Source organism: Myotis myotis, unplaced genomic scaffold (genome assembly GCF_014108235.1).
Source record: "Myotis myotis isolate mMyoMyo1 unplaced genomic scaffold, mMyoMyo1.p scaffold_m19_p_1, whole genome shotgun sequence".
NCBI classification, from domain to species: domain Eukaryota; kingdom Metazoa; phylum Chordata; class Mammalia; order Chiroptera; family Vespertilionidae; genus Myotis; species Myotis myotis.
In genome coordinates this window covers 6,205,052-6,349,230 of record NW_023416313.1, presented here as the reverse complement: position 1 = coordinate 6,349,230, position 144,179 = coordinate 6,205,052, and the positions used below count along the sequence as shown (strand labels likewise).

The following is a 144,179-nucleotide window of genomic DNA, read 5'->3' as shown; positions in this document are numbered from 1 at the left end:
AAAATTTCCCCATCTCCTCTATCATCAACTATTTCCTTTCCCCTAGATTATCACCAGCAGCATACAAATATGACATAATGTCCCCCATCAACACCTTCCAGCTAGTTTAATTTTGTACAGAATAAAAACTCTTCCTAAGAGCAGGGCTGTTGAGAACAGGACTGTGTGGACCTCACTCATTCAGAGTTGCCAGGAGTCAGAGCTGATTCAGTGGCACATAACCCACAGAAGAGTGGTCATGTTCTGTCTTTACTTTCTCTTGCACATTTTCTAGTAAGGCTTTCAACCTCATGTCCTCACCAAAACTAATTCTATGAAAGCCATGATTAGCCATTACATTGCCATTCAAAATCAATGCACAATTCTGTCCAGACTCAATCCATCCACTTTATTTGACATGATTGATCTCTGCCTCTTTCTTGAAATATTTCATTCATTTACCTTCAAGGACATAACTTGGTTCTTCTCCAAGCACAACGGCTTCTTCTCAAGCTCACTTACTGGCACCTCCCCTTTTACCTAACTTTTTTCTTTCCCATAGCCTTTCTTTTTTATACAATTTATCTGTATTGTTGAAAGTATTACATATGTCCCCTTTTTCCCCATTGACCCTCTCCACCCTGCACCCACCTACCCCAAGCTTTCAACAACCTATTGTCTGTGTCCATGGGTTATGCATATGTGCATATAAGTTCTTTGGTTATTTCTAAATGATGCATTTTCAAAAACCTAGTCCTTGGATATCTCTTCTTATTTATCTACACTTATTCCCTTGGATAGGTCAACTCTTCTAATTCCACGGCTTTAAATACCACTTATATGCTGATGTTATGCAAATATTCATCGCTAACCTAAACATAGCCCCTGAATTCTAAACTCCTACATTCAACTTCCTACTTATGATGCATTGTAGATGTCGCATAGGCATCTCAAAATTTACATTTCCAAAACTCAGCTCCTTATCTTTTTCTCCCAACCAGCTCTTCCCACAGTTGTTCCCATCTGAGTCAGTGGCAGCTCCATCCTTATGATTTCCCAGGTTGAAAAGTTACATTCTTCCTTCACTCCCATCCCACACCTTATTTTCAACAAATCCTGTTAACCTTAATTTTGAAAAATACCTAAAATTAAACCAATTCTCACCACTTTCAGTTACCACCCTAGTTCAAGCCACCATCAGCTTTTTTAAAATTATAATTGCAACAGCATTTCAGCTAGTCAATGGGTGTCCCTATTTCCATCCTTTCCCCCTTACACTCTGCTTCCCACATCACAGCCAGAGTGACCTTTTAAAACTGTAAATCAAAGTATTTCTCTCCTCTGCTCAAAACTCTCCAATAGATTCTTATCTCACTCAGAATAAAATTAGAAGTCCTTACCGAGTCCTAATGGCCTGTGGTTTCCCAGCCTGGTTCCCACCCTCTCTGACCTCATCTCATAACAGTGTTCCCTTTTACTCTGCTCCTCACACTGTCCTCCTTGCTGTTTCTGATCCATCCAAGCATTTGTCTACCTCCTTCACTTTGTCCTCACTGCTCCCTATGCCTGGAAATCTCTCCTGATGTCCTCTCAGCCTCCTTATCCATTTCTCACAGGTCTGTACTCAAAAGTTACTTTAGTAGAGAGGCTGCCCAAGCATCTTGTACCAAATAGCTCTGCACTGTTGCACTGTGTCCTCTTCCTTTGGCTTTATTTTTCTTCTTATAAAACATCCCCATTTGACAGAATGGCTGGTTCCTCCACCACCACCTAGAAGATGAGCTTCGTGAGACTAAGAGCTTCATGTCTTTTTTTGTCCAGAACTATGTCCCCAGGTTTGATTAACATAATACATGCAAAGCCTTAGCACAGTGCCTGGAATATAGGAAGAAGTCAACGTACAGATGATTATTTTTAGTGTTCAGGGCTCTTATCCCCCTATGGTATGCTGTTTGTACAAATGGCAACCATGATCTTTGATGCCACATGGCCATTTGCAATATGACTTTGCCACTTCTCCCATAAATGAGTAGTCTATTTCCCACCTCTCCCTTTTTTTAATATTTTAGACTGGCCCTGTGACATGCTGTGATGGATAGAATGCAAAGAAAGTGAAGCTGTGTGACCTCAAGGCCTGGCATTTGAAAACCTTGGTGCTTTTGTTTTACTCTCTTGGAAGCCAAAGGGCGTGTAAAGTTTTGGGCTAAACTACTGAATGGTGAAATACTACAGGCAGAGAAAAGCCACATAGAGAAAAACTGGGGCCAATCAGCAGCCAGCACTAAGATCCCAGGTGTATCCCTTAGGGAATTTGGGGCACCATTTGATTATTTCACAGTATCTCTTTCATGTAGTCACATCTGAGCATTTACATACTAAAATATTATACATAATACTTTATCTTAAATTACTTTCCTTTAATTTTTCCTTTTGATATAATGGGTAGTCTATTGATTGGATTTTGAAATTACATTGTGAATGGGTTGCATCACCTTTTCAGTGAAGTAAAGAACATGCTCTGAAATATCCTATCTAATAAAAGAGAAACATGGTAATTGGCGTACGACCGCTACCCTTACCATTGGCTAATCAGTGAGATATGCAAATTAACTGCCAGCCAAGATGGCAGCCGGCAGCCAGGCAGCTTGAAACTAACATGAGGCTTGCTTGCTTCAGTGACAGAGGAAACCAACGTTCCCCGCCTGCCTTGCAGGCCTCTGAGCCTGCAGTCTGAAACATTGTAACAAATATAGAAGCTAAACAAAACCCCAGAAACCAGCTTTCAGTGAGCCGGGATCTCAGAGCTGGAGTTGATACAGTGTCTCGATTATAGAACCCAGCAGAGGCCTCAGAGCTGGAGCCAGAGCTAAAGCTGGCCCAGAATAAAAATTAAAAAAAGGAGCAGTTGGGAGCTTCAATCACCTGCGAGCCTGAAAACAGCCCTCAGCCCCTCACCCAGACTGGCCAGGCACCCCAGTGGGGACCCCCACCCTGAAGGGTCTGTGACCAGCTGCAAACAGCCATCATCCCCTCACCCAGGCTGGCCAGGCACCCCAGTGGGGACCCCCACCCTGATCCAGGACACCCTTCAGGGCAAACCAGCCAGCCCCACCCATGCACCAGGCCTCTATCCTATATAGTAAAAGGGTAATATGCCTCCCAGCACTGGGATCAGCATGACAGGGGGCAGCGCCCAAACCCCCTGATCGCTCTGCGGCTCTGTGTGTGACAGGGTGCGGCACCCCAATCCCCCCCCCCCACATGGACCCTGCTCTGTGTGTGATGGGGTAGAGCCAATAACCTCCCCATCGGCCCTGCCTTGAGTGTGAGAGTGGTGGCGCCCCAACCCCCTGATCGGCCCTGCTCTATGGGTGATAGAGGGTGGCGCTCCAACCCCCGCTCCCCTCACGGGCCCTGCGCTGCGTGTGATGGGGTAGAACCATAACCTCCCCATCAGCCCTGCCCTGAGTGTGACAGTGGCGGTGCCCTAACCCCCTGATCCGCCCTGCTCTGTGTGTGACAGGGGGCAGTGCCCCAACTCCCCTATCAGCCCTACTCTGTGAGTGACAGGGGGAGCTCCTCAACCCCCTGATGGGCCCTGCTCTGTGCGTGACAGGGGGGAGTTCCCCAAAACCCCTGATGGGCCCTGCTCTGTGCACGACACGGGAGAGCTCCCCAACCCCCTGATCGACCCTGCTCTGTGCGTGACAGGGTAAGGAGCCCCAACCCCCCTGACGGGCCCTGCTCTGTGCGTGACAGGGGGTGGCGCCGCAACCTCCCCATCGACCCTGCCTTGAGTGTGACAGGGGGCAGTGCCCCAACCCCCCAATCAGCCCCACCCTGAGCGTGACTGAGGGTGGCATTGCAACCTCCCAATCCGCCCTGCTCTGTGCATGACAGGGGGCGGTGCCCCAACTCCCCAATCAGCCCTGCTCTGAGCCTGACCAGGGGCTGCACCTAGGGATTGGGCCTGCCCTCTGCCACCCGGGAGCAGGCTAAGCCAGCAGGTCGTTATCTCCCGAGGGGTCCCAGACTGTGAGAGAGCACAGGCCAGGCTGAGGGACCTCCCTCCCCCCCCCCCCCCCGAGTGCACAAATTTTTGTGCACTGGGCCTCTAGTTTGTTATAAAAAGAAGGCATAAAGTAGTGAATCACTGCCTTTGGGTAGTTTAACCTATTTCCAGAAGCACCCTGACTAATGTCTGGCTACCTGTATATGATTATAATCTATATAAAAACTAGTTATGATTTATCACAAACTCACTCATTCATTTCATCCTCTCATGGATTTCTCTGTCTTGGCCAAGGTCTCTCAAATGTCATTAAGCCAAGACCTTGTTTGACTAATGTGAAGCAAACTATCTATCTATCATCTATCTATCATCTATCTATCTATCTATCTATCTATCTATCTATCTATCTATCTATCTTTTTCACACACACACACACACACATACACACACACACATCAGATTCTGCTAATGGAAACCTTCTGTGCCCCCAGAAGAAGGCCACCCCTCTAGTCTATGCACTAGGCAATAGATGGCAATCTCCTTGAGGGGCTCAACAGTCTGGTGCATTGCCATACCCACTCCTCCCACAAAGTGCCTGGAACATGGTTTAGCACCTTATAAATATTAGGTTTATTTCTTCCATTTTGACTTCATAAAGCAGAAGAAAATATTGTCTGAAATTACTGTCAACTTGTTCAAATTTCTGACTCACTGCTTTCTAATCTCCAGAGAGACTCTCTACCTCAACACTTCCCCCCACACACCTACAGAAACCCAAGAAACCTATGCATTCTCCCACGCTACAAATATTGTCACATTAAATGTGATTTTTGTACAAAACCAAGTTAATTGCCTAGAAATATTTAATGGGGGTTATTAAATTTTTTATAACAATGGTTTACAAAGCATTTTTTGTGTTGAGAGGATTAATGTTTATTGCACCTTTACACAATTTCTCTCAATGCTCACAACAGCTCCCTAAGGTAGCTATTATTCTCCCCTAGGTGATAAAATGAAGCAAGAATGAGTATTATGAAAGCCAATGTCATACCTTGCCAAAAGACAGAGCCCAGTCCCTGAAGGCTGAGTCTGGTGAGCTCTCTGCTGCATCCCAACTGACAGCAGTTGTACAAAGGCTATGCCGCCTCAAGCAATTACTTTTTGGAGCCTCACTTTTCCCATCTGTAAAATGGGGAAGATACTATCACCAATATCACCCAGTTGTGCAGGTCACATGAGTTACTACAAATGAACTGCTTGGACTCACATGTGGATATAGTAAGCACTATTACTATCATTGAGCAGCCACCTAAAACAGAAATCCAGACTAGTAATCATTATTTCTTGGCCTCTGCTGTTTTCTGCAGAAAGGATTTGTGTGTGCTCAGGAAAATGAGGAGATGGCTAACATATCCATGGGAGATTCATCTCTGATGAAGACAGGGAAACAAGAAGTAGACAGTCTGCGCCAGGTGTCTGCTATGAGAACCTGTTTTATATTGCCCGTGAAAAGGGCTTCCAATGCATGGTGATTTTCAATACCTATTTTATTATTCATTTGTCATTCTGACTTTCAAGAGGGTGTTCCCAGCACCTACAGCCATGAGAACCCATGAGGGAAAGCCTCCACATAGCCGATGCCACAGAAGTAAGACGTTTTAATCAGGTTTCACATCTTCACATCCTGGGTAGTGGAGGGGGCATCACAGAAGGGAAAGGATCTTAGTGATTGCATTGTAACACACACACACACACACACACACACACACACACACACACACACACACACACACCGTTTCACTAAGAAGAAAACTGAGGCATGGAGAGGCTTGTTTTCTCGATCAAGCCCCTCAATAGCTCTGTGAAGTAGACATTGTCCTCCCTATGTTAAATCTCTCCCTGCTACCCAATGCACACTCAAAACTATAGCCATTGCAAACCACATGTGCACCCCAGTGTTTCATGTCCTTGACCCCATCCATGCCTTGCACATGCTACCCATCAACCAGGAATCCCTCTCTCTGTAGTGTCACTAGTCTATTTCCAACTTATCCATCCAGCTCAGCTCCAGCCACCACTGGCTCTCATCTGGATGCTGGCAACAGACTGAGCTGGTCTCCTGTTTCCACCATTGCTTTCCTGCAGACTGGCTTCATTTTTTCCATGTAAACCAGAATCTGGTTCTGCCTATTTTTCATCTCATTTCCTGCCATCTCCCTACAATGTGTCCCATTCACGGTGGACTTTCTTCAGCTTCTAAAACACTTGGGGTCTTGCTTGGGGCCTCAAGGCTTTCACGCATATTTTTCCTCCCTAGAATTCTTGCCCTCAGATCTTCACAAGGTAACTCCTTATCATTCAGGTCCCAAGCCAATTTCACTGCCTCAGAGTCTTCCCATCATCATAGAATTACTCCCTTCCCTTATTCTGGGTATTTCTCCAAAAACATTTCCAATTCTCATGAATTGTTGTGTTTGCATATTTACTGCCTGTCTCTTCCACAAGGTAAGATTGGGGTCTTGTTTCCAATAATCTTCAGAGCGGGGCATAGTGCATGGAGCAGAGTTGATACTCAATAAATATTTACTAAGAAGATAAATGAAACAACACTAAACCAGGAAGAGCCTCAGGGCCAGTATTTTCTAAAAGATACAAAATGGCAATTAATATGAATGTCAGTCAGTTCCCCTCAAATTCTCTGCTACCTACTATCTGAAACTTAGGGTTTCCTCCAAAATATCAGTCTCATCCTACAGGTTTCATGCATTGCTTTTCTCCAAATGACTCATTGTTTCACCCACTCATTCTTGTCTGAAAATCTGGTTTTAATCTACTCACCAAATTTAAGTTCCAGAAATGAACAGGTGAGCTTTTATTTTGGTCAGAGATGCTAGAGATTCCAATATTAAGATGTCTGTCTACTTTCCCTTTGGCTGGCAAAGTAGAACCCTCATCTCAGGGTGGTCCCAAATGAGAAGATAGACTCCTGTGCAGGGAGCCATGTGTCTCAGGGTCTCGCTTCCTCTGAGAAGTGATTTAACAAGTATTCAATGTCTCATTATCCTCTGAAGTACATTGGATGTTCCCTAAGATCCCTTCCAAGTCTAAAGTTGCAATCATTCATTCAACAAAGACAAGTATTTATACTATGCTCTGTGCCAAGCAATGCCACGGTGCTGGGAAACCAGCCTTGAAACGAAGAACCAAGAGCATCTTTACCTTCAGGAAGCATGTGTGATTCTCTAGGGCATAGCCTGCTATTTAACTGTCATGTCAAGTGGTTTGATTTTACATATGGTATATTTTTAAATATATTTTTATTGATTTGAGAGAGAGAGAGAGAGAAAGAGAGAGAGAGAGAGAGAGAGAGAGAGAGAGAGAGAGAGAGAGAGAAACATCAATGATGAGAGAGAATCATTGACCAGCTGCCTTCTGTATGCTCCCTACTGGGGATCAAGCCTGCAATCTGGGCATGTGCCCTGACTAAGAACCAAACAGTAGGCTCCTGTCCATAGGTCGATGCTCAACCACTGAGCCATGCTGGTGGGGCATATATGGTATATTTTAATGACAACAGAGTGGAAGTCAAATACTCCCACCCTAGGGTGAGGCTTCTGGACTCCACTTTCCAGCCTTATACCGTTATTCTGCTTTCTACCATGAGTGAAAGAAACCCCCTCCCTGATTCTTCTCGTGTTCCTGCCAAGTATTTGGCCTACCGTGTGTTTTTACTTCCCCATGTTCTTCCCTCCCCATCAAACACCCTAATCAAATAGATGGGCATCAGTAGTAAAAGTGAAGCTGTGATATGTCTGTGAAGAACCACCATGAATTAGGGTTCAGGAGCCTGGCAATAATTCCCATGCACTTGTCATGAGATCTTGAAAATGTCTCCTAACCTCTCAGGATCTGTTTCCTTATCTGTAAAATAGGATGCGGTGGCCATGAGAATGTGCCTCTCAGATCTCCCACTGCGTGGAATGTAATTGACCAAGGGTCCCAGTCATGCTGTCTGACATCCACCACCACATTGGCATCACGAGCCAAAGGCTCAGTGTGGCAGGACCTCTTCTGGGGGAGGCAGGTACATTTCTACAAGATGTAGGACTGCTCTGGCCAGTGACTTTGGCCCAAAGACTCTCTGCCAGCTTTGCTAAAACTTTCTTCAAACAGCACATCATTCAAAGACATTTGCCACTCAACCTTCTTTCCTCTCTTCTCCACCGGAGTCAAACCCGTGTCATGGTCTGATGGCTCCCCCATTCCCCACTGCTTCTTCTCCATTTTCTCTCAAGGACAGTTTCTGTAATCAATCTCTTCATCCTTAATCCCATCTTAGTATCTGCCTCTTTAAAGACCTGAAGGAACACAAGGAGACAGTGATCTCCTCATATGTTGCTGGTAGTGTGGTGTCAGTGAAGATGTTTTACCCAGTAGATAAGGTTTTCTAAGGTAGAAAGCATCATATGAAAGAGAGAACATCATTCTTTCATTGATACAGCAGTTAGGCACTGGACATCTCCCATGAGCTGGGGTCTGGGCAAAGGATCTGGAGACACAGATGAGTAACATTCTTCCTAGAGCAGATCACAGGCTGGAGGAGCAGTCCAGGTCCCTCGTGTCTTTGCACTTAGATAACAATACATTTTTGGAAGGGAATTGGAATTTTAAAAAAGAGTAAAAAGGAAAAATCAAGAAAGGAGGCGCGGAGAAGCAGCCATTATCCCAAGGCACTGCGAGTGTTAGATAGCGGCTATTTGAATGTACGTGTACGTTTTCTAAATTGTGCTCTGCTAACGCAGTCTGATGCTCCCCTCCTGCCAGAGCCTTGCAGCATCGGGCGGCTCGTTGGCATGCAATGGTTGTAACGCTTTTTTACAAGGAAACTCTTCAACTGTTGTCACCATTTCATAGCCCAGAATATTTAGCTCAACAACAGACCACCAGGAGAATATGCTCTGCATTGTAATTTTCCAAAGGCGACGTGATTATAAAACCCGAGCAGATGGAAAGGCGATCGTGGTGGACAGGGAAAGCTGTTAGCAGTTTCCATCTGTAGACAAAGCCATTATTTTTGAAAAAAAAAAATCGCTGCCAGATTTTGATGAATCTGTTTCTCTTTGCACCCTCTGCTTTGCAGAAAGCCCTGTGACTCTGTTAGACTTTGCAAACAGTTGCAGGGTACTATTTTCCTGCATTTGTTTACATCGAAGGCATTGACTCATAGCGTTTCACATTTAGCTTGCTGTTAATCTCTAAACTGCCATTAATGTATAGTTCCCAACCCTGAAAATTGAACTTCAAAATAAATAACTCTGCAATCATCTTTTATTTAAAATATTACTGCACCCCATCACTCTATGTCAAGGCCTGGCTTGTTTATGGGAGTGCTTGATTACATAATTACATATTAGAAACCATTTGTAAGGAAAATTGATTGGGGTACTTTACAGCAAGGATTTCATCAGAAGTAACTCTGCCTCTAGCTGCAGGAGGAGAGCACCCAGTTAGAAATGACACAACAACTTTGGAAACCTGTCACAACTTTGTTTATATCTCATCACAGGAAGGAGTAATTGCCCAAGGAGCAATGAGGGACAGGACTGTCCCCCACAAATCAAATATTAGGCAGTATTATGCACTACTGAAAAGAGGGCTCCACAGGGATTTATGAGGCTTAATTTGTAGCTGCAACCCTGCTGGTAACTTCTAGGCACATTGCTCAGCCTCCTGAAATCTCCACTCTTCCATCAATAAAATGGGAATGCAAAAGTGAGTTGCTCTAGCTAAGAGGGGGGCAATGTCCATATAGGTGCATGGGAATGGAGTGCAATCTCAAGGCTCAGGTGAGCATCACTCCAAACTACAAGGCTGTGGGATGATGGGTGGGTGACTGTCACTGGGTGGCCCTTCATGGATGGTGAAGGGGCACTGAGACCGTGCCCACTCAGCTTCCACACCCCCCAGGTTCCCAGATGGAGGCTCTCCATTCCGTTCTAGCACGCCTTCCAGTCTGCATGTTCCCATCCCCAGCTTGTGAGCAATTTTTTCATGATCTTATTTACCAATAAGAAAATTTTTTCTGAAAAATAAAAGGCATCGAAATCTTTCTGTGGCAAACATGTGCAGCCCTTGCTGCTAGCTCTGCAGAAGATTATTTGTGTCTTATTGTATAATCTGGGAATGAGGAAAGTACACCAGTTAAAACCTCAAAATATGATCAGTCCATGGAAATAAAATAATAACAGCAATAATAGTAATGATACCGGTCCTTCCAACAGTATTGGATTCTCCTGATAAACAAAGGTCATAAAAGGAGGATTGTCATAGCTATAGAAATGCTTACCTGGTTCAAAGGCTTTCTAAATCTAACTTTTTCTTTGCTTTATTTCTCATTCCTAAAGTAACATGGATTTGTTGGGGAAATGCACATGAGCAAAACAGAAGGGGAGGTAGAAGAGTAAGAATATAAGAAGGAGGAGGAGAAAAAAGGGATAGAAGGGGGGAGGAAAAGAATGCAGGAGGGAAGGGGAAGAAAGGGGAGGAGAAGAAGGGGAGAGGAGGGGAGGGGAAGGGAGAGGAGAGAAGCATTCATAACCCCTTCATCCAAAGAGAACTTCTAGTGACATTTTATGGCATCTTCTTATACTTTTGTTCTGTGAATGCACAATAAAAAATTTACAAGAGTGGAATCACATTGCACATCATATATTGTTACCTGCATTTTAAACTCAACTATATATCATAAATAACTTTCCATGTGATATGTATTTGATTGCACCATGTTGAACACTTTTGCTGTATCCCATTGCATGCATGCACCATAATCTATAAACATGCTGGAGACTTCTTTGACACCATATATCTGCACATGTCCTTACTTATTTCCACTTCCCTGGCATCGTTCAGGGAATGTTGCTGCCAAAATGAGGGCGGAACCTAACAGTTGTAATCAGACCAAAGATTGTCTTAGAAAGAAATTATGTTGGACACAGTTGCAAAGGAGACCTTTCTGTGTCAACGCTCTTGTCTTTTCTACCAGGTTACAACCTCTTTCAACGTGTTGTCTGCACTTGCTCTACCACACTCGGGAGCTTCCTGAGGGCAGCTGTGATGCCCCTCTTGCCTCCTCAACACCAGTGCCTGCCCTAGGGTCCAGCAGGTAGTATACTCAATAAACAATTGTTTAAATGAATAAAGCAAACCCTTCCACACGCATGAGCAAATTCCTACTTATCCTGGAAGTTCCCACTCAAAAATCACCTTCTTTCTCTATGAATACATAGTTTATGTTTCCTTCTGAAGCAATTCTACAATATTATATCCATACCCTTTAGTATTTATCACAATAATTTTCTGTGTCTGTATATTTTTATTTCTCTACATGTTTCTTCCCAGCACCCAACAGAGTCTGGAATGAAATAAACATAAGGAACAGTCAGAGATGGGATTTTTTTTGCAGTTAACATGAAGTCATACACAATGATGGCACTTAATGGATATTACTTGAATTTAATTGAATTGAGTTGAATTGAACTGAACTGAATTGGTGTTAAGATTTTCAACAGCAGAAAAGAATAAATAAGCTACCTCCTTATCTCTAGTTTGAACATTAATGATCTTCCTGAAGTCCAATGATGGATGAGCACTGCATAAACTTTTTCCCTTTCTCACCTCTCAAAACTAAAAGTGCTGACACGTCTAATGCCCTGTTGATTCTTTTTCTTCTTACAAAGGATAAGGTCAGACAGGGTTTGCTTACAGTGATCATATCGATCTTAATTCTTGAGATGCAATTGGATCTTCCCCTGGCGAGTGAATTGTCATTGACGTTTACTCGGAAGGCAGAGAATGATGATGGGACACTTTGGAAAACTCAAGACTCGGTATTCCAATGCGACCAGCCGAGTGAGCTGAAATGTTTACCCCAGCAGAGATAACCCTCATCAGCTTAACGGATGGGCTCTTTCATGTCACTTCCAAAAGAGTTTTATACAAGCATGGATTTGAACAGTAGGCAAAGGAATAATAAATAAACATATTTATCCCCATTTTACAGAAAAGAACACTGAGGCTCAGAAAGAAGAAGGAATAAACTGAAAATGACAGAGTTGGTAAGAGTCTGATGTCAAAGCCTTGCTCTTTCTACTGTATGTGGCCACTATGTGATCTGCTTGGGTGGAATAAAGCTGTTCATAAATACTTTCCTCTGCAGAATCTCTTCTGACGCTCACAGCTTCCCGGATGCAGGAAGTGCCAGTAGCTGATAGTTCACAAGTGAGTTTTTCCCCATGACCTTCAGCATAAGTGAGCTGCCTCACCCCAGGTTACACCACTTTCTCAAGGGCAGCCACATTCAAAGACTGAGAGATATAGGGATTATACACCCCGCTGCCCTTTAAGTTTGGGAGAAAACTCCCCATGAAATCACCTGAAATGTCTATTGCAAGTTAACTTTTCCCTCTGACCTCACTATATTTATTGTTGTTTCCCAAAATACTCCTCAGTAAACTCCTTATCCAGAAATCTTTATCTCAGAGTATCTCCCAGGGAAAACAACCAGAGATGGTTAGTGCTAGGAGTGGTCTGAAGAGCAGATTATAAAATGGGATTGTGGAACTGGCTCCCCTGCCAGCTGGTTGGCAATGAAGACTCCAGGACAAATGTAGATGGAGTACTAACAGCCATAGGCATATTGTAGCTGCAGTTGTTCCAGTTTTCACAGGGAAGAGCTGAGACATAATATCGGTAGATGGAAATGAACTAACAGGGGCAATATCTCAAGTGTTGCAGATGTTCAGGAAAGGTAATGATTTCAAGAATTGTGGAAGTGGGTGGCTTCTGCTGAGGGATACATTAGAGAAATGCAATGAAAAGCTAAAGATGCTCAGTCACAGATTTAAGGTAATGTGCAACACCCAGAGGACCTCCTTGGAAGCATACAGGACAGGAAATCCTCTGCAGCCAGAAGACAGAGAAGAAGTAAGAATCAGACCCAGGTTTTAAGCATAGGGGTCATGGGGATATAGGGATAAGGATTCGGAGAAGACTGAATTCTCAGTCCTGGCAAGTCTGCTCAGCCTTGTTCAGAGCCCTGATTGGATGCAGGGTAGAGACCTCGGTGTCTAAGTCTTCAGAAATCTAAAATATGCAGATTCTTCTGACCTCTGTGAACCTGGAGAAGTGACCCACTCCTCATGGGAAAGCCCTGTTCTCCTGCACTTGCTTAAAAATGATGCAAAGGCCCTAGCCAGTTTGGCTCAGTTGATTAAGCGTTGACCTGCAGACTAAAGGATCCCAGGTTCGATTCCGGTCAAGGGCACATGCCCAGGTTGTGGGCTCGATCCCCAGTGGGGAGCATGCAGGAAGCAGCTAATCAATGATTCTCTCTCATCACTGGTGTTTCTCTCTCTCTCTCTCTCCCTCTTCCTTTCTCTCTGAAATTAATAAAAAATATTTTTTTAAAAAAATCACTTAAAAAATGAATTTTAAAAAATGATGCAAAGGTCTCCATCTTGCAAGATAACATGACCCCACCACCTACTCCCAAGTCTGTCTTTGTCTTCCCACCTGGCTACCAGACCAATTACTAGGGTCAAATAGCAATATCACCAGCCAGGTAAGTGTTTGGACTGCTGTTGGAGGAAGGAGCTATACTCCAAGGAAGCTGCAAGATGTGATCAACATGGGCCAGCAGTTTGGGGGGAGTACATACAGAATTGGATCCTGAGAGTACTGGATCAAGGTGGGTGTGGGTGAAACAGAGTTAGATAAAGGGGACTTTGTTGATATGGAAGCCTACACTGTAATGCAGGATTTTGCCAAGATTAGAACAAATCTCAGAGCCCAGGTTAGATTCTCAACTTGCTCTATGAACATATGAAATGCCACATGTAACTGAGGGAAGGATGAAAGTTATCACAGCTTTTCAAAGTGTTGACTTAATAATGGAAATTTGGACTATAAAACAAGATGCTACATGTCTATATATTAATAGGAGGTACAAATGGCCTAATGGCAGTAAGACCAAGGCTAGACCAAGAGATCAACCAAGAGAAGACTTAACCCATCCCATGGACAAAGAGTTGTCATAAATTGCAAAGATTCAATCTGATTCTTATCCCCTTATCAGTCAAGTTCAGATTGAAGCACACAATTCCAATCCAGAAGCAGTAAAAATTCCAGGGGGAACTTAAAAGGTGAAAGAAAATTGTCTTTACCTAGCATTTAAAAGATGCCAATTTAATGACCAGGAAAGTTTAATCGTTTTTTTTTCCTTTAACCTTTGACCAAATTTGTATGCTTATAATGACGTTAAGTAGTTAAAAAGCAATTAGTTAACTAGTTGATTAATCAACTATGCTATTGGACAGATATAAAAATAAAGATTGCAAAATGAAGCAAGTTGAACAGATACTGTGACCCAACAATTCCACTTCTGAAAATGTAACCTACAAATATCTTACAGATATCCATGCCCATGTGTGCAAACATGTATGCACAAGGTTATTCACTGTAGCACTGTGTGCATTGGCTGGGGGGAAGGTGAAACAACATGAACCTATGGGATTAATTAAATCAAGTATACCACAGAAATATGATAAAATATAAGTCAACCAACCCTTTAAAAAAGGGAGTTATTGCGTTAGGTCATTGATTGTACTAAAGGGCCAAGATACAGTTTTAACTGAAAAAAAAGTGCAGAACCATGGACCTTTTTGTCTCAATGTTGTTTCAAGTTATATGTACATGTTTTTGCATAAATTTACAAAGAAAGCTTCCAGAATGCAATGTAAATGAATGCATATGTTAATGCTGACCCCTTCTCCAGTGAAGAGGGACTACATTGTCAAATGGGAAGACTCATATCCTAACATGTAGAATTTTGTACCACTTGTGCTGCTTAAATGGTTCATTCTGTGCATTTTTTAGGTTATTTTTTTAATTATAGAAAAGAGTATTTTTAGAGGGGGAAAGGGAAAACAAACAAATCCAAACTTTGGATGGTAACATGGGATTCTGAAGAACACTGGGAAGCAAATCTTGTGTCTGAGCAAGGTGCTCAAGGGGGCCTAGAAATTCAAACTCATAACCAAGAATCAAGGACCAGCAGTCACTGATCTTGACAGATAAACATTGTCAGTGAAAAACATTGGTCCTGAGCCTGATCACTGGGAAACACAGAATGAAACAAGAGAACATTTAAGGGCATATACTTTGACACCCAAGTGTCTAATGATCAATTTCCCAGCACCCTTCAAATGTTTGCACACAGACTGCAAGACTCCTAACCACACAGTTAATAACATTTTAATGGGTTGCTTCTCTTTTGAATCAAATTGTTAAAGAAAGAAGATCCTAATGAAGCTAACTGAAGGAATATAAAAGAGTGAGTGCTCTTTTACCATGCAGGGACCTGAGTTAAATGTCTGTCTTATGGGACATTCATTCCTCTATCCATCTTTTACTCGCTATTCCTATCAGCCTCAGGGCAATTACTCATGAGTACATTTCTTTTTATTTTCTCTTGCATTTCTTTCTGATGAAATTAAGTTTCACATACTGATATCTCTTATGACATTCATATCGCCTTTTCACATGTCAAACATGATTTTTTTTACTAAGTGATATGTATGCCCAATTTTGATTTCAAAGAAAAAAAATCATGATGCCTCTTCTAATCTCTAACATATAATAGTGCCATAATTTTCTTTATGACAGGTCCTCCAAATGTCCTCTCTTCCTTCTACCCTCCATGCACTCTGCTAGCTATCAGGTTCCTGTCCAATTAAAATGAGCTTCACTGAAACATTCCATGAGGACCTCTCTTTTTGGAGTCCTCTCCCTAAAACAAAAATAGCTTCTCCTTTTTTACATTGAGTGGAGAAAATTATTTTGACTAATCATAAATGATGCTCTTGTACAGGGAGAGAGAGATCAAGAGTTGGTTTTGCCCTGCCCAGCCCATGTGGCTCAGTGGTAAAACATCAACCAGGAGTTCACAGTTCAATTCCTGGTCCAAGCACATGCCTGGGTTTGGGCTCGATCCCCAGTGTGGGGCATGCAGGAGGCAGCCAATCAATGATTCTCTCTCATCATTGATGTTTCTATCTCTCTCTCCCTCTTTCTTCCACTCTGAAATCAATTAAAAATATATACTAGTATTTTTTTTTAAAGTTTGTTTTGCTTAGCCATAGCCGGTTTGGCTCAGTGGATAGAGCAACGGCCTGCAGACTGAAGGGTCCCGGGTTCGATTCCAGTCAAGGGCATGTACCTTGGTTGTGGGCACATCCTCAGTGGGAGGTGTGCAGGAGGCAGCTGATTGATGTTTCTCTCTCATCGATGTTTCTGACTTTCTATCTCTCTCCCTTCCTCTCTGTAAAAAAATCAATAAAATATATATATTTTTTAAAAAGTTTGTTTTGCTTAATGCATGGCAATGGTAGCTATGGAATGTGAGCCCTCATCACAGCCCCAGGCTACTGGTCTACCCCAGGATGTCAACGATGAAAGAGCCTGCTCTTCTCTCACCAAGGGCCATCCAGCCTTGGCATACCTACCCTCACCACTCTCTCCATGAAGAAGGGGATGAAGGCTGCTCCATACAACCCATCTCTATTTATTCTATAAAAGAGAAGCTTCCCTTGGAGCAACACTTTCATGCTGTAGCTCATGAGGAGAGACACACACTTCTCTCTTGCCTGTCCTTCCACTAGGAGGAAAGCTGTGGCCACCTGAACCCTGGTCCTCCAGGTTTGTCCTCTGCATGTGAGAAAGGGGCAAGGTGCCTGGCATGCCAATGGTCTATCCAGGAGACTTCCACATCCAAAAACAACAAACACACAATCAACACTCCTGGCATTAAAATAGACTCATAGACACAGAGGACAGACTGATGGTTGCCAGAGGAGGGGGGTGGCTGGGGGGACTGGGTGAAAAGGTGAAAGGATTAAGAAGTAGAGATTGATAGTTACAGAATAGTCACAGGGATGTAAAAGTACAGCATAGAAAATATAGTCAATAATCTATATATATAAAAGGCTAAGTGTCCGACTGTCCATCCATCTGACCATCTGGCCAACTGACTGGTCAGTACATATGATGTGCACTGGCAATTTAAAAATAAACGTTGACTCACACATGCACAATACATATAAAGCTCTCGCTGGTGCCAATAGCCCGCATGTTCTAATTTTATAATACTATATTATATATACTATTTTGACATGTAATTTTTTGTAGTAACGTAATTACCACAGAAATCTTTCTTCTAATTAATTTCCTTTCAATGTGCACAAATCCATGCACTGGGCCACTAGTGTTGTAATAACTATGTATGGTGCCAGTTGGGTACTGGAAATATCAGGGGGAACACTTGGTAAAGTACCTGATTGTCTAACCACTATGCTATACACCCAAAACTAATACAAATAATAGTGAATGTAAAAACTAAAATTAAAAAAGCACTCATGGCAAAGACATTCACTTTTGGTTAATTGCCATTCACCCCTAACAAAGCTGCATGTGGTCAGATAAGTCCGTGGGCCCCGGCTGCACACATCATTGCATTGCCATCACAGAGCCACTCTTCCAAACCATCCTTCAGGACTTGGCTCCAGCATCCCCCTGCTCAGCAGCCTTTCCTCAAACTCCCATCTGCCGCTGGGTCTGGTGTGCTTTTCCTGGGCTTGCCCTTTGTGCTCCCTTTGCATCCTCCTCACACTCTAATTATAATGACTGTCACATGGCATTGCAATCTTATCTGTTTCCCCCATTGGACTTAGCCTCCTTCTGAATCCCAGATAAGAGAAGAGATCAATTTACTGAATACTCACTGTGTGCCAGGCATCGGAATAGCACTTTATATAGATTAGCTCATTGATTTCTCCCACCAAGCACACTAACTACCTCACCCCCATTTTTCAGATAAGAAATCTCAAGCTAAGAAAACTAAATAATTTGCATGAGGTCACACAACTAGAGTCAGGATTTGAATCCCAGCAGCCTGAAGCCTAACCTATGCCTAACCTGATGCCTTCCTCAACTCCTTTCAAGACACACTTCTGAAGGTTGAAGAGCAGTCCACTGGGTAGGCAATGGAGAGCAGGCATTTTAGACTTAATAACCTACAGATATGAAGGCTCAAAAACGCAAAATAAGATGGTTTCTAGGAGGTGGAAGAGAGTAGTGGCTAGTGATTCAGAGAACTGGGTGAGAACACAACCTTGAAAGACTTGTTTTGCCAAAATAAAGAATTTATAACTTGGACTTTACCTTTTGGCTAATTGGCATGGTTTGAAGTAGAAATGGGACAAGATTATATTTATATTTTAGAAAGAGATTTCTGGGGGTAGTGTGGATGTTTTAAAAGAACAGAATAAAAAAGTTGAACCAGGAAATAAGAGTGAATGACTATTATTGGTCAGGCATTCAACTGGGTTCTAGAATGGGAGGCATGAAGTGGGGATAATACAAGAATGAAGAATAACTATCTGTAACCTCAAGGCATTTACAGAGTGGCCCTGAAAAGACATATACAACAGTAGGCAAATATGTCTTGACTATAAGTTAAGTAAGGGCACTAATTAAAATACACACAAAATGCTGAGAGCACACAAAGATAGGAATGGTTCATCTACTGTACGTCACCCTTTCCTGTATTTCCTTTCTGTGTTCTGCCAATATCTGATAAGAAGGTAAAAGGTAAAGAGAGGGCCCCAGCACCATGACAGAAAGCTGAGGGATGGATAAGATAAGGGGAACATGTGGCCCCACTCCTCCACCCATGCTCACAAAAACATCATCAATTAATCATGCCTTGCTCAACTGGCGTGGCTCAGTGCTTGAGCGTTGACCTAGGAACCCAGGAGGTCAAAGTTTGATTCCCAGTCAGGGCACATGCCCTGGTTGTGGGCTCAATTCCCAGTGTGGGGTGTGCAGGAGGCAGCCAATCAATGATTCTCTCTCATCCTTGATGTTTCTATCTCTCTCTCCCTCTCCCTTCCTTTCTGAAGTCAATAAAAATATATTTTAAGAAAATAAATAATAAATAAATAAAAACATATTTTTAAAAATGTAATCATGCCTCTTTCTCTGCGGAGTGCAGTTGTGAGCTCAGTTACCATCTCAATGTGGCATCATAGGCACCCACTACCAGTTGATCAGGTGCCTACCCTGAAGGCTGGAACTTATAGTGTGGGATGAATGAGAGGTTGTATTGAAGGGTGGCTACACCAGAAGGAGGAAGAAGACAGGTTTTCCCTCTTGGAAAGCCTATAATTATGTGACCACAAACTAGAAAGTGGTTGAGAAACAGCATTTCAATCAGGGGTTACAAAATGAATATGCTTTCTTCATGCCAGGCAGATGCCCACATATACCTTTATGACCACCAAGAGTGACTGACCACTGCGAATTGAGCCCAAGCTGTGCAGTCATCTGAGGGTGATTGTGCCTGAGAAAAGACAGGAAGATGATATTGTGATTAAAGTGTTCAAACAAAGCAACTTTCAAAGTCCTTTTTGCCCTCATGTGACTTCTATGCATGTAATACGCAGGGTGCATTGGGAACAGTTACTGCTTCCCTTCGGGACCTCTGGGAATGCTCTTTCATTGAGAATGGCCAGAGAAGAGGAAGAAGCTCATTGTTAGCACTTCCAGGAGCTGCATGTGTAACCTTCTCAGCAACCTTATGAAGTTAGCAGGAACATCCCCACTTAACAGATGAGAGGAACCAAGGAGCAGATGAGCTGAGTGACTTTCCCAGAGATGTCCAGCTCTGTGGCAGGACCAGGATGTGGACTCGGGTCCATCCACTCTGACGCCTGCTCCAGTCACTGCACCTCCCACTCCATCAGTGGCGACAGGCGGACTGTAACGGGCTCAGTCAAGGATGCCCATCTGGAACACTGGGCCTGCCGACCTTCAGTGACAGCATTCCCAGCCAGTGGAAATAAGGACAGCAGGAAAACTGTCTATGGTTGGACCCTTGGTGAGGGAAGAGGAGGGAAAGTCAGATGTAACCCTTGAGAAAAAGCAGTTGGCAGTCCCCCTGAACTAAGAAAGACAGGGTGTCCTTTATCAATAACCCCAGTCACTTTCACCCCAAAAGATCCACATTTTGGTTTGTTGTATTTTGGACCAGTTGAGTCTAACATTGGGGCTTTTTATACATTGAGGGCCCAAATAACACTGTGTGGCAGAACTAATGTTTCAGTCAGTATAGCCCTATTTAGCTAATGCCCTTATCTAGGTGAACTGGGCTCCCAAGGCTGGCCAGAAATGGCCGGTGAGAAGTCTGCCAATGCAAGGGAGGCAGGCACAGCCTTTCATTTCTGTGAAATGAAATGAACTTTTAGAAAAAGAGATTTCCTTATTTACCTTGTCCTTCTTCCACTGTCAAAAAACACACTTTGGTCCAGATAAAGAATGGCCTCCGTTGGAAAAACAAGAGAAATAGCACTTTATTCTGGTTTTGAGTTTAGTGGGTCCACTCAGGGGACTTCAGCATCATTTAAGGGGTTTTTTCCCCATGTTTTTTTTCACAAGGGTAACTTTAATTTTCACCTTATAGGTTAATTTTAAATTCTTTAACTTCCTCCCACTCTACTCCTATTCCTATTAGGATTAGACTCCACTCTTATCTAAGGAAGAGGATGAAGAGAAGTGGATGGATTCAAGAGCTCAGCAGATATAGATTGAAGGATATGGAGATGTTGGAAGGAAGAAGAAAGAATCTGGGATGATGCCCAGGTTTCTCCACAGAGTTCCTCATCCTCTCATTGCTCAGTTTAGCAAGAATAAGTGGTAGCTCTATTTCTGCACAGGAAATCAGCCTCAAAAAAATGTAATTTCCCCTTGATGGTTCAGACACTAAAATTGCATGTGCCTTCATGTAATTCACTAGAAGAAAAATCATGTAAATATGACCATAGGTTTGTAGCAGAAAAAAAGATATAGTCTCAGAGTCCTGATCGGCAGCAGAAGGGCTCTACAAAAGATAGAGACCATTCAAATCCCAAATTCTTCTTAATTAGAAAGATTTGTATAGATAAAGGTAAAAGTTGCAGATTAGCACTTAGTTTACTTTCTTCTTGCCCTGATGTGCCTTGTGTTTGCTCATTTGAGAATCATCAAGCATTCCTTACTATGCACTCCTCCCACCCCTCCTAAAAATGCCCTTTCTATATAGGCATTCCTATTTTGTTTGTAAAAACATGGGCCAAAGCACAGTCCAAAATTTGTGCAAGGAATGTACCACTGTTTTTTTAAATTTTGGCTATTAGAGCTACAAATGGTTGATGTGTGCCTACTACATGAAAGCATAGGTATAGAAATGATAATATTGTCCAGTCATTACACCAGTGATTCTCAACTTCCCAGCTTTGGAGGTACCTGAAACAGCATACAAAAATTGTGTACTGCCCTAACTGGTTTGTCTCAGTGGATCAGCATTGGCCTGCGGACTGAAGGGTCCCAGGTTCGATTCAGGTCAAGGGCATGTATCTTCATTTCAGGCAAATACCCAGTAGGGGGTGTTCAAGAGGCAGCTGGTCGATGTTTCTCTCTGATCGATGTTTCTAACTCTCCATTCCTCTCCCTTCTCTCTGAAAAAAAAGCAATAAAATACATTTTTTTAAAAAAATTGTGTACTACTAGAAAGCTCTAACACTAGCCTAAAGTGAATACCACAAAAGAAAACCTTCAGAGATCTCATCTTTTAGATTATGCATTTATGTAAATTTTACATTCTACTCCTAAACATATGTTTGCTTTTTTATTACAATGATAGAAGAAGATGCATTATGCATGTGTTATAGTTTTATGTAACTCCCCACGTGCCCAAATGTAGCCATATCTTGGTGGAAGGAACACTACTTCAAGTTCATGTCCTAAAGACCAGAGTCCTGCCACGCCCTTGATAAGCACAGAATAGGGCTCTGTCCCTCTCACATTGATGACAGCCTATTCCCAAGTTCTCCAGTCTGACCGTCTTCCCTCTGTTTGCCAACCTAACCAAAATTTAATCCGTTTTTGGTCTATTTCTATTCACCTTATACCAGTCCTTGGCACTGTTTTCTGACTTTGACCTTTAGCTTGCCCCTTCATCCTCATTTTGGAAACTCCCTTTGGCTGCATTGGTTTTTTTTTGTTGTTGTTGTTGTTGTTGTTTTGTTTTGCTTTTTTAATATATATTTTATTGATTTTTTACAGAGAGGAAGGGAGAGAGATAGAGAGTTAGAAACATCGATGAGAGAGAAACATCGATCAGCTGCCTCCCGCACATCTCCCACTGGGGATGTGCCCGCAACCCAGGTACATGCCCCTGACCGGAATCGAACCCGGGACCTTTCAGTCCGCAGGCCAACGCTCTATCCACTGAGCCAAACCGGTTTCGGCTGGCTGCATTGTTTTGATACAATGGTCTCTCCCAGAACCCATCTCTACCTTTGCCACGTCCCTCAGTGTGATACACCCCCATGAGATTCTCCCTGGACCCAGGAGTGAGTACTCCCAAAAAGGTTAATATTTGTCTCACAAGGTGTTAAGATGTCCAAACCTGGCTCAATGTATTTGTTCCCTAGAGCAGTCATAATACATTACCGCAAATTGGGTGACTTGTAGTAACAGAAATTTTTCTCTTACAACTCAGGAAGCCAGAAATCTGAAATCTAGGTGTGAATAGGACCATGCTCCCTCCAAAGGCTCTAAGTGAGAATCCTGCCTTCCCTCTTCCAGCTTCTAGTGGCTGCCAGGAATTGTTGGCATCCCTTGGTTTATAGCTGATGACTCAGCCTCTACCTCCATTCCCACACCATATTCTCCTGTCTGTCTGTATCTCTACTTTCTCTTTCTTCAAGGGCACCCATCATTGGGTTAGAGCCCACCCTAATCAATATGACCTTATGTTAACTTATTACATGTTCAAAGGCCCTAGTTCCAAATAAGGCCATATTCTAAGGTTCCAGGTGGACATCAATATTGAGGGGACACTATTAGTACCACTGTCCTCACTGATTCCTTTTCTGTAGTCTCAGGAAAGGGAGGTATGATGGGCTACATGGTATGTATTAGAACCAGATTTCTTTAAATAGTTTGATAGTCCATGAAGTTCTCCAACTCTAGTGCCCTCTCAGGCATACGTTCTTATCACTAGATATTGGGTATGCTTTGGGATACCACAGGCAATCATCACAATTTGTGATATCTCAGGGATGATTCTGCATCTCACCTTGCATATACTAGAGCAGCATTCTCAACCTGTGGGTCGCGACCCCTTTGGCGATCAAACGACCTTTTCACAGGGGTCACCTAAGACCATCCTGCATATCAGATATTTACATTACGATTCATAACAGTAGCAACATTACAGTTATGAAGTAGCAACGAAAATAATTTTATGGTTGGGTCACAACATGAGGAACTGTATTTAAAGGGCCAGAAGGTTGAGAACCACTGTACTAGAGGTCCGATGCACAAAATTCATGCGGGGGGGGGGGGGGGGGTAGGCAGGACTCCTTGGGGATGTCTGACTGCCAGTTTAGACCCAATTGGGATACCCTTGGTTTGAACCCCTTGCTCCTAACCACCCGCCTGCTTGCTCCTTACCTCCTGCCTGCTCACTCCTTACCACTTGGCTCGCCGCTCCTTAGCACTGCCGCGGAAGCAGGAGAGGCTCCTGTCACCAGCGCTGCACTCACCAGCCATGAGCCCAGCTTCTGGCTGAGCAGTACTCCTGCTGTGGAGAGCACTGACCACAAGGGGGCAGCTCCTGCATTGAGCATCTGTCCCCTGGTGGTCAGTGCACATCATAGTGACTGGTCATTCTGGTTGTTCTGCCTTAACCGTCACTGGGCTTTTATATGTACAGATATATGGACTATGTCAGGCACACAGCAGAGTCCTGGATGAATCAAGTCCCACACACTCCTGATTACATGGTTTGCCTTAACTATATGCTAAGCACACCATCTGATCAATGACTGATGTTTACTTCCTCATAGCAAGTGCTCACTAGCTGCTTTTGAACCAAATGCATAAAACAATACCAACAATAGCATTATTACATAACATTCATTGAGCGTTCCCTATGTTCTAGGCCAACTCTGTCCAATAGAAATATAAGCCACATATGCTATTTATATTTAAGAAGCATTTATAATTTATTTTTAGAGACAGGAAGGGACAGAGAGAAAAAAAAAACATCAATGTGAGAGGGAAACATCAAGCAGTTGTCTCCCACACAGACCCCAACCAGGAATCAAACTCACAACCTGGGTATATGCCCTGACCGGGAATTGAACCCACTAACTTTTGGTGTATGGGATGATGCTCTAACCAACCAATGAGCCACACCAGTCAGGGATACATATGTTATTTTTAAATATTGCAGTAGCTACATTATAAAAAGTAAAAAAAAGAAACAGAATAAAATTAATTTAAATAATGTATTTAACCCAATGTGTTCAATATTATCATTTCAACTCAATATATACAACACAGTATACCTTTAATATTTTAAAATTCTTCATGAGACATTTTATATTCTTTTTTTTTTTCTCTTCTAAGCCTTTAAAATCCAGTGTGCATTATCTATCTACAGTTTCTCTCAGTTCAGACTAGCCACATGTAAGTGTTCAGTAGCTAGCCGTACATGGCAATACAGTTTCAGGCACTTTGCTAAACACTTTACCAATATTATTTATTTAAATGTCATGACAACCTGCAAATGTGTCCCTATTTTTCAGATGATGAGACTAAGAGAGGTTACATAATTTGCCCAAGGAAACAGATTTAATAATTGGCACAGCTAAGATTCAGTTGTGTTTCTGATAGGGTCCCACGCTCCTAACTGTTGTACCGCATAGCCACCCAACCTGGACAGATGGATGGATAGATGAATGTATGGAGTTCTTTGAGGTCATTCCTTGGATCTTGAGTTTTCTATTTTCTTTGCCTCTGGTCTCTCCCCTCCAACAAGCAAGTACACACACACACACACACACACACACACACACACACACACACACACACACATATGCTGGTCCAATATTTTTCAACCATCCTCAAATTAGTTACCACTGCATCAGATTCACCTGGACTTGCCAGCTTCCCAGGATTCACCCCAGTATGATTCTCATCTAGTAAGTTAAGGAGAGCTCATGAATCTACTTTATTAATGTCCCAGATTAGTGATTCGGATGCCCATTAAAGCAGTGTTCACAACCTTGGCTAATATTAGCAGCACCTAGAGCTTCTAACAATACCATGCTTGGGTTCCATCCACAGTCTGGTATAACTATCTGGGATAGGACCTGAGTGTCACTGTGTTGACACTGACAGCTGGCGCTGAAAATTCTGCATTGAAGTTTGAGATCCACTCTCATCACACCTCTCTGTTCCTGGCCAGTCTGGATAATTATGCATGATAATGTTGAGAAGAATCCAGAGAAATGAATTGAAAGCCATGGAGCTTCCAGGTGTCCAGGTGGTTAATTAGGACAACAAGCCAACCTGAAAGTAACATTCAAGCTTTTATTTATTCACTGCAAAAAGACAAGCAAGAGGCAGAAAAAGAGGGGGTGGCTCCATTTTTCCCTACAGAATGGCACCAGGTGTATGCAGCACAGATGGGGGATACCCTGAATGAAAGGCTCCTTCCTCTATATGGAGGTACAAGCCAGGGGGATAACGGGGAAAAGCCTAGAAATGGAGAAGTACTGCCGAAAATGGAGAAAGTGCCTCAGCCACAGCCCCCAATAAAGAGGCCTCTGAATGGACGTGCCTGCCTAGGAATGAAGATATAGGTGTGTACGGGTTAGTAATGAGGATTTTTTTCAACAGATGGAGTTACACATATGTTGATATATATGCGATTTGATATGTATGCTATTTTGTTATATTGACAACAAGCTTTAAAACTTCATATGTCAAATTTTCTGAAGTTGTTAACATCATAGATATTTTTACGCTTAAAAATGTTGAATTTCATGCCAAAAAAAAGAGCATTTGCGGGAAATTTTAATTCATTACTTTATTTTGAAGAAAAGTGCTGCTGAAAGTGATCATATACTTCGGGAAGCTTATGGTGAACATGCTCCATCTCAAGATATTTGTGAATGCTGGTTTAAATGCTTTAAAAGTTATGATTTCGATGTGAAAGACAAAGAATATCCAGGTCAACTGAAAAAGTTTGAAGACCAACAATTACAAGCATTGGATGAAGATGCATGTCAAACTCAAAAACAACTTGCAGAAAGATTAAACGTTGCTCAGCAAACAATTTCTGATAGTTTACAAGCAATGGGAAAGATTTTAAAGGAAGAAAAATGGGTGCCACATCAACTGAACAAAAGACAAATGGAAAACTGAAAAGTCATCAGTAAAATGTTGCTTCAATGGCACGAAAGAAAGTCTTTTTTGCATTGAATTGTGACTGGCGATGAAAAGTGGATTTATTTTGAGAATCCCAAATGCACAAAATCATGAGTTGATCCAGGTCAACCATTAACATGGACTGCAAGGCCAAATCACTTCAGAAAGAAGACAATGCTCTGCGTTTGGTGGGATCAGGAAGGTGTGGTGTAGTATGAGCTTCTAAAACCCGGTGAAACCATTAATATTGATCACTACCGACAACAAATAATCAATTTGAACCACACTTTGATCATAAAACGACCAGAATGGGCCAGAAGACATGGCAAAGTAATTTTGCTTCATGATAATGCACCATCACACACTTCAAAACCAGTTAAAGACACGTTAAAAGATCTTGCCTGGGAAGTATCAACCCATCCGCCGTATTCACCAGACCTTGCTCCTTCAGATTACCACTTGTTGTGATTGATGGCACACGCACTTTCTGAGCAGCACTTCAAAACATACAAAGAAGTGGAAAATTGGGTCTCTGAATTGTTTGCCTCAAAACAAGAAAAGTTCTATTGGGATGGTATCCACAAATTACCTGAAAGATGGGGGGAATGTGTAGCTAGCGATGGATTTTACTTTGAATAAAGCACTTTTGATGTTTCTCTTGAAATTATTCTGTTTTCTTTGATTGCAAAATCCACATTATTAACTGGTACACGTATGCACTTATGAATATGCCTTGGCCCAGGGGGCTCCTGATCCTTGACTGAACCTCCCTCCAGAAAACAGCAATGCAAAGAATTTAGTCTTTGGAATAAAATAGATGGTGGTTTGAATCCTGTCTAATATAGTTTCCAGCACATAGTAGGTATATATGTTAAATTTTTTCCCTTTCCCCATCTGGACAGTTCAATTCAAATATGTTAGAAAACTTGGACAAGACACCAGAATATTTGTATTCCAGCCACTAATGTCCTCTGTGTCCTTGTTAAGGTGATGTAGGCTCAATGTTCCCTGTCTTCCTCATTCTTCAAATGAGAAGAATGCCAGCTAGCTCACTTCCCGACTATTGTGGGGATTAAATAAATGAATGTTCATTAATTCATTGTGAAAAGTACAAAGAGCTACCCAACTATTAAGGATCACAGTGGGCCACCGCCCTAATCAATAATCTCTAGGACAGACTTTAGAGCACAAACATGCAGGCAGAAAGAATGCAGAGTGGCTGTTTCCCTGTGCAAGGTTGCTGCTGTGCTGCAGGTATTGACAAGCCTGGAGAACGTGGAGGTTAAATACCAGGAAAATCCTTCATGCAACAGAAGACTTTTGTCAGCAGAGCTGAGCAGAATGCCAAGTCACAGACCGGTCCCCTGAAATCATGGTTAACTTCCTGATCAATATGTTGAAGCCCTTTGGAAAAGTCATCACTAACCCTAGACTCCAAGAAGTCTACACTTGGTACATAATCCCCTAAGTCAGTGGTTCTCAACCTTCCTAATGCCAAGACCCTTTAATACAGTTCCTCATGTTGTGGTGACCCCCAACCATAAAGTTATTTTCGTTGCTACTTCATAACTGTAATTTTGCTACTGTTATGAATCGTAATGTAAATATCTGATATGCAGGATGTATTTTCATTGTTACAAATTGAACATAATTAAAGCATAGTGATTAATCACAAAAACAATATGTAATTATATATGTGTTTTCCGATGGTCTTAGGCGACCCCTGTGAAAGGGTTGTTCGACCCCCAAAGGGGTCTCGACCCACAGGTTGAGAACCGCTGCCCTAAGTCTTCCATGCAAACACTTCATTTTCTAGTCAAGGAAACTGAGGCCCAGATTCTCAGCTAGTTTCAAATACACATTTCTTTCTACTCTGCCAAATATTTGTTGCCACATTTGCTTTATGTATGCTCCCCCCCCCCCAGCTTTATTCAGGTACACTTGACAAATAAAAATTGTATAGGTTTAAGGTGTACAACATATTTTGATAAATGTGTATGTTGTGAAAGTCAAGCTAATTAACATATCCATCAACTCACAGTTATGAATTTACTTTTATTTATGTATTTTTGGTTGAACCATTTGAAAGGAAGTTGCAAATATTGCTCTATCCTTCAGTTCTTTTAGCCTGAATTTCCAAGATAAGGTATTCATAACTACAATGTCATTAACACAACTAAATTAAGACATTCAATAATCACATCCAGTATGGTAGTCCAAAATTTTTTTTATAACTTTTAAAAACTCCAGGATATGTAAAATATATTTCTTACATATCTAGTCCACTTTATTCTGAAATAATAAAAATCGAACCTGCCAAATTTTTTTGTGTGTGATATAAATTAGGAGTGAGAAATTCCCCAAATCCCCAAACACTTCAATTTAAGTACAGTCCTTACTACACAGAATCCTTTAACCTGGATGTGGGTGGGGGTTGGCCCTCCCCGGGACTTGGAAATGTAAACAAAAATGAGGGCAGGATATGGAAGCCCCCTAGACAGCATAATTTATAAAATGAGCATTCGGATGAAAGTCACCACAGACATGCCCAACTTTTCATGAAATAGCTAAAAGGAATAAAGTGTTTCTCATTACCTTATAGCCTGCAAGGTTTTCATTAAGTTTTGAAGTTGCCCTGTTTAGTTAAAAGCATTTGGGCTTTTCTGAAATGAGTAATTCTAGAGGTTTAACTTTTCTGTGGTCATTTTACTAGGACCCTGTAAATTTATTCCCCCAAGCTAAACTTTGTCACAGAAGAGGTGCCTAGAGAAATGAGGGAGCCCCTCGAGTATGGGTCTTGTGACTCAGTAAGGAGGTGGGAGCCCTCTTTTTCTTTATTCACTGGAATACTGTAACCTTGTTAGAATATGAAGAGAGTTGTGTTCACCCAAACAAACAAATGTAGCTTGCAGGGGTGGGGGTTGGGAAGAGGGATGGAGGCTGCTCATGAACATGTGTGCACACAACCAGTGTAAGCTTGGAGCCGAGCCTCCTCTTCTGACCTGCAAGGCAAACACTTAAAGCGGCTCCTGATCAGGCTCAGGTCTGGTAACTAATTAGAAATAATGCCTCAAGCTTTTATAAATGAGGTACCCTTGCCCTAGCTGGTTTGGCTCAGTGAACAGGGTGTCAGCCTGCGGACTGAAGGGTCCCAGGTTCGATGCCCAGTCAAGGGCACATGCCTAGGTTGCAGGCTCCATTCCCAGTAGGGGGCCTGCAGGAGGCAGCCAATCAGTGATTCTCTCTCATCATTGATGTTTCTATCTTTCTCTCCCTCTCTCTCTCTCTGAAATCAACAATATATACTTATAAATTAGGTACCCTTAGATACCTTCTGTTATAGTTTCAATTGTGGTCCCAAAAAGATAGGCTGAGATCCTATACCGCCGCTGTACCTTATAATGTGACCTCACTCGGAAATGGGGCCTTTGCAGAAGTAATTAGTTAAGATGAGATGAAACTGCAGTAGGTCAGGCACTTAATGGAATATAAGGAGAAGAAAGACAGGGACACAGAGACTGGCAAGCAACCACAGAGGCAGAGACTGGAATGATACCACTGCAAACCAAAGAACGTCAAAATCACCCACAATCCCAGAGCTGGAACTAAGGCATGCAGCACACTCCCTCGTCCACCTCCTGCCCAGAGCCTTCAGAGAGAGCACAGCCCTGTGGACACCTTGACCTTGGACTTCCAGCCTCCAGAACTGAGAGGGAATAAATTTCTGGTGTTTTAAGCAACTCAATGTGTGGTGCTTTGTTATGGAAGCCCTAGACACTAATACACCTTCAGACTCCAAGGACCAAAAACCAGGACTGGGACGAGGATACAAAGAAAAGGAGTATAGGAAGAACCAAGATGGCAGTGTAGGCAAACGTCTGTACTCTCTGCCTCCCACAATCACATCAAAATTACAACGAAAATACAGAACAACCATCATCCAGATCCACCAGAAAGCTGGCTGAATGGAAGTTCTACAACTAGATAAGTAAAGAAGAAAGCACACTGAAACTGATAGAAGGTGCGGAGGCACGGAACAGGCTGGTTCAGCAACTCACGTGTGCCACTTTTTTAATCAGGAGGGAGATGGTCTCTGTGGAGGCTGCCCAGAAGAGCAAGGGGTCCCAGCCCCATACCAGACGCCCAGCCCAGGGTTCCAGAGCTGGGAAAAGAAGTCCCTATGGGCAGTAAGAACTAGGAGCTGTAAAAACCAGATTGGGACTCAATGACACAGAGGCTGCTAGAGACCCAGCTGCTCCTCTTAAAAGGCCGGCACACAAGCTGAACTTACAAGCTCCCACTTCCTCTGAGCTCCAGTGGAGGAACTGGATTGTCTGGCATTGGGGCAGGAACTCGAGGTGACTTTCTCCCAGATGGAGCTCCTCGCAGCAGTCATTGTTCCTATGCTGGGACCTTCCCAGTTGCAGGGCTGACTGGAAGCCATATCTGTTTTCTCTGCCTGGTGATTCCCTGAAACCCCACCCCATGCAATTTACAACCCCACCCACGCTGAAAGCCAAAGCTTTTGCATATGAATGGCCAATCCTTGCTTAGGCTAAAACCTGTCAAACAAGCTGCAGCTGGGTCACAAAGCCCCAAGCCTATCAATAAAAGGCCTAAGACCAGGCACCAAGACCAGCCTGCCTTGCTTCACAGCTGGGCCTCATCTGGGCACTTTCAAACCTGATACAAAAAGGAGGAATCTGCAGATCTCTCTCTCTTGCTCCTGCTGGGGGGCCCATGCAGTGGCTGACTTTGCAACTCCCTGGAGACCCAAGAGCCAGGGGTCAGTATGAGACCATACCAGATTACAACTCTTCACATCCATAAGTAACACACTCAAGGGGCAGACTCATGAGTACCAAAGCCCCACTGAAGCAAGTCCTGCTTCATAAGGGTGTCTCCTGCACTGCAGCTCTCCCACTGTAGCTGTAGCTGGTCCCCACAGCCAATTGGCCTGGAGGTCAATTCCTCCCAATGATACCAACAGCAATAAAAGCTCAACTACAGCAAGACTGTGCACACAGCCCACAGAGGGGTGTACCTAGAGTGTCCACCTCAGGTGATTGGGGAGGTTGAGCCACTGGACCCTATAGGACACCTACTACACAAGGCCACTCTATCAACTCAAGGAGACTTAGCAGCTCTACCCAATATATAGAAACAAACACAGGAAAGCAGCCAAAATGCAGAGACCAAGAAACATGTCATAAATAAATAAAAGAAATGGAAGAAAGCAAACTACTGGATATAGAGTTGAAAACCATGGTTATAAGGTTACTCAAGAATCTTCTATAAATCTCCAAGGGACTTAGTGAGACTTTCAAGGATCTTAGTGAGAATGCCAAAAATAAAGGAAAAGAACCAGTCATAAATTAAGCATACACTGACTGAAATAAAGAATAATATACAGGGATTCAACAGTAGACTAGAGGATCCCGAGAATAAAATCAATGATTTGAAATATGAGGAAGCAATAAACACCCAACCAGAAGAGCTAAAAAAAAAAATATTCCAAAAATATGAAGATAGTGTAAGGAGCCTCTGGGACAACTTCAAGCATACCAACATCTGAATTATGAGGGTGCCAGAAGAAGAGAGAGAGCAAGATATTGAAAACCTATTTGAAGAAATAATGACAGAAAACTTACCCTACCTGGTGAAAGAAATAGACTTACAAACCCAGGAAGCACAGAGAGTCCCAAACAAAAGGAACCCAAAGAGGACTACAGTAAGACACATCATAATTAAAATGTCAAGGGCTAAAGACAAAGAGAGAATCTTAAAAGCAGCAAGAGAAAAGCAGTTAGTTACCTACAATGGAGTGCCCGTACAATTGTCAGCTGATTTCTCAACAGAAACTATGCAGGCCAGAAGGGAGTGGCAAGAAATATTCAAAGTGATGAATAGCAAGGACCTACAACCAGCAAAGCTATCATTTAGAATTGAAGGTCAGATAAAGAGCTTCACAGACAAGAAAAAGCTAAAGGAGTTCATCACCACCAAACCAGTATTATATGAAATGCTAAAGGGTATTCTTAAGACAAGGAAGAAGAAGAAAAAGAAAAAAGATGAACAACAAAATGTCAACAAATATATATATATATATATATATATATATATATATATATATATATATATATCAGGAATTGAATCTAAAAATCAAACGAATAAGAAATCTAATGACAGAATACACTGTTGAATAAAATAGAATCAGAAGCATGGAAATGGAACAGAGTGATGATTCTCAGAGGGAAGGAGGGTGGGGGGAGGGAAGAGATTAAACAAAAATCTTATATGCATTACCTATGGACACAGACAATAGGGTGGTGAAGGCTTGGGGCAGGACGGGAACCGGGTGGAGGGGAGCTATGGGGTGGGGGGAGAGAAGAGGGACATCTGTAATAATCTCAACAATAAAGATTTAAAAAATTATAAAATAAAAAAGAAAGAAAGAAAAGGAGTACAGCCCTATCTGGTTTGGCTCAGTGTGTTTGCCTTCAGACTGAAGGGTCCCAGGTTTGATTCTGGTCAAGGGCACGTGCCCATGTTGTGGGTAGGGGGTGTGCAGGAGGCAGCTGATCAATGATTCTCTGTCATCATTGATGTTTCTCTCTCTCTCTCTCCCTCTCCCTTCTTCTCTGAAATCAATAAAAATATATTTTAAAAAAGAAAAGGAGTACCAAGCAACTCAGCCCATGTCCAGGGCTGCCCTCCCCGGCAGGCTGGGTGCTTAAACTCAGCTTTAAAAATGGTCCCTCCTGTCATGAGTCATGGGGAAAGGGCAGAGCAGGAAGGTCGCCTTTATTGCTGACCTGGCATCATAAAAACAATTAGCCAATTGCCACACGTGCTTCAGGAAGGTGATTTGGGCTGTGTGCTGTTCAGCCTGAGGGAGCACACAGACCAGCCAGCCACCAATGTGTGACTTTCAGAGGAAGCGCTGTTGATGAGCAGATATCCCCCTAAACCGTTCTCTGCAGAAGAACACCTTTTCTGCACCAGGTGTGTCGAAACCTGGCTCACTGAGAACACCCCCGGGTGAAGAACAAAGGTCACATTGGTCTGAGTAAGTGGATGTGACAGCTCCAATCTGGTTCCAAAGCCACAGGGCAGCTGGAGGGGCTGGCCTGGGACCAGAAAGGGGCCATGGTCCTGGGAGTCCAGTGGGCAGGACTTGGGCCTTCAAAGTCATAACTGCAGTTTTTCAGACCTATAAGCATCTAGCAAAGGAAAGGTTCAGTATTCTGCTCTTAATATGTGTAGTCAGATGCCTCATCAAGTTCTAATAATCAAAGGCTCTCATTCCTTAATTTAAATTCAAGTATGCTTCGTTTTGTGTATACTAGTATATGAAAATAATCATCTCAAAGATAGCACTTTAATTTTCGTTTTCTATTATTTGTTGAGAAGGTACATGCTGTGCTAGCCTGTTAAGCTCAGTTGTAGAAGCGTCAGCCTGAGGATCAAAGGGTCTCCAGTTTGATTCTCATCAAGGGCATGTACTTGGGTTGTAGTTTCGATCTCCGGCCCCCACTGGGGTGGGTGGGGGAGGCAACCAATTCATGTGCGTCTCTCTCACATCAATGTTTCTCTCCCTCTCTCTCCCTTCCACTCTTTCTAAAAATCTGAGGCGGAAAAAATATCCTTGTGTAAGGATTAACAAAACAAAAAAAGACAAGATAAATGCTGACCTTGAGCATGGGAACAATAGGACAGGCAGGGTAGATGATGGTCTTCGCCACCATTTCTTCACCCCCTTGACATTCCGGACACCACACTTCAGATGTATTATGTCTTTCAATCCTTGTCCAAGCCCCTGAGTCAGGGCTTGTGATTAGTCCTGAATGACAAATGAGGAACTTTTACATGAGTCATCTAACCAAAGTCTCAGAACAAGGTAGAGCAACGGGGCAATTCCAGCAGAGGTCTGTTTGCCATCGTATAGTGTGTGACATGGGCCTCATCTTTGCAATAGGAAAAAAATCCATAAACCGGGTCTGTGAGTGAGTCTCCCTGGACCTCAGGGACATTCTCTCTCCTCTCTTCCCAGGGCAGGTAAGGATTTGTAAACTGTAAAGTGCCATCTTCCAACAATGAACAAGTTTCTCTTTTGCTCTCTCTTGGCATGTGCCCAGCAGGCACTTTTCCTGCTTCAGAAGGAGTTTGGGCAATGCCAGCTGGGTGGGTGACCCATAAGGCAGGCCTGATGAGCAGGAGATAGGATTTTAATACCAACTTGGTAGCAAGGGTTGGAGAATGAAGTGGATTCTCTGCCTGACATGGGGACAGAGAGCAGAGAAAGCGTCTAGGAAAACATGATAGTTAAATCAACACAATCATGGTACCGAGTTAACTGCTTTGAACAAAAAGCAACTCATTTAGGATTGTTGGAGATATCTCTACACACACACACACACACACACACACCATTTGGGACAAATGAAACTCACTCACCTGCTTTTAAATAAAAAATAGGTAATTTCATTCAATAAGTTCCACAAATGGATAAACAAATTATGGTACAGCCATTGATTGGAATAGTATAACCTCATTAAAAGTCATATTTCCAGAATATTTCATTGAAATGGGATAAAAATTAATGAGACAGTGCTAACAAGAGAAGCATAAGCATAAAAAATGAGATCCCAAGGTGCCTCTAAAATAGAATCTTACTTCTTTAAAACAGATGAATTTCTATGTATTTGAATGAAAAAGAGATTGGAAAGAAATACCTACCCAATGGTTAAAAGTGATTAGCTCTGGGTGAAGTATCAGTACTTGATTTTATTTTTACTTTACAGTTTTCTGTATTTTTAAACACATTTTACAAGGGTCATGTAATATTTTATAGCAAGAAGAATGATATTTTTAAATAATTTCAGCAAATACTAAGAGTATTAAACAGGGAATCACAAAAGCCTGGTTTCTGTTTTGACTACGTCAAATCCCTGCTCCAACTTATGTCTTGGTGTCCTCATCTACAAAACACAGAGGTTGTTCTTAATTAAATCTAAGGCTCAGTGTTTCCATTATGCACTGTGGCCAATTAGTGACTGTAGGAGAGTGGGCAATGTGTGGAAGCAACTGAGAGGAGTCAGAGACACAGAGGAGTCAGAGAAGAAGAAAAAGAAAGCTGAGAAGTGAGGGATGCAGACAAAGCACATGTGGACTCAGAAGGTTTTGAAGACAAATGATATTGTTAAGTCACCACCTCCCCTGCATTTAAAAGTCACCCTTGTGTGGAACTTTGATTATTCACAAATCTTCATCTGCTTTAATTATTAAACCTCTAAACATCTTGCCCGATGACTTCACCACACAGACCCATCCAGATGGAAATTACCTCTGTGCTAATGCAGGAGTGACTAGAGCAGCGGTTCTCAACCTGTGGGTCGCGACCCCTTTGGGGGTCGAACGACCCTTTCACAAGGGTCGCCTAAGACCATTGGAAAACACATATGTAATTACATATTGTTTTTGTGATTAATCACTATGCTTTAATTATGTTCAATTTGTAACAATGAAAATACATCCTGCATATCAGATATTTACATTATGATTCATAACAGTAGCAGAATTACAGTTATGAAGTAGCAACGAAAATAACTTTATGGTTGGGGGTCACCACAACATGAGGAACTGTATTAAAGGGTCGCGGCATTAAGAAGGTTGAGAACCACTGGACTAGAGGAATGTGATGAACTCAAATTGAAATCTGGATCTAGTGCCTCGGGCTGAAAATGAGTCACCCTTGGAGTAAAGTAATTATCTGCCCACTTTACCTTTAACCTTGGGTTTATGTGGAAAATAATTCAGTTAAAGATGGTACTGATTAACTCCATTCCACTGAACACCCACGGGTCCTTTCTCTCCAGACCCCTGGGCACTAGTGACTTGGGGACAAAGCTTCCTCCTGTCTGATGGTTACCAAGGCCTCGATGCTCTCAGAAGCACAAGGTGGGAAACAGTCACTGTCACTCTGCTAATAAAACTGAGATCTCCATTGTCTGCTTCTATGTCCTTCAGAGATCACAACACAGAACACACTGAATAAATACCTTACCGCTGGAGTGACCATACTGTTTCAAGCCCACAGAACTTCATGGAAAATCAGAGGCCATCAAAATCAGGGAACAGGTGTGACAGGTCTTCTGTGAGAAGCCACAGAATGACTGGACCACTGGACTCTCAGAATAAACTCTTCCATTCCTCACAAGTACACACCACTTTAGGGTCTACAATAATTCACAACCCTGGGGTAGGCAGGAAAGCATAGGTGCCTCCAATCCACCCTACCACACCCCCAACAGACATCACTAATCAATGTCTATTCTCCTCTTTGGGCAGAGATAAGGTCTAGGAAAACTCATTAGTCCAGGGCTCTGTGTATGATTCATGGACAAGAGAAAATGGACCCTATCTGTTATCCCCACACTGAGCTTCAAGTTCACAGAGGGACTTAAATGGTTTTGTACTTGGCCAGGGAAGCCAAAGGTATAGATGGTGCCCATACTCTGGCCAGTCTATCTGCTACTCAGAGATGGCCTGGGCCTCCCACTGCATTGAGTGAATTTGCTCCCCACCCCCACTCTCCCCGCACCCTCACCTCCAAGCAAGAGAGGTCTGGTTTGTGATCCTGAAGTCCCAACCACTCAGGTCTGATCAGCCCCGCTGCCCAGTTCATGTTCATTTGCCACCAGGACAATGTCAGAATTTTTCTCTTTTTTTTTTCTTTTTCAAAATTACTTACATTATCTTTATTGATGCACTGTAATCAGTAAAATACATACATCATAAGAGTTCCAGGTGATGAGTTTTGCCAATTGTACACCCCATGCCACCACCACCCAAAACAAGGCATACACATTTTTCACTCTCTCTGAAGTTACCTTTCTGGTGGAATATTTCTCGTCTGGGTGAAAAACCAACAAACCTTATCTTATTCCTTTATGTGGACAGGGTCAGGTACCTCACTGGCTTGTTAAACTGCACTCTTGCAAGAGACTATTCCAACTCCAGCTATAACCTCCAACAGCACCTTGTAATTTTCTGTCTAAAACAAAGAAAACTCCATTTCGTTTCTTGTCCCTGAGCTATTGAGTTTTGTCTCCCAAGGCTTCATTGACCCTCTGAAGGTTTTTTATGTTTCCTATATCTTGGCTTCTCCACTTATTTATCGAAGTATCACTTTTTCAGAAGAGACTGTGTAATTTCTTTTATAGCATTGGACTCAAATCCTCTATATTAGGAACCTGGTGGGAGGGCTGTAAACTCAGGAGATTGTGGTAGGTATAGTGCGTGGGACCTGCTGCAATATTTTTTGTGTGTATCACTCCCTGTAATGTCATATGTTATTAGACTTGGTGACTTAAAATCCATCTGCATCTCGACCTGTGGGATCAGTGATATGCTCCACATAAGCCTCCCACCCTACTCCAAATTTTTATCAAATTCATCAACCCCAGAGAAAGGAGAAATGTTTGTTAGAAATGTGACAAAGACTTATGAACTGGCTCCCACTATTAATAAGGCAGAGTCATTTTGCCAAATGATGAAGGATATGCCAGCTTCTGTTGCTGTAGATATTTGTCAATCCGTGTGCCCACACTAGTTAAAAAGGAAACATTTTCAGGTATTTCCATGTATTAGCCAGCAGTGACCTGGACAGCATAACCTGAAAGACACCTGACCTGATTCATCTGAAAGCAGACTTGGGCTAAGGCATCAAGGATCCCTTGCTGCTTCGCCATCACACTACAGGGGTGTTTCAGACCTTCATTGCCTCTTGCCTAGATTATTTCAGTAGCCTCCTAACTGGTCTCTTGCCACTGGTCTCAGCCACCTTCATCCTCTCTACCATTGACAATGTGCTCTTTCCCCTTCATTCTCTGACAAAGGGCTCCCTGCGTAATTCTGTAATGGCTTCCCCATTCCCCATAGTGTCCACACTCTCAGGTGTTGTTCACGATCTCCATAGAGTGATTCACCTCTTCCTGCCTCCTCTGTACACTCCTCCTCACACACCCCAGTGTTCCCTTCTGCCACCTGCAGGCCACGCCAAGGACAACTCTCAGGTGCCATTCGCCAGGACCCCCTTACATTTGCAGCTGCTTCTTCCTCTTCTCATTCTAGTTAATTCTGCATCATCACAGATTCACTTAGATGTCATTGCCTCTGAAACTCTTCCCAAACACTAAGCTCAGGTCTCCTCCTCCGCACCCAGTAACCCCTGCCAAAGCCTCTTCAGCTGACGCATCCCCCAGCGCCAGGGGCACCATTCACATTGAACACAATAACAGTGGGACTCCTGGGACCTGTGCAACCTGGTGGCTTTGAGCCTTTGCACCTGAGTTGCTGGCTGGCCTGTCTCCCACACCAACCCCCACGTCTCCCATAGCACATCTTCCACCTGTAGCTGGGCCACAGCTCTATTTCAGAGCCTCCTTTCTCTGCTGGGAATCCTCGGGTTCGCCTCTGGATCTGCCCATCCTTTTGAACCTATTTACTACCTAAAAGTAACCCCTTTTGGAGACCATATGTTTGGGGAGTTGAAAGTGCTTGTTTTGCCAATAGTTCTCAAGCTCAGCTTCTTCTGGGTCAGGATCCTGTATGATAAGAACAGGCAGCACCATTCCCCACACAGCCCCAATTCCCAAAACTCTACCCCGACCAGAGTCTCAGGTCTCAGCTCACTGCCCAGAAGAATTTAGCCACATGGTAGGAAGTGTTTGGGACCCTTTGTCTCTTCTGTCTCTGCCGCAGCTCCTTGCAGACAATGGTCACACCTTCTATTTCTTTAAAACATTTCTGTCTCCCCAAAATGGCTAAATCACAAGGTGTACAAAGTAAATAACTCATTTTATGTTGTTAGGGGAATGTATTTATAAATGAATGAATAATTTGGAGCTGAGAAATATATCTATGTATTCTTAAAATAATAAACAAAAATTAAACCCAAACCATTTGAAGCATAAAGAATGTGTGAGCTAATTTGTTGATTGTATTATTAAACCTTTTCTGTGAACCTGAGAGACTGATTAACCAAAAACCTGGAACAATGAATCACACAAATGCCTGTGTGGGTACCCATAACCAATAGACCATCTTTCTAACAGAGAGCATCCTCCCCAGTGGATCAGGTTGTCATTTTCCTTAGGTTGAGTGTAGCAGGTTCTCAGCTTATTCCCAGAGACACAAAAAGAGGAAAACCTCTCACAATCATCTGCTGATGGGCCACGGGAGGGCAGTGATGGGAATGGTGGACAGAGAGAGGCTTAGGTCACATTTCCTGTAGGTACAAGAAGGCCATTCTTGACTTTTGACCTTGGTCCTACAGTAAACTTGAGTCTGCAGCTCTCTGGGACAGCCCACAGCCTTAGAGAATCAATCTGCTGGGCTGAGTTTTTCTTTGTTTAAAAAAAAAAAATCAACTTTGTCTTTTGAAACCTCTAATGGCCAAGTGAAATAACTTGTCCCTCACTCACGAGTTCCCACATGGCCAGGTAATTGTAGGCGGCTGAGATATCTGCCGTGCATCTCTGTTTGGTCAAGTTTCAGATCATATTCCGTTCTTAATCTTTCATCATAAATCAGTTCTTCTGGCCTTTTAATCACTCTCGTTGCATGTTCCAAATGGGTTCCCAGGCCATAAATCAATTAGAAAATGTCTTTAAAGTGCTTTAAAAAATAAAAAGTGTGAGTAAGTGCAGCCCATTACAGAAGCAGGGCGGTGTACTTGAAAGCAAAACTGGTGTTCAAGGTGCAACCTCTGCATTCACCGGAGCTTGTTTCTAATAAATTTCACAGGAATCTCACAGAGGTGGATTGATTTATTTTCCCCTTTGATATTTCTCTTATTTCTCCGAAGCAAAACCAAATCATATTTCTTTGAGATATTTGTTTGGGTTGAAGGATAAGGACAGCCTTGCTTTTCCAGCAGGAGATTGTATTTGGACAGGAGAACTTGCTGAAGGCCAACGCAGAAAACAAAGACATGATCCACAGGGGAGACTGCAGTGATTCCACCAATGGGGACCTTCAGGAAAATAAGCCACTAAGCAAAAAGAGAAGACGCTTGAATTAAGACCAGGGATAACACATAGGCTTCAAGTTAAATTGAATTTTGATCAGTTCTGCTCAATATATAGCAGCTGCCTATAAAGATGCTTTTAAAAGAAAGTGGATGTCATGTCCAGTGGGAAGTATCATGATCAATAAGCTATGTCTGCCCAGCCAGTGTGGCTCAGTGGTTGAGCATCAACCCATGAACCAGGAGGTCAAAGTTCAATTCCAGTCAGTGTGCATGCCCAGGTTGCAGGCTCAATCCTTGGTCAGGGGCATGCATCAGGAAGCCAATCCATGTTTCTCTCTCATCACTGCTTCTATCTCGCTCTCCCTTCCTCTCTCTAAAAAATCAATAAAAATGTATTGAAAACAACAACAACACTTGTCTTCCTTTAACATAGAAAAAAATAATACTAATAAATAAGCTATGTCTTCTCTGAGTGTGGAGGAGGCAGTTGGAGGCATGCTCGTTACCTATCTGACATCAGGCATTAGACAACCTGAAGGCAAGACTTGACTCGTAGGTGATGATCTGACACATGACAGGTGCTCTCCTCTAAAAGATTCCAGATTTTGATTAACACGACCTCACCGTGTGTTTACATTCCACAGGGGACACGTGGCCCACCTGCTGACATGAACTGCCTGACCACAATGTGTAGAGATCAGTGATAAGCTCTTGGAAGTGGTGACAGAATACATTACATTTGTATCAGACCTTAAGTTAACAAATGTTTACATCCATGCTTTCTTATTTAACATTCATTCTATTTTCAATAAGTAAGTATTGCTCCCACTGGGAAGCCAGGTAGTGTACTATGAGTTAGATATAATTGGTAAATTAAAAATAAAATATAGCCCCTGCCTCTTTGGAGTTTACATACTCATAAAGAATGGGGGGGGGGGGAGAAGAGGTGTGTATAAACTTCAATTTGAAGATGAGAAGACTGATGCTCAAATACCATATATAACTTGTCCATGAAAAAAAAAATGGCATATGGAGGAAACAGGACTTTTGCCCAAGGCTGCCAGTATAATTTCTCTCTCTGTTTTTCAATTTTTCACGTGAGCCTCGATCCCAGAGCTGCAGCCTTCTGGTTTCGCTGCTCCTACAATGCTGAGGATCACTTACTTCCTGGGTGATGGTGATCTGCAGCTCTATCGATGCCATGAGGACTTCCCCAGCAATATCTTTAATCCCACAGCACCTGAGGACTCCTTCAGAAAATGGTACACTGGATCTGGAATGGAGAAGAGGGCTTCACAAGCAAGGTGAAGTCAAGCCGGACTTCAGACCAAAGATAAGGGCCAAGGTAGAGAGGACATGAAAAGGCATTGCAAGTGGAGAGGATGAAAGAATGAGAAGAAAAAATGTCATGAGCTACATGTGAAGGAATAAAATCATAAAACAAACAAGTGATTTCAGGAAGCAATGAGTAGACAAGTTTGCTTCAACCAAAGAAAAAACAAAATATTTATTTAGTGTCTATGTGCCATAGGCACTGAAAAATTATTTCATTTAATTCTCACAAGAACTACATAAACAGAGAAGGCAGACTTCTTGCCTCATTACAGGTAGGATAACTAATACCAACTGCTGTTAGGTAACTTGCCCAAGGTCATGGACTAGTAAGTGGCATAACTAGTATTCACAACAGGTATTTCCATCTCCATATCCAGAGTTCCCTCTGCTCAAAGCATTCCTGGTCAAGTCTGCAAGGTACTCAGTGCACTAGAGAGAGATACTGTGGAAACAGTGAAAGCAGGCATCAAAATTGGTCTGGAGAGGACCAATTGTCTTTGCCAATTTGATAACATTGCTGTTACCTATTCTTCCCTGATAGGTAATGTGTTTGGAGAAAGATGAGAGACAACTCTTTTTTTTTTAAATATATTTTATTGATTTTTTGCAGAGAAGAAGGGAGAGAGATAGAGAGCCAGAAACATCGATGAGAGAGATGGATCAGCTGCCTCCTGCAGGCCCCCCAGTGGGGATGTGCCCGCAGCCAAGGTACATGCCCTTGACCAGAATTGAACCTGGGACCTCTGAGTCCGCAGGCCGACGCTCTATCCACTGAGCCAAACCAGTTCGGCTAAAGACAACTCTTTTTTCAACAAATTCAAGCATTTTGTCTTCCACAAAAAGGAATACCTGACTACTTCTACTTTGAAAAATGCTAAAAACCTAGAAATGGATTCCTTATAGGTTGTTTGTTTTCTCTTCCTGCCCCTTTGCCTCTTGCCAAAAATACAGCTGATTGGCTTTTCAATGTTGACCCCCTCTCTCTCATCCTTCCTACAGAATTTCAACTTCACTCATTCACATCCACCATCCTCTGCAAGGCCACAGGCACCAGAGGAAGCAAGATGTAACCCCAACCTCAGCAGATGACTACTGCTTAATCCAAGCCAGTCATGGTGGCCCCATTGCCCAATATGGACTTAGGCAAGAGCGTGTGATACAACTGGGCCACTGTAACATGAGGATGAGTCTGCTAGGAAGCTTCTGGAAGAGGGTTCTTCACTCTTAAGATGATACAAGGAAGAAATGGCCTCAACCGCCTCTGGATAACTTTCTATCTGTGATGCCTGGAGTTGTGGCACCCTGTTGCCAACATGAGGAGACCAGGCTAAGGACAGATCACCTTTACCAATTTCACAGTGTTGCTCTCCTGTACTCTTGTCTGACATGTGACATACGGAGTGGAAGATGGTTCTTTCTGCTGATTCACGGTGCCTGACAGAGGGTTTCTTTGCCAGGTTTGACAAATAAGAGAGGTTCTTAAAATGAAGTATGAGCCACAGAGGAATAGGATAGAAGGAAAACAACATTATAAGAAGGATCACTTTAGTTATTAAATGGGTCCCACATAACGTCTGTTGAGAGGAAGGAAAAAATAATGAAATATAGGATTTTTTTTATTGTTCAACCATCCTTCTTGAATACAACACCACTGAGAAACTAGACCACAATGCTCAAAGTCTCAGTAGCATGAAAGCAGGCCTAAAGGAAATGAGTCACGGCACAGCAGCAGCTGTTGTTTGCATATTTGTTGATTTTGCGCAGACTCTTCACTATACAACAGGGGTCAGCACACCACAGCCCCAGGGTGAAATACAGCTTGCTGCCTGGTTGTGTAAATAAAGTTTTGTTGGGATACAGCCAACCCCGCTTGTTTACACGTTGTCCATGGTTGCCTTTTTGCTAAAATGTCAGAGTTGAGTAATTGCAGCAGAGACTTCATGGCTCACAAAGCTGAAATCTTTGTCCTCCAGTCCTTTGCAGAAAGTTTGCTCCCCCCCCCCCACCTCCTCCCCGACTTAGAAGGAAGAGAACCAAACCGACAGACTGAGTACACAAATGAACACTGGCCACACCGCATAGAAAAATGACCCATGTGAATCCATTTGAATTCTGATTTGCGGTCTACAGCAACAGGCCCATACAACCAAACCATTACCTACAGTAACCTGCACAGGAAACCCACCTGTGGGTTCCCTATACATCAAACTTGTAGAAAGTGAGACACTATCTAACAACAGGTCCAAGAAGTCAGATGTTGACTCCTGTAACATCTGTATGAATTTGTCTGTAAAGCCCCAAACAGGCAGGACTTTACTAATAACTGATCGCTTCCCTAATTTTTTTATTGATTTTAGAGTGAGAAGAAGGGAGAGAAAGAGAAAGAGGGAAACATCAATTTGTTGTTCTGCTTATTTATGCATTCATTGGTTATTTCTTGTATGTCCACTGACGGGGATCAAACCCACAACCTTGGCATATGGGGCAATGCTCTAACCAACTAAACTACCCGGCCAGGGCTAGCTTTCCTAATTTTTGTCCCCATTTCTAAATTAGGACCCACCAGAGTTCTTCAAAAATGTACCACTAAGCAATTGCTTAGGATACCCCAATTCCAGTTGTCCCTCCCAGAGGTTCCTCATACCAACATCCTCCAATCAGGGCTCACAGGAAGCCTTCCCTTTTCCATGAGAAAGTTTTCCACTCCTCTGCCTGCCCCGGAGTCTCTTTCAAAATATAAGTGATGGTGGCTGACTCCTTTGCTATACCAAGTTCAGAAAGAAAAAAAAAAAAAGCCTGTTTTTCTCATTTGATTGATCTCCAGTTATTTCCACAGAATTTGGAATTAAAGGATCTGAGTTCTAATCCTGGATCTGCCACTCATTCCATCTGTGACACTAAATACTCAACTCACCTGTTAGAAAAAGGAAATTAAAGAGGCGGGGTATCTACCCCTAGGAGCTCATTGGCCATTTACATTTTAGGGGTAAGACTAAATCATGCTAGAAATATGTGCAAAGGAAAGAGGCAGCTCTGGGGAAGGAGCAATAGCTTGGATTGGGTCATACATCTAGTACTTGCCTGGCATTGATTAATTGATAATCACTGTTATCTTTGACCACTATTCATATAGTCACCAGGAAAATATATTTCCCCTACATTCACAAATTTCTTCCTTTCCAAGCAAAATGTAAGCCACTCATTTCAAAATATGGAGAAGTCATTTGTTTGAAAATCCAATTTCACAAATGGCTCATTTGTTAAAGTAATATTTTAATGGACCTGGATTCAAATGCTCTTTCTAAAGTTTCCATTAGTGGCATCATTTGAGTTTGTCCAAAGCACTGTTTTGCTAGTTTGCTTCATGGATGTTTAGCAATTTCCACAAATGATGATACAATTTTGAATGTTTTGAATGTCTTTCATCTTTTGCAGTACACTTACTTGATTTATGGTGTGTAAAATAAAACACTAATTGTACAGAATTTTCACAGATCTCACTGGGTACCTTCAGTAATATTATCATAGTTGTATTGCCCATGAGTATTCTACAAATGTCTTTATGTAAGTCCTAAACATGCTCATTGTTAAAATAGCCTTTTAAAGCTACAGTTTCTATTAATTAGAAAGGCAACGTATGAATATTTGTTTGGATTTTTTAGCTTTAATCCAAATGTTATGTCACATATAAGCAAAGCTTATATTGTCAAATCTGTAATATTCCAGATTGTCCATAAATGCAAGTTGAAAGGTACACTGGACAGTGTCAGGAGTCCTGTCTTCCTGTCTGGAATCTATCCTTCACTGTCTGAGCCAGCTCCAGCAAAAAGCATCATGCCTTGGGATCCCTATTTCCTCTCACTAGGGTTCACATCAAGACCAAAAAGCTATCATCAGTGAGCTCCATAGATTTTTCAGAAGTACTGGTGGAAAATGACAATTTCCAGATGCTAAACTGGATGTTAGCATTGTTTCACAATCCTATGTTAGCAGCCTCGGCAAAGACTAGGATGGTGAAAAGGGTCAATGAGGGGAAGGAAGGCCTTGACTCAGCCATTCATAGAGCAAGGGCTGAGCTCAATTCTGGGGGTTTGGGGGTAAGCAAGACAGCCCCTCCAGATATCCACAGCAAGTGAGGAGATAAACACTTTGCAAATGAACACAAACCGCTCACTTGACCGTGATCTCATTGCAGGATCCATTTGGAAAGGAAATGTTGTGTTCTTGTTATCCTAAGTAGTCAGGTGGTCACCAGCAATAGACCTAGAACCACACCTTCTGGGCTCAAATCCCCTCTCTGTCACTTAATGATTCTGTGATCTTGAGCATTGCCTAAATGCCCTGTGCCTCAGGTTGTTTCTTGTCTGTAAATCAAGGATAATAGTAATACCTAGCTCATGGAGTTTTCTGAGGACTTCAAAAGATGCCTAGCAAATTGTAAGCACTCTTTAACTATTGCTAACTACTAGTTCCCATTTTACTGAGCATTGTCTATATGTGTACATGCATAATGTCAATTAATCTTCACTGAAGTAGGTCCTACTATTCCCATTTTGTAAATAAAGTGAGGCTTACACAGCTTTGGTGAGACCAGGATTCAAACTAGTCAGTCTGACCCTAGTGTTAACACTAAAATGTGTAACATTTGGGGGGATAAAGATAATGTATACAGCTGCTTTAACCATAATAGATTGCTATTTCACATTAGAATCCCCAATAACATCCATCTTTTTAAAATATAGTTATTAGAGATCTATAGTTTCAAAATACAAGTGATGCAAATATTTTCATTTCCCACAAGAGGGCCAACAAAAGACTGTAAGGTTCATCTAGTAATATACAACAATCTAAATTAATAATGATGAAACAAAACAAGCTGTCATCTATATTTGACAAGTATGAATAACAGCATGAGAAAAGCACAACCAGCAGACAGCCCTGATGCTACCTAATAACTAAACATCCTCCCAGAATACAGTGGGAGTGCCCACAGCTGGGTTCCCTCCTGAACACCTTCCCCAGGCCCTGATACTGATAAATTTCAATTTCTAAAGCTAAAATTTAATATCTCTTATTGACTCACCTAAAATAAGTCAGGCATTTTCTTGTAGAAAAGAAAAGAGGGAAAGAGAGAGAAAGGAAGGGAGGAAAGGAAGAAGAGAGAAAAAACCTATGTAATTTGCATTATCCACCAACAAGAAATAAAGGATATTCTCCAAATTTTTTCTGAATCTTTCCTCTCAAAGGCTAGAGTACAATCCTGACTATGTTTATCTCATCTTCTCACTGGATTTTATAAATTCTCTGAGACCTTGGTCACCTTATTCCATGTATCTGTATTTATATCCTCACCCTATGCTCTGCTAACCCTTTTCCCCTCTTGGGCCCTCCAATTTCCATAAGGAGCGTGTCTTTTTTTTTTTTTTTTTCAGATTACTTCCACACATAATAGGTATATTCTCTTTATGTTAGCATGTACCAATATTGAATTCCACCCAAGTCTTGGGGATTCTAAAATATCCCATCTACTACCTTTGTCATTAGTTTCTTTTATTTCTCATAATCTGCTCATTTGTATGGAGATTCTGAGACCATAATTCCCATCCTTCTCTAAAATTGTTCTTTCCTATAAGTCCCCAGGCACATTCTGTACCTCCATTCTTCTCTCTGAGTCATGCTTATTATCTGTCATCCGAAGCAATTACTTTCCTGAGTGTTTCTCCCTTCTCATCGGTATTAGTTTCCTAAGGCTGCCTAAACAAAGTTCCACAAACCCAGCGCTTTAAATGACAGAACTGCATTATCTCACAGTTCTAGAAATACAATATCCAGATGTTTGCAAGGTTAGCTCCTCCCACAGGCTCTAAAGGACAGCCTATCCCAAGCCTCTCTCTGGCTCCTGGCGGTTGCCAGCAATCCTCAGTGTTCCTTGGAGAGTAGACACAGTACCCCAACCTCTACCTCCCTCTTCACGTGGCCACCTTTTCCCTGTGTCTCTGTGTCTTCATGCAGCCTTCTTATAAGAATACCAACCATGGGTTAGGACTACCCTAACTCAGTAGGGCATCATCTTAACTAATAATCCACAAAGATCCAGTTTCCAAATAAAGTCACATTCACAGGTACCAGAGTTAAGACCTCAACATACCTTTTTGAAGAGACACAATTCAACCCACAGTACCATTTCTATTCAGTTTGGATCCTGTGTTCCAGTCAGTTGGACTGCAGAACTAATAACCTGTTCTCTCTTAGGGCTGGAGCCAGCCCAAGAAGCCATCATCATCTCCACCTTAGCTAAGGATGCCAATCCCCTTATTCATCCCCATCTACACAGCCTGCTTTGCCTTTCCTATTTTGACACTCCATTCTAAGATCAAAATTTGTATCTGAAGAAATTATTAAACCCACCTGTGTTCTCAAGTTCTCCATCTTTCTGGAGACCTTTCCCTGATGGTGCTGTTCTTCTGCACATGAGTATAAGGTGCAGCAGGCCCTTGGTCACCCGCTAAGTATACCCATCAGGAAGACAGCCATGTTCCATGTGCCCAGATAGACATACCAGACTACAGATGAATCCTGGCTCTGCCACTTACCACTGTGTGACCATAAACCAGATACTCAACAAATGAAGTTACTAGTAATACTAGTCATAGGATTATTATGAATATTAAAATAATGATATTAAATGTTTAGTTTGATATCTGTTATGGGTCCCTCCAAAATTCATATGTTGAAGTCCAAACCCCCAGCACCTCAGAATGTGACTGTATTTGAAGATGGGGCCTTTAAAGAGGTGATTAAGTGGGGAGAACCTAGATGGCAGCAAAGGTAAACACTGGTACTTGCCACCTCCCACAACCACATCAAAATTACAACTAAAATACAGAACAACCATTATTCAGAACCACCTAAAATCTGGCTGAATGGAAGTCCTAAAGCTAAATAAGTAAATAATAAAGCACATTGAAACTGGTAGGAGGTGCTGAGGCATGGAACAGGCTGGTCCTACACCCACATGTGGCGTGTTTTTAATCAGGAGGGAGATCATCTCTGCAGAGGCCGCCCATGAGAAGCATGTTCCAGTGCTGAGAAGAGAAGTCCCCATAACTTCAGGCTATAAAACCCACCGGGGATTGTGTCTGAGTGACATGGGGTTGTGGGAGTCCCAGGCAGTTCCTCTTAAAGGGCTAGCACACTGACTTACTCAAACTCTCTCCCTCTGAGCTCCAGCACTGGGGCAGTGGCGTGGAGTGATCCAGGGACATACCAGGAAAAATTGGATTGTTTGGCACTGGGGCAAGACCAATTTACATTCCCACCAGCAATGTACAGGGTTCTAGTTTCTCCACATTCTCACCAGCATTTATTATTTTCTTTTGGATAATGGCCATTGTAACAAGTGTGAGGTGGAATCTCATTGTTGTTTTTATTTGCATTTCTCTGATGAGTAGTGATATTGAGCACCTTTTCCTATACATGTTGGCCATTCATATGTTTTCGTTGAAGAATTATCTATTCAGAGTCTTCCTCATTTTTAAAAACAAATTTTCTTCCTCTATTTTTTAATCAGGTTATTTGGGGAGGGTGCTATTGAATTGTTTGAATTTCTTATACATTTTGGATATTAACCCCTATCAGATGTGCTTTCCTTCCTCCCCCATTTATCAAAATCCAAATGTATTTCAAAGCTTGGCTAAAATTTTACCTTGTGGATGACAGCTTCCACTGGGAGTCATTTGCCCTTCTCCACCACATCCCAGAAACCAAGACAGAGTCTGGATCCCCCAAGACATTTGCTTTCTCTGCGTTGCTGAGCACAGCCCCCCAGATCCATGATCCATTCTTTCCAAAATGAAGCGTAGAAAACATAAGCTGCATCCTGAAGTAGAGATGAGGGAATGCCAAGACACTGCTCACTTATATTTGCTACTCTGGCAAAACACAAAGCAGGAAACCCTTACAACCTGCATTCCAAATCCAACTACATAGATAGGGATAGAATTCCACCAACCCTTCCAAGAAACGTGCATCCCTCAGGCACAGTGAGAAAAAATCCTCCTCTATCAGGACCTCCCATTCTCAACTTCCCCTGAGCAAAGAGAAATGAAGAGGTTCCAGAGAGGAACGACAGAGGGGCCCACAGCCCAAATCACTTCTGCAGGACTGGAGAACCAAGGCTGACATGGCTTTGAAGAGTAACTCAAAGAAGAAACTGGAGAAACTCAAAGTATTATCAGACAAGCTGCAAAATTTTGCAGTTCAGTATGTCCTGTCCCCCACACACCGAGGCACTTAGGGACCCCCACCTAAGGGTCCCTAAGTGTCGTGTCCCAGACAGAAGACAAACCCCATAACCATGTGGCCTGCATTTAAATCTCAGCCCCACTGGTACTTAACCTTTCCAAAAACAGTCATATAAGTGAACATTAATCGAGTTTTCACCATGTGCTAGGCACTGTGCCGGGCACCATGCAACAGGATTCAATGGGTTAATTACATAAAGCTCTTGGTTCAAATTTCAACACAGAGTAAGCATTTAGAACACTCAGTGGCAGTGGCTGTTAAGAAAGACGTCATCCCTATAGCCTGTGGTCAGAAGAATTAGCAGATTTGTCATTTTTCAGAAGTTCAAGCACCAGCTTTGTTCCCCACCAGCTGTGTGACCTTGACTAAACTTCTGAAGTATCTCAACCTTCACTTCTCTGATCTTCCAAGCATGCGTAACAATCTCTGCTCTCCAAGGTCATTGGAGACCCAAGTGGCATCTTGGAGATGAATAGGCTGTGAACCTCATTGCACTATGTGTATTGAGGAGATGATTCTGATTACTGCCCTCACCACTGGGTTATTTTCTGCCCCTATTCCCACAGTAATGTTTAAGGGAAGAGGCAAAACACACCCAGCCTCCCAGGGGGTCAGTACATGGTGGCAAGCTATTATTCCATACTATGTAATCCAGGGCTCTAAGCCTTGTAAACTTCAAATTCAGAGGACACCAATAAGTCACACATGAGAAAGGTCAATGGAGCAGTCAGTGGGCCCAATTCTTTTAGCAGCCTATCTGCCCCTTCCCATCAATGTCACACCATTCCCATCATTGTCACACTATTCTGGCTAAAAGGAGGGCCAGTCTAGCTAGAAGGTAGTTGCAGTGACAATGAGTGAGATGGTAGGCTTCACCAAACAATGGTGGGGCAGGGCTGGAGTGAGTAGAGAGGGAATCATGGATTTTAGAGACACACAGAAATGCACACTCTGACCCCTGCTTCTATGTCACCTGCTATGAAATCTTTCTTGACCACGCTGTCTAAAATAGACCATCTCTTCCCATGATTATCTAGCTCTGTGCCTCAGTTTCCCTTTATATAATGAAATATAATGATTACACCTCTTTCAGGATGGTGGTGAGGATTCAGTGCATCCTACAAGCAACTATTTACAAGCGTGGCACATAGGAAGTATTTAATAAATGTTAGCTTTTATCAATATCCTTATTATTACTATTTTTATCTGATCACTATTGCATTCTAACCTGTGTGATCATCTGAAAGCATTATCTTGGTTATCTACTTATCTACAAAACTGACCAAGTCTACTTTTCTTAACCTCTACAAGGAGAGGCCTAAGCTATCTCCCCCACTAAATGCTTAATAAACATAAGCTGGTTGAATGAATGAATGAATGATTTGAGTGAATGAGTGAAAAGGCATCCACCACACTCATTAGGCTCATCTCTTATATCCCAACAACAAATTAGCAGTACATAGTTTCTTAGCTAAATATTAGGCATAAGGAAATAGTGACACTGAGAAAGGTGAGTGGTTTGTCCACACAGGAAAATGGGTGAGCAGTGGGCTGGTTCTATACCAAGCACCCATGTAAGGCCCACTAATGGACTGAGTCTCCCTCTGGTTATTCATTCCACAAATGTCTGTTAAATTCCTACCCTGGGCCATGCCCTGAGCTCCTGACCCCCATCCACCAGAGGGAGCCCTCTTTAATCCTGGACTGCATCCCACCTCCTAATCTCAGTATGTCCATAAAAAAGCAAGACTCACTCTGTGGGGCAGTCAGGGACCACAGCCCCTCCCCCTATCCCACCCTCACAGCAGATCTGGAGCACGGTTGAGTCCTGTGACACCTGATTTCCTCACAGATGACCGTCACAACCAGAATTAAATTGTCTCTGGGACAAGGACATCTGGGCTCAGTTTCGCCGGCGGGCAAGCCCAGCTCTCGGCTGTGTTTGTTCCGGGCCGGCGAGGTACTGATAAGCATCACCACAGTCAGGACTTGCCGTCCATGACTTACATTCATTTCCTAATCAGTCATCACACTCTGTCCAAGTTCAATGCTGACCTATTGTGCTTAACACCACATTCCCTGTAAGGAGCCACTGCTGCCTAGAGTAAGGGAGGCCAGCCAGCCCTTGTCCCTGCTGCTGCAGCAAGAAAACAGATTTTTAAGGATTTTCCCTCCTTGTTATCTAGGAGTTTTCATTTTGCTCAAAAATGTCTCCCCCGCTTTTCTCTTTTTCTCTTCATGGTTCCAAGACAATCTGAATTACCCAGCTCTATACCAAGCTATTGCCCTGCTCAGCCCACCCCACCCCAGCAGTACACACACACACACACACACACACACACACACACACACACAGATTATTAGCCAAGAGAACACTGTGACCTTGGGCCAGTCACATCCCTCAAAGCCTCCATTTCATCAACTAGAAAACAAGGAGGCCGGACTAGATTACCCCTCTCTGTTGTGAAACTTCACAATTCTAATTCCCCCTGATTCTGGAGTGAACGTCATATATTTCCGGAGATAGAAGACATGTTTAGAAATAATCCACTACAGCACCCATTCATTTTCAGCACCACTTCATTTTTGCCACAGCTACATGCCACCTGTTCTATTATTTACTCAACTATTTTTCTTTAAGTGGACTTTTTTACTTAAATGATTGCATTTCAAAGGGGCATCTCCTCACAACCATAAATAGAAAACCATAATCATTTGCCACACATAGAATGATAACTAAAGGAAAATAAAACCACTTCAGAAAATTCCAACCAGGAGCTAAGGCAGGCCGGCCCAAGGACCCCAGACTGCTGCTTGCCCCTCGCTGTTGAAATTGCAGCAGAGCAAGTGTGAAAATATGCTAAAGGCCTGCTAACACCAAAGGAGGCTTTCTCCTTGCCCTGCTCAGCATTGAAGGGTGATGAGCCTCTTCCAAGGGGTGTTAATGTTATTTGAAACCGAGGCTGGACACCACCCAAGATCACGCCCCAAAACTTCACTTGGGTAAAATGTCTTCACTGCTGTTCTTTGCTCACGATTGCAGCCAGTCCATCCAAAGCTCCCAGTTGTTCATTTCTGCATCTCCACCGTCGCCTTCACCTGCAGCACTGCCAGGAAGCTGGGATGAGAAAAACAGGAACCTCGGAAACACACACACCCAAGTGCCCACACCCAAAAGGCTCCAAAGGAATTCTGTAAACAGCGAAGTGCCTTCCCGGGTGCTTATGCAAGTCCACAGCTCCGGGAGTCTTCGACCTTGGGCATGTCCAATATCACTGCCTTTTCTAAAGGAACCCTGCCCATGTGCAACAAAGAAAGCTTCCACTAACATTTAGGGAGTTCTTTAAATACATACATACATGCTTTCAAGGGTCGACGCTCAACCGCCAGCAGGGCCATTTAGGGAGTTCTTAAGAGGGTGTCCCTTCCTCTCTTTCCTGTCTTCATAGACGCTGTGTGGAGTGTGGCCAGGTGGTACACACGTGTGAGACAGCAGCCACAGGGGACAGGGAAAGAGCCCTAGGGAAGGAAGGCATGCCTTCCGTTTACCTACTATGGGGCAGGGAAAATAATGACATGTTCCAGCTTTGGATGCAGTCTGGCTTGCAATTCCATTCTATCATTTTGCAGCAACAGAAAGTTGGGCAAGTTGCTCACCCCTATGAGCTTTCATCTCCTCCTTCACAGAATGGCTCTAATGACACATGCATGTTGTGAAGATGTAAAGAGTTACGGCAGGCACAGCGTCAGTCAGGCACACAGAATAACACCCAACACTGGTTCTCTTCCCCCATTAGCTTTCATAGAGGTCCAAAGTCCACCCTCTTTTTATTTGTTTGATTGTTTGTTTTGCCTTCTGAGACCTGAGTCTCTTCTGGAGGGGGGGGTGGGGGGGGGAGGGAGCTGTGAATTTTGTTCATTTAAGGATTTTTTTTTTATGACTTGATTATGGAAAGTGATTCATGGGAGTAAGTGGAATGACAAGAAGGGGACAGAGAGAAGAGGAAAGAAAAACTTCACACCACTAAACCCAATAATCAGCCCCTTTTTGAAAAATCATTAAGCAGCCTGCTGGAAGCCTTTCAAGTCCCCCAAAAATTTGGGGTATGAGAGAAAAACAACATAAATCTAGAAACTGTGGTGCATTTTGTGCATAGATTTGAATAAGAGAATTCTTGCGTGGTTTTGCCTATGCAGTTGAGGAGGAAGGGAAAGACACAAAGAAAAACAGAGAAACACTCCCCCCTGCTGCCTGGATGACAAATAGCAGCATAGACGTAAAAAATATCCACCGTCAAAAAACACACTCAAACCCTAAACGTTTGCAAAGGATTCACTGTGTGTATATGCTTTAATTTGGTGAAATGCATTCTCCATCTGAAGTTACCTTAACAGATTGTAAAAAATGATCAGAGAAAAGAAGCTTGCTCTTCAACAATTATTTTTCACTGAGCAATGTATTTCTTTATTTGAGCAGGTAATACGTTGACATGAGTTTGAAATCAAAACTATGTAAAAATTGTAAATTGAAAAAAATATCACCCCTTGTTTCTGTCTTTCTTACCCAGACACTGTTATTAGATTTTTGAGTAAATACAGCGAATATAACTATATAATCTTTTTTCCTTCTTTCTCAGACAATAGCTACTCAACCCTGGTCTACATAACACCATGTCCCAGAGGTCCTTCCAATTCAGGACAGAAGTGAGATTTCTTGCTCTTTCTTCATGGAGCATTTTAGATATTGTCAGTTGGGGAACCATATAAACTGGTTAAACTATTGCAAGATGTGCCCTGGCTGGTGTGCTCAGTGGTTAGAACGTTGGCCTGTGCATAGAAGGGTCTGGAGTTCCATTCCCCATCAAGGGCACATACTTGGGCTGCAGGTTTCATCCCAGAACCCCATTGGAGCACTTGAGGCGGGGGCGGGGGGGGGGGGGAGGGCCGTCGGCCAGGAGAGGAGCAACCAATAATGTGTCTCTCTCACACTGATGTTTCTCTCTCTCCTTTTCTCCCTCTCCCTCCTTCCCTTCCCCTCTCTCTAAAAAACAATGGAAAAAAATGCCCTCAGGTGAGGATTAAAAATATTATTGCAAGATGTGAATGACTTCAAACAAATGTTTAATATAGAAATGACCTTCTTCAGCCCACATTACCCACAAACACTGTCCCTGTCCGTTTGTAATAAATGTGTCTGTCTCCTGCCTGTGTTTCCATTCTGGTGCCCCCGCTGATGAAAATCTCTCGTCTTGATCGCCACTGTGTTCCATGCCAGAATAGAGCTTTGGCGTCACTGAACTTTAGAAGCTGGTGCTCAGAATTAAAAGGGCTTAATGCTACCAAGATTTCCATTAAAACGCCCAGGGTGGTGGAAAAAGCCTTTTACTTCAGCTGAAATGTTTTTGTAAAGGGCAACACAGAAAATACAAACTCCACTGCCTTCCTGTGGTTGGATACCCCAGCCATCGGCCCGTCCTGAAAATGGCAGGGCTGCCAGCTCTCGATGGAAGTCACATTTGACTCATTGTATTGAAAAGAGTTTAAAAACGGCGTCTTCCAGTGCAGGCAGCAAGCCAGAGAGACTGCCAAGGTCAAAGAAAAATCCAATTATCCATAGTAAATACTGACTGTACGATTAAATTATACCAGCTAGGAAAACATTTGATCTGCAACTGACTTTTCCAGAAAATCCCCCCTCGAGTTCAGCCTTCATCAGCATCTGGCTGACAGATTCCCTTCTGTCATTCAGCACCTGCAATGGGTCTGTAGGAAATGCATCAGGGCCTACCCACATGCCCTTGGCCAGGCCTGAAGGTCACCCACAGTTTCAGCTGGAGTTCTCATGCACGCAGATAAATCACCATCAAGGCCCTGCTTCTCTCCACCTGGGGGCTTTTTCTTTTTTTCTTTTTTAAAATATATTTTTAGTGATTTCAGGGAGGATGGGAGAGGGAGAGAGAAACATCAAAGATGAGAGGGAATCATTGATCAGTTGCCTCCTGCACGCCCCACACTGGGGATCAAGCCCGAAACCTGACTGGGAATCGAACCGTGACCTCCTGGTTCATAGGTCAATGCTCAACCACTGAACCACGCTGGCGGGGCCTGGGGGCTTTTTCTGGTTCCAAAAGTATGCCCTGGACAGTTCAGGCATGCAGAGCAGGACAAAAGTATCAAAAAGTTAAGGTCCCCAAGAGCAACCCTCAACCAATGAGAGATGAGAGATGGTAGATCCGCATCCAGCCCTCAGAGGGACACCAATGCGACTGAGCCCCAGGTGCTCCCAGTAGTGACCCACTCATTAAGCCCTTCCTTTTGGCTTTTTGCCCTTCTCCACTCTCTTGGCTTCTTCCTAGGATCGCCTCCTGGACAATCTGAGTCCATTCCGGAGACAGAAACCACACAGTAATTTAAACCCAAAAAAAAAAAAAAAGACTAATGCAAAGCATCGTTAACTCTGATAAAGAGTAACTGTAAGATACAAGGAAACTATCAGGCACCCTATGGCTTAGGGTGAGTACCCACGCAAGGACAAAGTTGGGACGGATCCAGATCTCTGAGATGTGCTTCTGCCCACGGACTAGCAGAGAAGTCTGCTGCTCTGGCCTGCTGGGAGCTAGTCCGCAGGTCTCGAAAATGCAAGAGGCCACCCTCCAGAGTGCATGTGAGAGTAGACCATCAGCACCGTGTCCCTCTAGCGCCCTCTACCGAGAAAACTGAATATTGTGCTCACATTGAAGGAGAAATACTTTAAGGAATTCCTTTATCACAGAGCAGAGAGGCAATGCATTGGTAACAAATACTCCTCCCATATAAAATACTTGTCCCCAAATCCTGGCCTCAGGATCTGCTTTTGAAGAACCCAAATCAAGAGAATGTCTATTAGTATAAGATCTGATTTCCGTCTTGGCTCTGTGCAACCTTAAGAAAGGCCATATTTCTCATCTATAAAATAGAGGTAGTAATAAACAATATCCACCTCTCAAGGTGTTAAGAGAATGAAAAAAATAGACCATTTGCAATGCATCTGGTACAAAATAAGTGTCCAAAAATGCCATCATCTGCCTTCCTCCTTTTCAAACCAAATTTCAGCTTCAAGGTTCTTTTTCAGTGTCAAGGGGTTCTGAGCTGCTCAGCACAAGACATTTTGTTCTTCAATGTGGCTTAGGATAGCTTTGGTGGGGAAGAGGTCAGAAGAATACTTTCCCCTGGAAAGGGACTGTGTGAAGAATTAGAAGGATAAAGATAAAGAAGTGTTTCTCTGCAGAGGAAGGTTCAAGGATAATTTTTCCAGCAATATGATACACCAAATTCTATTGGCACTTAAATAAATGAGCTTTAGCCCAGCTGTCATGGCTTAGTGGTTGAGTGTCGACCTGTGAACCAGGAGGTCACGGTTCTATTCCCAGTCAGGGCACATGCCCGGTTGCAGGCTCAAGCCCCAGTGTGGAGTGTGCAGGAAGCAGACTATCAATGATTCTCTCTCATCATTAATGTTTCTATCTCTCACTCTCTCTTCCTCTCTGAAGTCAATAAAAATATATTATAAAAAAATAAGTGAGCTTTAAAGGGGTGTAATAATAGCTATTATTGAGATCTCACTATGTGCCAGAAATTTATAGTCAAAATCTTGTTTAATTCTCACAAGTCTTTAACAAAAAATGCCATTTTTAATCACAGTTTTGGAAATAATAAAACAGAGGTTCAGAAAGATGAAGCAATTTGCCTAAAGTCAGAGCCAGGATTTGAACCTGAGTCTACTTGACTATTATGGTGGACAGAACCCTGATTCAGAGCAAAGAGTCAGGAGATTATGCTTTGTGCTTAATCTCTAAATCCCTGTGTAATCCAGGAGGTAGTATTTCCTTTCCCAAGGGAATGCTTCCCTCCCCTGTGAAATCAGGGAGTTGAGTTAGAACCATGGTTCTCATGGGGACGGAATCACCCCCAAGGATATTTTGGAAATTTGTGGGAATGATTGGCATGGTGATACAAAGGACACTCACTGGCTTTTCATGGTTGAGGTCCAAGAACAGTGGACACCCTCTGGGATGCTTGGGGTTGTCTTGTCCAATGAACAATGTGCTTCATGCCACATATATCCCACAGAACATTCCTGTAGTTGAAACACCTGTCTGACCCTAGACCCCAAATCCATTCTACACACCAAAATACATAGATCATCCTTACCCAGTTTAATATACAATGAATTTTCCAGAGCCAATTGAGGGAAAATTGTTATTAGAAATCTGTCATCTTTTGGAAAATTATATCACCAACAACAATGCAACTCATGATAGAAGTTAGCAGGCCATCACACCTCCCTCTCCACTCTGCATGTGAACTGACCAAATGTGTAGTTACAAGTGTCTGTGTATTTCATTGTGTCTTCTAATATAGTAGCCCCCAAACATTTGAAGAACACATTACCTTACTATACGAAGTTACTTTCTTTTAATTTTTCCATTGTATAATAGTTAGGATTCCATATGGATTAAAAAGAAAATACTTGTGTAGACAGGTTGTATTATCTGTGAACTCCAAGATATTGAAAGAGACATTGGAAAGACTTGTTTTCAAAGGGATGCTGAGCACAGGGACAGAGGTTCTGTCCTCACTGTTTCCTAAAAGATGACAGCCCCAGTCCAAAGCCAAGAACCAAGACGCACAATATGCAGATATGTTCACCTACTCAACGTGGCTCCTTAGTACTGACTCTAAGCCAGGAACTGCTGTGGGTGCCGGGTGCACCAGAGATGGAGGAGACCTGAGCGCCTGGCTTCGTGGAGCTTCCACTGGGAAAACAAAGTCCCGGGTCTACTGATGTTAAATATTCACCTAACCTTTAGCCCAGTAAATCCACTACTGGGTACAGACTCAAGAGAATAAAGGGCTAAGTCCATATATCCACCCAAAGGCATTACAAGGATGTAGATAGCAGCTTTATTCAGAGTAAACAAAAGCTTCTAACAATCCAAAAGTCTGCATGTGAGGTATCCCTGGGAGGCAGGCACTGAGTAAAAGGGGAAAGTGTGTGGCTGGGAATACAAGGGAATCACACCTGTGCCAGGGCTCCCAGCCGCGTGGAGCACTGGTAGAGAGGGCGCGCCATCTTGTGGCGGAGATGGTGCAAGTCAGGCTGGTTCCTGGGCTTCTGACATCAGGGAGAGACGTGAGGCTGCACAGAACTAGCACCTTACAAGTGACTCCAGGGCAGGAGCCCTCTGAGTGTCTGTGGATATCTAGCAAATGATATAATTTCAATTAAAGCCGTCGTTTATTGAAAGTTTACAATGCACTGAGTCCTAAGCAAAGCCTTTCAATGCAACGCGCACACACACAAAGCTGCCAATATTCTCCTCATTACAGTGATGAAGAATTGGGCCTACAGTCATGGATAATTCACTATCCTGAGTCACAGAGCAAGTAGAGATGGAGGTGGGGTCGACCCTAGGGGGGAATCCTAGCGATCCTCATTTGTAACTATGAAGGGGCGGCGGGGGGGGGGGGGGGGGCGGCGGGGGGTGCGAGGGTCTGTCTGACTACAGAACAGACACAGGGGGAAACACAGGCAGGGAACTGAATGCCAGCCAAAAACCTGCCCTGGCAACCATGCCCCTTTCTCTCCAGGTCCCCAACTTGTTCTGTAACTAGGCAGAAAAAGGGGTGAACCATAGAGGCACTTGCAGTATGTACTGCTCAGTGTTTAAAACCGGCTCCGTGGGGAAAAGAAAGCCCTGATTTGTGGCACTGGCCAATGTCTGTGGTGGAAATGCTCCCACTGTGGCCAGTTTCAGCTACCAACTTGGCATCAACTAATTCACAAATTTCCTGATACTTTAACCTCAGTGTATACTTGTGGAATCGATTCTGTTCTAAGAAAATAATGCTTGTTAGTTAGAAGTGGGGCCTTCCCCCATCCCCCAGTCCCAGATCATCCTGAGTGCTTAGAATCGCTGGAGAACCTCCTGCAGGTTTTTCCTCACAAGGGTAATTGACTGCAGCTCGGCAGGCCCACACAGTCTGGCTGTGTGATTGCAATTACGGCTCCGGGCTCTAAGGTCTAAGGACTGAAGATTCGTCGGGTAGGTGACATCCCGGACCAGAAGCTTTGATGTCATGGCTGTTGACAAACTGGAGAAAAGCTCCATCCTGGTGAAGATTGGGTTCAATTAGTTAAAGAACGAATTCAAACTCTTACAAATCAAAAAGCAGAGTGAGAGTGTGGATGAGCCACACACACAGGGGTGGGCAAAAGTAAGTTTATGGTTGTGAGTGACACTCCTCGAAGTAAAGCTATGGCAATAATCATACCCTGCATGTCTTTTCCCATAGGAACAAATGCAAACCTACTCTGGGCCACCTGCAGATATCTTGATGGCGGGTCCAATGAATCACAGAATAACCGTCTTTAACCAGCAATAGAGCATAAAACGAATAATAATGGAATTGCAATAAAAGAGGAATGTGATAACTGGGACCTATGCCCTCCCCTGGGGTCCGATTTCCTTTGCTGCTGCTGCTGCTTCGAACACTGGGTTGAGTTTGGTTTTCCTGGGGGCAAGTTCAGTGGGGTGTTTAAATGCATAGGCTTTGGGTGGAAATCTATGGAACTGATCAAGTTACTTAACATTTCTAAGCCTCAGTTTCCTTGTCGGTGGACTGGTGACACTAACAATGCTGTCACAGCAGTTGCTGAGATGAATTGAGCATGCACTTGTATCCACTCTTTAATTCAAGCTTGTTGGCAGGGAAAAGACTTCAAAAATACTAACCCAAAGGTGTTCTTTAGGGAGGAAAATCAATGTGACTTAATAAGCACTACTCAGCTAGAGTTTTACAAGAGGAATGCCTGGTTTAAAGGTTATTAGGATAACTTCAGGTTTAGAGGGCATTCATGGCACCTGTGCTATCTGGTTAAGGGTTTCGGGGCACATTAATGAACTGTAGTCAGCACAGTGGAGTCAGTCTGCCTTCCCAGAAGGATTCTCAATTGCATTAAAGTCCATCAGGTATGCCAGATCCCACCCAAATGGGCTGAAAATCACATCAGCCCCCAGAGTTCTGCGCCAGATGAGGTTTGGAATGATTTCCTTTCACAGTAACCACCACACCGGGTTACTGTGAGGGTTCGGTGAAACGGTAACAGCAGCAAAATGTACCGTGTGTTTATCCTGAGCCAGAGTCAGTGGTGAGCACTTCACGTCCATGATGAAACCATATCATCCACCAGGTTAAATTTCTCTAGGGGCACATCCTCTGTCCTTGCTGTCTAAGACCTACTTGATCCAATTCCATCTGATTCTGCTCTCCCCCTTGTCCAGTATTCTTCATCTGCAATAACCTGATACCTGCTCCTCAAACACATTGAGCCGACTTCTGCCCCAGGACCTTAGCACTTGCTGTTCTCCCTGCCAGGGCAGCTCCTCCTCTTTTCCCATGGCTGGCTTCACCGGGACATTCAGATCTGAGAAAGAGCTCCCCTAACATCCAAGTTGCTACCCAGTCGCCCTCCGTCATATCACCCTACTTAACCTTCTGCAGAGCACATATCGCTGCCTTATACGTTATTCGTGCATTTGTTTGTTGGCCACTGGCTCCACTAGAATGGAGGCACCGGAAGGACAAGGGCTAGCCTGCCTTGCTCACCTGCTCTCTCTCCCACTTGTTGTGGGTGCATATGAGGAGCCTAAAACATATTCGTGGAATGAATAAATGATCTCAATCAATCCTTCCCCAAACCCTATCTGGTAGATCTCTTATTCTTTCTATTTCACAAATGAGAAAACAAGGTGCAGATGGGTGGGGCAATTTGCCCACGGAGTCGTCAAGCTGGAAAACAGCAAAGCTGAAATGCAGACCGCGCTGTGGCTCCACCTCCCCCTTTATGCATTACACATCTAATCTAGGAAATGGAAATAAATCTGCCTTTGCTTTACACTTAAGTTTAAATTAGTTCCTCTGACATTCATTAGTCAAAGGGCTATCTGCTGCTCTATGTAAATCAAAATGAAGAAAAATGCCCACTTCAGGAGTGAATATGCCTCTAATTGTATGCATCTATCTCTTCTATGACTAGCCTTGAATATTAAGCTACTTAACAACTTGCTCATGCCTTCCTTTCCCTCTGCCCATCCGGCATCCGTCATCTCTTTCAAAGGCAGGGTGAAGGCCGCCTTCCTGCGTAGTGCCTCAGTGACTAACTCAGCCCACCCCAGTGCCCTTCCACACACGGACATTCATTTTCTACGTGACCCAGCCACTCTTATTTTATCTTCTATGTAGTATGTGTGCTTAGCAAGCATGTTTTTTCTTTCCAAGTAGCATGGTGTCTCCCTGAGACGGGGGCCCAAGCCCACTGGGCTTCCCTTCCTAGGCACACCCGCCTAGGACAAGCACGATGGCACAGGCACCTGCACAGCTGCCTAATAGCAGGAAATGCGACTACAGAAATAAAAGTGCATTTTCTTCTCTCTTCACTCCTTGTTGCAAGTCCTGAATTTGAAAACAACACAAATGCTCTTTACTGCAAAACTCACTTTTTAACCACCACTGTAAGTTGATCAATATCAGACAAAGATCAACTTTGATCTTAACTGAGCCTACTGTCTTTTTGTATCTATGATAACAAGTCTTTACAATGTCAGGTAACTGTAACTTCTCTTTTTCCATACCAATGCCTTAGGGCACCAGGGTGGAGACCACAAAGTCCCTCAGTGTTGACTATTGACTATCCTGTACCCACCTATGTAAAAGAAGCATGAGTCTATCATTCTTCTTTTTCCCCATCCCCAGAGGTTTCCCTGCTTTGCTTTCTCCCACCTCCCTAATCTATCACCAATGGGTTCCATGGAACCTACTTACATCTCCTGCTTTGATGGTAATTTATAAAAATAGGTAAAAACCCGCCATTCTCCAGAGCATTATCTCAATACATTGAGATTCTGCTTCTCGGTAATTGTCGACAGTTGAGTTCAAATAAACTCACAAAAATTCTTTTTTTAAAAAAAATATATTTTGACTGATTTTACAGAGGAAAGGAGAGGGAGAGATGGAAACATCAATGATGAGAGAGAATCTTCGATCAGCGGCTCCTGCACACCCAACACTGGGGATCTAGCCAGCAGCCCAGGCATGTGCCCTAATGGGGAATGGAACCATGACCTCCTGGTTCATAGATCAAGGCTCAACCACTGAACCACGCTGGCTTGACCAAAAAGTCTTTACTGGTTTGAATGTTTCTTACATTAACACCGGACACCAGGCATCAGAACATGTAAGGAATTGAAACTGTCCGGAAGACACCTGATCACACACCTACTGGATTCCGTCCGCATTCCAAGCCCACCAGCTCAGCCCCCAAACCCACTGATGACAAAGTTTCCTGCCAGTAACTGCATATAAGAATGAAACTTCAGCTCCTGGGTGCTGCCATCATCAACACAATGTCCCCTTGGCTGGGGTGTGTGTGGCTCTTCCCTTTGGGTATCCCATCCCTCTTCCTCTTTCCCAAAATAAAATCAATGTTCTCTTTTTTAAAAATTCTTTACTGTTGAAAGTATTACATATGTCCCCTTTTTCCCTCATTGACCTCTCCCAGCCCGCCCCCGCCCCCAACCCAGGCCTTTACCCCCCTATCGTCTATGTCCATTGGTTATGCTTATATGCATACAAGTTCTTTGGTTGATCTCTTACCCTCCCCACCCCACCCCCAAAAAAATCAATTTTCTTTAATTACCATCTGAAATGGCTATTTAGCCTGCCAGCAAGCACCATCCACCATGTTCACCTTTTATCATACTACGCACTTATAACATATACATTTAGCGACATGTTATATTGCTAAATATATCGTTGGTAATTAGGTAAAGAGGAAAATATGTCATATTCCCATCTTGTTTTCATAACTAATTTTGAAAATGGATAGAATAATGATATCTCCCACCATTTTAATCTTGCTTTTACTAATAAATCTTTTAAGATTCATTTCATGACTCTCACTGCAGCCTTCATTATACTCCTCAAAATGCATGACACTTTATGGGAATTGATGCAATTAAGCCAAACTGTTTCTGAGGGAAAGTAAATGCAATTTGGCTAGTTTGATGTTAATTAGGTTATAAGACAAGCATTTTTCATACTTGACAGTTTCACCTTGAATGAGCTGTATCATTAGCTGCAAAGTTTGGGCAAAAACAAAATTGAACCACCTAACAACAACACCAAAAGGCATTTTATCCAAAAACTTCATGAAAATGAAAAATGTTTACATTTTCCCCAAAGTTTGAATATATCAGGTAAACATGGTACATCTCATGATGGAGTGCGGGGAGGTCAACTTCAAAGTCATTTGATGCCTTGGTAAAACCTATTTGGTACATTTCCCCAAAACTGAAAGATTAAGAAAGAGAAAAAAGCACAAGGTAAACAAACCCTTTGACAAGTGAGGTGGTTTTCAATTCTTTGCTTTCAACAAAATTGGAGGTCCTAATTGAATAGTCGGCTCACAGATCATCAAATCTAATTTTTTGATATGAAGAATTGACATTGCTACAATCAAACTCTGTCCACAGGTACAGTACTTGTTTATATGAGCAGGGTTTCTGACAGCATACGGCTATAAAAACTAGAATTAGGATTAAATGGATGTGCAACTCTTCCTGTTCTGGCAATGACATCACCCACAGAAGAATGAATTTTATAAAGCTACTAGAGGCCCAGTGCATTAATTCATGCACAGGTGGGGACCCTCTGGGTGGCCTGCAGGGATCGGGCCAAAACCCACAGTCCAATGAAACCTGCAGTCCAATGCCGCCTGCAGCTCCTACCTGCTGCTCCTGCTCATCCTGGGCCCCACTGTGCCTGCTGAGGGTTCACGCCCAATTAGTCCTGATCGGGAGAGGTTTGCGCTGCCACAGCAGTGCTCACCAGCTGTGAGCCCTGTGTCTGGCGCCCGCCTGAAGGGAGTGGCCTGTGGGATCAGGCTGAAACCAGCCCTCTGACAACCCTCAAGGGGTCCCGGATTGCAAGAGGGCGCAGGCCAGGCCGAGGGACCCCACCGATGCATGATAGGTCTGGGAAGGGACTAAGAGAGGGCTCCAGGGCATGTCCAACCCATCTTGCTCAGTCCTGATTGGCTGGACCACAGCAGCAAGCTAACCTATTGGTCGGAGCATCTGCCCCCTGGTGGTCACTGCACGTCATAGCGACTGGTTGACCAGTCGACTGCCTGCCTGGCCCCTGGTGGTCAGTATATGTCATAGCGCCATTGAGGGGCCTTAGCATATAATTAGCATATTACGCTTTGATTGGTTGAACAGTCGACCAGTCACCAGAGGACCAGACATTTAGCATATTAGGCTTTCATTATATAGGATGCTATCCACTTCACCAAGATGCATTTTCTTTTTCAATACGTTTTTATTGACTTCAGAGAGGAAGGGAGGGAGAAAGCAATAGAAACATAAATGATGAGAAGGAATCACTGATCAGCTGCCTCCGGCATGCCCCCCACTGGGGATTCAACTTGGAACCGGCATGTGCCCTGATCGGGAATCAAAGCACGACCTCCTGATTCAAAGGTCGACACTCAACCACTGAGCCACACCAGCTGGGCAAGATGTATTTTCCAACACATTTCACATTCTACTCAATAGCTATGAAAATCGGCAATCTTTGTTTTGCTTTGATTGTGTGCTAATATCTTAAGGATAATAGTCCAGAATCACGCGATTGGCTTTCTCTGTAACCTTCAGCAACTTAGCTCATAGCTCTGGGCCTGTTTCCCGCTTTGCGAATTGAGGGTAGTGGTGGGACCCAGTGTAGCATTGCTACAAAGATTGAGTGAGATGATGCAGGTCAAAGCTCTTGACGCCAACCTGGTACACAGTGCATGCTATGCAAGCGTGACCAGCTATGATCAGAGGAATCAAAAGCAAAACCCTTAAAACTAACAGCCTGTGGGTTCATCTTCACCGGCAGGGAACCGGTGCTGCAGGGATCGGGTCCACCTGGCCGGCACCCTGGGAGTAACAAGGGGTGGGCCCGAGGACAAGGAGGATGGGGTGGGGACCGGACAGGAGGCCCCTGGAGCTACCTGCGTGCAGGAAAACTGGGCTGGATCCTGAAAACGAGGGTTTGGGGAGAGGTCAGAACAAGCAGTTCCACGTGCGGTTCGCATTATAAAGGTCTCTGGATCTCGACGGCTCCGCGAAGCAGGAGCCAATGCGTCAGGCCCTAGCGCCACCGATAGCACCAGGCCAGCGTCTCCGCCGCCCCGGGAGGCGCGCAGATCGAACGCCAGCCATCGAGGACCCAGCTCGCGCCGCCGCTCCGGACTCAGTGCGCCTGCGCGGGCGGCGGCCGGAAATGGCCCTGCGCGGCTTCCGTCGCCGCCCCTTCGTCGCGTTTGTCGCCGCCTTTTCCTCCCTTCCCCCAGTTCCCTTTCACTTCCGGGGTTGCTGTGGATCCGCTGGTCCCGTAACAACATCCTGTGGGCCTCCCTCAGGCAGCGGGACCGGTGCAGCCGCCGCCTCCCAGGAGCGCCGCTCGCCCGCCCGCCCTCCCGGCCCGCACCCTCCCGGCCCAGCCGCCATGGCCACCAACCCGCAGCCGCAGCCGCCGCCGCCCGCGCCGCCCCCTCCCCCGCCGCAGCCGCAGCCGCAGCCGCCGCCGCCGCCTCCCGGCCCTGGGACTGGCCCGGGCGCGGGCGGGCCGGGCGGCGCGGGCGCCGGCGCGGGAGATCCTCAGCTCGTGGCCATGATCGTGAACCACCTGAAGAGCCAGGGCCTCTTCGACCAGTTCCGCAGGGACTGCCTGGCCGACGTGGACACGAAGGTTCGGGGCGCGCGCGTGCATGGGTGTGCGGGGCAAGGAAGGGGAGGGTCCCTGGGCCGCCTTCTCGGCGGTCTCCGCGTGCGTGGACCGGCCGCGCCTCTGCCTCCCGAGCGGGGCCCGTCCGCGCGCCGCTTCCCCGGTTCCCGGGCAGCCGCTCCCTCCGCGCGCCCATTCATTCGCCCGCCGGCTCCTCGGTTCTGCCGGACGGGGGCTGAGCACCTACTACGCGGCTTGGGCGCCAGGGATATTCCCGCGAGCAAGACTCCCTGTTCTTGTGGGGACACGTTTGGAAACGCTAAGCAGCGCTTTCATCCCCGGTGAATTGTTTTTTTCTTGGTTTACTTAGTATCCATGCTCCTCGCTTGGAGAATTCTGGGCGGAAAGGGCCGTGTCTTTGTCCTTTGGAGAAGTTGAGTGATACGTGAATCAAATTGTGTGTCGGGTGCATTGCTGGATGGGGGAGCGGGCGGTGTGTGCAAAGGTGCAAAGGTAGAGCTGGACAGCGAAAAGGTGGTCGGGGAGATGGGAACTTGAGTGTCTCCCAGTGGCTGTCTGATCTGGGTAACTTAGGACAAGTCACTTCCCCACAGCGAGGAGTTTAGGGGCGGAGGGGAGACCCGAGCCATCCAGTGGGAAAGGATGGAGGAGGAAGGACAGGAAAGAAGAGTTCAGGAGAGAGACGAGGAGAGGGGAAAGGTCTGCAAAGCGCTTCCCTGGACCAGAGGAGTCGGGGGCTGCCCAGGGGGCGGGGCTTAGCACCAAATGTCAGCGGGAAAGGGGTGTTAGCGGGGCCTGGTTCTGCAAAGGAAGAGCCAGGTAAGCTCACCCGGTTCTGCAGAGGCAGAGCCGAGGACACCGGGAAGGAGCAGTCTTGGTGAGAGGAACGGAGTACTGGAAGCCTCTGTTGGGAACAGCTGGAAAGCTGTTGCTTTTTTCTTTTTTTGGTTTGGTTTGGTTGGTACAAGACAGAGCATAGAGTGTGGTCTTGTGTTTGAGTTGGGCGGAGGGTGGCTGGTTTTGGCTTAGATCTGGTTGGGTCCATTGGGTGGTTTTGATGGGGTGGGGGGTTTCTCATAGCATGCTCCGATGTTCTGAGAAGCCCCGTTTCTCTGAGAAGGGGGTGTTTGCCCTGCCCAGCCGTTAATTCTGCCCTGCAACTTTGAGGTGAACTGCACGTTCTGCTGTGTCCCCTGGGAAAACCTTGGTGAAAATCTAGGCACGTCTTTTCTTACAAGGACCCTGGTCCACTGCGTAGACCAGAGTGCACGGTGCCTTTTCAGGCATTGGACATTTTCACCACAGAGAATTCAATTGACTTGGGATGTTTATCTCTGCAGGGAGTATGTCGTTTTCTCGCTTTGTTTTAGGGAATATGCACAGCCACCTTTTTAAAAATAATGCCTGTTATCCTCCCCCCCCCCCCCTTTTTTAAATGGGATATTAGATAAGCATGGTCAGGTAAACGTTACCCGGATAAAGCCAGTTATTTGTGTCCGAGATTTCAATTTGCAGTTCCCAGAAACCGACAGATCTGCGTTGTTGGGTATGGAAATTTAAAATATACTGATGGGTACTGTGTATAAGGCTCAGCTTTTTCTTCACTCCACCCCCACTAAACGTTACTGCTCGGTGTCTGTGATATTGCTACAGGTCCTCTCAAAGTGAAGCCTTAATACCTGTCTTGGGGGGAAGGAGGGAAACACAGTTTCTTAGACAAGGTCCTAATGAAAGCTAGGACCTTCTCCCAAGAAAAATGCACATGTACATGTTAAAGCGCTGTTTTTTACCATTCAAGAATGGTTGACAGTTGGCAATTTCATGTGGCTCAACCTAATATGTAATTTCCAGGAGTGTTCAGGGACCACTGAATAAGGTCCCTGTTTTGATGTTTGATGCTAGAAAAGAGTGGAACTGAAATGATGCCCCCTCCCGACAGTCTTGTAGTCTCCTCTGTCTCTCAAAAAGAGTAAGTTTGAACATACAAAAGCCAAAGTTTTCTTTTATATGAGCTTAATCTTCCTGTGAATTTGGCAGGTAGGCCAAAGCAGAAATAAGATGCCCTATTCATGCAAAGGAGCATCATTTTAATGGGATCCTGAGGTCTCTGTCATCTCTAAGCAACACCTTAGAGTTTAGAGCAGGGGTGGGCAAACTTTTTGACTCGAGGGCCACAATGGGTTCTTAAACTGGACCGGAGGGCCGGAACAAAAGCATGGATGGAGTGTTTGTGTGAACTAATATAAATTCAAAGTAAACATCATTACATAAAAGGGTACGGTCTTTTTTTTTTTAGTTTTATTCATTTCAAACGGGCCGGATCCGGCCCGCGGGCCGTAGTTTGCCCATGGCTGGTTTAGACCACTTGGGGGATGGTGCTTTTGCTAATTGAACCCTGAAGACTGGCTTTGCCAAGCTCGGACCTGTAGTATATAGCATGCAGGGTGTCCGTCACATGCATAGTTAAGGATCAAGACATTTGACACCTGCCAGGTGCTCTCCAAGAGCAACACTACCATCCGGCCCATTGTGTTCAAAGCAAGATGAGAAGTTCCAAAGTCTGATGCCACTCCAGGGGACCCTAGAACCCCTCAAACTGTACTTGGGTCACAGATGGTCCAGCCAAGAGAGAGATCTGAGAATGAGACCACATCAGCCCTCTCACCCAAAGAATTGTGACCTTGGGCAGCCCTGGACCAGCCAGTGCTGAGGCTCCTCTGCTGCAGACTCCCAGTCCAGCTCCCTGGAGTAAGCTAGGGGGTCACAAAGCCAGTCTGACCCCTTTGCATTGATTGGCAACTGGAGAATGTGAGGAGGGAAGGTCTGAGTGTCCATCATTCTGCCCCAGGCAGGGAGCTCTCGTCAAACAAGTAATTATGGCACCTCTCTCCCCAGTAAAGGTAATAAAGGCCAGTTTTTAGATACTTCCTGGGGTGTAAATGACTCCTGGTCACTGTGATTATTGTCTGCTTTTTCTTAGATTTGAAAGGAGTACCAAAGACAAAAAAATAGAAAGGTGCTCACCCTACAGATATTCATGGTGTACCAGGCACTGTTTTAGATGCCAGAGATGTATCAGTGAACAAAACGTCCCTGCTCTTACAGAGCTTACGCCCCGCAGAAAAAAACAGATGTCATGGGGCCTATGGAAGCAATAAAGGAGGGTGAGGCTGGAAGGACCGATTTGTCTTGAGTTCAGGGGAGATTTCAAATAAGATGCCATTTGAGCCATCACAGAAGGAGCCAGGCAGCTAGCTATCTGGGCTGAGTGTTCCAGGTAGAGGCCATCACAAGTGCAGGAAACCTCAGGCAGAAACTGTCAGGAGAAAGTGACAGGAGGTGAGTAGGGGCACCCCTCCCTCCCTTTTCAGCTCTGCTGGCCTGCCGGCATTTTTAAGAGTTTGCCTTTTGCCCTGACTGGTTTGGCTCAGTGGATGGAGCTTCGGCCTGCGGACTGAAGGGTCCCAGGTTCGATACCAGTCAAGGGCATGTGCCTTGGTTGCGGGCACATCCCCAGTGGGGGGTGTGCAGGAGGCAGCTGATCGTTGTTTCTCTCTCATCGATGTTTCTAACTGTCTATCTCTCTCCCTTCCTCTCTGTAAAAAATCAATAAAATACATTTTAAAAAAAGAGTTTGCCTTTTACCTGAGCTGAGAAGCCTTTGGCAGGTGTGCGTAAGGAGGACGGGCTTGCTCTGGCTTCCATCTTAGATGGATTGGCCATGTGTAATGATTAATAGTGTCTCCTTTCACGCTAGGCCATGATCTGGTTTGGACAATAAATTATATGGTTGCCTTAATTTTAAAAGATTTGCATTCGCTGCTATATGGAAAATAGACTTCAGGTGGGCAAGGGTAGACACAGGGAGATGAGTTGCTGTAATCCAGACAGGAGACGAAAATGCATCGGCATCGTAGCAGGAAAGATGGTGGGAAGTGGTCAGATCCTGATGTCTTGTGATGCTAGTGCTGACAGAATTTGCTAATGGTTTAGATTTGCAGTGGAAGAGAAGAGGGGAGTCAAAAATGACTCTAAAGCTTTTGACCAGAGGTCTCTGGAATGGGAAGAAGAGACAGCAAAAAGTTCCCAGAAGAGCCCTAACCAGTTTGGCTCAGTGGATAGAGGATCGGCCTGCGGACTCAAGGGTCTCGGGTTCGATTCCAGTCAAGGGCATGTACCTTGGTTGCGGGCACATCCCCAGTGGGGAGTGTGCAGGAGGCAGTTGATTGATGTTTCTCTCTCATCGATGTTTCTAACTCTCTATCCCTCTCCCTTTCTCTCTGTAAAAAAATCAATAAAATATATTTTTTAAAAAAAAGTTCCCAGAAGAATAATGGAATCCTTATATCTAGAGTCACCAGGCTAATTTTTACTGACAGGAGAACTGGGAACAAGGAAAATTACCTGTTGTTGGTCCAGTTTTTAGTGTGTTATGGGGAAACTAGAGTGCTAAATGCATTGTGATTTTTTTAGCCTAATATTTCTGAGACTTGGGAATCCTGGAAAGAAGTATGTTTTACAGTTCTGCTGAAAATCATCCAGAGAAAGGACTAGTTTTTTCAGTTCCCATTAATTGTGAATAACTAGAGAGGAACACGAGAAATGATCATGAGATTGTTTCTTGTGGGATTGAAATGGGAATTAGCAGAAGTCGCGAAACTGAAAGGGATACAAGGTCATCACCAAGGGATGAAACCTTCAGCATCCCTGTTGGAGTTGGTGACCCATCTAACAACCACATTTTAATTGCTTACCTGCCAAGCAGTGTAATAAGCTTCCTGAACACAAAGATTAAGAGAGCAGTAGGAGCAGGCTTACCCTTCAGCGGGGACGTAAGTACCCCCCCTCCCCAAAATACAGTGCAATGCAGGAACTGCTGAGATGATAGACATATAGAAGGTATAGAAGACAGGAAGAATGTGGGGACGGGCCTCATGGGGCTACCTCTGGGTGTCAGGATGACTGTACAGATTAGGGTGAGTTCTGAAAGTGAGAAGTTTGCCAAATGGACAAGTAGAGGGAACGGTAGATGAGGCTGTACAGTTTTGTTTAAAACATTTGGAGATACTCAAATCTATCTGCATTAAAGCCACTTAAAAGAAAGACATGAAGAATGTGCGTGATGGGCAACAACTAGGAATGGAGTGTGTGGTCCTGCTTGAGTGGGTGAGAACTTACTTCCAAACATCCCTTCCAGGCAGTAGTAGCCTTTTCAGTGGAGATGGCATGGTGTGTGTCCTCTCTCCTGCTTCCCTTCCATCGGGGGTCAGCCTCAGCAGTGTGGACATTTGGGGCTGGATGGTTCTTTGTTGTGTGGGGGTTCCCCTGCACTGTAGGATGTTCAGCATCCCTGCCCTCTTGCCACTAGATGTGAGTAGTGGCTCCCCCACTTTTCTCCAGACATTGCCAGATGTTCCCTGGGGAGTAGTCACTCCCCCTGAGAGCCACTGCCTAACATCGAATGTAATGCCTGGTTCCCATGGTTGTCCCTCCATAACTCCTCTCAGATCTATGCCTTTCCGCCCATTTCTGCCACCCTGTGGCATGCTGTTCTAGGTATATTTAGTGTCTGTTTACTCTTTCACTGTAGGATATTAAATCATCAGAAAGCTCAGCCATCACATATCACTCGGCTCATATGTGCAGGGCTTACCATTCTCTATCCCATAATTACAGACTTCTTCTTCAGGTATCCAAGTCCTTCCAGCCCCTGGCCCCATACTGTCTCCAACCTCACTTCTCTGCTTTTTCAAATTCTCTTTTCCAACCAAATTGGACTTCATAATTTGGGTTGGGAGCCCCAAGTGTTCCCAACCTCATGTTTTCTCACCCACTTGCTCTCTGCTTCATTGTTGGGGGTGCCTGCAAGACAACCTTCGAATTCCCAGACCTTCGAATTCCCAGCTGCATCGTGGAACCTTGAAGGTTCAGCTCAAATGCCGCATTCTCAGTGAAGGCTTACTCCCTCTTTTCCTCTCCCTTTCTTTGCGCCAAATCAGCATAGTAACATTTATCGGTGTTCTGTCTCTTGTCTACAAATAAGAGGTATGTTCTTTCTTCTTGGTACTCATCATATCTCCAAACATAAGCTATAAAACTTTGTTGCCGTGTTGATACTCTAAGACAGGGGTCCTCAAACTTTTTAAACAGGGGGCCAGTTCACTGTCCCTCAGACCGTTGGAGGGCCAGACTATAGTTAAAAAAAAAACTATGAACAAATTCCTATGCACACTGCACATATCTTATTTTGAAGTAAAAAAACAAAACGGGAACAAATACAATCTTTGTATTTGCATGTGGCCCACGGGCCGTAGTTTGAGGACCCCTGCTCTAAGAAATGTCGTCACTGTTAAGATACTCAAATTCTGAGACCATCAATATTGTTATTGTATAACATTGGAGATTTTCAACATTTGTCTTTTCTTTTTTCTTTCTAGCCTGCTTATCAGAATCTGAGACAACGTGTTGACAACTTTGTTGCTAACCACTTAGCAACTCATACCTGGAGTCCCCACCTCAATAAGAACCAGCTAAGAAACAATATTAGACAACAAGTGCTCAAGTAAGTCCCAAAATTACAGTTCCAAGGCGGGCTTGAAAATGCCACAGTCTACGTTACCTGAAAGCAGAGACATTCTGCAGGAGTCTGTTTACCTCTGATAATTTTGTGTAGTTTGGTGCTTTTGTATTGTGATATAGTATGATTTTAAAAGGCTCCAGTCGCTTCACATTTCCCCCACAATTTTAATAGTTGGATTTCTCCGCAGCCCTTTGAAAATACTGAAGGAAGGGAATGACAATGTGACTTAGAAAAGTCCTAGATAGAATACTAATAGGTGGTAAATGCTGGCATATTCTGTACCGTTTATTTTCACAACCATTTTCTTGGCCCTATAAAGAGAAGGCTTTATTATTATTTTTCAAATGCAGACATTGAAAATCTCTGAAATTAAAATACCTTTCCCTGATTTTTGAAGCCATATCTTCTATCTTCTGATACAGTCTGCCCCCTCCCCCCAGCCCATTTTATCTCTTGCATTTTAGTGTGATTTAAACTGCTTTTTAGTGATGCTATTGCAAAAAAAAAAAAAGAACAAGAAAAGTGCATTTAGACCTGTCAGCCATTTTTGGTTGAACATAGGATAAAGAGAATGAGAAGAAATGAAATGTTTAGAGGGACAAAAAAGTCATATTTATTCCCCAGAAAAGCAGATTTGCAATATTATCTTGTTCTTAAATATAAATATTTGCCAAGACAAGAAATATTTGCCTTCTGTCCCTACTTCAGCCCCAGAAAAAGGTGCCGTAAGTTATCTCCCCGCCTTGACAGATATTTACATTCCAGCACATCATTTAGAATGAAATCTTGCAGGAAAACAGTTAAGCAGATCAGTTTTATACCTGCCTCCTCTGAATTCCCTCCTGCCCCGTGGGAACCTGGCAAGCCTACCTAGTGTGTCCTCTGCTGATAGTTGTCACCCACAGGAAGCCCCGCACGCACAGCTCACACTGAATCCACGGCCCACTCAGCCACAGGTAACACTAGAACCGGGAGCCTGACTCCTGTCTCCAGGGAAGAAGGGAAGAGAGAAATTCAACAATAACTTTGTTGTCTGCATTTTAAAAGATGTTTGAGGAACCTGTAAAGAGTCCAAATGAGATCAAAAGATGCCATTAGAGGCTGCATAACAGCTGTGGGGAAAAGTGAAAGCCTTTCTTGAAAAAGGTGAGACTGAAGGGGGTCTGTTGGGTTGACAGGCCTGAAAGTTGACTCATTTCCAGGCATTTAGGAGAACAGTAACCAAGAAAGTAGGGGGTTCCTGAGGGGGGCAAGCTTCCCCAGTGTCCCTCACACTGACACAGCGCCTTGCTGAATACTGAGTGCTTTCACTCAACAATCTGCATAGCCGCCTCCCTTCGCAGACGACTACATTTCTTTAAAAGCACATTCGCTTTCTTTGTCTTCAGATTGAGACTAAATGGAAGGCCAGTTTCCTGGAATTGCATTTACTTCCTAGCATACCAAACCTGTAAAGTAGGGAAGCAGCCGCTTATTTTGTTCTTACGGGAACTAAACTCAGTCTCGCCCATGTAAGACCAGGCACTTAACCATTCTTGCTGTTCTGCTGCGAGACCATGTTTCCACAGTATTGGTGTTTGGTAAGGGGTGCGGGGCACATCAGGAAGAGGTTCTGTGCTGAGGTTAGTATAGGAGTGCTCTGCTGGTGGGTGACGAGGGGAAGCAGCTGTCTCTTGGATAAATTAGTACTTTCTAGCTGTTTTATTTATTTCTAATAAACTTCTCTTATTTAAATTCTATTAGTAAAGTTATGTTACTGATAACATTTTAAAGCTTCCTGAAAGAGACTATTTAGTTGTGTCTAGCTAATGGTATAGGATGTACTGGCCACCATTAATACAATTTCAAACAATTTTTCATCCTTATAGTTCCAGAAACACTCAGTTGACTGTTATGTTGAACCATCTACAGTTGTCATTTTTGTAGGACAACAGTCTACTATCAAAAATTTGGGATGGTTCAGTTTAATAGCTAATCTGCAGACTCACTGCAGGGAAAACTTATTTTATCTATGTATTCATTTGTACAACAGAATCTAAAAATGCTGGATAGCTCTGAAATAATTATCTTAACCGAACAGGATTTAAAAGGAAGATAAGGAACTAGCTTTAATCAGGACAGTGCCAGCTGCTAGCATTTCGCTTTATCCTTGAACCTAGAGTGTGGTTTCCCTATAGTGAGGTAACTGTCTCTGGCCATGCCTCTAGAGCAGTGGTTCTCAACCTTCTGGCCCTTTAAATACAGTTCCTCATGTTGTGACCCAACCATAAAATTATTTTCGTTGCTACTTCTTCACTGTAATGTTGCTACTGTTATGAATCGTAATGTAAATATCTGATATGCAGGATGGTCTCAGGCGACCCCTGTGAAAGGGTCATTCGACCGCCAAAGGGGTCGCGATCCACAGGTTGAGAACCGCTGCTCCAGAGTGAGTCCACTGGGAAGGGTGGGGTCATAAGCGCTGGCCTACAGATTTATTCACCGTCAGAGCTGACCACTGAGAGTGGACTAAAATGGACAACGAACCAGAAAATAGGCAAACAAACTGAAGCAGTAATTTGGGATGGGTGGTTTTTATTTTTTATTGTATGCCTTTATACTTGTGCCTTAAATCAAAACATCTTTATGATTGCTTGTCCTTGTTTTTTTCCCCACCTGCTACATTTTAAAGTCACCTCTAAGATGCATTGCAGGATTTTCAGTTCTTTATCTTAGAACTTGAAAAAGCAGGTTACCTACTTTGTGCAGGGTTGACTCATTTTTCTCTATGGCCCACATAACACAGCATTATAGTATTACAAGGCTTCAAGGTGCCTCAGGAAATGAAAATCAAATTCATCTTCCACTCCAGACAGGGCTGTACTCAAACCGGCATTTGAGTAGTAAGGAGAGACCCCCTCATTCTGCAGGGAGAGCCTGAGGTCTAGCAGCCGGAAAGGACCAGCACCCGTGCTCTTCTGACACTATCCAGGGAACTCCTCAAGCTCTTTTACTTTGCTTAAATATGTTTTTATTGGTTTTAGAGAAGAAGGGAGAGGGAGAGAGAGATGGAAACATCAATGATGAGAAAGAATCATTGATCAGCTGCACTCCCCCTACTGAGGATCGAGCCCACAATCCAGGCATGTGCCCTGACCAGTGACCTCCTGTGCATGGGTCAACGCTCAACCAATGAGCGTCAAGCTCAAGCTCTTTTTTAGGAAGAAACAAGGCTTAAGTATGTTTCTCAAAATAAATTCACATCCTCTTATTTTGCTCACACACCCTTATGATTTTCTGCACATTTGGAAATTAGTTGCCCTGTTTGCTCTTCTGTCTCTTGTCAGTGATATTTCTTTAAGCTCTTTCTTCTCAACTCAAATGTCTTCTCCATTGTGAAGCATTCCCCAGTTATCTCGCTATATCTAATAAATCTGTGTTCCACTCTTTCCCTACAGTAGATGGTGTGTCCTGGTGCCTGTCACCTTGTATTTTAATTGTTTATATCTCTCTCCTCACTAGAAAAAGGACCAGGTCTGGCTTGCAGCAGCCCAGTGGCCAGCAGGGTGCCTGTTAGTGTAGAAGACACTCATTCTTATTGAATGAATAAATCACCCAGTTTTTTATAGCAAGAAGATAATAAAAAGAAAGAAAAAAATCTTAAGTTTTATTTTTGTTCTAAAGGTATTTTTTTGTAAGTTTGATGGAATTACACTTTGTGTATTTTCTTCCATTTTCCTGGAGACTCTAGTACTTATAAAAGTCTTACATTTTTCTGCTTAAAAATAAAAGTGCAGAGTCCATTGATTTATTTTATATCCAGAACTGAGCTCTAGTGATTATTTATTCCTCTAGGGACAGGGTTGGAGTAAAAAAGCATCAACTGTAAGCCTGGGCTCTAGATAGTGTGCTGTGTCTAATTTTGTTTTATTTTTGTTTGGTTTGCTTCAATGGTTCTAGTGACAGTGGTGAAGAGTTTAGAAATTTTTGCAAGATGGTATATCCAGATGTCATTGCTGTCCTGTGGAACTTGTCATTGCCTGTTCTTTCTCTACCTACATGAACATATTGGGAAAATTTAAGGTTGGAGAGAGACTGTTTTACCTAAAAGTAATTAATGCAATTATTATATATACTTATATATATAGTAGAGGCCTGGTGCACGAAATTCATGCACTGGGGGAAGGGTGGAAGTCCCTGAACCCGGCCTGCGCCCTTTTGCAGTCCAGGACCTCTTGGGGGATGTCCACCTGCCAGCTTAGGAGATTGGGCCTAAGCTGGCAGTCAGACATCACTCTCACAGTCCAGGGCCCCTTGCTCCTTACCGTCCACCTGCTCGCTGTTCCTTACCACTCTGCTCGCTGCTCCTTAGCGCTGCCACGGAGGTGAGAAAGGCTCCTGCCACCGTCACTAAGCTCGCCAGCTGTGAGCCCGGGTTCTGGCTGAACAGGGCTCCCCCTGTGGGAGCACACTGACCACCAGGGGACAGTTCCTGCGTTGAGCATCTGCCCCCTGGTAGTCAGTGCGCATCACAGCAACCGTTCATTCCGCCATTCTGTCAGTTTGCATATTAGGGTTTTATTGCAACCTTTTTCTAGTGAGGAGACAGATATATAGGATAATAATGAAATATTATATATATTTTTAACCTTTCTGTAAATTATCCTGTGTTTCAGATCAGGAATGTTGGAGTCTGGCATCGACCGAATTATTTCTCAAGTTGTGGATCCAAAGATCAACCACACATTCAGACCTCAGGTAGAGAAAGCTGTGCATGAGTTTCTGGCCACACTAAATCACAAGGAGGAAGCCGGGGGCAGCGTGACCCCCGAGGAGGAGAAGCCGGACTCTGCCGTCAGCACGCAAGGTGCATCCCTTTTCCTCTTGAACTGAGTGTCAGTTTATGGGTATTTGGGTTTTTATTTTTATTTTATGTATTTATTTTTTAGATATATTTTTATTGATTTCAGAGAGGAAGGGAGAGGGAGAGAGATAGAAACATCAGTGATGAGAGAGAACCGTTGATCAGCTACATCCTACACGACCCCCACCGGGGATCAAGCCCGCAACCCGGGCATGTGCCCTGGACCTGAATCGAACTCCGGACCCTTTTAGTCCACAGGCTGACGCTGTACCCACTGAGCTAAACTGGCGAGGGCTGGATATTTGGGTTTTTAACCCATTTGTCTACTTGGTACAATAGTGAAATTGTGTTACTTCAAATACCACCCAAAGTCCTTAACTGGCATAACGTTTTTTGCCTTAATACAAAATAATAGGCATCTTAGTGATATATGCGGGGTATATGTATATTTCAGCAGGGAATAATTAAAATAATTAGAGAAGATACTGTTATTCTGGAGCTAGGCTGTTCTCAGGTTTGCATGGTGCCTTTCTGAGATACTGTAGTGGAGAGGCAGAGTGTGCCTAGTACCGGCACTGGTGCCCGAAAGGCTGTGAGCATATGAACGGTCTGCACAGCATGTGCACCAGACTAAAGTGACCGTGGCATGTAGCATTGATTCAGCCAGGGGGTTGACTTTCTGTATAAATTTATCCTAAAACTTGTCTTTCCCTCAAGGTGTCCCTGCTCCTGGGCCCAGTGCCAATGTGGCCAATGATGCCATGTCCATCTTGGAAACCATCACTTCTCTTAACCAAGAAGCTACTGCTGCCAGGGCCTCCACAGAAACATCAAACCCTAAGACTAGTGAGCGGGTATCCAAAAGGCTCCCGTCCCAGCCAAGCACTGACACTAGTACTGAGAAGGAGAGAATTGCAGAGGACATGGCTGATAAAGACAAGTCTGTGCCAGACTCCGCGGGCGAAGGACAGGAAACGGCCCCGAGGTCTGAAGAATGTAGTGATCTTCCTTGTCCAGTTGAAGAAATTAAAAATCACACAAAAGAGAGTAATAGTTCAGTTCTGCTAAATAAAGATGTTCAACAGGAAAGCAGTGACCAAAAAAATAAGTCAACAGACAAAGGTGAAAAGAAACCAGACAGCAATGAAAAAGGAGAAAGAAAGAAAGAAAAGAAGGAAAAGACTGAAAAGAAATTTGATCACTCAAAAAGGAGTAAAGATACACAAAAAGTCAAAGATGAAAAACAAGCAAAGGATAAAGAAGCAGAGTGCACAAAAGTTCCTTCAGAAAAGAACAGTAATAAAGCTAAAGCCATGGAAGGGACAAAAGAAGGTACAAACTTACAAAAATATACAGCAGTGTAAAGAACAAACAGTGTCCACCAGGAGATACCAAATTTGCCTTCAAATTTTAATAGATTTGGTTTTTGTTTTTTGGTTTTTTTTTTAGAGAGAGCGAGAGAAAGGGAGAGAGAGAGAAAGGGAGAATCACTGATCAGCTGCTTCCTGTACACCCCGTACTGGGGATTGAGCTCGCAACCCAGGCATGTGCTCTGACCGGGAATCAAACCAGCGACCTCTCAGTCAGGGGACAGTGCTCAACCATTAAGCCACACTGGCCAGGACAATAAATTTGATTCTTATATTTCAAAGCCTGGGAACATAACCCCTTTGCTAAAAAATGGACGATAACATTTGTGTATTTATTTTCTATACAAGTGTTCGAATTGACAAAGTAAATGAGCAGAGAGGCTCTAAACCTTATAATTTAACTCATAATTTTTTACCATGCATTATTCAAGCAACTTAATTTATAGTTGTATATCCTGCTCTTTAAAATATCACATAGTAAATGTATGAATTACTTAACGTTTGCTTTTGTTTCTATCACATCATAAATTAATACTTTCTTTTTTTTCTGGATAATAGTTTGCCTTTGTAGTTTCTGGAAACAGCTCTACCTTGTTTGATATTGGTTATGAGAGATTTTTATTTCTAAAGTTGAAGTTCTTTGAAATGTATCTAAAGAAGGAAATCTTAAGTGTAATTTGGGAATCGGGTGCTGAGTATGTTCCTGTAACGCAATGATTTACCTCCTATGGGTTTTTTGTTTTGTTTCTTTGTCTTCTTGAAGATGGCTCTGCAGTAGATTCTGACGTGGATGGACTGACGGACATTACAGTTAGCTCTGTCCATACCAGTGACCTCTCATCTTTTGAAGAAGACACTGAAGAGGAGGTTGTAATGTCTGATAGCATGGAGGAAGGAGAGATTACGTCAGATGGTAAAGCATTTTACTTAATAATGCCTCTGTGAAGCTTCCGCCGAGCGTTTTGTGTGTATTCACATGGCTGTATCGTGAAAGACAGTGTGGTAGAGTGGCCAGAGCATGGGGCTTTGTAGTTGGAAGATTGGTTTCTGAGTCCCAGCTCCGAGGTTTTCTATCTGAGCAAGCTTGGTAAGTTCCTAAACCTCAACAAGTCTTGGTTCCCCACTTCTTATCTCCATTCCCTGGGATGATTATACAAGTTAGATGAGATCATGTGTATGAAGATGTATGTGTACCAGGTGTATGTGTACGACATTTGGGGAGTACTGTCCACAAGATTCCCATCACTTCTGATACCAGTTGCAAGTTTGGGGTTTCCAAGATCATCCTTAACAAAGACAGAGAAACAGCAATCAGACTATTAATCCCCAGAGGGAAAGTAGGGGAGGGTGGGGGTAAGGCGAAGAGATCAACCAAAGGATTTGTATGCATGCATATAAGCCAAACCAATGGACATGGACAACAGGGGGATGAGAGCATGAGTGGTGGGGGGAGGATGGGGGTTAATGGGGGGAGTGAGGACACATTTGTAATTCCTTAACTAATAAAGAATTTAAAGATTAAAAAAAAAAAAAAGATCACCCTTAGGTTTGGTAATTTGCTGAAAGGACTCAGTACTCCGTGAAAGCTATGAAACTGTTGGTTACAGCTTATTATAGTAAGGAACACCGATTAACATCAGCCAAGGGAAGAGGACATAGGCCAGAGTCCAGGAAAGTTCCAAACACGGCGCTTTCACTTCCTGTGGAGTCATGGACAGCATTACCTTCCCAACACTGATGTCTGACAGCGCACACGGGTTATTGCCAACCAGGGAAGCCCACCCGAGTCTGGATGTCCAACGTTTTTGTGGGTCTCCATCAAAGAATCACAGTTACCTCCCAGGTGTCTGGTCTAAGTCTGCCGCCCCTCTGGACATCCAGCTGATGCTCCATGATCCAAAGCCCCCACCCTAAGTCATACTCTTAGATGATTTGGCCTGACACCACACCCCCAGGCGACCAAAACACTCCTTTCGGGCCTGGTGTTCCAGAGGCTTAGAGATGACCTCCCAGAAGCCAGGGGCAAAGCCTGGACCTCCCTTTACTATACAGTTGGTTTTTTAGTAACCCTTATTAAGTACTTACTGTATTCCTGGCTCAGGGCTAAGTTATTACTCTGTTCTGTGTAATAACGTCTGTAGTCCTCACAACCACCCTTGGAAGGAGGTCCAGGTGAAGAAGTGGAGTCACTGAGGGAGATGTCTTGTCCAGGGTCACGTAGCTCATGAGCACCAGTGCCTATCTCAGACCTGCATCTGCTTCTAACCAACTCCGTGTGCTGCTCTTTACCACGCGATTTAATTCTCTCTATGATTTCTTTAAAAATCAAAAACATTGAATATTATTTGCAACCGCCTGTAGATAGCATGTAAATTTGATGCTGGCTTTGGGATGGAATATCTAGAGGAAAAAGGAGACGCTTTCAGTGCTGCAGATCTATTTTTTAATTCTAGATGCTTTGTTGGGTCTTTTCAAGTGTTTTCCTGGACAGAGCTAGATTTTATATACATGGGATCCAGAAGGGAAAAAAAGAGCTATTTTGAGAGTTCCCAGTGGTAGGAAAGGAAAACCTTGTTCCCAGGTTTCCTTCTTGCTGTGTCCCTGGGAAGCTGATCTGCCTCCTGAAGTGGAGGCGTGTTAGTGTCTGCTTGGTGGGGGGCCAGTTACTGATTGTTGCGTCCTCCGTAAGGGAGACTCGGGCAGGCAGGGTGCAGCTTCGAGTGCCTCTATCCATTTGGACAGTGGTGAAGCATTCGTGTCAAGGCTACTGACAAATAAGGATTCACTGTTTTTCAAGAAAACATGAATAGCTATAAGCTTTACTTTTTTTTTACCGTCCTCCTTTATCTTTCTTATGATCGTTAAGAAATAAATGAAGATATGGATTCCAGCATTTATAAATGTCTAAACTTCTGAAATATCTCATACTGATATTTCCTCTGTTGGATCTGCAAATACACTTGAACTACATGGATGCTGCTTGATGTTGATCAAGAATAATGTTGGTTTTATTACTAATTCACGGAGCCATTCCTTTCTGTTGACTTTCTTCCAGATGAAGAGAAGAACAAACAGAATAAAACAAAACCTCAAACCTGTGATCCCAGTGAAGGAAAAGCTAAAAGTGTACGGCAAGCTTACGTTCACAAGCCATACCTTTACTCGAAGTATTACAGTGATTCCGATGACGAACTCACGGTAGAACAGCGGCGACAGTCAATTGTGAGTCTTGTTTGATCTGTTGTTATTTTCGCATTAAATCAGGTTGACAAATGACTTGTCTGGGTGCAGAGTAGTGATATTTTCACATTAAATCAGGTTGACAAATGACTTGTCTGGGTGCGGAGTAGTGAGCATACGAATCGGCAGCATACAGGTTCTGCCTTCAGGCACCTTGCTATTTCACTGGTCAGAATGGACACGAACACGTAACAGGTGTTCGTGTCATTGTGATTAAGAGTGAAAACCTGGTAGCAACCCGGAGGTTTCACGGTGTGGAAATGTTTGACTCAAGTGTGAATCGAGCTTGTGGTGTAGTCATGAGTATAATATTAAGAGGGAGGTACAGTCCACGTGTTTTCTGGGTGTGAAAATACTTCTAATTATAAGATGTGTCATTGACAACAGCTCTTTAGGAAAAAAACTACTACTTTATCATACATGTTCATCAGTTTTAAGATGACTTGAAATTGCAGAAACATTAAACTATGAGGTTATGCATCTTACAATGAGGAAATATATTATGTAGAAAAATGATTTGAAGGATGTACACTAAATGCTACTAGTGGCTTAACTCTTGAAAAGTTTGTTTGATCAGGAGTTAACAAACTTTGAGACAGTGAATTCTGACCGGAAAGGAGCGGTAGGAGTAACACAGTGACTGGATTCTCTCTGGCTTTAAAATTCAATGGCAGAAAGTTCCACCTCCAAAACCTGCATCCTCAGAGTATAACCAACAAGTCATATTTGCTGTAGGACTAGCCTGTCACTGGACTCTGCATTTTAATGAATAATCCAAAAATTACAGAGACCTGCTGTGTCCCCCTGATGCTCAGAGATATTTTCACCGCTATCCTTTCAATTGAGGCAACCAGTTTATTAAACCACCATTGCTCAAAATGATACCTTTCCCATTCTTCAAACTAATGGTATTCACATCTGTCTCTGTTATTCTGGTAGCTTCCAAATTGTGTAGTGCATGTGCACTTTTGCAGAGCCCATTCATTTGTAAGAACATTTGAAGGAAAAACATTGTTTTTTCAGTGTTTTGCTTTTGCCTGATAATCAGAATAATTGTGAGTATGTTGTGGTTTTAGGCTAAAGAAAAAGAAGAGAGGCTTTTAAGAAGGCAGATAAATAGAGAAAAACTTGAAGAGAAACGAAAACAGAAAGCAGAAAAGACAAAGTCTTCAAAAGCTAAGAGTCAAGGTATAGGAGATGTTAACTTTAATATTTTAAACTATCTTACATACTCTTTTAGATCCTAGAAATTTATAGTACTTATGAGATATGATTATAAAACAAAGTTATCTACATTATACCTCAGTAAAGCTGTTATAGTTTCAGTTGTGGAAGAGTTCCTTATTTTTTAAACTGATGTGTTTAGTCAAGTTTTTAAAGTTATATTGCTGTTTCTAAATTAAACATTCTATCAGGTACCAGCTTATGTCACTCACTTGTTAGCAATTTATTTCCCAATGGCTGTGCAATGAATTATCACTGGAAAATAGTTTGTTAACAAGTGAGTAATCAAGCTGTGCTGGTGATATTAGTGGAATTAATCTATGCTTCATGTCAACACAAATGTCAAACATTTGTCTGCAGTATTTTACTCAACAAAATTGAACTTCCTCTTGTCACTGACCCTGTATTTGTATATGACACATATAGGAGGCTGGGCAAAGGTGGGTTTACAGCTATGAGTACCTGAAACACAGTTTATTCTTATGTTACTGTTCATTGTTGTATTATTGTTGTTGTTATTAATACTCTTGCCCATCCCTGTGTAAGCACTTGAAATAAAAGACAAGTCATCTCCATCTAAAATATTATTTGTATTCCAGCACAACTTGATTTTAAAGCCATTTTGCATTTTCACACTGATTAGAAAATTTTAATGAAAAATAATTATTACATTGTTTAGAACTGTTGTGAAATCCCTTATAGATTCCTTTCTTTCCTAGGCAAAAGTAGTGTGGATTTAGAAGAATCATCAGCAAAGAGTTTGGAACCTAAAGCCCCCAGAATTAAAGAAGTCCTTAAAGAACGGAAAGTTTTAGAGAAAAAAGTAGCCTTAAGCATAAAAAGAAAAAAAGATTCAAGGTACATATTTTACCTGGCCACGGTCCCATTGTAGCATTCTCTCAGCATGCTTTCAGAAGCAAGGCATTGAAAGTGACAGTGAAGAGCCAGACTTGAGTGTGTATGTTGTTGCATGCTTGTTAAAGACCTGGGAGTTTTGTTTTTAGTATCCTAATTCAGTGTGCTAATATTTATAATATTTCCAAGTGTTCACCTTAATAATCGCTGGGGATGGAGGGGGCCCAGATCTTTTTGATAATCTGATAGAAGCTTTGGACTTTCTCCCTGGAAAAATACATGTGAGTAAACAAACAGTTGTCCCTAGAGTTTCAGAGGGCTTATGGACGCTCTCGATGGACTCAGGAAGTGTCTCCCTTTTGAACATTCAGGAACCACTTACACTGACGACCTTAATTTTCCCGTCTTTCCAGTGACTCGCTTCACCAGTATTCCATGCTTCTCCCCATAAACCAGAGGTCTGACCCAAATTCTTTCATAATACTGCATTATCATAGTTAATTCTGTAAGAATTAGGAAGCTGAAGGGGCAGAGTGGCTCCAGCGTCATGTGAGCCATGGGCTACAATTTGCTGTGCCATTAAGATGCAATCGTGTGAATTTTTTTACGACTTCAAGACACCTAAGTCAGTAATTTGCAAAAATCTGTGAGAGAGTAAGCTCTCAATTTGCTAATACCTCATTCCTATTGATCTGTACAAATAAGACTACCCTGTTTACTAAAAAAAATAGTAAGACTTTCAATATGTAATTATAGATCATAATATATTCAGTTTCAAGCAGCAATTCAGGAATTTCTGTGTCCATTATATTTTCCTGTGTAAGTGTTCCAAGAATGTTTCCACATCACATTTGGATTGTGTTCTCTGTTGACTAAGAATTGCATTTCTTAAAAAAGTCTTTATTTTTTTTTAAATATATTTTTATTGATTTCAGAGAGGAAGGGAGAGGGGGAGAGAAATAGATAGAAACATCAGTGATGAGAGAGAACCATTGATCGGCTATCTCCTGCATGACCCCTACTGGTGATTGAGCCCCCAACTCGGGCATGTACCCTTGACCTGAATTGAACCCAGGACCTTTCAGTCCGCAGGCCCACACTCTGAGCCAAACCGGCTAGGGCAAGAATAGCATTTCAATTGAAACATAACAAGTCTCCATTTATGGATCAAGTGTTTATACAAAAGGGAAGCTAAGCACTTTTTTTTTAACCTTCCTGAAAATTTCTTACATTTCAAAGTTTTATTTTGACTTTTCCCCCCTACATAGGAATGTTGAAGATAATTCTAAAAAGAAACAGCAAGCAGAAGAAGATTCCAAAGAAACACTCAAAACAAGTGAGGTGTGTCTTGATTAATAAGCCCATTTTCAATGCTCTTTTGTTAGATACTTCCATCCTTTGAAGTAACACTTAGAAATACAATTGATCTTTTCCAAGTTAAATAAAAAATCCCTCACATCCTATTATGGTCTGAATTCCTCATTTTGGCAAGTTGATTCATGTGATCTTATATCTAGATAGTAGCTACTTTTCTACTCCTTTCTCCCCCACTCACCCCATTTCTTATATTGGCAATAACAAAATTGCCAGTTACAGTAACGTAGAAGAAAAGGGGAATGAATAAAATCCCTCCCCCATAACAAAGCACCTGTTTCATTCTCTTTTGTTTCTCATCCATCTATGCACATAATTTTGTAGTGTGGATGTATTCTTGCAAAATGTTTTTACCATTCACTCTTATTTTTTTTTTTTTTTAATATATTTTATTGATTTTTTTACAGAGAGGAAGGGAGAGAGATAGAGAGTTAGAAACATCGATGAGAGAGAAACATCGATCAGCTGCCTCCTGCACATCTCCAACTGGGGATGTGCCCGCAACCAAGGTACATGCCCTTGACCGGAATCGAACCTGGGACCCTTCAGTCCGCAGGCCGACGCTCTATCCACTGAGCCAAACCGGTTTCGGCTATTCATTCACTCTTATTTTATCTTACCTTATAAGCTTCCTAAGTATTATATTTACCGGTAGCATAGTGTATATTGAACGGATAGACCATAACGTAAACATTTCCTTACAGTCGAGCACTTAGATATTTCTGAGATTTAATCATTTTAAATTGTAAAAATATGGACAATGAATACATTTCTTCCCCTTTTTGGATTATTTTCTTGGGATAAACTTTTGCTTTTATTGGCTTTAAATCCTTACTTAAAATTCTATAGATGAATTAACACTTCCCAGGGGAAAAACTAATAATTTAGTGATTATTTATTCACAGCTAGTAAATATTCTTGATTTCTTTATTGATAAATTTGAGGCATATTTAAGTATATTCAGGTATTTTAATGTCACTTTAAAAAATATTTAATTTTATTTTGTGATAAATTTCTTTGGAAAATGATCCCAAAATTTTATTCACATTAATTTGTTAGAACTTAAGGTAAAATTAGGTTGATGAAATCCCTTTTAGTTTTTTCTTTGAGGTATTTCATTTTTAAAGTATTTTTTAAGATCTTGCTATATCCTGGTCCCTGTGTTAGTAGAAGTACGTTAATCTTTGTGTTAAATTGTAAGGAGATGCCATGGTAAGCTGACCCAGAGGCACAGAGATCTTTCTGAGAACTTCAGCCCATCATTTAAATAAGAAAAACTTCTTGTGTCTAAACTAAAATGTTGGAAACTTTCATTTTAGTATAAAGTTTTTTAATTGGCTACAAATGCTTTTGGACTGAAAAGAACATTGGATTGTCATCCACTCATTTTATATTTATTAATGACCACTTGGCATTGGTGGACTATAGTGGCTGAGAGTTAAAGAAGGCCTACATGCATGGACAGCTCTGGAGAAGCAGCTAGTCTCTATGATGGTGCCTGAGGTGTAGGGGGAAAGTACTAGATTTTAGACTGAGATCCTCTGAACGCATTGCCCGGGTATGAGCTTACTGAGTCATGCTGAGTTCCAGTTTCCTTGTGCAAAAACGAAATTAATCCCAACCACAGGCTGCTTACACAGACTAAGTAGGGTATAAAATATGTGACCACTCAGCATATGAAATGCACCCAGGTGTTAAATTTGATATAAAATGGACTGTAGTATTTCTTATATTTGAACCTTTACTTTCTTACAGCATTGTGAAAAGGAAAAGGTGTCTTCTTCCAAGGATTTGAAGCATGTTCATACAAAAAGTGAAGCAAGTAAACCTACCCGGAGACTCTCAGAGTGTTTGCATTCAGCTGATGAAAGCAAAAATGAGTCCAGAGTGGAAAAAGAACACAAAAGGCGGACCTCTGCTCCTGTGGTGGTGGAAGGGGCACAGGAGGAGACGGACGCGCGTGATGGGAAAAAGCAAGCAGAGCGCTCAGAAATGGTCACAGAAGAACCCCCGAAACAGAAAGGCACCCTGAAAAGTGAAAAGCATGTTAGGAAGGAGGATTCTGAAACACAGCATGTGAAGAACCTCCCTAAGAAAGAGACAAAGTCCTTCAAGGAGAAGCCTGAGAAAGAGAAAACTCTCTCTGAAGACAAGTTGTCTGTGAAGCATAAACACAAAGGGGAGAGTGCGCATAAAGCAGGCGATGAGACCGAGCCCCACCCCCTTGAGAAAGGGGTCAAAGGGGAGGACAGCGTTCAGAAGCAAAGCCAACAACCTAAGCTTTCTGCGGATGATAAAGCTGAACGGAAGAATAAACATAGGAATGAAAGGAAATTGTCAATTTTAGGCAAAGATGGAAAGCCAGTTTCTGAATATATTATAAAAACAGATGAGAATGTGCGTAAAGAAAACAACAAAAAGGAGAAACACCTGTTGATGGAGAAAACTAAGGCAGAGCACAAATCGAGAAGATCGGGTGATTCTAAAATTCAGAAAGATTCTCTGAGTTCCAAGCAACATGGAACCCCGTTACAGAGAAGAAGTGAAAGTTGCTCAGAGGATAAGGGTGACATGGACTCGACTCATTTAGATAGCAGTTCAAAACCTGAAGAGGCTGTTCCCAAGGAGAAGCGAAGAGCCAAGAGCTTGTTAGATGAAAGACCTGCGCTCAAGTCAAAATCAAAAAGTCAAGGCAAGCCATTAAAAGCCAGTGACATAGAATCACAAGAAGGTGTCACAAGACAGACAACCACTTCCAAACCAGATAAGGAGAGGAACACAGAAGACAGTGACCCAGACAGACAGCGGAAGGACAGATCCGAGGAGGCCGGTGCTGACCCTGCAGCTGAGGGTGTGGCATCCTTGGCCCACGGTGCACAGAAGGACTCCGGTCACCGAGCAAAGCCGCTGCTGGCAAAGGACAAACACAAGGGGGAGAAGGAGTCAGGCTCCTCCAGACTGGAGAGGAGATTATCAGATGGGCACAAGAGCAGAAGCGCAAAGCACAGTAGTAAGGACATGAGGAAGAAGGAAGAAAGCAAATCCGATGACAAGGATGGGAAAGAAGTTGACAGTAATCATGAAAAGGCCAGAGGGAATAGCTCAGTCATGGAAAAGAAATTGAGTAGAAGGGTGTGTGAAAATCGAAGAGGCAGCTCATCCCAAGAAATGACCAAAGGAGAAGAGAAATTGGCAGCCAATGCTGCAGGCACTCCCAGTAGTTCCTCCCTTCCGCGACCAAAAAGAGGAGGCGATGCCACACTGATCCCCGGGCAAGAGCAAATGGAGACCGACATGGAGCCTGCTGTCGGAAACGCACTGGAAGTATCGAAAACCCTGGAGGGCAGCAGCAGCGGTTCTCAGCAAGACACCGGCCTTGAAAATGTGATGAAACCAAAAGCCACAGCCATGGTCCTAAAGGATGAGTTAAGAATTTCCACAGGAGATGCAAAAGCTGCTCCCACCTGTAAACCCGAACGTGGAACAGTGGCTGCTGGTAATTCTGAAAAGCACACAAACCATAAAAGTGCCGGGACCAAGAAAGCACACGTCCAAAGTGCTGTGTCCAAGCTGAGTCCTGGGGAGAGGGATCCCCCTCAGCCAGGGACCCATGAAGCCAGTGTGGACTCAGAGGCTGGTCCCAGAATGGTGCCTCGTGTCCTGGCAGAAAATGGCCGGGCACAAAAGACTGTGAAGCACCCAAGACCCACTGAGGAGCGTGTTGCTCAAGGAGGTGCTGTTCATGAACATTCCACAAATTCGGACCCATCGCTGTCCTTAAGTCCTGTGATTGCTGTGCCTCAGAAACAACCCCATGGTGCAGATGTTGTTCCTGTAGGCGACAGAAGGCCTGTTTCAGATAGTGGCTCGGGCAGCACCTGCCTGGGGGACCGCTCGGGTCTCCCTCAGCAGAGCTTGTTGGTGAGAGAATCGGAAGTCCTGAGGTCAAGTCACAGCAAAGAAGGTGGAGCACTTTCCACACCAGATATGCCAGCAAAAGCGAGCCTAGATAGCAAAAGACAAATTCCAGAAGGTTCCCAGGCCACCACACTGCATGGTAAACAAGGGAAAGTAAACGTACCTCTTGGTAGCAAGTTAACAGACATGACTGTGGGACATGAGAATGTTAGCAAAGAAGACGGCTTGATGGATGAGTCCAGGAGAGAAAGTGCCTTGAGTGCAGAGCCCACCTCAAAGCAGATGGTTAGAACTGCAGCAGAAAGTGGCAGAAAGGATGGGCTCGCTGTTGTCCCTGGTGTGAGCATGAGCACCGAAAAAGATGCTCAAACCGGTGAACTTAAGCACAGTAGAGGCCCAAGTGAAGTAGAACACCTAACAGTTGTTGCAAGAAGGAAGGAAAACAGTGAGGTAGACACCAGTGCAGGAGGTAGCACTGCTTCCTCCATTTCACACCAAAGGAATAGGAAAGTTGAGGATGGGGTGAAGCCTTCTCTCGCCACCAGCACTAAAGGGAAGGACAAAGGCATGACCTCAAACCCTGTAAACACCAGGGCTGCCACAACCACTTCAGAAGCAGGCGATGGGGAGGTGGCGCTGCCTTGCACGAGCATTGAGGCAGACAATGGCCTCACAAGGGGCTCCAGAACCAATGCCCTGCACGCCAGGGCCCACGCCAGCCCAGGCACCGTGTTCGCTGCAGCAGAAGAAGGTGGGGCCGTGGTGACAGAGGGCTTCTCAGAGAGCGAGACCTTCCTCACCAGCACAAAGGAGGGAGAGAGTGGGGAGTGTGCTCTGGCCGGATCTGGAGAGCCAGGCGCAGACCCAGCAGCTGCCCAGGCAGCCACAGTCAATGACAGTGTCAACAGTGCTATGACGGAAGAGAAGGATGATGCTGTGACCAGTGCAGGCTCCGAAGGGAAATGCGAAGGTTCTTCCAGTCGAGACTCAGAAAGAGTCAGGGGGACTGTGACTTTCACTGGGGAAGGCGAGAGTGACGGGGCCGTAACCAGTGCCGGGACAGAACTGCGGGAGAGATCCTTGAGCAGTGGAGAGAGAACTGTGATGAGAGTGGGCCCCAAAAAGGAACCCGAAGGAACTGTGACATGTACAGGAGCAGAAAGAGGAAGCGAAGGCATGGCGGCATGCGCGGTCACTGGAGCAGGGCCCCAGGAGGAGCGCCTGGTGACGGGTGCAGCAGAGGTCCTGGCAGACAATGACACGCCACCGGGAGCCAGTGCCCCCCAAGAGGGAGGTGGGTCTGTGAATGACGGGGCAGAGGGGGAGAGCGCCGTCACCAGCACAGGGATCACAGAAGACACAGAGGGGCCAGCCAGCTGCACAGGCTCGGAGGAGGGCAGTGAAGGCTTTGCTCTAAGCTGTGAATCAGAAGAGAATGGACAGAGTGCGACGGGCAGCACTGCAGCCAAAGAAGCCACCAACGTGCCATTGGTCGCTGCCGGTCCTGGTGACGACGAAGACATTGTCACCAGCACGGGTGCCAAAGAGGAGGATGAGGAAGGGGAGGATGTGGTGACTAGCACTGGAAGAGGCAACGAGATTGGACATGCCTCCGCCTGCACAGGGATAGAGGAGAGTGAAGGGGTGCCCGTGTGTGAGAGTGCGGAGGAAGGGGATGCTCAGATCGGGACTGCAGTGGGGCACGCAGCGGCTGAGGTCGGGGCCACCATCGGCGCCCATGAAAGTAACGTCGACAGCATGAGTGCCGCAGACAAGGAGCTGAAAGACACAGAGATCTGCTCCAGTGCAAAGGGGATTGTGGAAAGCAGCGTGACCAGTGTGGCTTTGGCAAAGGCTGGGGCGGCACTGGGGCCTGAAGGGTGTGAGGGGCCCATGACAAGTGCAGCTTCAGGTCAGAAGGATAGTCCGCTGGCCAGAAAAGACCACGTCGAAGAGACCGCTATTTCCACTGGCCTGGTGGGGGGCAGTCACGAGAGACTGGTATCTGCTGCAGGCCCAGAACGGGAAGTTCATCACACGTCACCCAGGGAGAAAGAAGATGAAGGTGCCATCACCTCTGTGGAGAGTGAGGAGTGCGATGGCCGTGTGGCTGCCACCGCCAGTGACACCATTACCAACCAGAGTCGAGGCATGGGCCTGGTGATTTCCACCAGCACGATGAGTGATTGCACCGCGCAGCTCAGTGCCAGGATGGATGGGGAGGGTCATCCCAGTTCTCTGAGGGCTGAAGAAGGTGCGGAAGGCACTGGGGTCAGCACGGAGGAGTTCGAGGCCCCCATGCCCAGTGCGGCTTCGGGAGAGGAGAGCCCCCGCACTCTCGTGGGAGAGGAGGAGAAGGACGAGTGCGCCATGATTTCCACCAGCCTCGGGGAAGAGTGCGAAGTGCCTGTCTCCAGCGCAAGCACCATCCTGGGTGCTGGCAGCCAGCAGCCGGTCACAGCGGTTGGAGGAAGAGCCACCGGCCCCATGCTGGCCAGCACCGACGACTTCGACGCGCCCATGCCCAGTGCACCCACGAAGGCCGAGAGCCCTCTGGCCTCCACCAGCAAGGAGGAGAAGGACGAGTGTGCCCTCATCTCCACAAGCGTGGCCGAGGGTTGTGAGGCCTGCATTGCCGGGGTCGCTGCAGAGAGTGGAGGTGAGCAGCCTGGCCCGGCCATGGAGGAGAAGGATGGGAGCGCGGTCATCTCCACCAGCTCAGTGGAGGACTGTGAGGGCCCGGTGTCCAGTGCCGTCCCTCAGGAGCAAGTCCGCCCCTCGGCCACACCACCTGAGGAGATAAGCGACACCACTGTGATATCCACAAGCACCTCCGAAGGCCGGGAAGCGGTCATGAGGGGTGCTGGGCTGCGGGATGAAGACCGGCCTACCACCGCAGGGGCGGAGGATGTGAGTGAGGCCGCCCTCATCTCCACCAGCACAGCTGAATGCGCGCTGGTCCTCGCCGGCCTGGACGGGCATGGGGAGACTCCGCTGACTGCAGGCCACCCAGAAGGGACAGGGGGCCAGTCTGCTGCAAAGGTGAGCAAGTGTGAGGCCCCCATGCCCAGCCTTATTGCTGAGAACAGCTGTCAGTGCCCCGGGCCACTCCCAGGAGGAAGAGCAGTGAGCCCCGGGGAGAGGCGGGACGGAGTGCCAGTCAGCGCACTCTCTGCAGGGGGAGGCCAGTCGGGAGAGAAGAGAATACCCTGGAGCCCCGAGGCAGAGACGGCAGGGGACAGCAGTACAGCCAGCCCTTCGGCAGGGAGGGACTTGGAGCGGAGTGCTGACGAGCCTGTGAGCCTGAGACCATTGCAAACACCTGGGCAGACGGCGGAGGGCTCCTCCATCAGCGCCCACTCTGTGACGGCAGGGAAAGCCGGTGCTGAAATGGCTGAGGGCGGGCCACAGGGCAGAGACGCTGAAGTGGAGCAGCCGTCTCTTCCTCCTGCCCAGCAGGACCCCACCACCACCGCACGTATTCAGGGCCAAGGACCCGATGCCACTCCTGCCCACTCCGTCCTTCCGGATGTCTGCAGTGCGGCTCTGACAGCAGCCGCATGTGAGCAGGACTTGCCTATCAAGAGTGTCCAGGCACCAGCTGAGAAAACAGGAGATGGCGTGGTGAAGCCATCCCAGAAGGAAGGAGCCCTCGCGGTCACTGTTTCTCCTGAAGAAAATTTGGGTGACAAAGGTGAGAATCTCTCTAATGGCAAATTTTAGCCTTTTACACAGATGATTGTATGTTGAGCCCATTTACAGCAACCTTCCAAAACATGGTTTTGGTTCCAGCATGTCACAAAATAATTTATCAAACTCAGTTATCAAGCCTCTCCAAGAGGAACTTGTGTTCAAAAGCTCAAAGCCTCAGACTCATTTCTCATGGACACACAGGGCAGAGGCAGGAGGCTGAGGGACTGGAAGCTGCAGGTTACTGAACCGCCCTGACCTTCAGTGCAGGTTCCTTGTCCATCCAAATGGACACCTTACATCAGCCCTGTGAAATCAGTACTCTTAGCACCTATTTTACAAATGGGCAACTGGGGTCATAGAACTTACGTAACTTGCATGCTACTTGGGTGCCTGTAGAAAACACTACCTCTGAAGCTCAGCTTTCTGTTGTATAAAATGGGGAGCCAGATCGCTGTAGAAAAACACTTGGGAGTAGATGTCTCCACAGATAATATACTGCGTCATTCTTTCTGGGCAGCCCTCCTAACAGCAAGAAACAGTTTTACCGTCTCCACAAAAACTTAAATGACCCATGCATTTCCTCGGGTAATTTTCATACATGTTCCTTTTTATCATTTTCTATTGACTGCCAAATAAAACAGCAAAGTGGCGCAGTGTGCTAGATAAGAACCTTCTGTTTCCTTTTGGTTCAGGATGTATTTTGCAAGCAAGTTCTTACATTGGTTTAATGGCTTTGAATTTCATTAGGCAGCGAAGAGTCTCCATCGAATGTTTTGGGAGGATTGGACTTGAAAGCCAGCTTGAGGACTGAGGTATGGCTGATGGTTCAGCTGCGCTGAGCTGTAAGTGTGTCCATACCGTTTCACCCTATGTACACACAGACACGTAAGCTGTGTGTAGCTCTCTTGTTCTCACTGAACTTAAGACACTCAAGTATGGTTAATGTTACATCCTGTGGTGGGGAGCCAAGAGCCTCCATCATCCCCGAATGTAGGGCTATCATCAGTTCCATTTGCTCCAACCAGAAACCCGAGTCACCCACGTTTAATCCATGGCCAGTTCTCATAGGCTCCCGTCCAGAGTGTAACTGGAGTCCATCTGTTTCTGGTTCTGCAGTTACTGCCCTAGTCTCAGCCCTGCTTCAGTGGGTCCCTGCTAACTTCCTTCCTCTCCAGCCCTGCTCTGATTAGCACAGCCTGGGAGCTAGCTTGAAAAACATAAATTAGGTCATGCCATTACCCTGCTTAAGATTTCCAGTGACTTTCCATCATACTTAGAAGAAATCTGGTTTCTCATGGCCTTTGTGGTTTACGTACTTAGAGTCGCTGTGTCCCCTTTTTGCCTGCTCCCGAAGCGCCCTCCGGTGTGCCGGGGTAGCGGCGAGCAGGGCGGTGGTGGGCAGGCAGGAGGGCTCGGAGGACATGGGAGTTTGCGTCGGAATTTTGCAAGCAGAGTAGAAGTGCACCAGAGAAAGAACAAAAAGCCTGCCAGTCAGGGAAGCCTGTTGTAGGCGCAGAGGGAAGGGCCCGTGGTGAATCCACGTACTGCGGTGGTTTCGAGGTCCCAGCCTTGCGAGGGGGAGCGGTGCCGGTCAGGAAGAGCCTTCGTGTTGTACTAAGTTAGAGTTTTAATTTGAAGCAGTAGGAGAGCCATTGATGGGTAAAATATGAAATTAGATTGATTTTTCGTTTTGTTTTTTTTGTTTGTAAAAGCCGACATGTATTCATTTTGAAATTTTGTAGACTTGAAAGTAGACTTTTATATTGTTACAAAATTCTGGGTGGTTTTTTTTACATCCCTCGAGGTTAGTCTTGCCTTCTTGTTATAAAAACCACAGCTAAGTTATGTTTTTATGGCACTTTGGACTTTTTAGACATTTGTACCAGCAGTGGAAGAGACAACTCATGAAATTCCAGCACCGTCAGAAAGTCCGACTGGAGTAGGTGGGAGAAAGCCGACTGGAGTAGGTAAGCTCCTTTCAGCAGGTGTTTGCATCATTTTCCCTTGCATGTGGTTGTACCTTTCATTGCGGCTTAGAATCAGTAGCCAGTTCATCACAATATGCTGACAGGATATATGAATTTCCCTTGCGCTTTCTAAGATAGATTTCATTTTTAACATAAACCTTTCCTTATGAAGTGCCCGTCATTTTCATAGGAAGCCACTGTTTAAATGTGATAGCTCCAGTCACTGTGGCAAACAGAAAGTGCTTTGAGCAAGCTCTTGCTCCATCCCCAAAATGTATCTGCACCTCGCTGCCCTCCTAGGGGCTGAGGCTGTTTATCACAGCTCATTTCCAAAAGGCAGGTCTGCTGCCGTGCGCCCACCTCTCTAAACCCCCGCTCTGGGCCCTAGTGACTGCGCCCAATCTGCTCCCAGCCTGCAGAGCGTTCCAACCTGTCCACACCACAGTCGTCAGTGGCCACTGCAGTCTTCTTAGAGTGTGTGCCCTGTGTCAGGAAGGATTAGGGCAGCAACACACACTGGTCCAGAACTTCTCTACACTCTTAAAACTCATTGAGGACCCCGGAGAGCTTTTGTTGTGTGGATTATACCTCTTGACATTTACCAAGTAAGAAAACTGAGCCCTGGCCAGTGTGGCTCAGTCAGTGGGCGTCCTCCCATGCACCAGAAGTTTGCTGGTTCGATTCCCAGGGCACATGCCCAGGTTGCAGGCTTGATTCCCAAGTGGAGGGCTTGCAGGAGGCAGCCGATGGATCACACATCCGTGTTTCTCTTTCCCTCTCCCTTCCTCTCTGTAAAAATCAATAAAAAATACTTTAAAAAAAAAAGAACACTTTGGAGGTTCTGAAGTCCTTTGTTCCCAGTTATTTCAGATCACTGTGTCTGGGTATGATTCCGTAAGAGATCTACTTACGTAAAAGGAAGTTGTTTGAAAGAAAAATGTGTGTTCTGTCATGTTGAGTAGAAGCAGTAGACCTTGTACTTCAAGTTTCCAAAGAATATAAATAGACCTTTGCTGTTCAACGGTGAGGACCTAACTTTTCATTTGATGAACCAGCTTCACACTGCGCCCTGCCCGTCAGTGGAGGTCTCTTCCGAGCCTCAGGTCCTCGGCCATGAGATCAGGGGGTGAATTAGGGACACTGCCGTTGCAGTAAAGAGGCCGGCGGCTTCCATTTCTGTGGATGTTCTGATAGAACATGGACCATAGAGAGTAAGTGGTCAGAGCTTTAAAATTCACAGAGGTAGCCAGGCGCATAGCATCATAGCCCTGCCTAACTGCTCTGAACATCTGAGTTGTTTCTTTGTGGTTCAGGCACAATACTCAGCTTCCTTATTTCTCACTGTTGTTTTGAACAGCTGAACAGCAGAGGGAGTCTGGGTCGGTGAATGCATCACTGAAGGTGAGTCGCTGTGACAGCTGGTTTTCCTCATGGTTGGGGTGGTTTTGGTTTAGTGTTTGAGAGCCATGGGGGAGGCCTGTCCTGTGCATTACTTTAGGAGACAGGAGGCTGTCGGTAGCATGTTCTCCTCTCGAGTTCACCTGACCAAAGTATTTACTTGTCCATTTTCATGTCCAACTATATCTACTGATGTCATGAAATATAGTTGTTTTCCTCGGAAAAAAAAAAAAGTCACTCTGAATTTTCAGCACTGAATGTAGGCCAGTATCATGAAATAAAAGGAAGTGGAAGGCTGCCCAGATCACTGAGACTAGAATGCTCACCTGGGGCACGAATGCTAAGGAAACGTCAGAGAACTGGCCTTTCCATCGGTTATTGCTGCGTTGCAAGTCGGGTTGTGGCGGTCATTAATCACAGTGCTGTGGACACAACATATTTTTTTTTTAATATATTTTTTATTGATTTTTTACAGAGAGGAAGGGAGAGAGATAGACAGTTAGAAACATCGATGAGAGAGAAACATCGATCAGCTGCCTCCTACACATCTCCTACTGGGGTTGTGCCCACAACCCAGGTACATGCCCTTGACCGGAATCGAACCTGGGACCTTTCAATCCGCAGGCCGACGCTCTATCCACTGAGCCAAACTGGTTTCGGCGACACAACATATTTTTGAGAACTAAAGTTGACTTTATGTTTTAGTACAGTTTTTCTGATTATACCAAACTATAATGGCATATACTTTTTTTTCACATGTGAAAAAAAATGGTATATACTTTTTTTTCACATGTGGCTCTCATAATCCCTTTTGTGCCCTGAGATCATACCAGGAGTGAATACTGTAAAACGCACCCTGCAGGCAGCCATGATCTTTCCCAGCCCCCTGTGGCCTCAGGGGCCTCACCCTGTGGAAACACCCGTTTGGAGCAGGAAGCTTGTGCACAGGCTGCTGAGTGAGAAGGAAGGAAAAGCCCACTTGATTTGGTTCAGGCTTTCCCTGCAGAGCTAGCAGGTGACTGTGAGCTCCCAGCATGTGCCCTGTCCTACCTCAGAGTTTCCCTGAATCCCTGCGTCCCGGCAGCTGCCTCCCCATCCAGGCACAGCCATCCTTTCTAATATTGGATTTTGAAACTTTCCCTCAGTAAAGAGAGAAACAAAAGGTGTAGTTGACAAGATTTGCCAAAGGGAAATCTTATGACAGAACAACAGAATCCTTTAGCATTTTAAGTAAAGGGAAAAAAAATCAAGAGGGATCGTTGGATGGGAAGAGAAATCAGAATCCAGGGATGTTTTCTTTCTTACACTTTTGCGTCAATAATGTTAAAGGCAAGGAGAATAAGCACGGTAGAATGGTAATTGTTAATCGGGACCTTCTTCCAGAGGAAGATGCTCTGTGCTCTTGAACTTCCGGGTGAAAATGAAAAGAGCACGCATCCCAGCCCCTCTCAGTGTCCCCACTAACAGCAGATGATGCTCATCCCCTTCTTTCCCTTCTGCCTCCCAGACTTCTCAGACTAACCACAGCAACTTTCCTATTGTATATTTAGGTCGAAAATTCAGGCTCAAGAACAAATGAAGATGTTCACAGCAAGTCTCATAACAAAGAAGGTAAGTTAGCTAATTTCCTGGTAGTCATTTTACTAGCAGCTACAATGACAGTTGTTAAGTGCTTGCTGTGTGCCAGGCCTGGGGCAAGTACCCCTAGGTCTCCTCTCATTGAATTAAGGTAATGCAGTCAGGTGAACGTTGGTGGCACCACATCGGGAGTTGAGGAAAGTGAGGCCCAAGAGGCCCAGGGCTTAGTCAGGGCGTGCAGCATACAGTGTGTAAGTGGTGCCTGGGGCACTAGAACTTGCGAGTGACCTCATGTTGGGCTCCGTTCCCGTGCACATACGGACATGCAGTCCCCTGTGGTCTGCATTGCAGGAGAATTCTGAGCTGAGGGTTGGCTGGGTTAGTTCCTCATGGATCAGGGCTGTCACCTTTATGTCGGTCTCTCCCAGGGGTGGGCCCTCACTCCATGACTTCATGACGGGGAAGGCTGCCAACTCCAGAGGGAGTTGTTCTTTTCCAACAGAACACGGAGTTCGGTTTGTTCCTATAGATTTTGTTCATTCTGTATCCAAGAATGGGGAAAGTGGTCTTAATCCTCACTACAGCTATTTTTTTTTTTTTTGCTACAGCTATTTTATAGTGTGTTACACCGTATTTCAAACCAGCAGAAAGCAGCAATAATTATAAATCCACGTACCCATCAACTAATTTTGTCATAACTTAAAGTTTAGTATATTTGCTTCAGATGCTTTTTTAAAAATGTTATAGATACAGTTGAATCTACATTATACCATCCCAATCCCAAGCTCCTTTAATCTACCCCACAGGGACCCACCACTCTGTATTCACTGTATATGTTCTCACACACAGTACGTAGCCTATGGTGCGAGCTTTAGGAAGAGGGTATCTCATTGCAGAAACTCTACCACGTTTGTTCGGCAGCACTGTGTTCTGAAAGGTTGTCCTGTCCATGTGTCTACTCTAGTTGCTTTTCTTCGGCTGCTCTTTAGGATTCCGAGTGTGAATAGACCAGATCTTACTTTTTTGCTCCGTTAGGTTTTTGTCACTTCTCCCATTATGGAGGGCCCCTGCGCGTGATCCTGGTGCATGTGCAGTGAGTGCGCCTGTCCCTCCAGGTGTGGGTGAGAGAGACACCTCCTCTACTTGACTGAATGAGCCAAATTGTCCCCAGTGGCTTTTCAGTTCTCACCCCACGCCTTCTCCCATGTTTAATTATCCTGTGGTTTGGGTGTTCGATAACCTGATGACTGAGAAGTGATGCCTGTTCCCCTTGGGCACTCGTGCTGTGCTGCTGCCGGAGCCAGGAGGGTGGCTGTGAAGTCAGGGGTCCTCTTCCCTCCCTGAACCCCCTTGGCTCACATCTGGAAATGGAAGTCCTAGGCCTCCCTGGCGGTGCCGGCAGGGTCCCGCCATGTCGTCTGCAAAGTCTCCTCCTCTTTCCTTCCCCTGCCACACTCACCCCTACAGTAGGTACTGGGATGGATAAATATTTAAGGTTGTTTTTCTTTTTTTGTGTTTATTGCTCAGAGATTTCCAGTGCTAGAGATGGCAGCACAGAAGCCGGACGGGGTCAAGGTGCTGAAGCAGATCCTACAGAGGTGGGTTTTATGAGACACTTGGGGATTTCGTGTTTTATACAGTGTTTTCACGTGGGCGCAGAGGCTTCACTCTGTGTATATGTCAAACATAAAGGGGAGGGTTGAGAGTTCTCCGTATCGCTGTGATCTGTGTCTGCTCAGGTGGTGCTCAGGTAATTGGACAGACCCCAGGGTGACTTGGACATGTCCCTGTTCACACTCAAGAATCTCTTTTCATGTTCTGCCTCTCATCTGCCCTTTCATGGGCCCCTGAGGGGAGAGAAACGCCAGTTAGTTCATCACGTGCCGTCGATGGTCACGCATAGCTCACTGCAGAGACGGCAACATGAGAAATGCTTTGTAAATGTGTTTCAGAGCTGTTGAAGTATAGTATGTAACCAGAGACAGGTCTGATATTTCATGTAGATTTATACTCAAATTGAAAAAAAGAAAAGACTCAAGCTTAGACTAATCCAAATCTAGATGCCAAAAGTGTTGTCCTAGACTTTTACATTTATATGAAATTATATTCTGAAGGCTAGAAGTTAATGTGCCGCATTTCAGCGGGCAGGATGCAAATCCAGGTGCCTTTAACAGGGTCATTCTAAATTCCAGGTGGAGGAGAACGAAAGGAATACGCGTGGGAGGAAAAGGAAGAAGCACTACCCCTCCTCAGAAGAAGAACTGGGTACTTTGAACATACATGTCCTTGTTTCAGGCATATTTGAAAATCATGTTATTTTCACATGTGAAATAGTGGGCTAAGAGCAGCAAATTCTAGAGGGTGTACAGTTGACCCTTGAACAGAACGAGGGGTAGGGACCCTGACCGCCTGCACAGTAGAGAATCTGAGTGTAACTTAGGTCAGCCCTCCGCATACACAGATTCCCAACCAAGGATCGAAAATCCAGTTGACCTTGAAGAACGTGGGTTTGAATTGCCTGGGTCCGCATGTACACGGATTTTTAAATCGAGTCTGTATGTTCACGGATGAATTGTAGTTGTTTACTTCCCAGTTCGAGTCTAGTTTGTTTCCAGACCAGCTTGACGCCTGAAGGGTCTTTTATGGACTTGGTCCAGATTATCTGCTGAGGAGACCCAGCCCCTGGGACTCCTGCAGCCTGGGCCTGAGGCCCAGCCAGGCACCACGAAATTCCTTATTTTAGAACATAAACCAGTGCCCCACAGAGCTAGTGAAGCACTAGAGTAAAGGCACCCAATGGCCCTTCTATGCCTCGTTGGCTTCCTCCTGGTCTGTGGCAGTGCCGTCCAGCAGGAAAATGTCCTATGTTTGTTTTGTCTAGGACAGTGGCTACTAGCTGTGCACTTGAATGTGGTCCATGTAAATGAAAGATTGAATTTTTTATTGTGTTCCAATTTAATTACTTTAAATTTCAGGAGCCCCATGTGGCTAGTAGCTACCATTACTGGACAGTGCAGAGATTTTATACTTTAACTAGAGGCCCAATGCACAAAATTCATGCATGGGCAGGCCTGGCCGGCGATTAGGGCTGATCAGGGCCTTCTGGCTGCTGGACGGGGCTTTCCTTCATTCCACGCCACCCCCTGGTGGTCAGCGCACATCATAGCGAGCAAGCGGCTCCTGGTCGAACTCCCATGGGGATACTTTGCATATTAGCCTTTTATATTTATAGATACCTGACACAAAGTACAAGTTCAGTAAACGCTTATCTATTTCCATAAAAGGCTAAGTGACCAACCGTACATCCGTCCATCAGACTGACCGACCAGCCGGTACATCTGATGCACACTGGCAATTTAAAAATAAACGTTGACTAGTACATGCTCAAGACCAACCAGCCAGTACATATAACACACAGTGGCAGTTTAAAAATCCTACATAATAAAAGCCTAATATGCTAAGTGTCCAGTCGACCGGTCAGCTGTTCAACCAATCAAAGTGTAATATGCTAATGATATGCTAAGGCCGCTCAACCACTCTCTGTGATGTGCACTGACCACCAGGGGGCAGACAGTCAACCAGTTGCTATGATGTGCACTGACCACAGGGGAAAGATGCTCCGACCAGTACATAAGCTTGCTGCTAGGGTCTGGTCAATTGGGATTGAGCGAGACAGGCTGGACATGCCCTAGGGCCCTCCTGCAGTCCCTCCCCAGCTGGCCAACCTCCCACGTCTCTCCTGCCCCAATCATGCACCAGTGGGGTCCCTCGGCCTGGCCTGCGCCCTCTCGTAGTCCGGGACCCCTTGGGGGATGTTGGAGAGCCAGTTTCGGCCCAATCCCATAGGCCAGGCCGAGGGACCCCACTGGTGTGCAAATTCGTGCACCAGGCCTCTAGTAAACATATAAAGCTCTCGCTGGTGCCAATCGCACGCATGTGTTTCGATCTGTCATTGTCAGTCATGAATTTGGTTGACACTTCTATTATAGAGAAAGGACGAATAGCGATATTAAAATATTTCTTCTAATTAATTTCCTTTCAATGTGGATGAATCCATGCACCAGGCCACTAGTTAAATAATATGTGAGAAAGAATGGATAAATACTTTTCTTTCTTTGGCAAGGAACATAACTATTTTATAGTTATTCAGTTCATACTATATCTAGTTATTATCCATGGTAATATACACATTCACAATAACTATGTGTTAGGTATTATCACCATTTCATAAATAAAGAAAATAAGATCCTGAGAGATTCCCAGCCAAGCCCATGGTCTTCATCACTAACTGCACCTCATAGGAAACTCATTCAGGAAGGTGGAGTATCCACATGCCCTAAGCCCTTTCCGTAGAACTGCTGTGTTTGTGGTGTCATTGAGCATTTGTGGATTTTTATATTAGTATTTATTTTTTTGGCTTTCTCAAGGCCAGTGTTCAGTGTTCAAATCACATGACATTATACATACATTTAGAATACTTAGCCTCTCTGAAGCACAAGCCCCAGAAAGAAGCCTCAGACTATCCTAAAACAGAACCAAGCGTTTCATTTCCCATTTAGCTTTTATCCCTTTGTGATTCTGTCCAAACTGATTTTCAGACGATAATTCAGATGCCCCGGATTCCAAAATAGAAGCGGCACGGAGGCGACGCTCTGAAGCCGAGCCACGGGAGGCGAAGGTACCTTTCCACACACTAGTTTAAATGTCGGGAGTGACCCGTTCCTGCAGTGTGAGCTCGTACATATTTTCCTTCCAGTTCCCCTTTTCCTTTACGAATCTCTAATAATAATCACTGTATTATCAAAGGTGTGTTTTTTAGGCTCAAAAAAGAAACAAAAGGTGCACTTTATTTTTTATTTTTTTAATAATAAATTATATTAATGTGCTTGTTATAAGATAGACACTAATAAAAATCCAGGTACATTTTTTTTTTTTTCATTAAATTTATTTCAAGTTCCTGTTCTCCTGCATTTTCTCTCGAAAACACCAAGTCATGGGTGAGGGAAAAGAGCGATTTCCATTTTGCAGGGAGAAAACTGGCAGCCTTGGTGCTTTATACTTGAACCTTCTCATGTCGTTCTGTCTTCAGAATTTGTATCCTTTTTATACTTTCACTGGTAGCAACAATTTTTCCTTTTTTAAAACAGTTTACAACAGACTATTCTAAAATATCACTGTGGAATTGTTTTTAAAATAAAAAGGGAAAACTTTGGGAGGCTAAATGGATGAGTTTGTAAAAAGCATTTCTTATCTGTTCAACTCCTCTGCAGGAAGAAAGCTCTGGGGATTCGGAAGAGTCATCTAAAACCAGTCCCGGCACGCGCAGCGCTGCCGCTCGGGCCATGGAGGAGCGAGGTGAGGGGCCGTCTGCTGAGATGAAATGTGCTGAGAGGAGACTAACTGTTCAGGCAGCAGCCTCTCGGGCCAGGCATCCCCAACAGAAACGGCACTCGCCACTTGTTCCCCCTTGACAATCTGGTCACACACCTGCTTAATATTTTGGGGGTGTGGGCATTGTTTCTGATTTGGGTCCTGTGCTACCCAAAATGTGCTGCTTACCAGCTAACCGGACTCTGGCTCCTTAACTGTGGAGGCCTGGGCCTGAGAGTGGAGTGTGTGTTTGGCAGGGGCTGTGTGGTCCCCTGGGTAGCGTCGGCAGGAGGCGGACCCTGGTCCCCAGCCAACGGAGCTCTGCCATTTCTGCAGATGAGTATAGCGGTGGCGAAGCTGCTGGCGAGAAGACAGAGCAGAATGACGATGACAACTCTAAGTCTCAGGAGGTGAGTGAGGACAGCTTTCATACTTGTTCCCATTTACTTAAGGACTAAAAACAAATAAAATGCTGTTACCTCAGTTTTCTTTTGAAGGAGTTGAAGAAATTGGGTTTGTTTTTTTTAACTACGGGGGTGCCATTTTATCAGTGTCATTTTGATTCATTATGTTCTCTTCACCTTCATTTAATTCAAACATTTATATGAGGCCTATTTCTGTCACAGCCGCACAGGCTCAGCCCAGAGCTGTCCTCCCGGCCACTCAGGTACCTCACAGGCAGCTCAGCACAGCTACCCAACAGCAGTGCAGGCCAGAGTGCAAGTGCTGCTGCGCCTGGGGTCTGGGCGGGACAGAATGGGAGCAGCAGCCGCAGGTGTGGGGGGTCCCACGGGGACCAGATTCTCGAGGCCCAGCAGAGGCTCCCGGGAGGCTGCTCGCTCCCTCTCCATTCGGATTTGCAGAGAGCCCAGTGGGGCACAGAACCGCAGTGGCCTGGGACAGGCCTATGAATCCAGGGAAACAGCCTAAGCCCCCGCCAGGCCTTCTAGATAACCATTGCCTCGTTTGCCGGACTTTTTAATCATTCTTTCTGTTTTCTCATACTCTATATGAGAAATTCAGTGGCCTCCTTTCTTCTTTATAAGGAATAACGTGTGGTCACAAGTGACTGGACTGGACCCGAATGTGAATGGGTGTGCATATTTATTCAGAAGTGAAAGTTAAACACCAAGCGCCTACTGGCACTGTCCCGTTATCTCAGAATTCTCACAACCGAGAGTCCGCACTGCAGTGGCCAGTGTTTGAGGTGAGGGGACAGCACTGAGAAAAGCAGTGCTGAGCCCAACGTCCTGTGTCTCTTACGTGACAGAGCCAGGATCGGAGACCTTTCGGAAGGAACCCTAACTCTCGTTTTGAGACAATGACATATGATCTGTGTAATGGCAGGTAAAATGAATATATATTTTTTCCTTTTCCCCTTAGGAAGACCAGCCAGTGATCATTAAAAGGAAGAGAGGAAGACCTCGGAAACACCCTGTGGAAACAGCAGTAAAAACAAGTGGGTACTTGGTATGTTTGTAGTTCACACAAGACATTTTCAAACTGATTTTCTAAGTGAGATTTGTTTTTGCATTTTTTAGAAGAAGACTGCAAAGCAGATACCGGCGTTGTCACTGTAAGTAATGGCAAAAGATGAGAACTCTTCACGTTTGCTCTTGACCTAGAAAGGGTATACCGCAGCGTCTAATATTCCGAACAATTTCATTTTTTAACCGTATTTGAAAAGCTTTAAAAGGCTTTCTTAAAGAAAATATTGAATAACCATTCAACTACTATCTGATTGCTAATATTTTCACGTCAGCATTGTTGGTTCTTCAGTCTGCTTCCTTCCTCACGTGAGAGTTTGGTTACATGAAACTTTTCTAGGAACTTGCCCTCTGTGGTCACTCTTAATTAAAATGCAGAAATTCGCTGTATTGCATAGTTTTTAGATAGTGGCTTCTTTATCTTTGACCCTGAGACATATGCCCAACGAGATCATTGAATCCAGATTCCACTGCATGAGTTTTGGTGACAGCATCATCAGAAGGACAGACATGTCCGCTGAACTAACAAAGGGCAGTGGGATTTGGGCCTCAGCTCTGCCCCTTACTCTCAGGCCATGACATGGGGCCAGCCACATAGCCCTTTGAGAGTTCATTTCTTTGGGTACCATAGAATTATTGTAAGACAACAGAACCAAAGAGGCACATGTGAATGCATTTCTCAGTGTGCGAGCTGGTCACGGGGGTTGGGGACTATTAACAGTGGGCTGTGCTGAGTGTCCTGCAGTCCCGGGGAGGGGAGTGGCCAGTGAGGAGGCTGTGGCAGCCCCAATAAAAGCATGGCGTCATGTTCACTTGGTGTTCTTCATCCCCTGCAGAAAATAGGACCCAAATGTTCTGTCTATTTAAATGGAGGTCCTGAACCTTCTCTCTATGTGCTGATGACAAATGCTGACTTCAATGTTTTGTTTGTTTAAATTTAGGTAGAACAGTCTCCCCCTGGTGGCAAACCGAAAATAATGCAAGCAGGTGTGTACCTACAGTGTTGCTCTGTGTGATGTAAGAAAGGCACAAGGCTGCTGCAGGATTAGCTTTACAGTTTCATGGTTTCTCACTGGACTGAGAAGACAGCTGTCCTTACAGCCATGAGAGACTGTGGCTCTTGGCTTTCCCTGTGATCTGAGCCATTCTTAGTTTTAGAAGTCCGGGAAGCCTTCAGAGAGGAGCATGAAGGCAGGAAAATGCAAACTAGGGAAGGCACTTTGCCATGTGCAAACCATAACTTATTGGACATGTGTTCGGAGAAATGAACCAGCCTCGGGGCTGGGCACTGCTACCAAGAGCCTATTGTTCTCAGAAGAAGAATTTCGAAAGCAGCTTTTGCAGTGTCAACGCCAGGATGCAAGTGATAAAATTGTTCAAGTGTTTGTGTCTTGGTTCCAACAGTTGATGCTGATTAGCTCCAGATGCTGGGATGATGGGCACATTCCATGTTTTTTGTTACTGTTGCCTACATTTTCCAGAATTTTTTACAATGTGTATATATTCATTTCATGGTCTAACAATTTTTACATAAAAGCAAGAAGAGCCACTAGGGGGTTTTGTAGGTTCAACATAGGCAAAAAGATGGGTGTGGCAGCTACTTTGGGTCAAATGAGCATCATGGTCAAATCAGGAGGGGATGTATTTTGATCACCAAGGTCAAGCAAATGGAGAATGTAAGTTTCTCCACACTTAACACATGTGATCTGTGGTCATACTTTAGTTTATCTTATCTCTTGGAAGATTAATGTTTGCTTGTTTGTTTTAAAAACAAGATTCTGCTTATGCTTGGCTTTTAGCCAATTTTTATTCACAATATTACAATATTTTAAATCCATATAGCAAGGGTTTTTATAACTTGAATGCCCTTTAAGGATTCCAGTGTAAGCTATGTGGTTGTGTTTGGGGTTGTTTAGCAGTGGTGCCCTGAATCGGGGTAATGATGACCAGTTTAGAGTGGATGCCTCTTTGTGGGCCCTTTTCTTGATTCAGCTCTTCCATGTGTGCTTATCTGTTGACTACAGAGAAGGGCGACTGCTATCGTCCCATCACTGATAAGTGTCTGGGTTGTGGAGCGTCTTACGAGGATCCCATAATCTAGCTATTGGAAGATAGTGTATCAAACTAAACTCTAAAGTTCATTTTTCTTACCAAGGCACAGGAAGTTATAATACCTACAGAAAACAAATACATGAAGAATAGGCTTCTACAAACTAATAGTGTCTTAAAATATTTTTTTTTATTTTTTCTAGTTACCATAATGTAAGTATTTGGAGTCAAAGAATTCCAGCTATCACCCAATTTCTCAGTTATGTGATGAACAGATTGCTTAAATGAAGTTACTGGAGCCTCCTTTTTTCTAACTATATAATGGGATTGTAATATTTACAGAGTTACATTGAGATTCCAGTGGAGTCTGCAATCCTGACCACAGTTCCTGGTACCCTTGGGGGACCCCTCCATGACCCCTCCTCCTCCCTTTCTGGGTTTAGAGCCTTTGAGCTGCAAGGGACCATAAAGGTGTTCTAACCCAACTCCTCATCCTACAGCTGAAAACACTAGGCTCCAGGAATTTGCCCAGATCACAGAGCTTATTAGTGACAAACCTTCAGTGTCATGACTCACATCCGTATATGCCAGCCGTTGCAACTCTGACTTTGCTTGGCTCATACAAAACACGATGAATTGTTTGAAAATTCATTCATCAGCAGTGGTGTATTCATAGACCACAAGCCAGACTGTTGCCATTTAATTGTTGCACTGATGAAGTATTAATGCGGAGGTTTTCCTTTTCTTGAAGATGAGTCCAGTAAAGAACCAGGTGCCCTGCAAGAAAGAAGTGGAAGCAACGTAAGTGTTGATTTTCTTACCAAGACATGGCCTTTACAGATAAACTCAGTAAATGCTCAGCGGACCACCCTTTCAACTCTAACATAATTGCTTCTAGGATGATGGTGACGAGAGAACGGTGGCGGGTGCACGGCGGCGAGGAAGGAAGCCCAAGCGTTCTCTCACCTCTTCCGACGATGCCGGTACGTTCCCAGCGAGTGCTTGGTAGCAGAGCCTTCTCACCTCAACACCGCCCTTCTGAGTTTCCCTTGGGGTGAGAAAACTCGGTGGGGCACAGCTGGTATTAATGTTACATAAATACGTGTGAACCGGCTCTAATCCCGTGTCAGAAGTGGTACGTCCCAGATGCTCTGAGTCCGCGTGAAGTGTGCATGAACGCTGGCTGTGCACTGCCTAAGTAAACTCTCCCAAATGTGTTTGAGACTAAGCTAAACAGTTGTGAGTCGCAAGCGCCGAAACCCAGAGGAAATGGAAAACCACTTCTGCCTGCAGGTCCCTAACACCCCACACTCTGAACTCCGGGCTCTGGCCTGGGAAGCACGTTGAGAATTGTACAATCCAGGTGTGACTCTTCTCTTTGAGCAGAATCCTCGGAACCAGAAAGGAAACGCCAGAAGTCGGTTTCTGAAGCCACCGAGGACAGGAAAGACCAGGAGTCCGAGGAGGAGGAAGAGGAGGAGGAGGAAGAAGACGAGCCCTTGGGGGCCACCACCAGGTCCGCCGCCAGGTCAGAGGCCCAGAGGTAACGGGCACACAGAGCTCCCAGAGGCCTTTGCGTGTCAGGGAGCCCGTGCTCTAAGCCCCTGACGTTTCGTTCTTGGCAAACCTGTTTCCATCTTCCACCATTACTGGGGATCACCGTCCTTGCCAGGCTTCAGAGACCTGTTTGGTGGAAGCCTTTACACGTTATTTATCGACCGTGCGTAGGTGTCTCTGACACGCTGATCACCAGGGTGAAAACAACCCATGCAGCACAGTCCCCACAGGCAGCAGCTTCGCTCCAACGAGCGAGGGAGGGGCCTCCAACCAGTCTCCGGAAGGGGCTGTTCACGTGAAATTGCCCACATGAGACCATTGTTAGCTTACAGAACTAGTAATTTCATGTTTCCCAAACCCTAGTCTATCCAGAAGCCTCTGGGAAATAGTACCACAGTCCAGTGTGTTTGCGCAATCCCTTACGTCTCAGGGTGCATTAGAACATCAGGGGCTTGGCATAGTCCTAAAGGAGAGAAGCCGGTCGGTGTTCCTGTTACCACCAGTGTTCCCCGCCCCACTGCACTTTTCAGAAACGTTACATCACTTTATAGTTTAATAATTTTTCTGAAGTGAGACTATTTTCCATTTTTAATGTGATTCACAGCTGTTAATCTTGGTATCATCATCTGTAATTTTCTTATCCAAGATTAAAAAGTTCAGGAATATTTATTTCTAGAATATCACTTATTAACGCCTGCCATGGGAGTACCTTATGTTTACATAGAGGCTGAATACCAACCGATTTATCATTCCTCCCAGCTTGTAGCAGCCACTGGGCCTTGGTGTAATTCCTCAGAGACTCAGACTGTCGAGCTGGAAACTTGAGGTGCCCACATGTCTGGGAGGGAGGTGGTCCCGTGTGTGTTTGTGGTGGGGGCAGCTCAGATCAATAGAAGACACATCAGAATCTAGATCCCTGCTGAGAGGAGGGGTGGGTGCGGGAGCCCAGCGCCCTGCATCAGGTGCAGGGCACCCCCAGCACCACCGCCTCCCTCTCAGTCGGGCCCCCTCAGAAAGTCCCACCGGCTCCTCAGCATTTTGCAGTGAGTGTCTCAGAGTAGCTGTCGTATCTGCCTGTTCAATTTCCTCTTCAGAAGTCCATCTCCCCTGACTCGGTCCTGTAACCACTGACTTATCGGTGCTCTGCTTACGTGCTTTAAAGCGTTTGGTTCACAAGCGTTCTTCCCTTTGGTTCAGGTGCCTTGGCAGGGTGATGGGTTCCAGGCGCCACGTCTTCACAGTCCCTGCGTCTACACAGATTCTCAGGGTGGGGAGCGGTCTGGGCGGGTCAGTACCGCTAACAGCTGGGTATCAGGCGCTTCACCAGCACAGCCGCGATGGCCTATCAGCCGCCTTCTCCTGGCCTCCTTCCTGTGTCTCCCCCTTAAACATCCAAGGGCAGCTGCTGGGCTTCTCTCGTGTGCGCCCCTGGTCATCCCTGTCCCCAGCTTACATCTCCTCTAAGAAGCAAGCGCTCTGCACCAAGTGTAGGCTGATGTACACGGAGGACTGCCCACCCCCGCTCCTGTGACCTTGCGTCAGCGTGGCAGACCCTGAGCTCCCGCCTGACCCGCACACGCCCAGCAGGTCCTCCTCGTAGCGTTTCTGCTGGTGACCCAGGTCTTCTTCACCTGAAACTTATGTAGTAGACTATGTGGGCCCAGTCCCAGGGCCTTCGCCTTCAGCCTGCAGGCTGTGCCTTCATTAAGCTCGGCCCCGGACTCCACTCTCGTGAACACTTTGGGATCTTTACCTTGTCAGCCAATGTGTATCCTGTGTATCACAGATTCGTCTTTCTGTAAATCGCTGGAAACTATCTCACACAGAAAAAAACAGAGTTAGTCTCGGAGACATGAGATCTGCTCGTTAGCCCCGTTCCGAAGACCAGCCACTGTCCTCTCGTCCCCTTTCTCTGACTCACCCACAGGCCTCGTCCTTTCCAGAGGCCCGGCTTTCTGCAGTCCCTTCGGAAAGCTCTGTAGAGAGCCGTCTGCACAGCCAGTGCCAAACTGGGCAGCCAGGAACAGCTGGTCAGTCCCAGTAGGAGGGGAGTCCCTGCGCACTGCAGGCCACTAACCCTCTGAGACAAGTTCTGGTACAGCAACACCTTCTTCCTAAGTTCCTTGAGGAATTTTGTCTTGCCAAATAACTGTCTTTGTGGGTCACTGGTTTCCCAAGTGGAAACCTACTCCAAATGGACTAGGAAGGTGCAGAGGGCGTCTCGGGGGCCTCACTGGTCTGTCCTCCCCACACGGCCCTTCTGTACAGGCCTGCCCTCAACACCTGGGAGCCTGGCGTGCCAGCACCTGACCGGGACCGAAGGCGAGGCCTGTTTTCCTGTCGGTCACAGGCCTGAATGCCTGGCTAACTCCGCGCATGGCCAACCATGCCTGCTGCCGCTGTTTCCATGGGGGGCAGTGTGCGTGAGTGGCTATGTGAAGATGGAAGAGCTGGGGCCCAGAGGTCGAGTTGACCAAGGTCAGCACCTAGAGTGTGGCAGAGCCGGACCAGGCTTCTGACTCTGGATGAGGCCATCAGCATATAGCGGGTCGGCTCCAGCTCTTCCGGACTCTCCTTTACCCATAGAACCCTACCCCAGCTTTCTCTTCTGGGTGCTCAAGGTCAAAACCTTCCATCTTTTTAAAGAATTCCCAAACCCTTCAAAGCAGCTCCTCTGACCTCTCACCCCTTCCTGGATTTTGTCCACTGCAGGTCGAAGGCACAGCTGTCCCCTTCCACCAAGCGCAAGAGGGAGGCCAGCCCACCAGGGACGCGCACTCGAGGCCAGCAGAGAGTGGAGGAAGCGCCCACGAAGAAGGTGAAGCGGTAATCTGCCTGCCGCCCTGGGCGTCCTGAGCCCGAGCGGTCTCGGAGAAGAGGGAGGACGCTCCAGCCTCGCCGTCAGCGGGCTTTAACCAGGGAAAGGACGTGCATGTGCTGAGTTCCTAGTGCAAGCTTTCCTCGTTAGGTTTGAAACAGCTTTATAAACTATTGTTCATAGAAGGTATTATGTACATTTACTTCAGATAAAGGAAAATAAGTTTACTTTGTATCTGAACTCAAGAAAAAGGAGCTGTATATTTTAACATTAGGATTTCCCCACGGGGCACACCACCAACACACACCCTCCCGCCCATCGGACGCCAGGCCGCCTGCGGGTCCCCTGTGTACAGTATATAAACATGTAAAAATAGGTTGTATTTTACTCTGTGTATGATGCTAATCAATGAACACTTTATTTATTTTACAGAGAAAACTTATCTGTGAACTTTACTATATATCTGTTTATTATTTTATTATTTTTTTAATTAATGGAAGGGTTTTAAAGGCTGTGCAGTCATTAGAAGTGTTTTAGGACTGCCTGCCCTGTACCTGTCTCAGCCTGGCCTGGCAGGAACTCCGGAGCCTCCGCATGCAGCCAGTGAAGTAGCTTAGCTCATGGCCCGCTCTTCTGCTCACAGTCGTGGGGCGGTGTTTTAGGAATGTAACCTGTTTTAGACTATTCTCGCATCTGTGACTTTACTACCAGCCCACGGGCGGGAGGGGCTCTGGTCTGGTAGCATTGGCGGCTGTCGCCTGCAGCAGAAACCCCTCCGCCCGAGGCCGCGCCCCTCTGCTGCCCCTAGACTGAGGCTCTGTTCATTCCCCATCACCTTTTCCGGAAGAGAAACGCTTCGAAGATCAGGTCACTGCTATCATGATTCAGGATTTTGTGTTGTCTCCTGCACAATTACTTCAGGATAGAGACTGGCTTTGCTGCCAGGTCCTTTTTTAAACACCTTCAACTCCCATACGAGCAAACTGTCCAACTTACATTTTTCATAAGATTAAACTGTTCTTACGATCAAATTTGTCTCTAGCAATGATGTGATGAGTTGCCAAATAATTGAGATTATTTTAAAATGTTTTATTCATATTCTTGTTTTGTAATTAAAATTTACATTCAGTGTGTGTGAAATTTTTTTTTGACTCAATGTAAAGTGGTTATTTCTGTCATTTTACATGGTTTCTTACTGAGATTTTATATATAAATTATAAAATGTTTCCCAAAACTTTAGTGGTAAGAATTTTTTTTTCCTGAACTTTACAATTTCTCCCTGTGAAAACCATTTCTTCTTAGACATGTTCCATTTTCTCATTTAAATAGTGAAGGTGTCCCCCCTTGATAGAATGGAATACTGGGTGGCATTGCTTTTCTGACAGGGTTCACCAAGAATTGGCAGAGTTGTATGTAGTTCGGTCCATTCATTTTCATTGGTGCATAGTATTCCATTTAAAGACTACATCGCAATATACTAAGCCAGTGGTCGGCAAACTGCAGCTCGGGAGCCACATGCGGCTCTTTGGCCCCTTGAGTGTGGCTCTTCCACAAAATACCGACTTCTGTGCATGGGCCACGAAGTTTCAATTGCACTGTATGTGCGTGCCCGCACGTGGTATTTTGTGGAAGAGCCACACTCAAGGGGCCAGAGAGCCACATGTGGCTCACGAGCCACAGTTTGCCAACCACTGTACTAAGCTATCCATTTGCCTGTTATGGTCTTCAGATTGTTTCCAGGTTAAACAATATTTCTATGAATATCCTATAAATATTTGGCAGGCAGACCTTTCCAAACTTATTACTATCATTGTACGTGCAGAAATCGATATTTGTTGGCACATGGAGGTAAGTGGGAGGACAAGGCTGGCTGCTGCCCGAGGGGGCCAATAACTTGTGAACCAGAGCACCAGCCCACCCGGCACTTTGAAGGCTAGGACTTGAATGTAGCCCCATCCCCCACGTCAGGACACACCAGCTTTCTGCTCCAGGGTACAACTCATTCCTAGGGTAAGCATGCTTTCGGCGCTGCAGGATAATGCCAGATTGTTTCCCAGATGCTGTTGCCACGGTGTGTTCCTGCCAGCAGTGTACTTCTCTTCCCTGACATGTGGTTCAGTACAGGGCTGCTTCAGTTGTGCCTCTGGGAGGGGGGAAAGATCTCACTGTGGTGAGATGTTCAAGGAGATTGAACATCTTTTCGTGTGTTTATTTCCATCCTTCTTCCTCTTCTGTGAAATGCCTGTTTATGTCTTGTGTCCATTTTGTTCTTTGTGGCTTTTTTGTTTGGTTGGGGGTTTTTTGCTGACTTGTAGGAGTTCTTCATATATTCTTATATGAAGATATACTAGTAAACATCCTATCTAATAAAGTAGTAATATGCAAATTGACCATTACTCCAACACAAAGAAGGCCGGCAGGGGAGGGCAGTTGTGGACAATCAGGCCAGCAGAGGAGGGCAGTTGGGGGTGACCAGGCCTGCAGGGGAGGGCAATTAGGGGCAATCGGGCTGGCAGGGGAGCAGTTAGGCGTCAATCAGGCTGGCAGGGGAGTAGTTAAGGGGGTGATCAGGCTGGCAGACAGAAGCAATTAGGGGCAATCAGGCAGGCAAGTGGTTGGGAGCCAGCAGTTCCAGATTGTGAGAGGGGTCCCAGATTGGAGAGGGTGCAGGCTGGGCTGGGCTGAGGGACACACACACACACACACACACACACACACCCATGCATGAATTTTGTGCCCCAGGCCTCTAGTATATCTATATATTCAGCATAATAAAACTTTGTGCATATGTGTTGCAAATACAACACACATGTACACACATATACACAATGTGTAGTTTTTTCATTTTCCTTATGGTACTTTTTGGTGAACAGTTTTTAATTTTAATGTAAGTGAATAGAAACTTCATTTTGTAGTTAGTTCTTGATGCATCTTGGCTGAAAACCATATCTATATTCTAAAAGCTTTGATGTTTTGCCTCCCATGTTTATGGCATAGAGAAGAAAGAAAGCAATATTAACGCATGACCCAGGAAGCCAAGTCCGCAGAAGGGTCTAGGCCAGGGGTGGGCAAACTTTTTGACTCGAGGGCCACAATGGGTTCTTAAACTGGACCGGGGGACCAGAACAAAAGCATGGGTGGAGTGTTTGTGTGAACTAATATAAATTCAAAGTAAACATCATTACATAAAAGGGTACGGTCTTTTTTTTTTTAGTTTTTATTCATTTCAAACGGGCTGGATCTAGCCCGCGGGCCATAGTTTGCCCACAGCTGGTCTAGACCAAACTCCTGGCACTGGCAGATTTTAATGGGATCCGAGGCCAGAGGCATGCGGCTGGGACAGCTTCAGTCAGACTGCTCCAGTCTGGACTGGCCGCCTCGCCCCCTGAGGTCTGTCTCTAACCATTGCCCTTCACATCTCTTCCCTTGTAGATCCCGTCAGACCTGTTTCCCACACCTTCCTCTTGCTTGTTTGCTCCCCTAGTTTGCTGAAGCACTAATAGCATCTAAGAAATGGCTTCTGCAATAACTAAGAATCGTGAGTGAGAGATACCCAGCATCAAGCTTACTAATAAGGCCAAGGATGTAAGTAGTCGCTGGGCAAAAGTGAGGTCAAGAGCTCGGGACAGCCGACCTACTTCCCTGGGTCGTTCCCACCAGGACGCAAGGTGCCCAGACTAACACGAAGTGTCTGAGGACACCCGCAGCTCCACACATGATGGACGCCATGACAGACGTGGGACATCTCCCCTCGGGTGACCTGGCTGGTGTGAAGTTCTCCAGGGAGCCGTGCCCCATAAACCACTAGGTTCCCAGGGGTTTTCTTTGTGTGTCTTGTTCCTGGAGAGACCAGGCACCTTCCACTAAAGACCTTCCCTGAGTACCTACTCCCCAGTCAGCCATTTGTCCGAAGGTCAACATTAAAGTGGACAAGAATTTCTACCTCCAGGTCACTTTCCTCTGCCGGGCACCCCTCCCTGTTGGACTGAAGGCCTAACACCAACCATTCTCTTCCTACTGCATCCTGCACCGGAGACCTTGTCTTAGGGTGCAGTGCGCTATTGGGAACCACATCAGCTATTTGTTTTTTAATTGATTTCAGAGAGGAAGGAAGAGGGAGAGAGAGAGATAGAAACATCCATGATGAGAGAGAATCATGGATCAGCTGCCTCCTGCAAGTCCCAACTGGGGATCAAGCCCACAACCCGGACATGTGCCCTTGACCGGAATTGAACCTGGGACCTTTCAGTTCACAGGCCAACGCTCTATCCACTGAGCCACACCAGCCAGACCGCATCAGCTATTTTAACATATAATTGAATATTGAGAATGGGCTTCAGCCACTATTTAAGAACGAAAAAGCAATAGGGCAGCATGATGTGACACAGAGTGAGTAACTTCAGAAAGCAGCCCTCCGCGCCCTGGGCTTGGGGAATAAAAGGGAAGCCTGAGTGGGGAGTCGATGGGAGGGGATGGGTGCAGAGTGGAGACTCAGACCTGGAGAAGGGTGCTGCCTGTCTGCCTCAGACAGACCCTGTGGCTGGTTCTGGGCGAGCAAGGAATCTGGAACCCACTGGCACTGCCAGGTGAAGAGCCATGGCCAGGGGAAGCTAACTAACGGAAGGAAGGGTGAGCAAAGAAGAGGAAGCAAATTCCTTCTTGCACTTGAGCCTTCGGGCCTCCTTTTAGCGCTCTGCTTGACAGAAGCTGAGAGCCAGCCAGCTGAGGAGAAATGATGTTTGCAGACTCCCAGCCCCCACCACAAAGCAGAGCAGGGATGGCTGCATGAAGTGAAGGGACCACAGCTTAGTGATCAGTACAACCCACACATCTGCTCACCCACACCCACCCACCCACCCTCCTAAGCACACTTAAATTCCTGTACAAGAACAGCTATGCCCTGGCCAGGGTGGCTCAGTTGGTTGGGTGTCATCCTGTGTAGCGAAAGGTTGCCAGTTCGATTCCCAGACAGGGCACATGCCTGGGGATGACAGGCTCAATCCCGGGTAGGGGGTACGCAGGAGGCAGCCGATGGATGTTTTCTCCCCCTCTCTCTTTAAAAATTCAATTAAAAAGTCTTAAAAAATAACTGTGATTGTGGATTCCCTTCTTCCCTGGTAAGCTCAGCAACACACTCTGAGCGTGCGATTCAAGTATGGGATTCGTTCACCTGGCACCTGAGCGCTCCGCGGCAGCAGGGCCTGGACACATGCTAGGATGCCCTGCTTTCTAAAATGGCCAGTCCACGGGCATCTCTCTCTCTCAGCCCCTCTGCAGAAACTGTGTGTCCTCGTTCACTCAGCTTAGACCTCCTGAAGGACCCGTCTCCTCGTTGGCATCTAGAACATGCCTTCCCTGTGACCTCTCCCAGAATGGGGTCCAGGCTCTCTTTAAAATGTCTCCCTTTCAAAATGAGTTTATCATCAGAGCTCAGAGTTGTTTTTATTTGCGGGAACCAATTTGTCAGTCTTCAGCAACTCTGACTCAAAATAGTCAAACTCCCATTTTTTTTTCAACCAAAAGGAACTATTCAACAAGAACTTGCCTTCACCTATTTTTGGCTCTTGGGTCTCTGTTTACCCTCAAACGTTGTTGCTAACTTCATCCCTGTCATTCTGGGGTCCTCTGGTCCTTCAGAAAGATTCTTTCCCCAGTAAACATCCTCGGAGTTTAAAAAGATATAATCGGTCATTTTGGATCTTAAAATTAAAAAGTAAAGCTAACCCTTAAGTGAAATCCATGTTTCAGTAAATGTGTCCACTCTCCAACCACTCCCCCATCCCTACTTCCTTTTTTTGTTCATGTTTTTTAAAAAATCTTTATTGTTGAAAGTATTACCTATGTCCTTCTATTGACCTCTTCTTGCCCACCCACCCCCTGCCCCAGGCCTTCACCACCCTATTGCCTGTGTCCATATGCATACAAGTCCTTTGGTTGATCTCTTCCCACCCACCTACCCTCTCCTGCCTTCCCTCTAAGACTCCACAGTCTATTTCATGTTTCTTTGTCTCTGGATCTGTCTTGTTCAGTATTTTATTTTGTCCTACTTCCTTCTGACCTGGATACAGACTGACTAGAAAAATGGCTGGGACAGAAGTCACCGTTCCTTTTCCTTTGGATATTTCCCTGAGAACCTTCTTTGAATCTAGAGCCGTGGTTCTCAACCTTCTGGCCCTTTAAATACAGTTCCTCATGTTGTGAACCAACCATAAAATTATTTTCGTTGCTACTTCATAACTGTAATGTTGCTATTGTTATGAATTGTAATGTAAATATCTGATATGCAGGATGGTCTTAGGCGACCCCTGTGAAAGGGTCGTTCGACCGCCAAAGGGGTCGCAACCCACAGGTTGAGAACCACTGACCTGGAGGAAGTCCACGTCCCAGCCCCAGTCATCTACGTCTGTGTGGAGATCTCTCTTCGAAGCCTCCTCAAGCTTCTTCCTCTGACGGTTCCCAGGACAGCTCGGTCCCATCTGTCCACTTGACATTCCATTAAGCCTGCGATCTCCCACAATATCCTGTGTTCCCCTTCCTGTTCCTAGCCACACTTACTCAGGCAGAATGACAGCTTGCTGCAATTCCTGGACATAAATCTCCCCAGTGAGCTCTCTCCCCACCCTCTCCCCACACCCCTTTTTTCTGAAAGCACAGCCTTCTGGCCCTTTCCCTTTCCAAAATATCCCATCATGGAAATAAACATCTCCAAGTTCTGCCTCAGAAAATGATTTAACAACAACAAAAGAAACTGAACTATGTTATTTGTGCTAAAAGGCTAAGAGAATAGCTGTGTACCTGAAGGCGATGGGGAGCCAGCCAGGCCTACAGAACAGGCTGTTAGACAGGCGTCCTGATTCAATGGCTGTGTTTACTGTGACCTTGAATAATTCCCTTGGCCTCTCTATGCCTCAGGTTCCTCATCTGTCAATAGAAATTCCTGTACCTGTCCCACTGGTCTCAGAGGGTTAAAATGAGACCATCCATTCAGTAAATATTTGCCAAGTGCCAGGTTCATTCTAGGCACCTGGGACACATGGTGAGTCACTGGAAGCATCATTTATGAGATTGGTCCATATGGCTGCATGTAGCTGTAGCTTGTTCATTCTCATTGCTGTGTAACATCTTATGCTGTGAACAGATCACACCTGACTTATCCATTCTACTTTTAATGAGCCTTGGAAAAGGTTCCAGGTTTTGGGGACTAGAAGCTAAGGCCATGAACATTCCGGCATGTGTCTTTTGGTGAACTTACGTGCACATTCCTGTTGGGTCAATTCCTTTCTTGTCTTTCTCGTAACATCAGAAAGCCTCAGGTGGATGCTAGCGTGTGGTAATATCTCTCTAGCCCTTGTCCATCTGTCCTTATGACAGAGAGCACTTCAGGCCCACACTTCAGCATCCCGCTATATCTCGTTAGCTTACTAACACTGTTTTATCAGCATCCTATATAATAAAAGGCTAATATGAAAATCAACCAAATGGCGGAACAACCAGTCACTGTGATGCACACTGACCACTGGGGGCAGATGCTCAACGCAGGAGCAGCCCTTTGGCCTTATGGTCAGTGTGCTCCCACAGGGGAAGCACTGCTCAGCCAGAAGCCAGGCTCACGGCTGGTGAGCACAGCGGCCATGGCAGGAGCCTCTCCTGCCTCCATGGCAGCACTAAGGATGTCTGACTGATGGCTTAGGCCCGTTCCCCATGGGTAGCAAGTCTAAGCCATCAGTCAGACATCCCCTGAGGACTCCCAAATGGCAAGAGGGTGCAGGCCAGGCTGAGGGATCCTGCACAAGAGCATGAATTTCATGCACTGGGCCTCTAGTTATATATATATATATATATATATATATATATATATATATATATATATATATATATGGAGAGAGAGAGAGAGAGAGAGAGAGAGAGAGAGAGAGAGAGAGAGAATGATGACTTGGCTGAGGTGGCTCAGTGGTTGAGCATTGACCTATGAACCAGGAGGTCACAGTTTGATTCCCACTAAGGGCACATGCCTGGGTTGCAGGCTCAGTCCCCAGTAGGGGCCATGCCAATCAATGATTCTCTCTCAGCATTGATGTTTCTATCTCTCCTCTCCTTTCCTCTCTGAAATTAATTTTAAAAAAAATCTAAATTTAAAAAAAATATATGGGTAAGATTATATGTGGTGAGAGGTGCTCCATTTGTTTATATATTTACATACAAATATACTTATATTATTTGTATGTATTTATACAAAGGTTCTTTTGAAAATATGGTGTTTCAAGCTCACCAACAATCATTTCTTTTGAGCTTTTTCATTCTTTATTGATTAAGGTATTACATACGTGTCCTTATCCCCCCCATTGCCCCCCCACCCCCCTGCTCATGCCCTCATCCCCCTAGTGTCTTTGTCCATTGGTTATGCTTATATGCATGCATACAAATCCTTTGGTTGATCTCTCCGTCTTCCCCCCACCCTCCCCTCCCTTTCCTTTGAGGTTTGATGGTCTGATCGATGCTTCTCTATCTCTGGATCTGTTTTTGTTCATCAGTTTATGAGTGTGATCATGTGATATTTATCTTTCTTTAACTGACTTATTTCGCTTAGCATAATGCTCTCCAGTTCCATCCATGCTGTTGCAAATGGTAAGAGTGCCTTCTTTTCCACAGCAGTGTAGTATTCCACTGTGTAGGTGTACCAAAGATTTCTAATCCACTCATCTGCTGATGGGCACTTAGGCTGTTTCCAAATATTAGCTATTGGAAATTGTGCTGCTATGAACATAGGGATGCATATATCCTTTCTGATTGGTGATTCTGTTTTCTTGGGATATATTCCTAGAAGTGGGATCACTGGGTCAAATGGGAGTTCCATTTTTAGTTTTTTGAGGAAACTCCATACTGTTTTCCACAGTGGCTGCCCCAGTCTGCATTCCCACCAGCAATGCATGAGGTTCCTTTTTCTCCACATCCTCACCAGCACTTGTCATTTGTTGAATTGTTGATGATAGCCATTCTGACAGGTGTGAGATGGTACCTCATTGTTGTTTTGTTTTGCATCTCTCAGATGATTAGTGACTTTGAGCATGTTTTCATATGTCTCTTGGTCTTCTGTATGTCCTCTTTAGAAAAGTATCTATTTAGGTCCATTGCCCATTTTTTGATTGGATTGTTTATCTTCCTTTTGTCAAGTTGTATGAGTTCCCTGTAAATGTTGGAGATTAAACACTTATTGGAGATAACATTGGCAAATATGTTCTCCCATGCAGTGGGCTTTCTTGTTGTTTTGTTGATGGTTTCTTTTGCTGTGCAAAAGCTTTTTATTTTGATGTAGTCCCATTTGTTTATTTTCTCTTTAGTTTCCATTGCCCTAGGAGCTGTATCGATGAAGATAATGCTTTGGCATATGTCTGAGATTTTGTTGCCTGTGGATTCCTCTAAGATTTTTATGGTTTCCCGTCTTCCGTTCAAGTCCTTTATCCATTTTGAGTTTATTTTTATGTATGGTGTAAGTTGGTGGTCTAGATTACAATAATTTACATAAAGGTATTAAGTAAAGAGTGATCTAGGTGGATGTGCAAGAGATGGCAAGCTGTGCGAAGAGGTCTGCGAATGGCTGTAGTGTATGAAGTGCTACGCTAAGACTTTCCAAGGATGTGTCTTTGTCTATCATCACCAGGTGGCAACTTGCTCCATGAGTTGATTTAATTAAAGACAAAGAGGGCCGGAACCGGTTTGGCTCAGTGGATAGAGTGTCGGCCTGTGGACTGAAAGGTCCCAGGTTTGATTCCGGTCAAGGGCATGTACCTGGGTTGCGGGCACATCCCCAGTGGGAGATGTGCAGGAGGCAGCTGATCGATGTTTCTCTCTCATCGATGTTTCTAACTCTCTATCTCTCTCCCTTCCTCTCTGTAAAAAATCAATAAAATATATTTAAAAAAAAAAAAAAAAGACAAAGAGGGCTAGCTGGGCTTCCCGGATTCCAGGGGGAAAGGTTGCAGCAGGTGGGGTGAGAGAGTCTCAGAAGGACGCAGAACTAAAGGAATGCGTGTTCTTCACTGGCTGTGAAGAACAGTATCTTTTAAAAATAGTATATTTTCTTATTTTCGTGTCCTTTTCCAGACCTGTGGGTCGGTAGGATCTCCACAGCGAGGAACAGCACAGATGGCACGTAGGTAGGGGAAACAGGAGCCAAGGGTGTGGGGGGAGGTGTTCACAGGAATACCATAGGTTTGCTGGGCTGTTTGAGGAATTGGGAGAATAAGGCAGAAGGGCACCTCCAGTACTCAAGGCCTCCACCCACGGCCATCACCCTGGACCTGGGTATCACGGATAACCTGCGCCTCTCTGAAGTCTTTTTTTTTTTTTAAGGCAGTGTGTGTGTATGTATGTACATATGTATTTATATTCTTATTGATTTCAGAGAGGAAGGGAGAGGGGTAGAGAGAGAGAAACATCAATGATGAGAGAGAATCATTGATTGTCTGCCTCCTGCACGCCCGCTACTGGGGATCGAGCCCGCAACCCGGGCATGTGCCCTTGACCAGAATCGAACCTGGGACCCTTCAGTCTACAGGCTGACACTCTATCCACTGAGCCAAACTGGCTAGGGCAGCGCTTCTGAAGTCTTCACTAAGTTCCGAAACCTTTAACCACTTCTCTTTCCAACTAACATCCCTGATACTCAGGCTCCCACTCCAGCCAGCACTGCCATCTTTTCATGGGTGCAGTTTAACGCGTTTTGCTCTCGCAAGAGAAGTTCTGCAGAGGGATGGTGGTGATGGTTGCACAACATAGTGAATGTACTTCCTGACACTGAACAGCATACTCAAAAGGGTTCAAGGGGGTAAAGTTTATGTTATGTATATTTTACCACAATTTTAAAAAAGTAAATGATAAATGCCACCCAAATCCATGCCACGCCGGCCCTTCCCTCCATCTTCAGCACCACCTAATAGAAGCCACCATCATCTCTGGCTTGGACTCAGTAACTGCTAACAGATTTCCACAGTTCTCCTTTTGCAACCCCCACAGCCTTTCTGCACCTCGGCCAGAGCGATGATCTTTTTCAGGTGCAGATCATATTCAGTTAACTCTTTGCTTCGAATCTTCCTGTGGCTTCTCCTTTCTGTGGCTTATGAAGGCTGCACAGTCTGGCCTCCGGTTGCCTGTGGGACCCCAACTCTTGCCACTCTGCCCATTCTAGCCCCAGGAGCGTCCCCTTGGGTCATTGAGCATACTCTAATGGTTCCCACTACATGTCCTTTGGTCTAGTTCTTCTCTTTGTCTAAAAATCTCGTCCCTATATTCCTTCTGCTTTCCATCTCACTCCATCAAAAGTAAACCCAGATCACCTCTCCCAACCACCGTGCTTTAATTTTTTATAGCACTTACATCATCTGATGTTTTGTCCACTGTGGTACTTAAGCATTTATTTCTCTTTTTTTAGGAGAAAAAATTTTAAATATATTTTTATTGATTCCAGAGAGGAAGGGAGAGGGGGCTAGAGAGACAGAAACATCAATGATGAGAGAGAATCATCCATCAGCTGCCTCCTGCACATCCCCCACTGGGGACCGAACCTGCAACCCAAGCATGTGCCCTGACTGAGAATTGAACCATGACCTCCTGGTTCATAGGTCGATGCTCAACCAGTTGGGCAAGCATTTATTTCTTGATGGTATTCCACCACTGAAATGTTAGCCTGTGGAGAGTAGTGTCTAAGGCAGCCATGGGCAAACTACGGCCCGTGGGCTGGATCCGGCCCGTTTGAAATGAATAAAACTAAAAAAAAAAAAGACCGTACCCTTTTATGTAATGATGTTTACTTTGAATTTATATTAGTTCACACAAACACTCCATCCATGCTTTTGCTCCGGCCCTCCGGTCCAGTTTAAGAACCCATTGTGGCCCTCGAGTCAAAAAGTTTGCCCACCCCTGGTCTAAGGGGTCCTTGAACCCCAGAGCCTAGAATAGCATCTGAGACATAGTAGGCACTCAGGGAAAATCTGTTGAATATTCAATGAATGAAAGGGAGAGAATAGAGAAATGAGTTGGGAAATTTTGCAAGGAGAACCTGGCATAATACCTTGAGAGTCCCCCGTATAGTTACTTAGACTCAGAAAGGTAATAAAATCAGAAGACTTTTAAAAAATTTTATAAGCATCTCAACACAAACAATCAGACATATCATCTTCCTGTTTGTCCACTGAAACCTTCTCCTAACCTCGTCCCACAAAAGCAGAAAAAATGAAATAGCAACATCTACAACCCAAATGAGAAAATAAAACCTGAGGGACAAGACGGGCTTGTTTGTAATGCCTGGACTTTCTGATGTTTAGGGTGAAATACCCCCATTAGTCTCATGACAAAATTAGTTTCTGAAGAACTGAAAAACCTTCCGATGACTCCAATTAAGCATACAGACTACATGTGCCCTAAATTAGCATCCCGTCAGAGCCTGGGTCGAGCACTCACAGAGGCAGCCCGGGGAGCCTGCACAGAGGAATCAAGGATGATGTGTTAGGTCAGGTCTTGGGCCACTGCAACTACAGCGGATCCCCTACCTATCCCTGCCCTTGAGTGAGGTGATTTTTCAGTGGGGATCGGGCTGTGTCTGCATGAGACTTTTGAAAGGAACATCTCCGTTATTAGGTTGCTCATAACGTGAGACTGTGGAGACAATTAACAGCAAAAGCATTCCGTTTTGTGAAACCAACTTTTACTTTTCGGTGTTTCAGTAGATCCATACGCCACGCATTCCGCAAGGGCTCCCGCTAGGTGGCGCTCGTCCTCCATTGTACCTAGGCGGGTTCGCGAGACCGTACTTCACGTTCTAAACGTGAGAAGTCATCTCCCCCCAACAGGGGCTTTTTACCCGTAAGAAAACCAAAGTTCCAAAGAGGAAACGTCTTCCGTGAGGTCTTTATCACTGCATCCTCGAGCAAGGCCCAGGTCCCCATATTTCTGAACGCAACCAACCGTTTTCCTTTACACATGGTTCATTTTATTGATTATAATAATGATGGTGTTTCTTACTTTCCATATACCCAGATTTATGTCCAGATCCATGGGCCTTTGGCGTCTTTTATTTTCAAAGGCACAAAACAGAAATATCATTAGATTTGCCTGCCCGAATTCTTCCTTTGATTTCCTTAAGTTCCAGGCTCTTTTTCTGATGAACGGGTCTATTGAAATGGGTCAGGAAGACAATAAGAAACATTTAATGAGAATAAACCCGAAGGTTCGTAGAAAAACTGGTTAGAAAACCCAACAGGATTGACATTAGACAGTTTTGAATCTTGATTTAGCTGTGTACGGTGGTCAAGTCATTTAAACTATGTGACTCTCTGTTTCCTCATCTGTAAAATAGGGATAATAATGTTTTCTACTCACCACACCCTCAAGGTTGTGTAGATTAAATAAAACAATAGGCCTGGCCATGGTGGCTCAGTGGTTGAGTGTCAACCTGTGAACCAGGAGATCATAGTTCGATTCCTGGTTAGGGCACATGCCCTGGTTGAAGGCTCCATCCCCATTGTGTGGTGTCCAGGAGGCAGCCGGTCAATGATTCTCTCTCATCGTGATGTTTCTCTCTCTCTCTCCCTCTCCCCTCCTCTCTGAAATCAATAAAAATACATTTAAAAATAAATAAATAAATAAATAAATAAATAAATAAATAAATAAATAAAACAATAGGCTTCGGCTCCTGGAACATTGCTGGTGCACAGCATTTGTTTAAAATATAAAACTACCCTGACCCATAGCAATGCTTCCCTGTGAAGTCAGATATACCTGGACCACGTGTGTGAAAAAACCCTGGTGTCTGAAAGCAGACGACTTAGGAATTCAGGAGCTGGTTGGTGTTTGCTGGCAGGACGGTGGCCAGTTGCTTGGTGGGGACCACGGTGATTCCCGGTGCAGCCTCTGCCTGGACCTGGCCCAAGAGCTTGCACCTGAGCCACACACACACACACACACACACACACACACACACACACACACACACCAGCTCGAGCAGTTCAGCGGTGGCCTCGGCCTCGGAGGGCACCAGGTCCAAGCCCTCGGTTTCAAAGACTAGAAACTGCGGCCCAGAAAAGGCCAGTGTCTTCAGGCGAAGTCGTCAGCGTCACAGAGGAGTCCGGCGCGGTCTCCCATTGCAGCGCAGCCCTGGCGCGTGCCCTCGGGCCAGCCCGGGCACAGAAGGCAACTCCTCCCCGGAAGACGAAGGATGGTTGAGGCCACGGGTGATGGGCGCCAGGGGCACGGCGCGCGGTGGCCCCTGCTGGGCCGCGCCCGAGAGCCGGCGTTTCCCCATGTCCGTCCCCTCCGCTCTCACACCCGCATCCCCTACTCCGCACGCGGCCCGGGGAGCCTCACCGCCAAGCAGCGCCTGGGACCTGGGCTGCTCTGGGGCAAGTAGGGGGCGCGCAGGAACCAAGCTAACCAAGCTGCGGGAGTCAGAAGAGGGGAGTTGGGGAAGGGAAGGGCAGAGCCGGGCGGAGGAAGGCACCGCGCGGGGCGAGCCGGTCGTCTCCTGAAGACGGGTGGGTCACTCGGGGTCCCCATCTCCGGTTCCGCGGATTCCCGGGCCCGAGCGCGGCGCCGACCGCCCTCCAGGCGCCGTCCCGCCGCCGCGGGTCCAGGAGCTCGCGGCCACGCCGAGACATCGCCCTCGATGAGCTGCAAGCCGGTCCCCGCCGCCGGCGCGGACGCTTCCCTGTCCCGGTGGGTCTCCGGGCCTGCGTGCGTTCAGCGCTGACCTGCTGAGACTAGACGCACACTCCCTCCCCACCCACTCGCCCGCCTTTCCTTCACCCTGCGCGTCCCCGGGGAAACAATCTCTGTGCCTCCCACCACCTTCGCTCACCGTCCCCCAGAGCCTTTGCATTCCCCACCAGCAGCTTCCAGACCCTGGTGTTTACACTCGGCCAACACCCACCTCCCGGCCTGCCCGCAGCCAAGCACCAGACCTAACGATCCGCTGACCGCGCCCGCGAGGACCGAGCGCCCGGGCTGTGCGCCTCCTGGAGACTCGGAAGGCCGCCAGTCTTACACTCCGAGCCCACAAAATCACCGAACCATAGCTTTCCACGCTTTGAACGCCTCTGCCCGAGCCTTTGTCAAGGGGTATATCCTACTTGGATTAGGGGGACGGGGTGGGGGGGTGAGGTGGATGGATCTTTAAAAAATAAAGGGCAGCTAAGTAAGTCTTTGGAGAGCCCCCACCCTTACTCTCAGACTCAGTTATTCAGCCCCAAAACTTCTCTGCCTGTCAGAGTGTCCGTATTATGTGTCCACACCAAGTCCTAACCCCACAAAAGGATAGCTGTCTGCGACACCCAGACACACCTGCCACCTCTCACCTCTGGGCATCCTGGGTCCACCTCCTCCTCCTCGGCTGGACCCCAGAGAATAACAACCCATTGCTTAGGGAGGTGGGGGAGGGGTTATTTAGAGACTAAATCCAAGTCGCGAGAGGAAGGCAAGGACACGCTTTCTTTGGAAGCCCAGGAAACATTCGGTTCTGTTCCCCTCCGGGCCTGGAGAGCCTCGGATTCCTCACACTAGCGGGATACTGACACCACATTTAAACTACCTTTCTCTCCAAACCTGATGTCATCGTGAAGATCTACACAGGGCAATGACCTCTGCGAGCGTGAGGTTTTTCCCCACCGAATCCACGACAGGATCTGCACTGTAGTGTATGTGGGATGCAAAAGGCATCCTGTGGCTGACGGGCTGGGAAGCAGAGATGCTGCAAAGCCCCCACTGAGCCTGAAAACTGTGAACAGTGGGTGTGTTCCATCCTGCGGTGCCCTCTGAGAGCCGCCAAAAGGAAAGCAACAAGGGCGATGTTATTTATGTTAGTGACACCAAAAACACCAGTCCCCACACTTGACTAAATTAAAATCACAGTTTCTTAAACGTATTTAATGGTTCCAGTTGTGTGGTGTTAAGTTGAACCTCTGGCAAAATTTATGGAAGACAGTAAAGCATTTTACTGGTGCAATTTTTTTTATTTAAAAATAAACAACAAAAATTAGTAACAAATGTTTTGATATACCCACAATATTTGTGTTTCTTAACTCGGCTCTTTCTTGTACAGAAAACAATGTGTTACTTATTATTTTTTTTTAAAAAAAGAGCATTTAATGCCAGTTCAGGATCCTTACTATGGTAATTCCTAGAAATTCTTTTAAACAAATATATATCTTCTAATCTTATTCAACTTACAAGGAACAGAATATTTAAAGAACAAATTGAAAGGGGATTTCTTCTTCTTCTTCTTCTTCTTCTTCTTCTTCTTCTTCTTCTTCTTCTTCTTCTTCTTCTTTCTTCCTGGTGCAAAATTTAACTCCAATAAAATTCAGCATTGACAGTGCAGGGAATAATCACGCAATTTCCAGAAACTCTCCTAAACATGCCCTCCAATTTCTCGCCTGATTTTAGTTCTAACTGTACCTTTTTTTTTTTTTTTTCAATTCCTCTACAGAAAGCGAATCAAATAAAATACGGTCTGGAAAGAAAAAAAAATAGAGTGGTTTTCATGAACTGATTATTTTAGCGTAAAGAATTAGCAGGGAAGAGCCGCGAAAGTGTAAGGGGGCAAGTGTGAAAGTGCAAGAAGCAATTTGTTCTTCATCTCTGTGCACCTTCCAAGAGAACAGAAACTATGCGCGCGATGTATGGAACTGCGTGATCTTGGATTTCCGCCTAGAGCCCTAGACTTTGACTCAACTAAACACGGTGTTGCGTAAAAGCGCGGGAATAGGTGGGCACATCCACAAAGGTAAGACCCTCGGTTTCTCGAGCAGCGGGTCTGCGGCCTCCTAGCTGCTGGAAGATGCTTCGCGAACCAGACTTGGGAGGAAAGGGGTTAAGTCAGACCCCGACTTTCTACGCGCAACGCGCCCAGTTTTGTCTGTTGCAGTGAACGTCTCCCAGCCGGAGCCAGCCAATGTGCGGCCGGGAGCGCCCAGGACCGCCCAGTGCAGGGGCGTGGCCTGCGGCTGTCACTCAGCGGTGAGGAATGACACCGAGCGGGAGGGGGGTCCGAAGGAACGCAGGGGAAGGAAAGAGAGAAGAAACAGATAAAACCCAGGCAGGGGGTAAAAAGGTGCCCCGCGCCTCTCGGAATCCCGCGGCCGCCGCGACCGCTGCCGCCGGGGGTGGGCTCCGGAAGCGTGGGCCCAGCAGGGAAGCGAGAGGACAAGCCAGGACCGAAATCCTGCAGGCGGGGAAGAGACAGAGGCGCAAAGAAAAAGTGACTCTGGGTCGTGCGCTCCGGAGGCGCTTAGGAGGGGACTGCAAGCCGCCGAGGGGCCCCCGCGGATCCTCCCCCCAATGCCCTCCGAGGGGCCGACCCCGGCCCGCCCCTCGGAGCGCTAGGCGATGAGATAATTCAGCTGAGCTGCGAAAGAAGGGCGTCTGACTCTGGATTGGGAGGGAGGGGGTCTCCGGGCGGGGTGAAACTCGGAAGTAGGGGTGAGGGTCGGCGCTGATCCCGGGCCAGAGCAGGGCGCGGGCTACTGGACCGCGCAGGAGTGGGCTGCCGGGGCCTCGCGCGCACCGGGTTCACTCGTGCCGCGGCGCCCCGCGCGTTCCGTCCAGCTCGGAGCTGCCCCGCTCCCCAGCCGCCCGGCCGGCCGGCCGCTCCGGCCCGAGGCGCAGATGGCCGTGCGCGGCGCCAACACCTTGACGCCCTTCTCCATCCAGGCGATCCTCAACAAGAAAGAGGAGCGCGGCGGACTACCCGCGCCGGACGGGCGCCGGGTACCCGGGGGCACACCGGTAGCAGTGGCTGGGGCGCCTGCTGTCTGCTGCTGGCGGCTCTTTGGGGAGAACGACGCGGGCGCTCTGGGGGGCGCCGAGGACTCTCTGCTGGCGTCGCCTGCCGGGACCAGAATGGCTGCGGGGCGGACCGCGGAGAGCCCGGGTGGCTGGGACTCGGACTCGGCGCTGAGCGAGGACAACGAGGGCGGGCGGCGCTGCGCTGACGCGCCTAGGGCCAGTCGCGCCGGCCGTGCGGGAGGGACCCTGGGCCTCATCCAGCCGGTCTGCGAGCTGCCCGCCGCCAAGGACCTGGAGGAGGAAGCCGTGGGCCGGAGCGACAGCGAGATGTCCGCCAGCGTCTCAGGTTCGCTGAGGCTTCCCGGGGAAGGGGGCCGGGCTGAGGGGCTGGGCAAGGAGGTCAACCTCGCCGAGTGGGGTGGGCCTGCCGCGAGCACCCTGCCCTGGGGCCCAGGGGCTGATCCGGACCCCAAGCTCTGCGCTCTGGCGCGGGCTGCTCTAACCCTCCGGTACGTAAGCCAGAGAGAAAACCGAGAGCGTCCTCAGAGCCCTGCGTCCTGGGGCGAGGCCTGAGACGTCCTCCGGACAGGGCTGGGAGGGAACCCCTGCAGCTTGGATTTGAGTTCATTTCTAGTGCCTTTGGCAGGCCGTGTCTGTCTCCAAATCTCCAAATCAGTTGGAAGGGGGAAGAACGAGAGGCCCAGAGATCTAGGATAGCCAGTGCCCTGGCCTTCACCCAGAGAGCAGAGACACTCCCGGCTGGAGGTCCCAGGGCCAGGCCCTGCAGCTCAAGGACAGGTAGCGAGGGACACCTCCTAGCGGGCCAGGGGACAGGATCTGCTGAGCCCGGGCTTGCGAGGAGGGTTTGTTTAGCTTCCCAGACCCCAGGGCCTGGGAAGCTGTTCTGGGCTGAGGACCCAAGAGCTGGAGGCAAACCCAACAGCCAGCTGGAGGCAGAGGGGCTGATGTGGGTCATCCCAGATGCAGCAGCAGCAGCAGGGAGAGGGGCCTCCTCCGCTCCTGGCAACTCATTGGGTCAGAAAGACCCCTACGCCTGCCCTGCGGTCTGGTAGACGCTGCTGTAGGCCTCGATCCGGCCCCAGGCAAATCCTGTCCCGTCTGCCAGAGGCCAGAGCACCGGACCTCTCTGCTGGGTGCTGTGGCCAGAGCGCGCGGGAAAGGCCGCCGGGGAACTGGAGTCAGATGTGAATCCAAGGACTGGAGGCAGGGACACCCTGCTCTTGTCACCCCCAATCGCCAGCCTCTGTCTAATTTCCTTGCAAAGGGAGAGGGAGAAGTCTGCCCAAGGCCTGGGGGGCAGCCCATTGCCACACCTCTCAATTCTGGTGGTGGGAGGCGGAAGACTCTGAATACCTCTGTCCCCAGAATCTGTCCCTACACCTTCCCTTGACGCGCAGTCAACGCATGTGTATGTGTGAGCATGAGTGTAGGGAGGCGGGTGAATCCAAACAGGGAAACATAATCTAGAACCCCAGGGCTCAGCTCTGAGAGCCGACAAGGCTTTGGAGGGTAACCAGACTCAGTGCCCCGCGTTACCGCGGGGAGCCTGGGGCCCAGACAGGGCAGAGAGCTGGATCTGGGCCGCCCGCACAGCGTTATACAGCGGCGGAGTCCCTTGGCCGCACCCGACAGGCCTAGATGCGGGAAGTGAGTGGAACTTGGTGCTGGGACTGTCTCCAAAAACCCGGGCTTGGAGGCCCTCGCCACCGCCCTGGTGGGATCGCAGGACATTTCCGTTCCCCACCCCCACCCCGCAGTTGAGGCCCAACCTCACTCCTCGGCTTCGCTGACCATCTCTTGTTTCTGTTTCCTCTGGGGTCCGAAGGCGACCGCAGCCCGAGGGCGGAGGACGACGGTGTTGGCCCGGAAGGCGCCCGCGTGCCCGCGCTGTGCAGCGGGGCGGGAGGCGGCAGCGGCGGCGGCGGGCCGGCGGGCGGCGCGGAGGAGGAGGAGGAGCCGGTGGCGCCGAAGCCGCGCAAGAAGCGCTCGCGGGCCGCCTTCTCCCACGCGCAGGTCTTCGAGCTGGAGCGCCGCTTCAACCACCAGCGCTACCTGTCTGGGCCCGAGCGCGCCGACCTGGCCGCGTCGCTGAAGCTCACTGAGACGCAGGTGAAGATCTGGTTCCAGAACCGTCGCTACAAGACCAAGCGCCGGCAGATGGCTGCCGACCTGCTGGCCTCCGCGCCCGCAGCCAAGAAGGTGGCGGTGAAGGTGCTGGTGCGCGACGACCAGAGACAGTACCTGCCCGGCGAGGTGCTGCGGCCGCCCTCGCTGCTGCCGCTGCAGCCCTCCTACTACTACCCTTACTATTGCCTCCCGGGCTGGGCGCTTTCTACGTGCGCAGCCGCCGCGGGCACCCAGTGAGCCGGCCTGGGGCGAGGCAGCGAGTGATCCCGGCTCCCCAGCTCCAGACGGCCGGCAGCTGACGGCTGTGCAGGTCGTGCTTTGTACAGGGGCGCCCACCCGAGGGGGCAAGTGGAGGATCAAATCCAGCCCTGGCTCTGCTATCCGGGACGTGCGCCCTGGCGATGGGACTGAGTCTGCCCGGAGGGGGCGCCTTTTTCCAATTTGAACAGAGGCACCCAGTGGCCTAGGGGCTCTGCTCCCTCCCCGCATCACCACCTGCCTGGAAGCCCTTAGACATTATTTATTATCGCGACAGCGTTGGATTTGGATTGTATCTGCCTGGGGATGGCGTTTCCCCGGAGTGGAGAGAACTCCTGGAGACCACATAGCCTGAATGCCCTGAAGTTCAGGCCCGCCGGGAGCTTCGTGCGCTAGGCCACACTAGTTCATGGTATCCATGCTACCAATCTATGTGTATCTACATATCTATTCTTTTTGGAAATTGCATTTGTAATAAAGGGGTGCGAAACCCAGGCAGCCCCTAGAAACCCCGGGCCAGGGGTTGGTTTGAACCGTGAAGGGTTTGGTTTTCTGGCCCCTCCCTCCCTGGCGGCAGACCTTGGGTGAGGGTGCCCTATTGAGTGCTGAATGTAAGGAAGGAAGCCTCTCCCCCCTCCGCCTCCCCCTCATCTTTCCTCTTGGAGGCCAGGGCCGCAAGACACTGGGAAGCTCCTGGGAGTCCCAGAACAAGGAGGGAACGAGGCTGGCAGCCCTTCGCAGACATGTTTCTTTTATTTCTTTTTATTTGTTTTAAATGGGGGGTTCAAACTTGTAGCACTTTTCAGTTGTTTGTATTCAAATGATGGTTATTTTTGTATTCAATGTGAATATCCCTGACCAGCCTTTCTATGGCGTCCTCCGCAGTTTTCCAGCCGCTGGGCCCTTTGTCTCTTATGTCCGCTCTCCGCCATCGCTGTGTCCTGACCCAGGATTCGCCCGGCCTTGTCCCTGCCCCTGCCCCTAAGACAGGTGATCCTGTCAACCTCGCCGCTTTTCGCCTCCCTAAGGGCACTGTGCACTCAACTAGACTATTAACTTTTAAAAGATTTGTGAAGTTGGGAAGCTCTATTCGCTGTATTTTCCCCTTTAATTTATAAACTTTCAGTTTAACATGCCCTCTTGGACGCCTTGTTTTCTCTGAGCCTCTCTCCGCCCGGCTTTGGGGAAGCCAGTACCATGGAAATATCTGGGGTCCCTTTTCCCAACCTCTTTTCAGTCCTGGACCCAGGCTGTCTGCCCCTCCTGGGAGCACCCTTGCTGGCCACCCCTCACCCCCTCCTCAGCGGGAGTGTAAACCCTCGCAGCTCAGGGAATCTCGGCTTCCGGGACTTTGCAAGAGCCCAGGATGAATCCCACTAATCAGGAGCGGATCCCTAGGATTCCCTTTTTCCTCGTGGGCGTTGGTTTCAGAGTCCAGGAAGAGTCCATAGCTGAACCTGCGCCAATTTCCATCCCTCCTCCTAACTTGCTGACCCCATCCACCTGCCTACATCTCTGGGCTTTCCATTTCCTCGTGTTTTTCTAAGTGATTCTGGTTTTATTTTGTTTGAAGAATAGGCCAGCAAAAACCCTCGCTGAGATTCCGAAACGATGAGGGGAGAACAAGGCTGTAATAAGGTGTCTCCCGGGAGGGTCACTTGCGCTCTGACCTCAGCGGGGTGCAAAAGGCGCTTCGACTCCCCCGGGGCCCTGCGTCATTTGATCCGCACCGAAACCTAAGACAGGAGCAGAGGAAGGGCTGGGCGAGGATTCGTTGCTACCTGATTCTATAGAGGAATAAGCGCCAGGATGCCACGGATCCACCCGAGCAAAATGCGCACCGCTCCCCTCGCTCACGCCGGCCCGGGCGAGCAAGGAAGGGTTAACGCGCAGGGCAGGCGCCGAGGCCCCGAGCTGGGAAACGCTGAAACAAGGCTCCGGCTACTTTCAATTTCACCTGGAGCTGACGGGCCGGCTGTCCGCCTCCTCTGGCCGCGACCTCACCCGCCACGCGACCACCGGGCCTTGATACCCGAAGGCGCCCGCCTGGCGTCTGCAGCCCCAGGGACCGGGCGGAGCAGAGAGTGTCCACGAGCCTTTAAGAAACGGTTCCCGGTTCTGGAAACTGAGAAAGGCAAAGGGAAAGGCAAAGGCCCTCGGGAAGTGCACACCGTCGTCCCCACGCCCAGCTACTTTCCAAACGGCTCCCGCAGTCATTTTGTTTCTTGTTGACACGTTTAAGAGTGAAATTTTGGTTTCCTATTCACGCATGCAATTTTTTTTTTATTTTTGTAGAAAGAACATTTCCGATAATGTTAGACTCTTCCTCCCTTCCTCTCTCCAGAGGTCGCCACTACTGATTTGCGGGGAGGGAGGTGATTTTTTTCCTCTTCTGAAACCGGCAGTTGGTTGTAGCTGCGTCCTAAGAGGGTGGTTTGTGCTCCATCCTTGCGGATTTGGAGTCGTGAGAACTGGGGAGGCCAGGCAGCGCCCCTACCCCTCTCGCCCTCTCTCGGGCTCCCTGCCAGGGCCAGTTCTTCTGGGCTGGCTAGAAACTTCCGGGGAAAATGACTCAAACGGATCCCATCTGACCCGGATTGTTGCAGTTTCTCTCTGAACCGCCCTGTGGCCAGCGTTGGCGGGAGCGCCCTGAGATCCCGCAGCCCGAGGCAGCCCCTGGGTCCAGCCTGGCCTCTGAGCATTTCCCGCTGCTCTGCGACCCAAGACGGGCGCCTTTACTGGGCCCTGCGCCGCAGAAGCGGCTCTTGTTGGAAATGTGTAGTGTAACTATTTTCATTTCCTTTTCCTTCTGCACTCACGCCTGGACCCTTTTCTTAGAGGATGAGGAACAATTGGTCCTGCTCCCTGCCTGCCCTGCGGGGGGGGGGGGGGGGGGCATGCGCCCCAGCTGCAGAGCTGGGCGCTGGTCTCAGGTCTGCTCTGGGCCTGGGGGAGCAGAGCGTTGTCACCCGAGCCCTAGGGACTTCTGAACGCTTCATCTTTCTCAGTCCCCTTCAGCCCTTCCTGAATCTCAGAGCTGGCCTTGGGGGCCTACTGGGGACCCACACATTGAGGAGGGTAAACTAAGGCAGAAGGAATGGCTGGGAAAGGGGGGCAGAAAGGCTGTGACTCACCCTGAAATCAGTCCCAAGGCTCCAGGCCCAGCCTATGAATCTCATTCTGAACTGCCAGGGTCGCTGAGGTGTGTGTGTGTGTGTGTGTGTGTGTGAGTGTGCGCGCGTGTGTAACTCTAGCTTTCTTCCCACCCCAAAGCCTGTGGGTCTTGGCCTTAGCCATCCCAAGTTGATTCCCACTCCAGCAAGTCCCACTCTCAGACCCCCAAGAGTATCCACCAAGCAGGGGGTGTATAGGGGTGCCATCCATTCTGAAAATAAATGTCTTACAGGCCACTCTAGCAAAGGGGGAGAGGTGACAGTGAATCTGTTCATTGGGAAGACTTGGATGTGCCTTCCCACACCTCTGACAGGTGGGATTGTGGTAGTTGCATCCCCAACTCAGGCTGGGGGAGGTGGCATCTGGGGGAGCGGGAACTGGCAGTGATGATAGCCACAGTCAGCCTTTCACCCAGGTAGGATCTCATCCAAGGCTTGCAGACTCCCCGAGGTGCGGGGGTGCAGTGACTGGGACTCCCCAACCAGCCCCGGAGCTCAGTCCCAGGCAGGCCCACATTTCAACCATGTTACCTCCCATCAGGGTTCGCCAGGAAAAGGCAGAACACGGCTTCCCACAAGTCCACGGAGTTCACCTCGCTTTACAGAAGTTCTCTTGCCGTTGCCGACAGAGCCTGAGCAGCAAGGAAATTAGGTATTTCCCCAAAGCCCAAAAACTGGTGGAGGAACTCCTGGGCAGAAGGGAGAGTTGGGGAGCAGGCCGACCAGTGCTGGGGCCTAGGCCATGGCCTAGGTGCCACAGGGCTTCAATCTTGCAGGTCACCAACCTCCCTCAGCTAATAATCATAGCTGGGAAGCACACAGAGCTGCGTGGGGACTGCAGGGCCCAGCAAATGCTTGACAGCACTTTGTAGGCTGGAGAGCGCTGAGGGCGGTAGGGGCAGGTTGTTGCACTAGCTGGTGGCTTATGGCTACTGCAGAGGCCACGGCCACCATGCCCTGAGAAGGAAGGAAGCAGGCAAAGAGGCTCCTAATCTGAGGGAGGCCCGAAGGAGCAGCCAAAGAATACAGAACGACAGCGGTAACAACAGTGATAACTCCATTCGTTTGGGGCATTGCATTTCCTGCGTCTGCCCCGCACCAAGTCACAGGCCATCCAGAGGCTGAGTCAGGGTCCTTCAAAGCTCGGAATCCTAGGAGCTGAGGTGACTGGGTGGGTGGACTGTGAGAGCGTGCCTCTCCCAGGCTTGGCTCTGGGATGGTGGGATCACAAAGTGTGGGTGTGCTTTCAAAACCCTTTGGCACTGCGCAACCTGTATGGACTTACCATTATTCTTGCCATTATTATTGCTGTTGTTATTATGAACTTCTGGGCAGTGCTGATTTGGCTGATGTGTGATGATCTTCCTTGAACTACCGCCTCTGACAGAGGTTCCCAGGTGTCCAGCGGTGTGCTCACTGCAGGGTCCTCAGGTGTGGAGACGCTGGGCCTCGGCCAGATTTCCATTCTCTGGATAAATATGCTTTAATGATGAAGAAATAACAAAGCAGGGTTGCAAAAAAAAATGTGCTATATTGTAAATGGCTACATCATGTAATAAATTAAGGGTGGTTTTTTTTTTTTCCTGTAGTTGCACATAGAAGTTATTCAACAGAAATCGGGTTGTTCCAACCATTAAAGCATTCATAAAAGAAGATTGATTCCCAGGGCCCTGCAAGCAGGGGTAGTCCGTGGGGTTCCAGGTTATGTGGAACCGTGAACTTCGTTCAAACCTGTAGGGTGTGTATATGAGGCCATGCCTTCTGTGAAGGAAACGACAAAGGTCCATTCTGGGGGCAAGTCACACATGTGAGAACTGGGCAAAGGGCCTGCAGCCCTACACCCCACCTGGGGCGCTATGACTATTGCAGCTTTTTGCTCTGAGCTGGCTTCTGGCAGACCCAGAGCTGAATCAGAATCCGACAAGCCCCGGAATAGCGAGCAAAGAAGGGTTAACGCGCTCTGCTCCTGTTGGGAAGTCTTGTTCAAAGGGGGTACTCACTCCATAGCTGCGGAAGCCCCGGCATCACGGCATCGCCGTCCCTGGCGCCTCCCAGGCGGTAAGCTCGCTTCGGGGCTCTAACGTTTCTTCCACGCTTTCGAGAATGTTCGGGGAGTCATACGCTTTCCCTGCCTAAAGCCCACGCTCCCATCCACTCTCCCTCCCTCCCACATGCAGCCTGGGTTCCCCCCGCGGCGCCCCTGCCCACAGTGCCTGTTAGGGTGCTGGAACCTTGCGGAGTCCAGGGCGTTTGGTCCCCCGCACAGTCTGCACGCTCCCCAGCGAGCGCCTGCGTCATCCCACGGTTTCTGCAATCGCCAGTTTAGTTTCTGAGGATCCCGCAGGGGCTGTGCAGGCCCGGGAGCTTCTCGGAGACTCCTTTCTGACCCGGCCCAGGCTCCTTCCCCGGCGCCACACTCAGGCCTCCGGGCTGAGCAGCGTTCCCGCGATGTGGTCCTGCGTCCCAGGGCTTACCTGGGTGGGAAGTGGTCACATCGTGTTCACCGGCCTGACAGATCCAGGGAGCGATTCTGCCTCGGGCCTGGAGCCCACAGCCCCAGGGGGCAGCTCTGTCACTGACTTGATGAATCTTGGGCAATTAACTTCTCTTCTCTGTATCCCTATTTAAGACAATCAAAGAAAAACGTGGTGAGGCAGCTTTTAAGGCTCCTGGGTGATGTTTGGAGTCCATACCACCTCTGGCGTGGAGTGGAGATAACGGACAAACCCTTTTCCTGCTTTAAATAATGAGCCATGCCCTTCGTGAGCAGGGTTTTTGATGTGGTTTTTTTTTGGTGTGTGTGTGTATTTTATCTATTGTTGTTAATCCTCACCCGGGGGATCTTTTTTTCGTTGATTGTTAGGGAGAGTGGAAGAGTGAGGGAAAGTCAGAGAGAAACATCGATGTGAAAGAAACACATCCATTGGTTGTCTCCTGCATGGTCAGGACCCGGGCTGGAGAGGAGCCTACAACCAAGGAAGTGCCCTTAACCGAAATCGAACCTGGGACTCTTTGGTGTGCCCTCCGATGCTCCATCCTCTGAGCCAAACCGGCGGGGAGCGGGTATTTTTAAAAAGGATTTGGGTCTCTCAAGTGGCCGCCCCAGGCCTCCCCAAGGTCTATCTCTGGGCTCTCATCTGTCTCCTCTGGCCAGCTGTTTTTGGAAAATCCAGTTTTCCCCTCCTCGAGGACTTCTTCCACCCACCGCCCTTGGGAGGGAGGAGACTTAAAGCCAATCCGCCTCTGTGGCTGCGCTGAGCTCCCGACAGGCCCTTGTCCTGGGATGAAAACGTGTTAAGAAGAAGAAATAAAAACACACCGAATGCCACGGTGCTTTCTCTCCCGGGGTACACCAGAAAGCAAGGGTGGGCAGCGCGCTGTAAAACAAGAGCCAGTAAAGCGGCTTATTTTAATAAGCTTATTAACATTTTTGAATGGCTCCCCTTGTGCGCGCCAAGGCCTCCCTCGGTGCACTGCCCCGCGAGCTGTGCGGGCGGGGATTTTTACGCACCTACAAGCACACATGTGCGCGGGTGCCGCAGCCTTCCTGCCTGGGGGAGGGGGGAGGTTGGAGGGCGGGCAGGGGTGAAGGAGCAGCGCCCACGGTGCCAAAGCAGGACCTCCGCGTTTCCCGGTCCACACCTAGCTGCGCGCGGGCTCGGGATTGCAGCCAGCCACGGAGGATACAGGGCTGTGGGGTCAGAGGTCGCCAAGGAGCTCCAGTGACCTTGGATATGGCCCCCGAGTTGCCCCCACCGCGTCATAGGACTCGCAGGTCTGAGGGTTAGTCCTGCTGGACCACGCGTTTGCTGCTGTTTTTGCAACGGGCAATGGGATTGGCGTTCCTCCCTGCGCAGGTATCACAGGATTCCTCTGGCGTTGGCCTGGTCTCGGCTGGCCTGGACCTCAGGTCCTGGACCCCAGGGACCTCCGGAAACCCCTGCCTTCCCAGGCTCCCCGCTCCCCTAGGAGGCCCAGGACGCTGGCCCTCCTTTACTTTACAGGAGACCTTGGCCCCCGAATTGTGGGAGAGTAAACTAGAGACACACACTCTATAAAGACGAGGGTGGGGGGGTGGGGGGGGGAGTGAAAGGGAAAGTGGGCTAACGGGAAGACCTCTCGTGGCTAAATCCTCAAGCTTTTTCTGAGTCGATCCTGCCACCCCTCAACCCCCAACCCCCCAGTTTCGATTAAAAGTCCCACCCACCATCCGACTTCGTGCTTTTGCGCTGGTCTGGCCTTACGCTTAGGAACTCTGGGAAGACAGGGCCAGAGCACTTGCCTCACAGGGCCCCGCTGCCCAGCGGAGATCCTGCCCATTGTTGACGTCCAATACTATGGGAAGGACTCATGGATAAGGACCAGGATCCTTCAGCTTTGTCCTTGCCTGTCCCCTCCACAGCACCTTCTTACTGCCCCAGGGCTCTGCGTTGGTCACCAAGGCGGATGGAAGCTAGTGGAGGGCAGCAGGCCAGCGGAGCTCTCCAGAACCTCCCCAGGTCTGTTCTCTGCGTGGGCACCCATCCTGGGGAAAAGGCCCATGGAGAGAGCCGAGCTTGTCTGGGGTCAAGTTCTCCAGCCTCGGGTTTAGGATTCCTTCTGGCTCCCAGGCAGAGGATTTAGCTGCAAACAAACTCCACAGAATGTCTCCCCATCTCATACTTGATCATATTAAAATGCTGTTCCCTTTGGGTTGATGTATGAGTGTGGGTGGTGGTGGGGTGGGGTGGGGGTGGTTGATTGGATAGATTGGAAAGGGTCCCTGGCCCTAAGAGTGCAGAGACAGGGTGGGATGAGTGGAGACCCCCTTAGAGAGTTACTGGCAGGTAGTTTTGCCAAGGGGGGGGGGGCTGTACTTAGGAGGCCTGTGCCTCAGCTGCCCTCCCAAAGCAGCCTCCCTGGGGTGAGCCTCGCTCATGCCAGTGCCCTAGGGTTGGGATGGGGTTGGGCTCAGGGGCTAAAGGTAGTGCTGCTGGTTGAATCAGCTTTTTTCCAGTGCAGCCCAGCTCTCTGGATCCTCAGCTCAGGGACTGGTACACAGTGAGCACTCAGATATTTCGGGAGGAAATATTCTTACTGTGCAGCGTTTTATGTTTCCAGAACGGATTCTCCAGGCCACTTCCATTGAATCGCAGGGCAAGTAGTTCTGGTCCCCTGGGAGGCCCCAGGAGTGCAGACGCTGGTGGGTCCCCAGAAGGCTCAGGAGGGGAAGCTGAGCCCAGGCAGGGTGTTTTTGATTCTCCAGGAGGGAAGGCAGTAAGAGCTTTCCTCTGAAAACACCCCAGGGACAGAGCGTGGATTTGAAACCAGGCCATTCAGGAAGACCTCACAGGAGCTGCTGTGCTGAAAATATAGATAATTACCCCCCAACAAAGATGGGATAGTCTAAGAACCTTGCGCTTCCAGCAGTAGTGCACACAGCCTAACTGACCATAAGTTTTTCAACGTTAAAGAAGAATATTCACCATTAATAATTTTTTTTTTTACCTCTAGAGATGGTAAGGGGTGGACAGGGATTATAAAAATAACCAAAACATGCCCAGCCTGTGTGGCTCAGTGGTTGAGCACCAACCTATGAACCAGGAGATCCTGGTTTGATTTCTAATTCTTTCCTAAAATGCCCATCATCTATTAGATTTAAATAATTCTTTCCTAAGATGCCTATCATGTATTAAATTTACAGTCGTTGGGAAGATACTCCCCATTAAGCTTGTCCTCCTGTTTGTGGGAGGCTGAAATCATTTCCTCTCTGAAATCGTTTTCCTTCAGATTCAGCCGGAAGGAGAATGAACCTCCAAAACACACTGGAGAGGACAGCCACGGTGTAGGCAGTGCGAGTGGGGACCCAGCCCTCACAGGCGCCCATCAAGGGAAGTCCTCAAGAGAGCCCGGGGCAATTATACACCCGGAGACTTTTTTTTAAAATATATTTTATTGATTTTTTACAGACAGGAAGGGAGAGGGACAGAGAGTTAGAAACATCGATGAGAGAGAAACATCGATCAGCTGCCTCCTGCACACTCCCCACTGAGGATGTGCCCGCAACCAAGGTACATGCCCTTGACCTGAATCAAACCTGGGACCCTTCAGTTCGCAGGCCAACGCTCTATCCACTGAGCCAAACCGGTCAGGGCTTTTTTTTTTTTTTTTTTTTTTTTTTTTTTAAAGAGAATGCTTTCTTGTAGAACCGCTATCTGACCTTCTCTTTCCTGCGTTCATTCCTGATTTATCCATTGACTTGTTCAACTATTCAGCGGTATTTGGTAGGCGCCTATTCTTTGCGTCAGGGATTCGAGGAGAGAAGGCACATGGAGTTTGTGGTCTAATGGGAGATGGGAATGAAAATACCAGAAGGGCCCTAGCCGATTTGGCTCTGTGGATAGAGCGTTGGCCTGGGGACTGAAGGTCAAGGGCAGCAGGCCCAGGTTGCAGCAGCCCTCCTTGCAGCTGCCCGGGTTGCAGCGGACATCAATGATTCTCATCATTGATGTTTCTATCTTTCCTTCTCCCTTCCTCACTGAAATATATATATATATATATGCCAGGAGGAAAATAAAGCGGTAGGTGGAATAGCGAGGAGGCAGGGAGTTATTTATGGGGATAGTCAAGAAGGGTCATTGCGATGCGATGCGATGCGATGCGATGCGATGCGGAATGTTTGTAAGAGCGCTGTCAGTGCCCGCTGATCACCGGGGCTGCCGAGCTACCTCGGGATTCCCTCGCGTCTCCAGCGGACTGGGATGCCTATGTGTGCCTTTTGGTTCCTTTCAGAGCCTTCCCTACTCTGAATGCGCGTGGGGGGCTGTGATCTGCGTGCGTGCGGGCCGCTCTGCCCTTTGAAACGACACCTCCGTCTCCCTCTCCCGCCAGCCTGCGGGAGTGTCTAAGAGGCGCAGCCCCGGGACCAGGCGCCCTCGTTCCCCATCACAAGTTCCTGGAGCTGCTAGAAACCCCGAGAAGTTTCCGGAGGGGGGCCAGGGCCGGGCAGCTTCTTGTTCTCCAAGCAGCCCTCCCAGCCTGCGCCGGCCAATCACTATTCTGGTAACCAGCGCCTAATTTAGCGTTTAATCTGTTTCCCTGAGTGCTTTACGTGAATAATTTCATTCACTCCTCCCCGCAGCTCAATTGCTATTACTCCACGTTGGGGATCGACCCCCTAGGCTGCGGCTGTTGCTGGGGTTCCAAGGAGACTGTCTGGCTCCACACTGCTCAGCGCTGCCCACATTTCTGCCTGGCTCCCCACCGCAGAGCCGGGGCGGTGAGACCCCATTTACAGGGGAGAAAAATGAGGCCGGGAGAGCGTGGGCTACATGTGTCAGGTTCCTTAGCGCATTTCATGTTAACCACCACTCCACCCGGAGAGGCGGGATTTCCGAAGGAGGAAGGAGAACCAGATAGAGGGGGTTGGTTGGCTGTGGCTGTGCAGGTCCAAATGGCAGCGTGAAATTGAGGCTCTGGAGGCAGGTTCTACTTCTTCCCAGCTTTGTGGTTTGGGGTGAGTTCCCTAATCTCTAGCCCTTGGCGTCCCCAGTTGGAAGAATGGATTCAATTCGTAGGTTTGCTGTGAGATAAAGGATGTGATGTAGACAGAGCCCTGTGGAGTAGATGCCTGGCACCCAACACGCTCTCAGGAGGTGATAAGGGTACCAGGCTGAACTGGAACCAGCCTTCCCAGACTCACACCCCCTATCTTTTTCCTTACTGCAGAAGAGGAAGAGTTTCCCCCAAAATGCTACTGGAGAGGCATGCCTTTTCACCTTCAGGGGGTACCCAGGCAGCAGCTGGTAAAGGGAGGCTTTTTAATCCAGGCCCCATTTACCAGTTACCTATCCTTGGTGACTAACAGTGTGGCTCCTGGAGCATCACCATCTTGTGGGCTGGCGGCTGGGGTGGGGGGATGGGGTGGGGGGCAGGATGGAGATCTCAGTGCCCCTTTTCACACCTTTTCATTGAGAGGAGGGGGAACAGGGTCCAACCAAGGCACATGGATGGCTCAGAGCTCACCCCTCCCTGATTTTCAGAGATTCTGGCTTCCATTTTCAGGGCTTCTTTGGCAAGAGTTTCTCAGCACCATTTCCCCCCTCCGCCTGTGCCCCAAACACACACACTGCAGACCCTTCGCAGAATCCCCAGGGCAGAGACAGGAGCTTCTGGAAGGGAAACGGGTCTCACAGGTTCCAAAAGCCACTAGTGCTCTGGGCTGACCGTATTTGATCTCATTTAATCCCCTGGAGAACCCCACAAAGTGGATGGGATTATCTCTCCTTTATAGATGAGGGAGCAAAGTTCAGGAGGGTCAAGTGACTAGGGCAGGGTCACACAGCTTGCAAGTGGCAGCAGGGAAATCGCCCCTGGGCCTGAAGAACTTCAAAGTTTCCAGCTACTTGCCTGGGACACCTCCGGGCCCCACTCCCACTCCTAGGGCGGGGGCTTGGCTGTGGAGAAGGAGGAGGGACCCCAGGGGGAGTGAGAAAGGGGGAATTAATTCTCTGGGCGGTTCCGTATTAAGAAAACACCCGGCTTTGGCTGGCCTCCTCCCTGGGGCCGAAGCTCGGCCTCCTGAAGGCGAGGCCTGTATATTTGTAGTTTGATTTCACCCGTCAAGGCTAATTTCTCCCTACAACTTAATGGACTC

General features: G+C 46.2%; 2 protein-coding genes across 13 annotated transcripts; both read left to right on the top strand.

The window, feature by feature from the left end:
* Nucleotides 1-66,525: 66,525 nt before the first annotated feature.
* Nucleotides 66,526-113,427, top strand: BOD1L1 (biorientation of chromosomes in cell division 1 like 1). Of its 12 annotated transcripts, none has more exons than XM_036329005.1 (26): nucleotides 66,528-66,875; nucleotides 73,310-73,434; nucleotides 78,108-78,298; nucleotides 79,013-79,627; nucleotides 80,429-80,578; nucleotides 82,721-82,887; nucleotides 83,982-84,093; nucleotides 84,849-84,987; nucleotides 86,253-86,325; nucleotides 88,114-93,970; nucleotides 94,717-94,781; nucleotides 95,843-95,912; nucleotides 97,294-97,337; nucleotides 98,885-98,945; nucleotides 100,440-100,510; nucleotides 101,105-101,177; nucleotides 103,511-103,590; nucleotides 104,183-104,267; nucleotides 104,619-104,692; nucleotides 105,666-105,741; nucleotides 105,824-105,858; nucleotides 106,711-106,756; nucleotides 108,570-108,619; nucleotides 108,717-108,801; nucleotides 109,205-109,361; nucleotides 112,088-113,427. In XM_036329005.1, the coding sequence occupies exons 1-26, from the start codon at nucleotides 66,633-66,635 to the stop codon at nucleotides 112,203-112,205; spliced, it is 8,862 nt and encodes a 2,953-aa protein (XP_036184898.1). In that variant the 5' UTR covers nucleotides 66,528-66,632; the 3' UTR covers nucleotides 112,206-113,427. The 12 variants fall into 12 exon arrangements, 7 of the variants coding, with proteins under 7 accessions (XP_036184917.1, XP_036184928.1, XP_036184936.1 ...); XM_036329014.1 differs by having other exon boundaries at nucleotides 95,843-95,936; nucleotides 109,205-109,334; XM_036328999.1 differs by having other exon boundaries at nucleotides 95,843-95,936; nucleotides 109,205-109,346.
* A 16,418-nt stretch (nucleotides 113,428-129,845) lies between these two features.
* Nucleotides 129,846-132,778, top strand: NKX3-2 (NK3 homeobox 2). The gene is made up of 2 exons (XM_036298420.1): nucleotides 129,846-130,311; nucleotides 131,812-132,778. The coding sequence occupies exons 1-2, from the start codon at nucleotides 129,846-129,848 to the stop codon at nucleotides 132,348-132,350; spliced, it is 1,005 nt and encodes a 334-aa protein (XP_036154313.1). The 3' UTR covers nucleotides 132,351-132,778.
* Nucleotides 132,779-144,179: the final 11,401 nt, after the last annotated feature.

Bases quoted from the DNA above. Each gene is read 5' to 3' on its own strand.
- BOD1L1 (XM_036328998.1), top strand. From the start codon at position 66,633: ATGGCCACCAACCCGCAGCCGCAGCCGCCGCCGCCCGCGCCGCCCCCT. The intron at 78,299-79,012 runs GTGCATCCCTTT...CTTTCCCTCAAG, and splicing joins CTCTGCCGTCAGCACGCAAG to GTGTCCCTGCTCCTGGGCCC. The intron at 97,338-98,884 runs GTGAGTCGCTGT...TTGTATATTTAG, and splicing joins CGGTGAATGCATCACTGAAG to GTCGAAAATTCAGGCTCAAG.
- NKX3-2 (XM_036298420.1), top strand. From the start codon at position 129,846: ATGGCCGTGCGCGGCGCCAACACCTTGACGCCCTTCTCCATCCAGGCG. The intron at 130,312-131,811 runs GTTCGCTGAGGC...TGGGGTCCGAAG, and splicing joins GATGTCCGCCAGCGTCTCAG to GCGACCGCAGCCCGAGGGCG.